Source organism: Saccostrea cucullata, unplaced genomic scaffold (assembly GCF_032062105.1).
Source record: "Saccostrea cucullata isolate Sc308-1 unplaced genomic scaffold, CSIRO_AGI_Scuc_v1 ctg1851, whole genome shotgun sequence".
In the NCBI taxonomy this organism is placed as follows: domain Eukaryota; kingdom Metazoa; phylum Mollusca; class Bivalvia; order Ostreida; family Ostreidae; genus Saccostrea; species Saccostrea cuccullata.
This window is the reverse complement of record NW_026938352.1, coordinates 1-115,968: the sequence shown is the minus strand read 5'-3', so window position 1 is coordinate 115,968 and position 115,968 is coordinate 1. Positions and strand designations below refer to the sequence as shown.

Below are 115,968 nucleotides of genomic sequence, written 5' to 3'. Positions count from 1 at the left end.
TACTCTCATTTTTTAAGATAACACAAATGTTAAAAAAGCAACAAAAATAAACGAATTTTATATAATTAAAACTTGCATCAGTAGTAATGATTTTGTAAGCTTCAGTCCAAAGTCAAATAACATAGTTCATTTGCGTAAGGTTTTTCGATGATGTGTGTTATCGTAGCATAGTTCACTACAAACAGGAGAGGGAACCAGACTGGCCTGTTTGTTTACATTCGACAATGCCAGGTCAACTCTTATCTCGATAAATTTCTGTACTTGGTATTTGGAACCTAAAACAAATTGTTTTATCATTTATATTAATATTTTAAAACAATTTTTCCAGAAGAATTTTTTTTTTCAAATAATAAATTATATGTCAGAGAAGCCCTTATTTTCATAGCACCATTATTGTGTTTTAATTGTTTGTATTACATATTCTTCCGGTGTACAAAATTTTTGGTTATTTATCTGTTAAAGCTTCATCAATACAGATATGAAGTTCATATTTTCTGTATAATATTACGACTTATATATTTTAATAGCATTTCCCACCAAAATATATTAAAAATCTTGTTTCGTCTTAAAGTTATTAAAAATTCAATTTTTTAGACGGGTTTGATTGACATATCCTGCATTTTCACAAATTTTACTTTTATTAAGAAATAAATAACAAATTTATAAACTTCAATGGGAATTGAAGTGGGTCGGTCACGTGATCAAATTCTGTGAAGGCCGAAGGCCTTCACAGAAGATTTGATCACGTACCGACCCACTTCAATTCCCATTGAAGTTTATAAACTTGTTTTTTATTACTTATATATACATTTGAGACTGATGATTGGATACTTTCGAATATAAATTATTGCACTAACCGTCCGACGTAGATTTTTAAAAATGACGCAAGGTGTTAATCGGCTTGCATGGCTGTTACGCTTCGAATTCAACAGGTTAAGGATTTTATTTTAAGGGAATATTTTGTTAAAGGATACCTGTGATCCGTAATAGAGAACAAACTGTTGTCTGGGAATATTTCTATTCGTGAAAATTGATAATTGATGTTGAAAAGACACAAGAAACACATCCGAAGATCAATGATAAAAAGTTCGAGGAATTTCGGTCGCCAAAAAAGGATGGATGATCCGATGGATGGAAACACTTGACAGTGCCAGTTAATTTCTAATCAAGTATCTAAGATCAAAAACATTTATCGTACGAAATCAATAACTAAAGGCATATTCATGATGTAAACATAACACGGGGACACTAGCGAAAACTTGCATTGAACTACGACAGCGCCGAGGTGTTTGTCAGTTGTTCATGGCGTGATTGCTGATGCAATGCTTTAATATTTTCCAACAGATTAACACATTCATCGTGAGTACAATTTGATGAAAAAAGTTTAGTTTAGCATGAAGATTTAACCAGAAGTCTTCCAAAAATAAGGATAAACATTAGAGACTGTACAGCTGAAAAAAGTGACTAAAAATTGTAAACAAAAGCTAGTTTCCATCGGTATATTCTCCATGTATACACAGGTTAAATCGATAGCCAAAAAACTGTATAAAATACTTGTTAACATTGTAAATAAAATAAATATTATTTTACTTGTATATTTTGTTCATTTTTATACATGAAATGCAAGTAAAGCAAGTCATTTTATATTTATGCACCGGTAGATATTATTGCCCCGTGTGATTAGGTCACATATTAACCTCTGACCTTAGACAAACTTCATTCAGAATTGAAGACATTTGTTCTCCGTATGTTTAGATAATAGAGAGATACAACAAATGTATATATTTCTTAATACTTAGGAAAATTAGTAATCCTGTGCATAAATGAAAATGTTATAAAAACTATAATCCAGAAAATTAAGAGTAGAAATGTTTGAAAGCAACACATACACACAGTATATTGTCAGTCCGTGCAGTTGTGGTGAGCAGACTTTAACAATTGAACGCACCCGATGAATCATAAATATCAACAATAACAGACCTCGTGCCCTGTTAACAAAAACTGTGTTCGTTTCATGTGTGTGTTCAAATTGTTAAAACCTGTACACGTAGTAATTCGAAATTTTTAAAATCTATTTTAAATGCTTCTTAAGAGGAAATATTTTGAAAGGAAGGTGAGTTATAATGATCTTTGGAAACTAACAGCTAAAAATGGAAGAAATTCACGTTCAGAAAGTGCAGGGATAGGGACTCTCTACACTTCCTCTAACCATCCCACCGAAAAATATATATCCTATTGATATGTTCGCATGAGTAAATCTCGGTAGCGGATGAAATAATTTCCTTAACAATTTTACCAATCTGAAAATATTTTTAGATCAATGAAGACAAAATAAATTCTCGTATTCATCTGTAAAGTCACGTGTAGGTAAATATATATGCATTTTTTCTACATTGTTTGAGCTCCGCCATCAGAAAGACAGAAATTATTCAATAATACAATAACAATATTTAGTCACTTTGTCAAAATAATATACTAGGGTATTGCACAGCTGAACATTTGAGGCATATAAACATGTCAAACACTATCAAATTGAAAGGAATACGTACATGTACAATACACGTATACTACAAATATAATTCATTAAATGTTCTAGTACATCCTTATAATAAAAATTAAAAAGCAACTGAGTCTTATTTCTAAGACTTTTCTTAAAATTTTACCATTCTTGCAATGTAATCGATATCAAAAAGGTACACGTAGTCAATTTTTTTACAAATATATGAATTTTTAAAGGTATTTAATAAGAAGTCTATCTTTACAATTGAATTTTATGCAAGTATGACCACATGAATCTGAAAATCTTATCGTTAAAAAAATATAAAACGGCATGGTTGGTTTTTTTTATTGTTTAGGGTTGGAAAAGTTCTTTTTTAACGATAAAAATTTCATACTCCTGTGGTAAAACTTCCTATCCTTAAATTTTATCTTCCAGAAATCATGCAAGGACCTTTTTCCTGGCAAGACCCTTTGCAATGGAACTTGTGTTACGATTCTGACAGCATCAAGCAACCTGCGATATACGTTGGCTACTAAGGTCAAATTTGTCCTTACAGGCAATACTGGAACAGTCAGAGGAACATTACTCAAGTTCAAAACCTTGTTAAGGAAGAAAATACATCAACTGACTCAGAAAACTGACACACATATAACTGCCATCGAAAACTTCATCCTAATGGTCTCCATGGGCTCCCTAACAAAAAAATACTATAGTTAACTATAGTTAACTATAGTTAACTATAGTTTACTATAGTTAACTATAGTAAATCAAAGTGTCAAAGTTTTCGTCAAAGTTTTTCATAGTGTCAAAGTTTTCGCCAAAGTTTTTCAAAGTGTCAAAGTTTTCGCCAAAGTTTTTCAAAGTGTCAAAGTTTTCGTCAAAGTTTTTCAAAGTGTCAAAGTTTTCGCCAAAGTTTTTCAAAGTGTCAAAGTTTTTGCCAAAGTTTTTCAAAGTGTCAAAGTTTTCGCCAAAGTTTTTCAAAGTGTCAAAGTTTTCGCCAAAGTTTTTCAAAGTGTCAAAGTTTTCGCCAAAGTTTTTCAAAGTGTCAAAGTTTTCGTCAAAGTTTTTCAAAGTGTCAAAGTTTTCGCCAAAGTTTTTCAAAGTGTCAATGTTTTCGCCAAAGTTTTTCAAAGTGTCAAAGTTTTCGTCAAAGTTTTTCAAAGTGTCAAAGTTTTTGCCAAAGTTTTTCAAAGTGTCAAAGTTTTCGTTAAAGTTTTTCAAAGTGTCAAAGTTTTCACCAAAGTTCTTCAAAGTATCAGAATTTTCGATAAAGTTTTTCAAAGTATCAAACTTTTCGATAAAGTTTTTCAAAGCATCCCAAGTTTTCGATAAAGTTTTTTAAATTTTCAAAGTTTTTGATCAAGTTTTTTAAAGTGTCAAAGTTGGCGATTAAGTTTTTCTATGTGTTAAAGTATCCAAGTTTTCGATAAAGTTTTTTAAATTTTCAAAGTTTTCGATAAAGTTTTTCAAGTTTTGGATAAAGTTTTTCAAAGTGTCAAAGTTTTCGATAAAGTTTTTCGAAGTGTTAAAGTATCCAAGGTTCGACAAAGATTTTCAAAGTGTTAAATTTTTTGATAAAGTTTTTCAAAAGTATCCAAGTTTTCGATTAAGTTTTACAAAGTATCAGATACTTCGATAATGTTTTTCAAAGTGTCAAAGTTTTCGATAAAATTCTCGAAGAATAAAAGTTTTTGATAAAGTTTTTTAAAGTGTCTAAGTTTTCAATAAACTTTTTCAAAGTTTTAAAGCATCCAAGTTTTCGATTAAGTTTTTCGAAGTATCCAAGTTTTCGATTAAGTTTTTTGAAGTATCCAAAATTTCGATAAAGTTTTTTGAAGTATCAAAGTTTTTGATAAAGTTTTTTGAAGTATCAAAGTTTTTGATAAAGTTTTTCAAAGTGTCAAAGTTTTTGATAAAGTTTTTTGAAGTATCAAAATTTTCGATAAAGTTTTTCAAAGTGTCAAAGTTTTCAATAAAGCTTTTCAAAATGTCAAAGTTTTCGCCAAAGTTTTTCAAAGTATCAAAGTTTTCGTCAAAGTTTTTCAAAGTGTCAAAGTTTTTGCCAAAGTTTTTCAAAGTGTCAAAGTTTTCGCCAAAGTTTTTCAAAGTGTCAAAGTTTTCGCCAAAGTTTTTCAAAGTGTCAAAGTTTTCAAAGTTTTTCAAAGTGTCAAAGTTTTCGCCAAAGTTTTTCAAAGTGTCAAAGTTTTCGTCAAAGTTTTTCAAAGTGTCAAAGTTTTCGTCAAAGTTTTTCAAAGTGTCAAAGTTTTAGATAAAGTTTTTCAAAGTATCAAAGTTTTTGATAAAGTTTTCAAAGTGTCAAATTTTTCGATAAAGTTCGAAGTGTTAAAGTTTTTGGTAAAGTTTTTCAAAGTGTCAAAGTTTTTGCCAATGTTTTTCAAAGTGTCAAAGTTTTCACCAAAGTTTTTCAAAGTGTCAAAGTTATCACTATAGTAAATCAAAGTTTTCAAAGTGTCAAAGTTATCACTATAGTTAACTATAGTAAACTATAGTAAACTATAGTTAACTATAGTTAACTATAGTATTCTTTTGTTAGGGCTGCCGTACTTTGAACATAAGGCAGGGAGAATTTTACTTGTGTGTTAAATTTTTTATAAGGGAAGAAATTAACAGAGATAAATTGGAGGAAAGACTAATTCGTTTAATGCAATCGACTGCTAATTGGAACCTATTGAACGAAACCATTGCAGAAGTTAAAATGTTTGTTAGTGAAAAAGCATTTATGTTGCCCTACCTCTCGATGCGATTTAACAGAATACGACAATGTTTCATCTTTCAAGACAGTCTTGATTGCCAGCCTAGCGCATACAGGAATAATTTGATAAGCCCTTTGCTGATTTGCCCACAAATTCAAATCAAAAACAATGATTTTTGATCAAAATTAGTTGATATTCAAACTGATTGGATTCCGGATTTGTGCCAGAGACTTATCTAAAATTAAATTGAAGGGTTTAAAAGAGAGCTGATTTTTGTCTATGTTAACAGAAGTAAAATATATGGCAGTGTCAAATAAACCATTTGGTTGCTGCAATGTAAGCATAAGCTACTTCGAATATTTAAATATACATGTAATACTTCGTCCATGATTTGTTGTATTTCATTTTACATATTTTGGAGTCGCGTGTGAATGTGGGATTTTGTATTTCAGGGGATACATGTCTCATATATGTATATGTTGTACTTTACATTAAAATCTGTAAACGTAAACGCACAAGTGGCTGACTAACGAAATATGCAAATTAAATGAGTATTACTATTAATATATATTCATTGTACTTATTTAGATATTCAGTTGTGCAAGATTCCGTTCGATTGTCTGACCCTCTCAAGAATTTTTCATTCATACTGGAGACGCCACCTCCTGTCAGTGGAGAGCTGTAAATTTTGTCCTATATTTGGCACTATTGGCCATTGAGCATTGAGGGATCTTTTTCATGCCAGCAACTACTGCGACGCAGGACCTCTGTAAATACGTTCCCTTCCAAATGACTGATCTCTACACAGTGGAATTCAACTTCTTACTTCTTGACTCTAGAGCAGACACTCTAGCCGCTGCGCCAATGGGGCGACGCAAGATACTGAAACTGAATATATATATGCAGCTATCTTAATACCTTAATCTTACCTTCTGTCAAAATGTTCTGGTGAGTTCTTAAATAGAAGCCCTTTCCAAATTCTAAATGTATCTTTAAATTATTTTTTCTTTCAACTATATTTTAGGTCTATCTTTCTTAAGTTTGTTTTCTTTATGCTCATTTGGGCCCTGAATTAGTAATTAAAACATATCTTATCTTATCTTATCTTATAGCATAAAATCTTATTAGATACCTAGCTAATACTTATTCATATAATTCTGTCGACTTATGAGACTCAAAAGTTTTCCCGCATTGAAAAAAGGGAAATTGCGTAAGATAACTACTCGGAAAATTTTTTAATAAATTTAACTTAATTAAATGAATTTTGATATGTCCTCTCCATCCTTTCACAAAATTGAAAAATCAGGCAATTATATTGTCAGTAATGGAAAAGAAAAGAAACAAATGAAATGGCCACTAATAAATGTTGAAATTAAAGTGAAGAAATCCGTCGCGTCAGCTTTTTCAGGCAATTATATCTTCAGTAACTGAAAGAAAGAAGGCCAAACAAAAAAAGAAGAAAAGAAAATGAGATTACAAAGAATAAAATATTGAATTAGATAACTTATAATAACCCTCCTGTCATTGAGGGGATTCGGACCTACTGGAATTTGTGGAATTATTAAATTTTACACTACAGCATCATAAGCAACCTTGATCTCTGTAATAATCCCCCCCCCCTTCCCAGATAACGTGGATTAGAGCTAATTTAGTAAGAAAAGGCATATATATGAAGGTTTGGAAGTAAATGTTACCCACCCCGAAATACATGAAGGTTTTTCCTTTTGGGAAAGGCGATTTTTTTTTGCATGTCAAAGAAATTTTAGGGGTTTATTTTACACTGAGGTACACGTGGACCCCCCCCCCCTCCCTCTTTGGATTTCTGGATTAAAATAATACGATTTGAATTTCGATATGTTTTCCACACAATTGTTTATTTTAAAATCAGGCAAGAGATGTAAATGAATATACTGCATATATAACTAACTTCACTTATAAGTTAGTCCTGTACTCTTTGTTGACCAAGCATAGGCGTCGGAACGGGGAGGGGGGCTTAGTACCAAACTTTTTTGGCAAATGTATACATAATATAGACATTGAAATTTGGGGTTTACCTTCTTTTGTTGGTTTAGCTCCCCCCCCCCCTCGTTTCAATTTGCTTTCTATGCCTATACCAAGGACATCATTAGGGAATGAATTTAATAGCTACCCATTTTATACGGTATAAACTGGGTTGGAACGCGTTTTTATAATTCGCGATATCTTTATTCATTTGATGTAAGAAAAAAAGATGATTAATCTAACAAAATGATTTCCATTTGTATAAAATTTGAATGTAACGTCAGGCGGATTGATACATTTTTGACGCAAGTCATTGTGACGTAGGAAACCCATATTATATGATATAAAGTATTTTCTATCCAATAAAATACAACGTTACAACCAGAATTAATTTATCACTTCATTGAGTAAAAGATTGAATTTTTTTAAAGTTAAATTTTTATTTTAACTCGTTTAGCTAATCTAGTATTATTTTCTGTATTTTCTTTCAGTATGAAAATTCAATTACATGTATATGTATTCAGAATTGAAATCAGAATGATAAAAGTACCAAAGTAGTTAATATGGCTATTTTTATGCGCCCGTATCGATAGATCAAGGGCGCGTATTGTTTTTGCCCTGTCTGTCTGTTTGTACGTTGTCAACTTTAAACTTCGCCAAAATATTGAACCATGAGACATAATTATAGAGATTTCATATTTAGTGTGCATACTCCACTAGAATTAAGCTCTTTCACATGACACCAAGGCCAATGACCTTGTGACTTTGACTGTAACCTATATGCAAAAAAGAACTTCAATTTGACTTTTTTGAAATTGTTCCAAATTAATATAATTCTTTATAACTCCTACTAAAGTAAGGAAATGCAAATATTAGTGGAATGAATTAAATCTACCTACGCTCATCAAAAATACATGAAACATGTGAAAATGAAGTAGATGACCAAAGTGCATAATACGATCGAAAACATCTATGCAGTTTTCAGAGATCAAAAGTTCTAAGCAATTATCGTAATTCCACTGGTTAAATTTATCACCTTTTTCAACACTGTTCTGTATTCGCACAAAGCAGAATTTATTCAAAATCGTATTCATGAGACAAAGAAAGTTGATATGTAAGCACGTTAATAGACTAATTTTTAGAAGCCTTTCCAATAATGAATCTCGTATATAGGCTTTTTTCTATATCTTTCCTGTATAAATATAAGATTCTGAGAATTCTTTGTAACAAAAAATAATGATCAATTTTACAATAATAGTTATTTTGAGCTTCAATGTTCTAACAAAACGTCTGTACCTTCTATAAACGTTTTTCCTATTTTTATCAAAGCATACCCTTCTTTTTAGTATATGATACGTATGTGCATAAACGTGGTATTTAACACCCCCACCTCCCTTTTCCGAAAGAAATCAAACACAAAACAGTATCAGGGAACAGAGATCACTGTAACAATTCTTTAGGACAATTCTCAGTTTAGCTAAGACTTTCTGTAGAGCGTGACATTTTCGGCGTTACATAATTAGTTTCTGAAATTTACACAGCTTTCCTTCAATGTTGAAATATACATAGGAAAGAACTTTGGCCAAATGTCAACTGGTGTAACAAACAGCTAATTAAAAGTTCTCGCACGGCACAAAGGCGGAGCTTAAGTCGTCTCATCGTTGTCAAGAACAATTTAAAGTTCCTGATGTTATTAACTTTTTAAGCAATGAGAATCTATTCGTCTTTTGTCAGACGCTAGTTACGTTGCGTCGAGAATGCAACGCTTACCCCTGTAGTCTAAACTTATGTGAGAACTGTTCTACTTCCATGGAGAAAATACATTCAAAAAGCATTTATGATTGGAAGTTTGGTCTAAGGGTAGATCACTCTAAATGTAGAAAAATATCCTCAGAATAATTACATAATGTATGTTGAGATACGTGTCAGCGAAAAAAAAATGTTTTTGTGTTTGCTTCCTCAGATATATATTAAAAAAAAATCAATTATCCTTCCGAAAAATGCCCTTTGGTAGCTACTTAAATCCCCTATATTGCCAATTAGACCAAGTGCTAATGAAATAAATTGAAGTTAATAACCCAAGCAACCATATATAAGTGAGAATAATCGCAAGCTACTGGAGAGAATTCCTAAGAAAAAAAATCCAGAAAAAAATTCTTGTGTGACCATTTGATAAATGGTAAATGTACATCAATTGATATGTTTGGTAATACACAATGCTTACTATCCGTAGTACTAGTGATTTTGAATAATAGAGGGATTGCAAAACAAAGTCAAGATGATGTTAAGACCAAGGAAAACTTTGATTTAAATACCACTCACATAATCATTCAGAGCATCCTTCTTTGTGGACCAGACGTCGTCTGTGATAAGTCGATCCTTTCTTCTCTTGGGATTCGAATTGACTCAGATGTGGTTCCTCCAAACAGGTGCCCTTATTGTACTTGTCAAGAATATGACTGTTATTCCAAATGGTCTAACCATCCCTGCTGTCCAGACTTATTCTTTCAGAAATCTTTATTAGAATGCACCGATACTTACGTTGCTCCGTTCAGATTTTCAAAACCAGATCTCATGGTGTCCCGTTGTCCGGTTGGTACAGGGGCCATTTTATCCGGTAACTGTACCAAGGAACATGAAGAAAAAGACCTACTAACGCTACCACCGGTTGCTTCATCAACAAGCTGGATATCCTACAAAAACAAATACTGCGCTTTGTGTCATAACGAGACGAATTACCTGGAATGGGTATTATCTTTCAAGTGCCTAGTTCCAACTGATATCAACCATCGTTCGTCATCCGATGATCTTATTGCTTTCGCCAAATCAGAATCCTGTGGCATTCATTTCGAGCATCCAGACATAGGGCCACATATGAAGCTTTGCCCTACTCGTTACAATAAAATAATCGGTGCATGCAATGTATCAGGCACTTGGTTGCATTATGACGACCAAATACAAACTGCATGTCAAAGTGGGTATGAAGCACGTTATGGCATATTTAAAAATATTTTCTGCAAAATTTGCAACCCCCCGAAATTCGAAGAGCGGGTTTTGATTACAGCCTGTGAACACTCAAGCATCTTTGAGGATGCTTGCTTGAATCTGACTTTCCTGCAGGCTTCATTCCCCTATAAGAATTATTTTTGCTTCGTTTGCAACCACGGCGACAATAATGAAGAATACTACAATGATGTTAGGTTCATAGCCGCCAATGAGACATATTGGGGAAACGAATTTAAATTTGACATTGAAATTGCATATATTGCAGACCATGTAAAAGTGTATTTGCAGGAAAATGTGGAGAAAATAGAGTCAAACGTACTTAATATAAATACAGAGGCCATAAAACCATCAGAAGAGCCGATGCAGACTAATTTTCAAAGAACGGTTGAAATGTTCGAGCTGCCAATAGATAATACCATCTGTTCAATGAGATCAAGTAATGGAACCTCCCCGGATACTCCGCCCGATAATCTCTCACTTTTTCGTTATTCAATCAACTTGACAAATCTAGTTTATGCCGGTTTCTCTTTATCAGGAACAGGTACCTGCACACCAGGGTTATTACCAAACTATACATTGTCCCTACGAAGAGACTGTTCCTGTTCTGCGGGCTGCGTTTTTGGTTGCTGTGACGATTTTTCGATAAGGCAAAAATGGACTTGCATCAGTGATGTGTATCCGGGAAGCGAGGGAAATGATGCGTATAAGAACTTTCGTGCAATAAATGGATGTCTTCGCACGAATTATTTAGGAAAACTCTGCACACAGAAAAATGTTTCTCATTTTTACCATTCTACTCCAGTGCAACATACATATTGGGTAACCACCTATGCAAATGTATTCTGTTACCTGTGTGGAGAAATCCAAGAAGAACACTATGGGAAACTCTATTCCAATTTATCGAATTTACATGTAAGGCCTTGGAATTTTAAGGCCACTTGCAAATCATACGTAAATTTTCTCCATTTTCAGTCATTTCAACAAGTGATAGACAGTTTCAAAGAAAGTTCCTGTGATATAAGGTTTCATGTTCCATTTTTTACCGAGAGATGTAGTGACGTTTGTGATGTAGAAATATCATCTTGTAATCTGTCGGGGACATGGAAATCGTACAACAAAGATGTACAAATAGCGTGTGAACAAGCAGACGCCTTGACGTTTCCGCCTGTAAGCTCGGGTTTGGTAGCCTACAAAAATAAATTCTGTTTAATCTGTAACCCAACTGAAGTGAATTCGTCTGAAATAATACAGACATGTAAACAAGACAAAGATCCAAACTTAGTCAAAGCTTGTCTTCAATTTCAAAGCATTCATGTTTGCTCCCAGTACAAAAACATTTTCTGTGAAATGTGCAATGATATGAACGTATCCTGTGAGGGCATTGTTTATTGGAACTACACCACTGGTGAAGTTCATGGGAGTACTTTTCCCTATGATTTCAGCTTCCGGTTGCCATTTTCTTTAGCTGCATATGATAAAAATGATGATAAGACATTACTGGAGAGCCCTTTAAGCTGTTTACCAAACCAAATCTACGATGAACGACTTGTAAGTGCTATTTTCTCCCTCACATGTCCGAAAATAGTTGAATCTACACTTTTAATAAGTTTTACAACATTTTTGAATACGTTTTCTTATTATATCACAAATGTTTCGCTATAAACCCTGAAAAATGCTCAGTCACACCGAAAACAGTTATGTCACGCCGGAAACAGTTATGTCACCCCCGACGGAAACTGATATACCATCCTTTCGATCACGTTCACGTGTTTTTACGTTACACATTTTAGATCGGGTTCGAGATTTAATGACTTCGGTCGCTAGGTAAAAGTAAACAACACAGCTTATTTCCTAACATCAAGAAGGCATTTTTGGATTTTTTGTGTAAATTATAACGATTTTGAATGATTTTAAATTTTTTTTTAATTTCAAAAATGTCATATAACATATAGGATGAGTTCTCCATTCATCGGACACATACCTTGCTTAGGACAACTTTAGGCAATAAACTCTCTTTCAACTTAATAGTTCCGTGTTTTTATTTGTTTCTGTCTTAAAGCTGAAGATTTAAATTTTTTAATGATACCGACTGTGTTATCATGTTGTGATAAAAATACCCTGAGAATGGCCTTGAAGTTACGTCATATTTTACATCATCAAAGGGGAATAATCAGAAATTTATGATTTTGCGATTTTTAGAGTTATCGTTCTTAAAATTCGACCTCAACGGAACGAGTCAGAATTTGGTGAATAAAGTCAAAGATTGGTCATTTTACAGAAATTTTACAGAAATTTCACTTCAATGTTCGTATAATTCTTTTTAGAGCTGGTTTTCACTAGTATGTTCATTTCTCCGTACATCGGACACAAATTAACCATGCATCGGACACTTTTCGATGCAAAGGTAAGCACTACCATATTCATACAGAACCCAGCTGGTAGCTGTTTTTAGCAGAAAAAGAAAATTACAAGTTATCGATATATGACGTCTGAAATTTGACCCAATTTGTTTCTACAAACCAGAGTATTATAAACAATGAAAAAAAGCGCGAATTACCGCATCATAAGCATTTAAAGCATTTCTTAGGCAGAGTGAGGTCTCTTGAATCGTTCTACATTTGTGCAACGATATGGTTAATTAAATTTAAGTTAAGGGTTATTTCTTAGATAAAAGATGAAAATATACCCATATCAAGGATTTTAAAGCACTGTGATAAAGGTATGTCCGATGCATGGTGAAGAATGTCCGATCCATGTTGAAAACTCGATTTTGGGGAATATTTTCTCAATAAACGGCATATAATTGTGTCCTAAATTGATATTTTAATCAGAAACTAATATGATAAACTCCATTTTGATAATTTTCCGTCGGTAGCGATATCGCTAGAACTTGTTGAAGTACAAGGGTATCCGATGCATTGTGAATTCACCCTAGCACATGGCTTCTCGGGCGACTAAACCAGAATATTTGCGCCGAGGTGACAGGAAAGCCCTGGAGTGTTGTGTCACTTTCTGCCTTCGGCATCGGGTGACATACGCAAGTGAGTTAAGGCTAAATATAGATATTTTTATGCAAATGAGCTAATAAAAATTCATTAGTTGTATATTTTATGTACAGAGAAAGTTCAAATTGATTTTCTTATACATACTTAGTACCCACAGTTTATTAATGCAAGTGCTTATTATGACGTCATATTATGACGTCATTGTTTTCTCCCATTTAAGGTAATAATTCACATCAACAAAATCACGTCAGCGCAAGGGCATATCCTATCTAATTTGAAATAAACAATGTATAATATTAAGGAAAGTATTCTTAAAATTAATAAAATTGCTGCACAAATCTTATGCACACTCTCAATCGATGAAAATTTTAAGAAACTTACACTGGACTGTGAATTTTTACCCTGTTTTAACTTTAAACTGCACGAATAGTAACTTAACAATTGCAGTACCGACATTTGTGCACCAATATCTTAAATCCTTGGAATATCCTGCGTCTTTTTATACCTTGTTTCTGTAAAACAAAGTAATGTATGCCCTTGCGCCGAAGTGATTTTGTTGATGTTTCTTATAAACTTGTATAGTATCGGTCGATGACGTCATAATATTACGTCATAATATGTACTGGGTATCGCATGTCGTGGGTTCATGTACCAAGAATGTATTAGAAAACAAGTCTTAACATTTTTTGTGCGGTAGGAAGAGCAATTATGGAATCTTATACCCCATTCATACGACGAAAATTTGCTGATGTGTGCAAATTTACATATGAGTAAAAATACACACGTCAGTTAAAGTTAATTTGCTATGCGTTCAGACGACATTTATGAACTGTAAGTAAATCTTTGTTTTTTTCATATAAAATAAGGAGATCAGAATTGTGGATTTTTATAGAAAACGGCTATTTTCTTACTATTGGGGTATAAGACTAACTTTTGAATGTTCCTTGAAGAAAGTAGGGGAAAATCCGAACCATTTAATTTTTGGGACTGGTTAAAGCGAACTTAAAAACTTTTAGGAAGAATTTACACACGAAAAAGGAAAATTGATAAAAATCATTGTATAAAGTTTGGAAAATGCTTGGGCCTCGGTCCTTAAGAAGAAGAGCCGTTGTGTGTTAATAAAAAGATGACTGAGTCTGACTACTGGTTAGCGTCTTCAGCAGAATAAAGGTCGACTGGAAATCTTTTTGGTGTTTGGAAATCTACAGTACATCAAGTTTGCGAGTTCATTATGAAGTATCTGCTTGAATATTACATGTATTTTTCAGGAATATGAAATGGGCAATCGATTTAAAAAAAAAAATCAAATAGGTGAATAGGAAATAAATACGAATCCCCATGAATCATGTAACACTTAAAAATGGTTATTTTCAACAGTGTTGACAACACTGTAACATCAATTTATATGTCAGTAGTTTGCGTTTTCTTTAATTCAAATACATAGGTAGGTAGAAGAAAGTCAATATATGATTGGACCAGGGCGATTGAATGTAATGCCTATTCCTATCACAGCTCCGGAGCATATACATAAAAACTACTTGAATAGTGAGAAAACTACTTATTGATCCTGCAGGGCACAATATTACGCGACCACAGCTATATTTTTATAATTTAGAAGCATAATCACTAGTTTGCCAGAAAAGGTCAAGATACGCACGTTTTTGCAAATTCAAATTTATCTCAGGGGAGACTGGAGATATATCGTGAATCCTTGTTTTCAGAGTTGAAAAAGCCATTTGTGGAAAGAACTATGCTAGAATAAACCGGCGTATCCTTTAAACACTATAAAGCAGTACCCTTATCAACACTCAATTTACTTTCAGCTGTCCTTGAAGTAGTGCAATGATCATGATGACCATAAAAAATCCATTTTTTTTTTTTTTGCTTTCTAGCCGCCAGTTTAACAGACTGATATTATACACTTTACAATGCATAAACAACCGAAACAACACTTCAAATGGCAATTTATGCAATAAACAAAACAAAATACATTCATAAGTAAATTTGCTGTGTGTTCATACGACAAAATTTACATATAAAAATTAATAATTTGCGACAACATGTATGCAAAAGTTAATTTGCACCTAGTCCTGACCAGATGTAAATTTACGTAACTGTGCAGAATTTACATGTTATTAAATCAGTTCATACGATAAAAATTGCACATGTTAGTAATTTACATATAAGTAATATATACTGTGGTATGCAAATCATGTCGTATGAATGGGGTATAATTAATATTTTGCATAGAAACCTCCATATGTAGCCTTAACTCACTTGTGTAGCACTCCAAGGCTTTCCTGTCACCTCGTCGCAAATATTCTGGTCTGTCACCCTCGAAGCCATGTGATATTTGTATAATGTCCCATGGTTGTGATCTTTGGGGAAAACCCCATAGAGTCTTTACAGTAGCCTTTATAGATATCTGAAGTGTAATTGTCATTTGACTGGATAAAAAAGAATCCCAATACAAAAATGTCTAGTTGACTGTCAACTATTCATCAAAAAACAGTCAACTAGTCGTCAACTTAATACTCAAAAGTAGTTGAATGTTTTTTTTGACAATTATTAATTGTTATGCATAAACAAGTCGGTTGACCATCAATATGCTGTTTTCACCAAGTCGACCATTAGTTGAATGTTAAAAATTCTCATGCGAAATATATAAGAGAGTTGACCTTTGTTGAACATTCCGACTTAGTGAGATCTTTCAGAGCTGACTATAGTTGATCACTCGAATATAGTTTCTCTGACTCTTATTATGTTAGGGTTGAAATGACATTATTTATAATCCGGTTAAGAAATCCATTAATCTTTATAATATAGATTTGAATTAAGGTAGAACCTATGTCGGAAAAGCCTTTGTCACAAGATTTTAAAACTTTTCAAAATAATAAATTAGCACTCGCATATTAATCAATCAAAAGCACTCGGCATGTTAAATTAAATGTTTATTAAATGTAGTGCAGCCTGTGAAACATGGAATGGTATTTACATACTGCGACTACACATTTTCAGTCATTTTTAGCAGGTCTGAGAGAATACTCGAAATCGGGTATTATCCGTGAAATCGCGTACAATACCCGATATTAGGGTATCGTTGAATCCGCGAAATCGGGTAAACGTGCAACTTTCTATAAAAACTAAAGAAAAAGGAACGGCACATTATGCCAGTTACTTTTACTTGTACATCAGTATCTTATGGATTTATTTTAATTCAACCTAATTTATAAGGTTGTCAAATAAGTTTAAAATCAAACGACAAACACTGCTGGGGTAATAAAAAGGACACAATGGTGTAATTTTTTTTCAATATAATTTCTAAAAACAAATAACTACGCTTCGTTCGTCTTTATTTCCCATTAAAGTATTCCATATACTTAATTTTCTAATCTGTGCACTATTCACAAAATGTGAAACTTTAAAGAATTTGAACGCCTAACGCCGTGTTATGTATTTTTTACTGAAAAATGTATGGCGTCCCTTTCACGTGAAATACAAATTATTCCTAACAGTTAGTGAGTACAGTATAAGCGAGTCATAATTGCATATCTCTGCCATAATAGAATACCAACGTTATTATAAAGAAGAAAATAAATTAAGATTAAATAAATACCCACGGGAAAACAGGTTGAAAATGGCTAATTGAAGTTGAGTATCTTTTTTTAATGTCAATTCAGCATGGAAATTTTTATTCAAAGACACCGTAAATTTGTTGGTTGCATTTTAATCTATAAAAGATATGCTATTTTACCTTTATTTTATGCATTTGTGTGAAAATTGAGAGCGCAAAATCATGTGAACACGATTTTCTTGTTTTTTTGGTTGGAAGGGGGGGGGGGTATAAATAAAAGTCAAATGAGTACATCTTTTCATGAGCTTATAATGCATTGAATTTCTCAATAAAGATCGACAATCATATTCAAATATGAATTACATAGTCACGTTTTCACATTTCTGATAGTTTTTACGTTTATGAAAAAGTTAATGAACAAACTGAAATAATGGAGTGTTCAATTGCGCCTTGGAAACTCTTGTCTTACTTTTTGGGAATATAAGTCCACATCGGACATTAAATCTTCATAAAAATTGTAGCCACTTCCTTTCTTTATTATACTATTTGATAGACAGGGTATATTTTACCTTCTGTTGTCTATTTTACGCATTTTTTTATATCGCTGTCTTAAAACCTCATTATAATATGCTATACAACGCACTTTCTGTATACTGTTTAACGTCCCTCTCCAGAATATTTCACTGATATTGGCGCACTTTCTGAATGGTTCAAGACAATCACTATGTCACAGTTTTGTTTTACTTAATTTATCTATGATACTTATTACTCATGGCAATAACTTTTCCTAATACTCATCAATAATGAAAAAAATGTAAAAAAAAATAAACATGAATTTTAGTTACTAGTAGTATCATATTGTGTTAGAAAATAACAGGTTGCTTTTTGTTTACCTATATAATTTTCATTTGATAAATAAATCTTCCCTACAATTAAAATATATATGACCGAGTTTAACCGACCGTGACATTCAAAGACATATATCAAAAAAACTTTGCATCAATATTTAATTCAATGATTGCAAAAGGAGAGGTCTCTTGAACACATGCAGAACACAGTCGATGTTGTTTTGTCATAGGTGGTCAAGAAGCCTTTAGCCTCCCCCCCCCCTTTTTGAAGTCGGAAAGAAATAGTAAAATATTGATGACTTAGCGAAATTAAACGATCAACAGTTATGTTCTCTCATAAGCTGTATTCCTTAAACTATCACTGTCTCTGCTAAAATGTTGAAGACATATTCTGCAAATATATATATTACTGATGATTAAAAAGATTTTCAAAAAAAAAAAGAGAAAGAGGGTTTTTTAAGCTGAAATTTTAGACATTTTTATCATTACATTATTTATACATTCATAAATAAGCCCCGTGGGGATCCGGGTTAGGTCCTCAGTACCCCCTTGCTTGTCGTAAAAGGCGACTAAATGGGGCGGTCCTTCGGATGAGACCGTATAAACCGAGGCCCCGTGTCACAGCAGGTGTGGCACGATAAAGATCCCTCCCTGCTCAAAGGCCCTGAGTGCCGAGCATAGGCCTAAATTTGCAGCCCTTCACCGGCAATGGTGACGTCTCCATATCAGTGAAATATTCTGGAGAGGGACGTTAAACAGTATACAATCAATCAATCAATCATTCATAAATAAATTTTATTTTATGCAAACGATGAATGTGAAAGTAATTAATGACGCGTAATTAGATATGATAGACCATTCCTTGTTTATACATGGCAAAATATCTTGTGTGTGAAATGTGTTTCCGTATAATTTGATTTATTTACAAATTGTTCATGTTTGTCGTGCTGATGTGGAATTGATATAAATTCCCGAATTCTGATACTTTACAAATCTGTTGTGTTGGGAATGAACCTGAGTAAGATGCATATACCTTCAAAATTATGAAAAATATAAAGCGTGATACCATTAGAAAACATTTGTATCTAAATGAAAGTGAACTCGGCAACATGCGCCATCCCATTGTTTAAGTTTTATTAGGTGATTACACCTCCTATACCCGATTTCACGGATTCAACGATACCCTAATATCGGGTATTCAAAGCTATCGAGCAAAGTCTTAAACCTATTACCTTACAACACATCTTTTCTGAAAAATTCATGTAATTCTATCCAGTGGTTGTCGAGAAATCGTGTCAGAAAAATAATAATAGCTAGAAACGATCTCGTTGCGAGCAACGAGAGGTCTTCCGTCAGATTCCAAAAAAAAAAACAGTAAAATCGAGCTGAAAATTGCTTAAAAGATATTTGGACACACTGGTCACTGAAACGGGTCACCAGTGTGAAAAACCAACACGCTATCTATTACGCTATTTGAACCCCTACTCTAAATTTACTTTTATGTAAATGTACACTATCTGCAATAGTTCATCTGTCTTAGAATTATGAAAGGAGAGTCACTATTCATAATTTCTAATGCCACGAGTAATGCCACGAGTAAATCTTCATGCCTTCTCTTTTGAATGTTCTATAATATAAGTGTGATAGCTTCAATGAAAAAGTAAAAGAACGTTCTTATCGCCTAAATTTCGAGGTTTAGAAAGTATATTTAGCACATTCTACACATTAAATATCGTATCTATGTAAGTGAAACTAAAGCAGTGAAACGACTTTGAATTTTTAACTTTTGTATATTTCCTGTTTATCCCCAAAATGGACTCTCCTGATTAGTTACACTTTAATGAAAGGGTTGGAATGTTTCGACAAAACATGCCTTGCACTATGAAAGTCAATTTATGGTTGAAGGCTTAAAAAGACATTGGATAAAAACTTTAGTTTAACACAAAATTGCAACGTAACTACTTCGTGAAAATCAACGTATTCATGTACATTTCATTTATCCTTATATTACTTTTGTTCAAGCAAACGCTCAGATGCCTCTTTAATCTCCTACTCGCGAAATGTCGGAGTTGACAGAGACAGCCGCAATCTTGGAATATTGGATATGTAACATGCGAGGTTTAATTTGATACTAGATTCCCACGATCTGTGGCTGTGTTGGCTATATGCATGTATATACCCTTTTTTGATCATATATCTTTTGAAGGAACTAACTTGTAACTCCTTGTTAAACCCCACCTCTACCCCAATCCAAAATAGATTTTCAAATTTTAGAAAGAAAATTCTTTGTACTCTTCGGAAATGCTGCAAATCCATTCAATTTCAAGGCACCGGTAGATTTTAAAACGTTTGTTTGTTTTTTTATTTGGACTAGGGGTACAGTACCTTTACAAAGAAAAAAGGGACTTAAAACAAAGTTATTATTACCACAACATTAAATCCTTCCAAACGTGTGTGTGAATCTTTCCTTGAGAGTGGTGGGGGGGGGGGGGTAGAGGGGTACAACCCTGGACCCCCTTTCAAAAATGTCTGAATCCGCCCCTGTTTACTATCATATTAGTTTGATGCATGACTTGCACATGCAGTTCTGTTGTGAATGGTGTAAAATGTAGAATATGTAAGAAATTCAATGTTAGTTAATATTTTGATATATATGGTGAAAAAGAAAGCAAACCACCTTTTGTGCACAATAAATATCCACTATTTTTTTTTCAATGTTTAGCACTGTAGGTCTTTGGCCTGGCATTCCCCTATTACTGTTTTAGACCAGAGAACTTCTTATAAATAGGGGTGAAACTGAGAAAGACAGAGAGGAAGAAAGAGAGGGGGTGATCTCTTAACATATTGATATTTGTTTTATTTATTAATGCGAGAATTTGAGAAACCAAAGCATTTTTGTTTCCAGTGATGTAGGTCTTAAAATGTTATCTTCTGTACCATGATGTAGAATGGAAGGTATTCGCAGGAAAAATATTCCCGGTAATTACACAAATAAATCACAGATAGTATATATCAAAATATTTATTCGTATGTATTACATGTTTCCTCAGAAAATTTCCACCTTCTCGTCCTGATAAAGAATTTTATTTACTTTATAACCATTGTAGGCAAATATTTGATTGCTGTTCAAATCATAGAATGAATATAAAATTTCATAAGCATGCAGATTTCTTTTTTTTCTTGAGCATTTGGTATGTGTGCTTTTTATTCTATTTATAGTATTTTAGCTTAAAAAACATTTTGTTACCCTAGCGTGTGTTTCCGTCTGAAGTATGAAAAATTATTTGGGTTGTGTCGAAAAAGACCACCAGTTTACATATATTTATTGTAGATTGTATGACATTTAAATACGCAGGATAAAATAATAACAGGTCCCCAGAAAACACCAAAGTGTGAGTAGATCCTATTTATAGAAAACTGGACGGTCCGGGTTGAAAGATCAGTTTTGCTTACCGGTACAGGGTGTATGCACTTATGGAGTATGCGAAAGGCAAATCTTTGGATAAATATTGCTTAACTTTAATAAATTTAGTTTGACTTTTCGTTCAACTGATCAAGCTTGTACTGTCGGCATCTGGTAAGCAATGTGAAAAACTTTTGCATAGATTTAAGCGGAAATTTTTTACTTTAATATGACTAACTAACATTTTACTTTTTTAATTTTTTTATTTACGTACTTATTTTGTGAAAAATATTTTTATGCAATTATTTCCTCTCATCATATAGTATTTATTTTCTAAAATTTAGCGGCAGACAGTACAAGTTTGACTTATATCGGGGTGGGGGTTAGTGTATACTCCAGGCCTTCTCTAAGCGTGTGCAATAACCCGTGACCGCGATTGATCACATATATTTGGAATTGTAACTATCGCAGAGAAGAGAAATATGGCGAACACTGCTTTGCTCGTTGCGTATAATATGTTTAAGACTTTGCACGATAGCTTTAAGATTGATTGATTGTATGTAGTTCTCTCGAGAATTCTTCACTCACATGGAGACGCCACCACTTGCCGGTGGAGGGCTACAAATTTTGTCCTATGCTCGGCACTCAGGGCCTTTGAGCATTGAGGGATCTTTTTCGTGCCAACACCTACTGCGACACGGGGCCTCGGTTTATACGGTCTCATCCGAAGGACCAGTCTCCACGTCCCGCAGTGGGATTCGAACCCGCGACGTAAGGATTGACTCCTTACCTTGCGACTCTAGAGCAGACGCTCTATCCACGGTGCCACGCGGGCGACAGATAGCTTTAAGAAAATATAGGCATATGAACGCATATTAATTTACTCAATTCTCTACCCTAAATTTGTCAGTAATTTTTCAGAAGTCTGTCACAATGTTTTCCAACTTTAACATGATGAAGAACATGCGCAAATGATTATAAAAAGTGATTAAAATATGTACCTTTCGCCTCTCACTAATGAGAGATATGTTATTTACTGATACTTATATTCTTGACCTTTTTGCACTTACACGCGATTTAATTATTAAATGATTGTTTGGGGTTACATTTAGATTAAAAATGTTCATTTGAAATAAATATTGTACTTTTTATTTAAACAGATCATATTTAATTTTAAAATATTTTAATCAAAGACCAAAACTACGAGTAAGTAACAAATAATTATAAAGAGGAATGTTCGTCATTTCTTGATAGATATCACAAAATTGTACACACGGTCACACCATCTATAGGACGTGCATCTTTAACTTGGACACATTTCTTCAAGATATTACACTATTTAGTTGGCAACTCAAGATTTCTTAGGATTTTTGCATTCCTTCAAGATAGTTACATACCATTTATATTTTTACAGTAAGTTTTATACAATGTACATTGTAATTTCATAACACAAGATAATCTTGGATTTGTCATCTTCATTAAGGCCAAGATCTAGTATATGAAAGGTGCCTACAGCAATTTAACCAAAAAATATATATATTAAATTAAGATTATTTTGGCATGATTTCAAATTGAATTTTGTGAATTTCAAAATGCAGTATTTTATACCATTTCTATTGAAGCTGTAAGTACGGGAAAAAGTGACATTGAATTAATGATGACGTCAAAATAGATCTAGCATAGGCTAAATACATCCACTAGTTATGATGTCATACGACGTAGGTTCTACGTTAATAAACGCCTGTCAGGGTTTTGTTAGAAAGTGGGGAATTTTGAATTGAAATTAAGGTCAAGATCTAGTAAATAACTTATTAGACTTATTTTTGGTGCTAGATCCATTATGATTTCATAATCAATTTCAACTTTCTTTTTCCCGTTCTTTACGGTTTTAGCAGATTTATGTTGAAAATAGGGTATTTTCATGACAATCGATTTGAAATCATTTGAAAAGTAAACGGGATACCTATATTAAATTTGATATTGATTTAAAGAAGAGGCCATGAACATAAAAATTATCGTTTTCTGAGAGACTGTAGGCAATCTGGATACATTTTCTTTGTTGTATATGAAAAAAACTCCCACATTCATGACTGGTTTTCTTAATTCTTTTATTGAGAATGATAGTTTAAAATACAGATTTTTTCATCTTGTTTACCTAAAAATTATGCCCCGAAACACCTTATTTGACCAAGCTAAAGTTTTATATCATCAATAAAGGAATCTATTTCTCAAGTTTGAAAAATCTATAGGCACCTTTCATTTACTTGATCTTGACCTTAAACGAATGTTTTCATCACCGATCCTGAAAGACGACGAGATGAATATTGTTTTCGAAGGTCGATTATATATCGTATTGACCTCAAAAACAGCGATAATTGATCTTGTACATGCTTATATGATACAAGTCATGAGTCCTAGCCAGTAACAAATAAAAAGGAGTAGAGTTGCCTCGTAAATAATCCTTATCAGTCGCAATAATTTAAAATGTTTTAAATCTATTTAAGATGCATTAAGGAACGTATATACGTCACTCTTTTAATAAGAAATATTTTGAAAAGAAGATTTTGGAAAACTGATAGCTGAAAAAATAAAAGATGCACGCCCACCTCAAATTATATATATCCTAAATGCAATGATATGCAATGTTTACATGAGTAAATGTCGGTAGCTGCTGGATGAAATAGCTTTCCAAACTATTTTTTTTCAATTTGGAAATAACATGTATTATTTGATCAATGTAAAGGGAAAAAAGACACTCATATTCACCTGGAACGTCGAGTTCTGTTGATTATAGCGCAGTGCTTTTTATACATTGTTGGATCTCAACCAATCAGAAAGATGAATATTATTCAATATGATATAATGACAATATTTATTAACTTTGTCGGAATACGTTTTCAACAACTGAACTTGTGAAACTAACATGTAAGACACTTTCCAATTGAACAGAATATGCATTTACAATTCACGAAGACTGCGAATATATTTCATAAATTTTTCTACATACTTATAATAAATTAAAAGGCAATTGAGCGTTATATGTAACACTTTTCGTACAATGCAATCATTCTTACAATGTAATCAACATCAATTTTTACAATGCAATTTACATGATTTATACAAGTATTACACCGTTATCTTTTCGTGTTGCAGAAATCATGCAAGGACCTGATCTGTTTTCCAGGCAAGACCCTCTGGAATGGTACGTGTGTTTCTGTTCTGGCAGCATCGACCAATCTGCGTTATACTTTGGCTACTAAAGTCAAATTTACCCTTCTAACAGGCAATACTGGAACTGTCCAAGGAACATTATTCAAGTTCAAAGCCTTACTATGGGAGAAAATACATCAATTGACCCAGAGAACAGAGACACATTATACTGCAATTGAAAATTTTATCTTAATGGTCTCCACGGGCTGTCGAACTTTGAATGTAAGGCAGGGCGAAATTTATTCGTATGTTAAATTTGTAATAACGAAACAAATTAACAGAGATGAGTTGGAGGAAAGGCTTGTTCTTTTCATGGAAACTGCTTCAAATTGGACCCTTTCGAACACAACCATTGCAGAAGTTGCAATGTCTGTTAGTGAAAGAGCATTTATGTTGCCCTACCTCTCGATGCGATTTAACAGAAAACGACAATGTTTCATCTTTCAAGACAGACTGGATTGCCAGTCTAGCGCATACAGAAATAATCTAATAAGTCCTTTGCTTACTTGCCCACAAATTCAAATCAAAGAAAATGATTTTGGATCAGCATTAGTCGACATTCAAACTGATTACACCTTTTCTGGTTTTTCCATTTATCAGTCCAGGGCGGCAAACATTGGATTCCGGATATGTGCCAGAGACTTGTCTGAAATTAAATTGAAGGGCTTGAAAGAGAGCCGATTTTTGTCTACATTAACTCTGATTTGTATTTGTGTCTCTCTTGTAGCCCTTTTGCTTACTTTCTTAACGTACTGTCTATTCCCAAGTATCCGAACTCTTCCTGGAATTAATAACATGATTTTGGTTCTGTTTTTATTTTTGGCACAGACGTGTTTGATTGTTCGTCCTTTGTCCTACACATCTGGTCTAGAAGTTGTATCAGCTTTGTCACATTTTTCATGGCTGTTGGTATTTTTCTGGCTTCAAATTTGCTCTTTTCATATGTTTCGTGTCTTCACTGCCAAGCAAAGATGGGATAATTCTCCAACATCTATCAAGAAAACTGTTACAAAGTATTTCTTGTATGCTTTTGGTAGCGCAACGATTATTGTTACCTCAAACATTGTTACTTCCCTTATATTATCTAATGGTCAAAACACAGGTTATGACAAGGCATTAACGTTGATGACACATAGAACGGCCTTCATCATCACTCTACTTGTTCCCTTAATTTTCGTCTGCTTAACGAACATATTTTTCTATATATTGACGGCGTACAAGATCTGTTCCTCTCCAGATATTGAAAGTACAACCGGAAATAGAGTACAATTTTCTGTTTATATCAAGCTGTTTACCTTGACGGGTCTTTCCTGGATGCTTCAAATCATTGACGCTTTCATAGATGTTTCAGTGTTTTCGTATGTTGTTGCAATTTTGAACGGTTTACAAGGATTGTTAATCTTTCTTAGTTGTGTCTGTAATGACAGAGTGTGGAATTTGTACAAGATAGCGTTGGGTCAAAATAGATATTTCCACCCACGTCAATCCACAACACATTCCCAATCCCACTCATCTTCAAAATGAACATACCTCTATACACGTTTAAATCAAGAATCAACTTAAAGTTACGAGGGCTGTTCAATAAATAATGTCCTGAACTGTATTACATGCAATACTGATATCATATGACATTAAGATTGGCTTTCTCTCATAATTGAATCTTTAATATATTTATAACAGTTCATGTGACCACTTTTCATCACATAGTTTCATTGTGAGAAGCTGGGAAACAAGGCCTTTCGAGACACTGCATTATAAATGAATGGTAAAGAATCGGTGAAGTAGAGTAAAAATAAAAGCTGAAACAAAGCTGGTGTAAAACTTGTTAAGAATCCCAAAGAAATATTCAATGAAATATGTGACATTTTCAGGAACCAATACCTATTTTATAGACAAATGAGCAGTTGGATTTCAGTGATAAAAAATTATACAATGGGCATCAAAAATGGGTACCGTCCTTGCCAACAAAAAATTATAACACTTATGTACTGTTTGCCAAATTTCAAAAAAAAATACTTGATGATTTAGGATTGACTTTAAGACAAATAGCAAATTTGATAGACATCACATCGGGGGTAGTTTACACTGTTTTTAAGAAACGTTTGACGGTAAAGAAAGTTTAGTACTCAAAGGTCACCCTATGTGTTGAAAAATGAGTGAAAACGACAGCGTGTATAAATTTCTTAACAATTATTTTAAAATATCAGTAATTGGAGTTATCCACGTTTTTCGGATATTCAAACAGATAATGGAACTTGAATGTATTGCTTAAAACCCTCAAAACAAAACTTACCATAAGATGTACTTGATAAAACAGGAAAGGTCTGGCGAGAGCAAAGAATTGCAAGAGCACAAAGACAGACTTTTATGCAATGTTCTTAAATATTAGTGGTATTGTTATTCAAATTCGTATTCGGAGAGACAGTTTAATTTCTGGATGAGGCTACAAAACATTTTTTTGCAAAAAAATTGAAAGGTTTATTAGAGGAAGGACCTAGAATCAGGAATCCACTACATTAAATTTCTTTATGACAGCGTCCAAATCTGCACAGTGAACAGTAGAGAGGTTTTCGGGATACACAGATAGTTAGAATTTTTTCACATTAACAATATTCGCAAGATCTTTGACCTTTTGACTTATTCCTATTTCCAAATTTGAAAAAAAACCTTTGATAAGGAAGAAACAAGTCCAAGAAATCACTGGATCTGCCAATTTCCAGTATACCAAGGGTCATACCCAAAAATACTCAGAAATTAGATAAAAAAAAAAAGGATATAGACATGTGTTGTAATTATAAGAGATTAAAAAGTAAAATAATGAAGACAAAATCATTGAAAAGCGTCTTTTGTTTCTTTCCGAGCACCAAGGACATTATTTACTTATCAGCCCTCGTAAGTAATCCATTTACAATACAAAAGATAGAATCGAGTTTTATGACTTCAACAATTATGATTTAAAGAAAACAATCATCTTATCCTGGATTTTGAATTGAAATTGTACTCGATTTAAATGGCAAAAGATAAAACCAGTCAAAATGTTTTGTGTTCAAGAATTAATATTTTTAAACAATTATTTAATCCCGAATTTTGATGAAAAAATCAATTTCCTGTTTTAATGAAATAGAAAATATGTTAAATTTCATATTGTCTGGTTATTATTTGTTTAAATATTACCACCTATAATGAAGTTGATTAAAAGTATTGAATCATAATTTACAATATTTATGCATAGTTATGAAATATCGCTAACAATATATATAGTTCTATAGTTAACGAAAAAAATCAGCATCATTATTAATGATTTAAAATTTTAATTTAGATTGTCACGCGCTTATCCAATAGTAGTCCTAACTTAAATCAGGTGGCACAAGACAGCGTATTTTAACTGATTTACATGTAGAACTGTAACCAAGTTTACAAAATTGTTTTGAAATATTATTTTTAAAAATTATATAAAAAACATCCCCCCTTTGTCGCCTGTCATACATGTAGTACATGTCTAAAACAATTTTAGTCTATCTATATTTGTAATGTGTTTATGTTTTCATTGTTGGTATTTATATTATTTAAGCTGATGGCATCTTACACATAGGCAACGGAAGCAAATTAAAAGTGGGGAGGGGGCTTATTGAAAACGGGGGGACTAAACCAACAAAACAACGGTGAATTCCAATTTTCAATGCCTATATTATATATGTATTTGAACAAAAGGGGGGGGGGGGGCTAACCCCCCAATTCCGACCCACCCCACCCCGGTTCCGACGCCTGTGTTACATATGTACATATATATATATTTCCAATGTCTTTGTTTGAGATAAAATAACCATAGTTAATGTACTTTATTTCTCCATCAATGTACTGGTTTATCGAAAGGGTTCATCACGTCCGGGCGGGACAATTACTGAGTAGGGACAAAAGCAGCCTTCTAGCCTTCAATACCATGTAAATATAGCGAATAACTGTCGGATTTTTCAATTTTATGACGATAATCAATCGATTGGCTTGCGTGATAATTTAACCAATCGATTGATTACGTCATGAAATCGAAAAATTAGACAATTATTATTTAAGTACCTGCCATGTAGCAGCTTATTCTTTTGACAAATTTGTGGTTTATTTGCTTTTTATTTGTCAAAATTTTGCTAAACTGATAATTGTTTTTTAACAAGGAAGATACCATTGTCAAATTTGTTATTCTTTGTACTACGGAGATATCCCTTTGATCTCCCTTTCTTCTATATCTCTAATGTAAACTTGTTGTCTTTTAATATATGATAGTTCTCACTTAATAAACATTGTCTTTGTTGTGTTTTAACTACAGAAGTAGACTAGTCACATCAATTGGACCAAATAGAATACTTTGTGTATGAAACATATTGAGAAAACGAACAGAATTCTAGATCAAAAGTTCATATAACAATACAAAATAGGAGCAGAGCAATCACGGACCTCCAAAACATCGGAGGTCGGATCAGGTGCAATTGAGGAGTAAGCATCTATTTCATAAAAAAAACACTACTCGGCCATTTGATTTTGAGAGGAGTCCGGGAGTTGATCATAGGACAGACAGACATTTTTTTTTATTTTTAATATTTTCGATGACAGGATATTTATTTGCATACATTGAATCATTGCCCTCATAGTAAAAAAAAAGTCCCGCAGAAAATATATTAGACCTTAACCTGGATAAAATGCAGGGATAGATAGATAGATTGATTGATTGATTGATTGTAACTGTTTTACGTCCCATTCGAGACTTTTAGAGACGTCACAAAAAACATGTACTGGTGAAAGGCTTCAAATTTTGAGCTTTACTCGGCATCCAGGATCATTGAGCAGTGATGGATTTTTATCATGCCAACGCCTGTCGTGACACGGGACGTTGGTTTTTAAGGTTTCATCCGAAAGACCCACAACTTTCACTTCAGGACAGCACATATCTCTGAGTAAGAAATTTTGTACTTAAAACTTGTACGTATTCAAACCAAAAATCTCTAACTGATAAATTGTCCTGCGTTACAATTGTTTTTTTTTAACTCCATTGCATTTGGACTTTAAATGTTGAAACTCGGGTAACTTTACTAATCAGCTGCTAATTATGTCACCAAGGTCAATCTTAATTTTCGTTATATATAACTTATTTTTCAAAGTTATATTTGCATTTGAAAATGCCACGGAAAGTTATTGCGATACATATTGTTTGTGTTTTAAGTAACATTCACCAATGAAGGTTTTAGAGATAGGAAAGAAAGATATTGAGACAACGAACAGTATTCAATCTCAAAGTCTATAAAATATACAAGATAGGAGCAGAGCAAACACGGACCTCCGAAACATCAGAGGTGGGATCAGGTGCCATGGAGGAGTGAACATCCCCTGCTGAACGGTCACACCCGGCGTGTGCTCCTTGTTATGATCGGGAAAACCTGTCGTCAATTCAGTGTATAAATAATGGACTAACAATTATTATGAAAAACGTCAGTCACCATTTGACACAATGATAAATTGTATTTGCTGACAAAGTCATTGTATCGACCATAGAACTTACGAAATGATGACTTTAAACGAGACTGTTGATTTTCTTGTTTCATCAAATTGCTTGTGAATAATTTACCTCAACCCAAACTCAATATTCAATTTGGATTTACAAAACACGGATGGGCAGATTATATAATTTCACACATTTTGTAGAGATATCAGTATTTCATCAGTTGTAATCATAATTGATTATTCTTAAGTGGATATCAAACGATTCATGACTTACACATTATCAAAAAAAGGTCATTTATTAAAAAATATCCGATTTAAGACTGAAATCGAAAAAAAATCCAAAACCTTTAAACACAAAAAATATACAGTTCATGATCTTGATTGAAAAAAAATAATCTTATTTTTATCACTTATTTCCTGAATCTTTATCTACTTTTATTATGAGCCCTCTTCATAAAATATATATTAACTTCAGTTTCTTAGAATTTCTATTTGTTGTCTAGGGATAATGTAATTTGATCATTTGTTTCTCAATGTGACTTCTTTTCTTTTCTTTTTTCCCCGGATTTTGACGCAAGATTGTTATAAATTTAAAGTGTATACTTTATTATTTCACCGGAATGAGAAATGAGAGAAATCGTTTTGAGTCTCGGTGCATATCAATAATATTTTTACTTGCATCTGAGAAGAACTTACGTTAAGAAAAATAAAACGCGGAAAAAGTTCATTTCTTTAAATTAAAATATATATATATACATGTACATATAAAGGAAGTAAATCCACGATGGGGCAAATACGGCCCTTCAATTTCGTGAATAATGAACTTGCATACTTCACTTAGAGTAGGACTTTGTTTTTATAGGGGAATGTCAAGGTTTAATTATGCATATGAGTTTGGTCTATTCATGACGTCATAACAACGTAGTACAGGTCGATTCATGTGCAAAATGATGAAATTGGCTTATTTTTACTAATTTTGTCACCTTTTCTTACATTTTTTAGTGTGGCCACACCCAACAAACAAAACAATTTTGTTTTATCAAATCCAACATAAAAAAATAGCACAATTATATACAAAAAACATTTTGTTTGAAGGGTGTGGCCACATTGAAATTTTAACTTTTTGTTGTTGGTCACTATAAACTGATGACATCCCAGGCAAATATATAGACTTTTAAAATTCATATAGATTTTTCAAATATTAGTGATTTATTTGAATATTTCATGCATACATGTAGTACTAGATATATGTTGATTTTTTTTATAATAACGAAGATCAGAAGTAATGTATTTAATTGGATATGGCCTATATATTTCATTCAGTATGCCAAATTTTATAGTAAGATTGCTCTACCGACATTATTATGAGTGCTTATCATGCTTTTTGCAATAAATCGATGAAAGGAATCGACTGTAAATAACAGAAATAATAAAACAAATAGAAGCTATATTAATGTTAACATCTTTTTTTTCCGATTATTAATTTCGATTTTACGTCGCTGCTTTTGAGAAAATCCAATCAGCATGGTCATCGGTGTAATCAAAGGGAGACTACGCCTACAAATAATGGAGAAGGATGACAACTTACTGTCAATGCTGTGTCAGCAAAAGTGTACAGGATATTGTCGAGTAAGTAGTTTAAAAACATTTAAAATTTCAAGGTATCTTTAGATGAAAACAATATATAAACTGACTTTTTTTCATTCATAAAATTTATTTAATTATGGCTAACGATAATTACCTGTAGGTCTAACCTGTAGGCTATATCTCGAATATTGAGCTCAAGCTTTGTAGAACTCCGCTTATTTTTTTATCATTTCCTCATTTCACATGCATGTAAAGGCATGTAAAGACAGTTAGTCTTCAGAAATATATTGTACCATATGCCTTACTTGCCCCCTAAGTATGTTTACATTATTAATCAACAAAATGCATTTAACTTGTATTTTCAGTGCAAAATGCAAGCGGGCAGCGGTATTATGATAACGTGTATTAATTATCTTTTTTATAATAATTATTTGGAGAAAAAAATTGTCCCTTTAACTTTTTGCATTTAAATATTATTGAGATAGTCAAACTATATTCACGATAGAAAACACACAGACGACATTATAAAAAGAATATATCAGGAAGTTCATATAGATCTTCTACACGCAATCTTACACGAAGTCGGCGTGGCGCACATGGTTACACGCTGGATCCATGCGTGAGAGACCCGGGTTCGAGTGTGTGACTCGGTGTTTTTTTCTAGTCTTTTAAAGGAATAAATCAATCGATTAAAATGTTAATAAATCAGAATTTAATTAGATATTTTTTTTATTATCCCCAGTATATGTCGTTAAATAAATACTTAGAACTGTTATCGGTGTGCTTTAAAGCTGTGAAATATGTGTAAAAAAAAAAAAAAACCTAACACAAAATATAGCTAAAGCTTTCCTCAGACATTGACTTGTTGTTGTCTTTCACGACTTCATCCCAAACAAAATGACGAGCAAAATAGGGATATCATACCATTGAAGGTGGGGGGGGGCAAAACTTTAAGAAGAAGCAAGAATTTCAAGTTCCGAAATGAGTTTCATTCAGTGATCAATTATGAAAGATGCCATTCATAAAACAGCGGAGTGAAAATTTATGTGACGTCATTATTGAATTTTAGACGTTCACATAATAAGCATTGAAACAAGGGCTGGATCAAGGTATGAAAGAATATACATGTACAATCATCCCCCCCCACGCAACTTGAAATAGATTTATTTTATTTAAATTTTTGGTCATGCGTACTATCTGCGACCTAAAAAAAAACGCAATTAAAGCAATACACACACACACACACCCACGGAAAAAAACACCTTAACATGTATATCAATACAGTAAAAGGATTACAGTGTTAAGAATTTTAAGTCGAATGTAAATATCACATAATAAGCATTGAAACAAAAATAGAATAATCTAGCTGGGTAAGATTCTGTCTTAAGATTTTGTATTTTCGTAAAATAATATACATGTACAATCATCTTACCAATCTCCTAAAAAAAATTAAACCACCATTGTTTTTTTTTTTTTTTTTTTTTGCAACTTGAAATAAATTTATTTTATTTAAATTTTTGGTCATGCGTACTATCTGCGACCTAAAAAAAACCGCAATTAAAGCAATATATATTATATTTAATTCAACTTTTCGTGATAAAACAATTCCGAGTAGGATTTTCCTTTGGCATCTTTTGTTATTATAAAAGTATATCTAGGGAATTTCGTTTTGACAAAAGCTTCACTGTCTTTGAACATTATAAACTATTCGCATATCCCTAACAGGCGCGGATCCAGAAATTTTTTCCAGGGGGGGTCCACCAAGTCAAAAAAATCCAATTCTCAGATATTTCTTGACAAAAAAAAAAACCTTAACTCGCCGAAACGTGAAAACCCTATTTCGGGGGGGGGGGAGTTTTCAATGGAATGTCTAATGTTCTTTTCATGTGCTAAATTTCAACATTCAGGGAATTATGTAATGCAACAATAAAGTACCTTAATAATAATTATAAAAAAAACTACATATACTAAGAAAACAGAAAATGATTTTTTTTCTGACTAATTTTTATAAGCTTTCATTCTTCTCTCTAATATGCCTGAAAAAGGTCCAAAGAATGTTCCTTGTATACTGTGTAGAAAGAGGACAAAACAGCATGAGAGAAGAAAAATTACCAAGTCTGAGCGTAGATATCTTGAAAAAAACTTTTTTGTGACTGCCAACAACGATGACACATTGTGTAATAAATGTAGACAAAAATACTACGCATGTACTTCTGGTAAGGAACAACAAGCAAATCAAAAGCAACAAAACAATACTCCTGACAACAAAGATGATTCTGATTACTTTCCTACTCCAAAGCGCCCCAAGTCTAGAGCCATAGCCAGTCCACCATCAGTTACTTTGGCCATACCATCAACGTTTAAGAGCCATTCGTCCTGCTTTCTGTGCAAACGGCGAGGGCCAAAACTTGTTGTTGTGTCATCAAAAGCTAGATATGATGTCTTCATGAAGCATGAAATCATAATTCCAGCAGGCACTCGATGATGTCCAAACCACTTATATGAGGACAATTTTGTTTCCGATTTCACCATTGTCGACACCAAAGAGAACACCTCTGTTAATAGGACCACTATTCTGGATTTGCTTCAACGCCTGAGGAGTGCAGCATTGCAGAGTAAAACGTCGCGGATTAATTTCGATTGCTCTTCCACACTTACAGAAAGTGATTACTTGAACTTAACAGGGGTATGTAAAAACACATTCGATGACCTTCATTCCTACATTCAAGAAAAGGTCAGAAACACACCTGCAAGAAGTTCAAGAACATCTCTAGGTATTTTCTTGTTCAAATTGAAATCAGGAATTTCCAACAAGGTGTTATCCACTATTTTCAATCTTTAAAAGTCAAGTTTACGGAGAGGTATTTCATCAGTCCGTCAAGCATTGTTAAATTCATTCGTTCCACAGAACTTGGATCTTAAGCATATTTCTCGAGATTACGTCATCAGGTTCCACACTAGGCCACTTGCCCAGACTCTCTTCGGAACACTGGGCGAATCTGAGATGATCCTTGTTCTGGATGGAACATATATATTCATATAGAAAAGTAATAACTTTCACTTTCAAAGACGATCGTATAGCTTGCACAAAGGGCGGCCATTAGTTAAAGCTATGGTGGAAGTTACAACTACCGGATACTATGTAACTGTTGTTGGACCAAACCTGTCAGACAGTAAAAACAGTGATGCTGCTATTTTAACGCACATGCTAAAAAATAATGTACAGGATATCAAGAACTGGGTACATGAAAACGATATATTCGTCGTAGACAGGGGCTTTAGGGACGCCGTTGGAATTTTGGATGAGATGGGTATTAAAGCTGAAATTAGATGCTTTGCTAAAAAGGGAAGCAAGCAAATCTCTACAGAAGAAGCAAACTCAAGTAGGCTAGTTACCAAGGTGTGTGATGATTAGAATTATATAACAATCACAGATAAGCTCATATTCCTTGTGCATTCGTATCTCTAAGTTGTTTGATTCATGTTATTTAATGAACTGTAAAACACGCTCTCTGTAATATTTCTAGGTGAGGTGGGTGGTGGAATCGGCAAATGTCCGAATTAAAAGATGGAGATATTTTGATCATGTTTTACCTACAAATCAGGTGCCGTTTGTGGGAGACTACATTAGAATAATTTGTGCAATTTCCAATAAATATTTCCCTCCATTATCTACAGGTATATGTACTTAAATTTTTTTAGCACTATACCAGTTAATTTACCATCATAGTTCAATGACACAGGTTAATGAAATTTCTAGCTTTAAAGGTTACATGTATGATAATGGAAGGATTCATTAATGAATTTTTTTATTCTATTATAGCTCAAGAGGTTGACATGGCGATTGCTGCTAAGATGAAGTATCTTAGTACTGGAGTAAATATGCTGAAGGAACGATTAGAAAATGAAAAGCTTGACAAAAGGACTGTTATTTGGAAAGAAGTGCAATTACTGGATTTGGACTTCCCAAGGCTATCAGAAGAACAATTAAGAGAACTAACCTGTGGAATTTACCAACTGAAACTTGCTTCAAGTTACGTTCAATAACATCTGGATGGAAACAGTGATGATTATGTCCATCAAGAATACCCTCATCTCATCAGAGTGAAAATTCAGAGTAGACATACGTCAGCAAAGACACATTTGCTCTGGATTGCATACAACGAAACGGAAGTCACGGCCTGGTATTGCAAATGCAGGTCAGGGGCTAGGGTTGTTGGGGTTTGTGCTCACATCGCCGCCATAATCTGGTTTCTGGGGTTTGGGAGATACAGCAATGGTGACGTGGGTGTAAGGAATTGGGCAGAATATGCAGAGGATGCTGCTAACATTCCACATGAAATAGATTCCTCCTCGGACAGTGATAGTAGTGTTGTTGAGGAATGAGTAACAGAGTTGATTGCCGTGTTCATATTTAGATGTTATCGCTTTTAAAAAAAATTCCTGTCTTACTTGGAAAATGAATAAAAGCATGAACCATGTTCCTTAAAACTGTCAAAAGAGAATTGCTCATTAAATGTATGATCATCCTAACTTATGATACTATCTACATGTTCAAGAATTAAATTTTCATTTTGGCGCACTAAAAAATTAGAAAGGGGTCAGTCTGGCGCATGTCTTACAGATATGGCACTATAAGATGCAAAATTGTGGGTCGAAACTCTTATATTGATGCATTTTAGGACCGTTTTCAAGCTGACCGATTGTATTCATGACGTATCTGAGCATACTGTTACTCGTTCAATCAGACTCTTTGTAGCCGCGTATGTTCTTTACACCAGCAGAGCGTCTGATTGATCAAGACTAAAATCGGAATTGTACATGGAATATTTCCTTCGTTTAGAATACGCTTCTAGAAATTTTTACCAAATACTGAGTCAATTATATTTATCAAAATTATATGTAATGATTTAAATAATAAACACTTGAAAGTAATACTCCACTATGTAATATGTTCTAATATTTCTTAAAACTTTGATTATTTATTTCGAAACAAAACAAGTACAAGTTACTCATTGTGTATCCAGACACTTGCCCGAAATGCCTCCAAAGCGAAGACTGGTATTGGGCCAACTGACCCAAAACAACGAAAGCTTTCGTTTGTTTTACAAATAAAACGACGGAAACTTTTTCATTCCCAGACTCGGCAGAGGTCTCTGATTAAGAAGAACAGTCCAAGACGTTGACTCCTGATGTCAACGGCAACGATGTTCGTCATTTCCAGTCCAAGTGGCTAACTTTGCACCCGTGGTTGGAGTTTGATCAGATGGGACTAAAATGTTTTCCAAACAAATAAAAAGTTTCTCATTTAAGTTTTTTGCTCCGAGTTCTTTGCATACAAAACGAGTCCCTACCATTTGAACCAAATTTAATCTGCGACTGCCCCAGGTCTATTCAGTAGAGAAATGTGCATGTAAGTTTGCATCCTTTATAGTTTAGCTCTTCAACAACTTTTGAGAACTAAATCAATAAAATCAAAGGAACGAGGAATTAACTTAGGTATTCTGTTTATCAATTTTTTAAATACTCTATTGTATGAACTCAAGTCTAAAACACATTCTCCAATATGACATTTTTCAGTACTGAGATGAAATTTAAAGAAAAAAACTTTCTTTTATATTTATAATATTATTCATTTTATTTTAAAAAACTGAAATTGGTTGTGTCAGAAATGGCATTTAAAAACCCTGAAAGACCCATCAAATTTACTTGAAATTCATCACAAAATAGCATGAAATATCAATTTTTCCCGGGGGGCTTCGCCCCCATGGACCCCCTACCGGGGCGTTGCCCCTGGACCCCAATGGGGGCCTAACGCGGCCCCCATACCCCGGCGGATGACCCATGGATTTTAATGTTGATGGGCCATTGGCCCATCAACATTAAAATCCAGAGTGATCCCTGATCCAGTATGACAATATATCGGCACTGAAAAATGTTTCAAAAGGTTGACTTCAGTCAAAATAAATATATCGATAATTTTATGCTTTTATTTAAATTCTATAAATTACTATCTTCATATCTGTTAATTTAGATAATTCTTGCTGCAAATCTTTGCTCCTTTAAGAACTTGCATGCTAATCAGACATACACTGTATAAAGTGTTATGAAGTGAATGTGACATAAAGTTAAATGTGCTTAAATGTGGCATTTTTGTGTACCTAGAGTATGGAAAAGGTATATATGCATGTAATTTGTAATTTGTATTCTATTAAAAATTACGCAGTGAGAAGGTTTGGTGTGAGTTACAGGGTAGAACTGTGCATGAATTTTATAAAGAAGATTTCAATAAATATTGATATGCCTGCTTGTTTTATATATCAAATTATAACGTTACGTTTCAGCCAATGACGTTAAAATTATGACGTTATGTTCATTTTTTCCATTAAAACAATACCTCAGTGCAAAGTCTTTTATGAGAAAACTATAAATGATATTAAAAAAAGGAAAACAGTTATGAAAAGCATATGTTCTCTGCTATTTGTGGTGAAAATTTCATTGAAATCTTGGCTGGTGCCGTATTTGGACCTTCGTGGCTCTTGTTCTTTGCTATTGGGACTGTGAATATACGTCATGATAAGTGGGGTAGTCAACATTACCGATGTCGATGTATCACAGTTTTTGCAAATCATTCATATAGTAAATAATGCCAGGACCGCAGACGGACGTCGATATATCCCAGGTTGTCAACATATCCGATGTCGAAATACCGAAGTTTACCCTGTACTTTTATTAGTGGAAAAGTTGTGGATATAAATAAAATTTTATGTGTCATCAAATGTTTTATATACAATCTTTTTTACATTGTTTTTGACATATTTAGATTAAAATTGCAGTTAGTTGTTATAGTTTTTTATGTATTAAGAACAGGGTCAAATCGATCGGGATCGAACTCATGTTTGGATCGAGTTCGGCTTGATCGGGATCGAGTGCTCAATTAATTTAATTTTGTGAAAACACAAGGTTGTAATGATAGAAACTGGTAGGCTAAAGAAAATACCCTGAGAACAAAGATTATGTTCTTCATGTAATACTATTGATGATGAATCTCATTTCTTTCTACAGTGTCGCTTGAACATACAAGCAAGGTTTAATATACTTATAAAAGCTATGTTAGATAATTGTTCCTCATTCTACCTCAAATCACCTACACAGAAACTTGAATATATACCAAGTCCAAAACTTGAAGTTATACCAGCTATTTCCACTTTTAAAAAACAATCATTAGAATTGAGAAATAGAAGGTTCACATCGGCGCAACATTTAGGGAATTAATTTCTATGTGGATCTTGTATATATCATTCATTGTTCTCTTTTGTTTTGTTGCTTGACCCATATGGGTGTACATGTAATATGCAATAAAGATTATCATATTGTGGCCCCATCCTACCCCGGGGGTTATGATTTGAACAACGTAGGTTCTACACTATCCAATGATGATTCAACATAAATTTCAGCTTTTCTGGCCCAGTGCTTCTTGAGAAGATTTTTAAAGTTTTCTTCCTATAAAGTTCAATTTAAAACCTTGGATTCACTATTGTGGCCCTGTCCTATGCAGGGGGGTAATGATTTGAACTAACTTGATTTTACACTACCCTTGGATACTTCGACATAAGTTTCAGCTTTTCTGGCCCAGTGCTTCTTGAGAAGATTTTTAAAGTTTTCTTCCTATAAAGTTCAATTTAAAACCTTGGATTCACTATTATGGCCCTGTCCTATGCCGGGGGGTAATGATTTGAACAATTTAGAATCTACACTACCCCAGCATGCTTCCACATAAGTTTCAGCTTTTCTGGCCCAGTGGTTCTTGAAAAATTTTTAAAGTTTTTTGCCTTTATACTTCAATGTAAAACTTGGATTCCCCATAATGGCCTTGCCCTACCCTGGGGTCATGATCTGAACAATTTAGATTCTACCCTACCCCACATATTCCACATTAGTTTCAACTTATCTGGTCCAGTGGTTCTTGAAAGGAAGATTTTTGAAGTTTTTTGCCTTAATACTTCCATGTAAAACTTGGATTCCATATTGTGGCCCCGCCCTACCCCTGGAGGTTATGATTTTAACAACACTACCCAAGTATGCTTCCACATAAGTTTCAGATTTTCTTGCCAAGTGGTTCTATAGAAGAAAAGTTTTGAATGACCCCACCCTATTATTGTATTTTCTCGATTATCTTCCCTTAAAAGGGGAATTGGCCCTTTATTTTAAAAATTTAAATTCCCCTTCAAATAAGGATGCTTTGTACCAAGTTCGGTTAAAATTGGCCCAGTTCTTGAGAAGATGTTGAAAATGTAAAAAGTTTACAGACAGACGAATGGACTATGGACAGCAGGTGACCAGAAAAGCTCACTTGAGAATTCAGCTCAGGTGAGCTAAAAACTATAAATCTGAACTTTCTTTGGAAAAAGTGTGCATAAGAAAGTTTATGAAAGTTAGTTTTTCTATATTTAATGAAATGATAACTCTTACATTGGCACAGGAAGGGTGTTCCTCAGCATCATTTTCACTTCGAAAGCCACAGCATTGTGAGCTAATTTGTAACTTGATGCGAGACTGGTTGCTGGAATAGCGCCAGCCTGTCAAAGCCAGCTGTTCTCGCTGTTCCTGATTGACAGCCAGGCAGGCACAGGCAAGAGAAAATTGGATCAAGAAAACAAGGAACAGAATTATCATGTACTTCAAATGCATAGGAAATTCAATAACTCTGACAGAAAACTAAAAACTTACTACAAGGAATGGAAATCGAATGCAGAAATTTAAAATTATCAACTGCAACCAATTGTGAAATAATAACTAGTTAATCAAATTAAAGTGCATATTAACACTGCATAGATCAAGGACCCTCTGTTTGCTGCTGAAAATGTATATTGAACATAATATAACAGCATGAAGGAGTATGCTTTAAAACTATCTAGATTATGACCAGCATGCAAAGTGTGCCTTTTTTCACTCAGGAAAAATTCATCAAAGACAATTTATTTTAATAAGTACTTCAGACCTGTTTGCCCATATTGTCATCTCTCAGTTTGTTTTATTAGATTTGTCACTGAGATTTTGGCATTTGTCAGTAAAATTTCTCTTTCAATCAATTTCACATTTCATTAGAGAAAAAGCTACATTTCTGATTACCATTTCTGTCATTTTTTAAAACACCTTTTTTGGCAACATGACATCACTTTACTGTTTGAAATCTTTATCTTTTTTAGCAATTAAAAAGCATCAAACTGAGACATATCATAATGAAAACTTACTGCTAGCCTAAAATCCCATCAAACAGATTTCTAATTTCCATTATAGCGAGAGTAAGACGTATTTTGGACTCAAAATCTGTACAAAATATAAAGAAATTGGAAGAGTCAACAGGTCTGGTACTTTAATACAAGAGGCTCATGGGCCTTTTAGGTCACCTGAGCATCATGCAACAACTTTCAAATGATTGATTCTGGTTCATGTTTTAAGCTAGATTCTATGGCATTCACAATTTTGAAAGAGGCATCATTGCCAATCATAACTATGCACTTAGCAATTGCTTAGTTTGGTTACTTAATACTCACAGACAGGGTAGGGGAACAAAAAATGCATTTCAACTAATCAGTAATATTCAGCAATAATCAGAAGGGCCCCTACCACACATGAACACCTGACTCTAGGTCTGTACATTACATAATTTTTGTAAAGGCATACTTGCTTATCAAAAATGTTTGATTAATACCAAAGAGTGGATTTCAAACAAATCATTTTCAGTATATAAGTAGAACCCCCCACACCCATGGTATCCCTGACCCAGGGGCCTTGAAATTCACATTTCTGGAAGAATAGCCTTTGCACATCATAACTATATAGATAGTTCATCTGCTTATTACCCAGGAGCAGAGAAAAAGATTTTCAAAGATATAATGTATTTTACTACATATAGAGCCCTGTCCTAACACCAGAACCCCTGACCCTGGGGCCATAAAATTCACAATTTTGGAAGTGGCACTCTTGCTCATCATAACTATGTACTTAGTTAGTTTATTTAATATCCAGGAGGAGAGAAGAAGATTTTCAAAGAAATGATGCATTTATACTATATTATCAATATAGCCCCGCCTTAGCACTAGAGCCCCTGACCCTTGGGCCATGAATTTCACAATTTTGTAGAGGACTCAATGCTCATTGCATTCATGCAAACAGTTTGACTGCTTGATGTCCAGAAGTAAAGGAGATTTTTAAAGATTTCATTTATTTTAGTGGTTTTGGCCCCACCCCTCTAGCTCCAGGGGGGCAGGGAGAATAAAATTCACAATTTTTGTTCCCCTTCACCCATAGATACTGTATAACAAATTTGGTTGAAATTGGTTCAGTGGTTCCCGAGAAGAAGCTGAAAATATTCAAATGTTAACACACAACACACATGACGACGGCAAAAACGGTTAGCATTAGGTCACCTGAGTGACTCAGTTGACCTAATAAAGAAATATTATGTTTGCTAGTACACAGCAAAACTCGTTAAGTATGAACACGGATATTGCGATTTCATGATTATAGCGAAGTTATCTTGGATCCCCCAGCTATATAAATTTAGCCAATTCCTTATACAGATATAACTAGAAATATGTCCATAGGACATGAATGCCCCGCTGAGGATATATTAGTTTGGTTCAGGTAGGGCTTATAGTTACTAGGGAATGAAAATGTAGGTCAGATCCAGCATCCGAAGCAAGTCTGGTAGTGTCCATCCCTAGATGCATCAGCCATGCAAGTTTGGTTCAGGAAGGGCTTATAGTTACTTGGGAATGAAAATATAATTCAGATCCAGCATCCGAAGCAAGTTTGGTAGTGTCCATCCCTAGATGCATCATCCATGCAAGTTTGGTCCAGGTAAGGCTTATAGTTACTTAGAATGGACCTGCTCCAAAAACTTTAATCTGGTCACTCATCTGGAAAATGTAGGTCAGATCCAGCATCCGAAGCAAGTCTGATAGTGTTCATCCTTAGATGCATCATCCATGCAAGTTTGGTCCAAGTCGGGCTTATAGCTCCTTAGGAATGGACCTGCTCCAAAAACTTTAACCTGGTCACTCATCTGGAAAATGTAGGTCAGATCCAGCATCCGTAGCAAGTCTGGTAGTGTTCATCCCTAGATGCATCATCTGTGCAAGTTTGTATCAACATGTGAAGTTTGATAACACCATCTTGAATAGTATGTTTAAAACTGAGCTAAACACTAATTTAAGAAAAGTGAGGTCAAGGTCAAAGGAAAGGTCAAGATGAAAAAATGTTGATGCAGTTGCATAGCTCTCATCAATATCTATCAGCATATGAAGTTTGATGAAAATATCTTGGATAGTTTCTATGAAACTTAGCTTTGAACAGAGCTAAACTCAAAGTGTGATGGAAGGATGGAAGGACAGAAGGACGGAAGGACGGAAGATGGACATGACAAACACTATACGCCCCTGCCATATTCATGGTGGGGCATAAAAATTACAGATATAGCAAAGTAATTTTTTTAAGTCCCGGTGATTTCATTATCACTGAGTTTTACTGTACTTAGTTTGGAAAATACATAAAAAAAAGCATGCAACAAAAGGCCAATGGGCCAAACTGCTCTTCTGAGCAACTTTGGCCCTGCTGTTCTTCACAAGACCCCTCCCCCCCATTGTAATTCTTATAGTGGTCCAATCCTACTCCAAGGGGGTCTCATTTTAACAATTCAAAATCTACACTACTCCAGGGCAGATGAATGATGGGTGATCAGGAAAAACTCCCTTGAGCTTTCAGCTCCTGTGTGCTAAAATTTATCTTTATAGCACATTTATTTTCCATTGATTTCTTCAGAGTATCTTTAACTGTGCTGTGAGTTTGGTTTTAACCCCAGGAATAGAGAAGAAGAGTAAACTCAAGTGGTCATCATGACCTCCTTTGAGTCAACATGATTTAAAGTCCCTAGATGCATCACCTGACAAACTATGATGATCCTTTAGTCCTTATAGTAAGCAAATATCTTCATTTCAACAAGAGATTTTGTAAAACACTTATTCCCCCCTCCCCGAAATAACTGGAATTTTTTAAGTCCAAGGGGCATAACTCTATCCAAAATGGATCGATCTTACCCAAAACAGAACTTGACCTAGATATTCTTATAATTAATCGATCGCTATACAAAATTTCATTTCAATATGTGCAACCTCTGCAAAGAAAATGAATAGAAACTGATGATGGACGACCAACAGACAGACCCACCCACAGAGAGCAGTAAAGCAATATGCCCTCCCTTCTTCAAATGGGGACATTATACATATATTACATGGCTTCGAGGGAAGCATACCAGAATATTTGCCCCAAGGTGACTGGAAAGCCCTGGAGTGTTATGTCGCCCGATGCCGAAGGCAGAGGGCGACATAACACTCCAGGGCTTTCCTGTCACTGAGGGGCAAATATTCTGGTATTGCAGCCCGAGAATAAAGCCACGTAATATATGTTATATAACATTTTTAAACATTGAACCCAAATCGGTCATCCGACATCGAACATTATATTGAACACTATGTACAGATTGTACACATGTACGTTGAGTATAATTCCGAAATTTCCCGTCCTGTTTCATGGCAGAATGTTTTCAGTATGCTGACACTTCTGTTGATAACCTTTGTTACAAATTTCAGGAATTTTTCTCCTCAATTAAATTATCTAATTCCTCTGAATTCAAATGAACAAATCGCAGTCGTTGTCTCGACTTTTTAATTTTCGCGGAACTGTTTACGTTTGCTAAGCAACTGCCTCTGTGAATTTCGAACCCGACATATTTAATATACAGAATGATCGCATGCGAGGGAACATAACTGTGCTCGGGAGGGCAACATAACTGTTTCCGGTGGAACATAACTGTATCCGGCGTTATTCGGCAGTTTTTCAGGGCATATGGATAAAAATATTATATTTGTGATATAATGGGAAAACTTCTTCAAAAATGTTATATAATAAAATAAACTTTTGGTCAAATTTAAAGTGACCTTGAGACCACATCCTCTGCCCAAGAGTGATGCCTTGAACAATTTTTAATCTTCAACATATTCTCATCATTATCTGTAAGTTTGCTGATAATCTGTCGAGTGGAGTTGAGCTGAAGATTTTTAGCAACCTGTACTTATTATGCCCCCATAATCACAGATTCAGGGGTATATACTGTGTGTGTACTTAAAAAAGCAGGCATCATATTTTATCGGCTTTGGCGCAGACACTGATGCGCTTATTCATGAATACCGCTAAGAAAACATACATAAATACAATATAGCACTGTAGCACTAATTCATGAATATGCCAACAACTCAATTCCCAGTGATTGCGCTAAATTTTGAATACGCCAAATTATGTACACATACAATAGTTTTTGCCCTGTCAATCCATCTGTCTGTTTGTCCTAAACAAGAGGCCCACGGGCCTTATAGGTCACCTGAGGATCATGTAACTTTTGACAATTGAATTTGGTTCTTGTTTTAAACCAGAGGCCATGAAATTCATAATTTTGAAAGAAGCACTATTGCTTATTATAATTATACACTTAGCACGCTTACTCTAGTTACTTAATACCCAGAGGTGGATCAGAGTAAGAAAGAGAAAATGCACTTCCACATCATAACCAGTTATGCACCCCACCCCAAAGGAACCACTAACCCTGGGGCCATTTATTTCAAAATTTTGGAAATTTTATCATAAATTTTATTTCATCACAATTGTTGATTAATAACAAAAAGCAGATTTCAAAGCATTAATTTATTTTCAGACTAGGTGACCCCCCCCCCCCCCATACCCCTGACCCAGGGGGCATGAATTTTGCTAGATGCACCTTTTTTCATCATAACTATGTAGTTAGATTATTGGCATAATACCCTGAAGCAAAGGAAAACAAAATTCAAAGAATTAATGTATTTTCACTATGTAATCAAAAGAGCCCCCCCCCCCTAAAGCAAATGGCAAAACCCCTGACACAGGGGACATAAAAATTCACAAATTTGGTTGAGGCATTCTTGCTCATCATAAATATGTACTTAATTTGTTTATTTAATACCCAGAAGCAGAGAAGAAGATTTTTAAAGAATAAATGCATTTTCACTATATAATCAATAGAGCCCCACCCTTACAACAGAACCCCTGACCCTGGGGTCATAAAATTCACAATTTTGAAAGAGGCACTCTTGCTCATCATAACTATGTACTTAGTTAGTTTACTTAATACCCAGGAACAGAAAAAAAGATTTTCAAAGAATTAATGCATTTTCACTATATAATCAATAGAGCCCCACCCAAACACCAAAACCCCTGACCCTGGGGCCTTTAAATTCACAATTTTGGAAAAGGCACTCTTGCTCATCTTAACAATATACTTTGATAGTTTATTTAATACCCAGGAGCAGAAAAGAAGATTTTCAAAGAATTAATGCATTTTCACTGTATAATCAATAGAGCCCCGCCCTAGCACCAGAACCCCTGACCCTAAGGTCATGAAATTCAAAATTCTGGAAGAGGCACTCTAGGTCATCATAACAATGTACTTGATTAGTTTATTCAATATCCACAAGCAGAATAGAAAATTTTCAAAGAATTGATGCATTTTCACAATATAATCAATAGAGCCCTGCCCTAATACCAGAACCCCTGACCCTGGGGCCATAAAATTCACAAATCTGAAAGATCATAACTATGTACTTAGTTTGTTTATTTGATACCCAGGAGCAGAGAAGAAGATTTTCAAAGAATTAATGCATTTTCACTGTATAATCAATAGAGCCCCACCCTAGCACCAGAACCCCTGACCCTAAGGTCATGAAATTCACAATTCTGGAAGAGGCACTCTTGCTCATCATAACTATGTACTTAGTTAGTTTACTTAATACCCAGGAACAGAAAAAAAGATTTTCAAAGAATTAATGCATTTTCACTATATAATCAATAGAGCCCCACCCAAACACCAAAATCCCTGACCCTGGGGCCTTTAAATTCACAATTTTGGAAAAGGCACTCTTGCTCATCTTAACAATATACTTTGATTGTTTATTTAATGCCCAGGAGCAGAAAAGAAGATTTTCAAAGAAATAATCCAACTATAATTATATAGCGAACACTTTTCACTATATAAACTATTTAGCCCCGCCCTAGCACCAGAACCCCTGAACCTAAGGTCATGAAATTCACAATTCTGGAAGAGGCAATCTAGGTCATCATAACAATGTACTTGATTAGTTTATTCAATATCCACAAGCAGAATAGAAAATTTTCAAAGAATTGATGCATTTTCACAATATAATCAATAGAGCCCCGCCCTAATACCAGAACCCCTGACCCTGGGGCCATAAAATTCACAAATCTGAAAGATCATAACTATGTACTTAGTTTGTTTATTTGATACCCAGGAGCAGAGAAGAAGATTTTCAAAGAATTAATGCATTTTCACTGTATAATCAATAGAGCCCCACCCTAGCACCAGAACCCCTGACCCTAAGGTCATGAAATTCACAATTCTGGAAGAGGCACTCTTGGTCATCATAACAATGTACTTGATTAGTTTATTCAATATCCACAAGCAGAAAAGAAGATTTTCAAAGAATTGATGCATTTTCACTATATAATCAATAGAGCCCCGCCCTAGCACTAGAACCCCTGACCCTGGGGCCATGAATTTCACAATTTTGGTAGAGGACTCAATGCTTATTACAATCATACCAACAGTTTGACTGCTTGATGTCCAGGAGTAAAGAAGAAGATTTTTAAAGATTGCACTAATTTTAGTGGTTTTGGCCCCACCCCCAGGGCCCTAGGGGGGCAGGGACCATGAAATTCACAATTTTTGTTCCCCTTCACCCATAGATGCTGTATGCCAAAATTGATTTAAATTGCTTCAGTGGTTTTAGAGAAGAAGCTGAACATGTTCAAATGTTAACACACGACGCACGACACACGACGCACGACGACGGACGAAAACGGATAGCAATAGGTCACCTGAGTTTACTCAGGTGACCTAAAAACTTTCACCTTGAATGGGTGGGGCTATTACTTTAATATTTCACAGATATATTTCTTGTGACTTCTCTTATTACCATCAAATTTGACCTTGACTATTGAGTTTGACTCATTTTTGCCAAAAGCTTTTTAAATCTAATCATAGCTGTAATTTTTGAGTAATTGGTGCTAAGGCTTTCAAATTTCACAGGTGTATTCCTTTTGCGAAGACTTTCCTGTGGGTATAAAAGTGTTTGACATTTTGACCTTGACCTTAGAGTTTGGTCCACTTTAAAAAACTTTAAACTTGCCCCTAACTTTTGAATCGTCAGTACTAGGGCTTTCATACAGGTGTACTCCTTGTTACAAGACTTCCTTTTCATAACCTTAAAATTTGACCCACTTAAAAAAACATTAATCATGACCATAACATTTGAAGCATCAGTACTACGGCTTTCTCATTTCACAGGTGTATTTCTTGTGACAAGACCTTCTTTTGGGTACCAACAATTGTGACCTTTTGACTTTGAAGTATAACATGCATTTGAGAAATTTCAACCCTTGCCATAAACTGCCAAATGGGGGCATCAGTGCTTTACAAACACATCTTGTTTTCTTAATTAATTCCATTTATTTAAGGGTCACAACCCTAGTTTTAGACAGTATAAAAAACAGTGTTTTCCATTTATTTCAAATGAAAGCACTTAGGCCAAGGATACCCTGTTACAAATTTGACAAAAATTGGCCAAGAGATGATTGAGTTATGATCTATATTCTAAAATGTTTATGCAAAACACACAAATGACCATAGCATTAGCTCTTTGATCCTTTGGCTCAGATGAGCTTAAAAGCAAACTTGCTACAATATTGTAGCTGAAATTGTTCCTCAAGATCAAATTTTTTTTAATGCAGGTATTGGACAACAGATGACAAATTACAGAAGATGCAAACACTTGGGCAGATTTTGATCAGAAAAGTACATATTTTAGTGCAACAAATCTGAAGTATGTGATCACTGAAATTTTAAAGGATACAAAGAATAAGAGGACTTGATGATGTTTACATGCTCCAATTACTCCTATTAAGGCTGTCAGAAATAGGAAAACACCACAGGCAATTACTCCTCCTACCAAGGCAAGGCTAGTTACAACAGCAACAACTCTAGCATAAGCAGCAACTCCAATCAGGATGAAAGCAACTAACTGAAACAAGAGGTAAAATTTATGAGGAATGATCAGAAAATTATGTACTAAGTATATCTATAAAATAACAAGAGGCCCATGGGCCACATTGGTTACCTCAGCTCTGTGGCTGGGAAAAAAGCAGAAATCAGTTTATTATTGAAAAATTTTTAACCCAAAAGTGGTCCCAACCAATCCTTAAACAGGTTGGAGAGAATACAGTTATTTGAAATCGGGTATTATCCTTGAAATCGGGTATAATACCCGATATTAGGGTATCGTTGAATCCGCGAAATCGGGTATAGGCGGTTTAATCACCTAATAAATCTTAAACAATGGGATGGCGCATGTTGCCGAGTTAACTTACATCTAGATACAAATGTTTTGTAAAGGTATCACTAGCCGTGTAAGAATTTGAGCGTCAGGATTAATGTGCACAGGACAACAAAAACCCATGAAGCTTACATGTAGTACATTTCATCATCTGCACCCAAAAAGGCGTTCGTTTTGCTTTATATTTTTCAAAAGGCCAGCATATTTTTATTTTTAGGTTTACTAACATCAGAATGAAAAAGTTCCATAGGAGGAGGAAATTAAAAAAAAAATTTTAAAAATTTTTTGGATAAATTATCGACTTTCGTACATTCATTTTTGATTCTTTTTTATGCTATCCTAACAGGCTCCTTGCTACTAGACACATAATGGTTACAAACAGGAAAATAGAACATTTAATTGTTTATTTCATCATCTGCCAGTTATGGCTCGTGATATAAATGTTGTGATAAATTGTTGTCAAAATAGATTTTAAAAAACAATTCTTTAAAACTCTTTCAATATATCCTAATTTTTTAAATATGTGTTAGGTGAATGTGAAGACATTGTTCTAAAATATACTTGAAACCTAAAATAATAATTCCTAATATCATAAAACAGACAGGGAGAAGGGTGAACTTTTTTCAATTAAGTGTAAAATAGTTTTTCTGGCTGCTAAAAATGATACTACATGCCTGTATATATTTGTATATACTTGCTTTTTAATAGCTGAAATTTTTTATTTCTTCAGGCTATTGTTTATTTATTCCTTAAATGGACTTACTTTCTCCCATAGTTTTATTCATTACATCTGATGCATAAGCGACCTTTTTCTGAAGAATGATGCTTAGACTGTAAGCTATAACAGAGACCTGAACAATGTCGCTGGCAATAACTACCATGGTTACTTTTAAACCTGTCGGAGGAAAATAATTTACAGACACTTTTGAATACGAATACATAATTATCTCACCACCATGCCATTGTGCAACAAAGTTGTCAGCATTTTATTTGTCCTCTGAACAGAGGCCTGTTCAGCAGAGCGAATGTTCGCAAGTGTTCGCCAAAATTCGTTATACCTCCAGTAGTAATTTTGGTGAGCGCTCGCGAACATTCACTCTGCTGAACAGGCCTCTAGTGAAACGTTTTGAATGGCACTCCTATCGATAAATTTTTACACTAAACCAAGCTATGATGCTGCTATGGACTTTGCAGATCTACCTTAATTTACCTGCCATGTTCATCTTAAAAACAGAAGTATGATTTCGTAAATTTGAATTCTCAATCCCGACTCAAATTTGACAAATCGGAAAGAAAAATTTCTGTTTTTCTGTATTTTATTTTTTTCTGAAAATTCAAAAACTTGAGTGGCGGATTTGTAAACCTAAAAATAAAAAAATGCTGGCCTAATGTTGAAAGTATTTGCATCTTCTTAATGTTCATACAAAACACAACAGAATTGTTAAATATCAGAATTCAGGAAATTATAATAATTCTGCATCAACATGACAAACATGAACAATTTGTAAATAAAATTATACGGAAACACATTTCACACACAAGATAATGCCATTTGTTAACAAGAAATCTGGGAGCCAATGCTCACTAGTAATACCCCTGCTCTGATGTAAATAAACACTAAAATGTTAATATACACAAGTTCAATTACAGGCAGATGCACAGAAAATATGAAGTTGACATCAGGTTCACATCAAAATTAATCCCACCATATGGCATGCCTCAACAAAGGGTGTACTAAAATTTCAAGCATCTGCTATGAATAGTTAATTAGAAAACTGTGACAAAAATTTGTTATGTATGAAACAGACGGATGCACAGACAAACAGGAAGTTGACATCAGATTTTAACAAAAATGTATCCCAATGTATGGCATTGCCTCAGAAAAAATTGGTGTTAAAATTTCAAGCATCTGCAATGAGTAGTTGCTGAGAAAACTGAGATGAAAATTTGTTATTTATGGAACAGACAAATGCATAGACAAACAGGAAGTTGACATCGGATTTGATCAAAAATGTATCCCAATGTATGGCATGCCTCAGAGGAAATTCTGTTAAAATTTCAAGCATCTGCGATGAGTAGTTGCTGAGAAAACTGCGACGAAAATTTGTTATGTATAAAACGGACAGACGCAGAGATAAACAGAAAGTTGACATCGGATTTAAACAAAAATGCATCCCACCGTATGGCATGCCTCAGAAAAGATTGTGTTAAAATTTCAAGCATCTGTGAAGAATAGTTGCTGAGAAAACTGCGACGAAAATTTGTTACGGACACACAACACGGACACACAGACGGACCGACAGACACACAAGGGTAAAATAGTATACTCCCTCTCCTTTGGAGAGGGGGAGGGGGGGTATAACAAGAGAGTGTCTATCATATCCAATTATGCATCATTAATTACTTTCACATTCATCTTGTGCATAAAATCAAATTCATTTAAGAATGTATAAATTATGTAATCTAATAATGTTTAAAATTTCAATTAAAAATCTCTGTGTTTTTGAAAATCTTTTTTTTATCATTATTCATACATATTTGCAGAATATGTCTTGAACATTTTAGCAGAGACAGTGATAATTTCAGGAATACAGCTTATGAGAGAAGTTAACTGTTGATCCTTTGATTCTGCTTAGTCATCAATATTTTACCATTCTTCGGCGATTTCAAAGGGGGTGGGGGGGGGGGGGTGAAAAGCTGTAAAGGTTGTTACTGCTTTCTGAGTAAAATCAAAGTACTGAAAGTACTGAATCGAGGTGACGTCTTCCAAAAAAATGTGATATTCACCCCCAAGTAACTGGCATATACAAAAATTTTAATCTAGAAGAAACCCCAATGAAAATCACTGGAAAGAAAAAAGTGACCAACACGACAATGCATTTTGTAACTTATTTGATATATAAAAAGTGAACTATAGTTATCCTTCAGTACCCGTCACCATAAGAGGAAAATACCTCGCATTTCTCTTCAATTTATATTTTGATTTGTTTCTTGTTATACAGTAGATGCAGATCTGTAGCTCTCCGAAAAAAAAAATTTCACAGACCGGAGAGCTACAGTGCCACCCATTGAAAAACTGTTTATTTATTGCGCAAAAAGAAGTGCGCTGTTTCTCGATTTATTTCTCCATGTTTTTAAACTGTCATCTCAAAATATTACTAACCGTGTGTTCCTAACATATTCTTTCACTGTTTCCACAACAAAACGTTCCTTATAATTGTTTTTAATAGCCCTCCTGGTCCTGAAATTGAGATCATCAAACATATCATCTATTTATAATGCAATTTTGGTTTGCAAGATAATTCAATCCAATGCACTTCATGCAGATGTCAACTACGAGAGTACTTCATAGAGGAGTAAAGAATTTTTTAAAATGTATCTTTTTTTGCGATTGAGGTAAGAATTTGGAAGAACTCATCCAGAACTAAGCACAACTTTTTGTGCGCAATAAATACTAGTATACAGTTTTTTTTCAATGGATGGCACTGTAGCTCTGCGGTCTGTCAAAATATGTATTTTTTTTTTTTTTGAAGAGATACAGATTTGCAGCTAGTTACACAGTAATAAGAATGAACATTATATTTAATGATATTAACAACAAGAGGCCCATAGGCCACATCGCTCACCTGAGCAAAGTAGCTAGAAAAAAAAGCATAAATCAGCTTATTTTTGAAAAGTTAAAACCAAAAGTGGTCCCAACCAATCCTTAAAAGGGAGAGGGTATGACTTGAACAAACTTGAATCTACACTAACTAAGGATGCTTGCATATTTCTTTGACTACCTGTGGCTTTATTGCCCTTTACATTTGAACTTACATTGTGGCCCCACCCTACCCCCAGGGGTCATAACTTGACCAAAATTGAATCTACACTATGAATAGGACTAATCATGTCTTTGCTATTCCTGAAAAGAAGATTTTTAAAGATTTTTTTCTACATGTTTTTATGTAAAATTTGGATTCTATATTGTGGCCCTGCCCTACCCCCGGGGACCATGATTTGTATAAACTTGAATGTCCACTATCTGCGAATGCTTCCATAAAAATATGATCATTCATGCCTTTGCTATTCCAGAGAAGATGATTTTTAAAGAGTTTTCCTATATATTTCTATGTGAAACTTTGATAGGCTATTGTGGCCCCGCCCTACCCCTTGGAGTCATGATTTGAACAAACTTGAATCTCCACTACCAGAGGATGCTTCCATAAAAATATGATCAATCATGCCTATGCTATTCCAGAGAAGAAGATTTTTTAATGTAAAATTTTGATGGGCAAATGTGGCCCCGACCTACCCCCGGGGGTCATGATTTGAACAAACCTGAATCTACACTACCTGAGGATGCTTCCCTATAAGTACCATCTTTCCTGGCAGAGTGGTTCTTGAGAAGAGGATTTTTAAAGAATTTTCCTATTTATTTCTATGTAAAAATTTAATTAGCCAGTGTGGCCCCGCCCTACCCCGGGGGTCATGATTTGAACAAACCTGAATCTACACTACCTGAGGATGCTTCCCTATAATTTTCATCTTTCCTGGCAAAGTGGTTCTTCAGAAGAAGATTTTTAAAGAAATTTCCTATTTATTTCTATGTAAAAATTTGATTAGCCAGTGTGGCCCCGCCCTACCCCCGGGGGTCATGATTTGAACCAACCTGAATCTATTACCTGAGAATGCTTCCCTATAATTTTCATCTTTCCTGGCACAGTGGTTCTTGAGAAGAAGATTTTTAAAGAATTTTCCTATTTATTTCTATGTAAAACTTTGATCGGCAATTGTGGCCCCACCCTACCCCCAAGGGTCATGATTTGAACAAACTTGAATCTACACTACCTGAGAATGCTTCCCTATAAGTTTCATCTTTCCTGACACAGTGGTTCTTGAGAAGAAGATTTTTAAAGAATTTTCCTATACATTTCTATGTAAATCTTGATCAGCCAGTGTGGCCCTGCCCTACCCCCAGGGGTCATGATTCGAACAAACTTAAATCTACACTACCTGGGGATGCTTCCATATAAATATGAGCAATTCTGGCTTTGCTGTTCTTAAGAAGAAGATGATTTTTAAAGAATTTTCCTATATATTTTTATACAAGAGGCCCAAGGGCCTTGAGTCGCTCTTCTGATAAATTGTACAATCTATCACTTCTATTTGAAGCCTCTAACCCTAAGTATCCTAAGACCCAAGTTGCATCAACTGACAAAGTTTGATGATTCTTAGCCAATTAGGACTGAAAATATTTTTTATAATAAAGCTATAAAAAACCATAAGTACATCACAGTGACCTATATTAAGATTGAAGTTTTCTGAGGACTCAAGATGCATTAATAAACAAAGATTGAAGATTCTAAGCCAATAAGTATTTGAGATATTTAAAAGTAGGTCACCGTGACCTACTTTTTTTGTCTACATTCTTTGAAAACCCAAGATAAATCAACTGACAAAGTTTGATGATTCTAAGCCAATAAGTCCTTGAGATATTCAAAAGTAGGTCACCATGACCTACTTTTTGGTCGACATTCTCTAAAAACCAAAGATGCATCAACAAACAAAGTTTAGTGATTCTAAACCAGTTATTACCATAGATACTTAAATATAGCCATAAAATGTCAAAAAATTAGGTCACCATGACCTACTTTTTGGCCATCAATCTCCGAAAACCCAAGATGCATCAACTTACAAAGTTTAATGATTCTAAGCCAATAAGTACCGTAGATACTTAAATAAAGCCATAAAATGTTAAAAGTAGGTCACTGTGACCTACTTTTTGGTCGTCACTCTCCGAAAACCCAAGATGCATCAACTTACAAAGTTTGATGATTCTTAGCAAATAAGTATTGTAGATATTTAAATAAAGCCATAAAATGTCAAAAGTAGGTCACCGTGACCTACTTTTTGTTCGTTACTCTCTGAAAACCCAAGATGCATCAAGTCACAAAGTTTGATGATTTTAAGCCAATAAATACCTAAGATACTAAAATATAGACATAAAATGTTGAAACTAGGTCATCGTGACCTATATTTTGATTGAAATTTTTCAAAGTCACAAGATGCATCTGCTGACCAAGTTTGATGATCCTAGGTCTGAAGGTAATCAAAATATGCCTTTTAAACAATTCAAAAACAAATGCCTGCAAAATTCAAAAAGTAGGTCACAGTGACCTACTTTTTCATAAATATGTTTTAAGGTTCCAAGATGCACAATTTACAAGATTTGATGATTCTAAACCTCTCAGTGTCTGAAATAATTGGATTAATTGTTTTAAAAAGAATTAGTCATGAAGTTCAAAAAGTAGGTCACGGTGACCTACTTTTAAGCTGAAGTTGTTCAAGGACCCAAGATGCATCAACTGACAAAGTTTGATGATCATAGGCCTTAAAGTGCCCGAAATATGCCTTCAAATCAATTTGAAAACAAATGCTTACAAAATTTAAAAAGTAGGTCACCGTGACCTACTTTTGAGTTAACATGATGTGAAGTCCTGAGATGCATCAACTTACAAGATTTGATGATCCTAGTCCTTATAGTAAGCAAAATATAAACGTTTTTATTATTTGTAAATTTAGGTCAAATTTGAAGTGACCTTGAGACCACGCCCTTTGCCCCAGGGTCATGCCTTGAACAATTTTTAATATTCAACATATCCTGATCCTTGTATGTAAGTTTGGTGAAAATCTGCCTGGTGGTTCTGGAGAAGAAGATTTTTTAGCAACCAGTACTTTTGGTTTTGTTTTCCCGATTATCTCCCCTTGTTTACGGGTCCCAACCCTTATTTTAGTATAAAGGGTAGCCCTTGGGCCAAGGATACCCTGTGACAAATTTGACACTGATTGGCCAAGGGGTTCTTGAGTTATGGCCCATATTCTAAAAAGTTAACGCACACCGCACACCGCACAAATGGCCATAGCATTAGCTCTTTGAGCCTTTGGCTCAGAAGAGCTAATAAAACTTTGGTCGGCCACTGTGGCCCCGCCCTACCCCCGGGGGTCATGATTTTAACAAAATTGAATCTACACTACCTGGGGATGCTTCCATATAAATATGAGCAATTATGGCTTTGCTGTTCTCGAGAAGAAGATTTTTAAAGAATTTTCCTATATATTTCTATGTAAAACTTTGGTCGGCCATTGTGGCCCCGCCCTACCCCCGGGGGTCATGATTTTAACAAACTTGAATCTACACTACCTGGGGATGCTTCCATATAAATATGAGCAATTATGGCTTTGCTGTTCTCGAGAAGAAGATTTTTAAAGAATTTTCCTATATATTTCTATATAAAACTTTGGTAGGCCATTGTGGCCCCGCCCTACCCCCGGCGGACATGATTTGAACAAACTTGAATCTACACTACCTGAGGATGTTTCCTCATAAGTTTCAACTTTCCTGGCACTGTGGTTCTTAAGAAGAAGATTTTTAAAACATAACACCAAATTTTCACTAATTCTCAATTATCTCCCCCTGAATAAGGGCATGGCCCTTTATTTGAACAAACTTGAATCCCCTTCACCCAAGAATGCTTTGTGGCAAGTTTGGTCGAAATTGGCCCAGCGGTTCTTGAGAAGAAGTCGAAAATGTGAAAAGTTTACGGACAGACAGACGGACAGCTAGAGGGACAGACAGATGCCGGACAAAATGTGATCAGAAAAGCTCACTTGAGCCTTCGGCTCAGGTGAGCTAAAAATTAGGACTATTTTGATACATATAAACCATAATACCTGGGACTTTACATATACTTGTATTCTAGATTTATTTAGAAGAAATCTATCACTGGAAAATTAGATCTGATGGTACATGTGTAGCACAGCTCTGTAGTACGCAGTTTTTTTTTTTTCGGAACCCCCCTCCCCCACATGGAAAACCTTTGCTACAGGCTTGTATCAAGCTGTATTTAGATTACTGTATATCAAATTATTTTGCAAGCATTGATGCACAAAACTAAATGCTGTTGAAGACTTGTTCTATCTTTTAAAAAACCTAGAACTGGTTTTCAAGTCAAGTTGTTAAGTTATCTATATATTGCAAGTTCTTCCTACCTTTTAAAATGCTTGTGCCATAGAACCAATATTTAGTTTGTGTATAAGATAGAAATTCGGATCCGCCAATGAACTCTCAATCGCATCATCTCGGGTCTTTCCGTCAGAGGTCGGCAAGCTAGTCAGAAAGGCCCGAGAAGTTGCGGAGTCTGCCGAGGATTGCTGATTAAAACTCTCTGGAATTCTCGCGCATGCGTAGTCTGGCATATGCCCAGGGCATCCGGTTTAACCTCGCTTATATATTTACTGCGTGGACCTCAGGGTCCACGCAATAAATTCTGCATTTTAAAATTTGACTTCCCCAAATAGTAGATTAGGGGATTAGTGATTTTACTTTAGTGATTGAATTCGCCCATCAAATCAAAATCTATATCATTAGCTTTAAGATTTAAAATATAACTATCAAATTAAAATACTTAGCATAAGGTATAGTTAAAAAATATATTACATGTATTTCAAATTTTCCAGTTACAAGGCATATAAATGTCTACAGCTTGAAAACAAATTATTCGCTATTATCAATCTAAAGTTTTTACATCCTCTTCAAAGTTCATTTTCAAATTCCTTATAATAACTTTCTTTTTTGTGAATTCTTAAAATTATGAATAATAGAAACCACATAATAATAATTTTATTACAAGTATAAATTATTATGTATACTTGATTAATAGCTCTAAAATTTACATGCATGTCTCTATTTACAGCACGATTCAATCATTTTAACAATAGAAATGATCTACCTTCGGTATGACATCGATAGATGTTTAGCTGTGTGTTGTGTATAACTTGTAACAATGTAATTTTTCATATGCGGAATCCTAAATTCTAGAGGAGTTCCAACCGAGTATACAATGAAGTGGTCATTACTCATTAGCATGCAGCGAAATAGGTACAGGTGCCCCGCTGTTATTCACCTTAATTTTCAACGGATTTATAAGATCGGGAAGATATTTTTATGTTCTAAACAGATTTTTTTTAATGAATTACAAAAACAGAAGGTTGAAAATAACTTCGCTTTTGTGATAATTTACGGTGGAGTGCGAAAACAACTTCGCTTTTTTAATAATTTACGGTGAATTTTGGAGCTCAGTAGGGACTATCGCGCCTCAGACGCCTCTATGTTAACCCTGAATTTATTTAATTGCATGTTTCAATTCAAGCAGAACGCTTCCTTCTGTTTTGTTTCAGTGTATACTGTTCTGTTCTCTCCCTTGCCTGCGATCGACGTTCAATACACATACATGTAGGTCACGATCCCTGCTGCAGCCAGTTGTTTACATTTTACCCTCGCTAAAATAGTTCAGAGCGTAGGGATACTTCATATCTTACTCCCACTCCGGAACTTGTATTAAGTATTTGTAAATCCATAAAAACACTACTTACTGCTTGGAAATTAAATTGAGTACATTGTAGCTCTTGTTTTGTGACTGAAATTCTGATTTCAATACATGCATAATCAGAGGACTATATTTCTTAGAGAACTGATAAAAATTAACGTTTTAATATTTCCAATCAATCTTGCAAGTGCTATTGTTTACATATCAGCAACCTATCTCTGATTTTATCCTTGCCTTCTAAGGTATCATATTTTAACAACAAGATTACTGATCTGTCCCAAAGAGCGAAGATCAATAAGAAAATTCAAATGGTAGTGATCACAGGGGTCCGCCATTAAGCTATAGAGCAGCTATCGAGGCTGACTTATGTCACCTCGAAAAAATTCTTTTATCAATTATTCCTTATCCGATCGCAACTTAATTCTCGAACATCTCTGACAAATGAAAAAAAAACTCGACTGTGATCTGCATGTATCCAAGAGACATCTCCTTTCGCAATAATTGAATTATATTAACGCAGAGTTTTGTGCTAAACATCATTGAATGTCACGATCAAATATTTTTAATAGTAGGGAAGATTTATTCATCAAATAAAAATTATATTTCCAATATTGCCCTCTTGGGTGAATAGAATTCATCATGTTTTCAAAATAATCATGCTTTTATTGTTTATATACCAAAACAATCGAGGTAAACAAACAAGAGGCCCATGGGCCACATCGCTCACCTGAGAAGCTTTGACCATTCTGTTCTTTACCAGATTTCCCCCTTGTTATACATAATGTATCCCCACCCTACCCCACTGATCATAATTTAGACATTTTGAAATCTACATTTTTCCATGGGCACATATGTTGAGCTTTTTTGGCCCAGTGGTTCTCTGAGAAGAAGATTTTCAAAGATTTTTCCTATATATTTCTATGTAAAACTTTGATTCCCTATAATGGCCCCGCCCTTCCCCCGGGGGTCATGATTACAACAATTTAGAATATACAGTAAACCAGAATGCTTCCACATAAGTTTCAGCTTTTCTGGCCCAGTGGTTCTTGAGAAGAAGATTCTTAAAGATTTCTCATTTATATTTCTACGTAAAACTTTGATTTCCCATTGTGGCCCCACCCTACCCCATGGGGTCATGATTTGAACAATTTAGAATCTACACTCTCCAAGGATGCTTCCATATAAGTTTCAGCTTTTCTGGCCCAGTGGTTCTTGAGAAGAAGATTTTTTGAGATTTTTCCAATAAATTTCTATGTAAAATTTTTATTTACCATTGTGGCCCCGCCCCATCCCCGGGGGTCATGATTCGAGCAATTTAGAATCTACACTACCCCACGATGCTTCCACGTAAGTTTCAGCTTTTCTGGCCCAGTAATTTTTGAGAAGAAGATTTTTAAAGATTTTTCCTATATATTTCTATGTAAAACTTTGATTCCCCATTGTGGCCCCACCCTATTCCCGGTTGGTCATGATTTGAACAATTTAAAATCTACGCTACACCAGGATGTTTCCCGTAAGCTTCAGCTTTTCTGGCCCAGTAGTTCTTGAGAAGAAAATTTTTAAAGATTTTTCCTATATATTCCTATGTAAAATTTTAATTTCCCATTGTGGCCCCGGCCTACCTCCGGGGGTCTTGATTTGAACAATTAATTTAGAATCTACACTACCCCAGGATGCTTCCACATAAGTTTTAGCTTTTCTGGCCCAGTGGTTCTTGAGAAGAAGATTTTTCCTATATATTTCTATGTAAAACTTTGATTCCCCATTGTGGCCCGCCCTACCCCCGGGGGTTATGATTTGAGCAATTTAGAATCTACACTACCCAAGGATGCTTCCACATAAGTTTCAGCTTTAGTGGCCAAGTAGTTCTTGAAAAGAAGATTTTTCCTATATATTTCTGAGTAAAACTTTGATTCCCTATTGTGGCCCGCCCTATCCCCGGAGGTCATGATTTGAACAATTTAGAATATACACTAACCCAGGATGCTTTTACATAAGTTTCAGCTTTTTGGCCCAGTGGTTCTTGAGAAGAAGATTTTTAAAGATTTTTTGTCTTTTCTACATATTTCTATGTAAAACATCGATTCTCAATTGTGGCCCTGCCCTCCCCCCGGGGTGTCAGAAAAGCTGATTTGAACAATTTATTTTCTAACACAATATGATACTACACTGACCCATTTTTCATCATAGATGATGCTTCCACATCTCTCAAGTTTCAGCTTTCTTTACTGGCCCAGTCAATGTTTTTGAGAAGAAAATTTTTAAAGATTTTTCCTATATATTTCTATGTAAAATTCATTGATTCCCCAGTGGTTCTTGATTAAATTTCTATGTAAAATTTTTATTTACCATTGGGCCCCACCCTATTCCCGGTTAAGTTTCAGTTTAATCAGTAATTTTTGAGAAGAAGATTTTTAAAGATTTTTCCTATATATTTCTATGTAAAACTTTGATTCCCCATTGTGGCCCAACCCTATTCCCGGTTGGTCATGATTTGAACAATTTAAAATCTACGCTACACCAGGATGTTTCCCGTAAGTTTCAGCTTTTCTGGCCCAGTAGTTCTTGAGAAGAAAATTTTTAAAGATTTTTCCTATATATTTCTATGTAAAATTTTAATTTCCCATTGTGGCCCCACCCTACCCCCGGGGGTCTTGTTTTAGCTTTATCTGGCCCAGTGGTTGTGGCCCGCCCTAACAATTAATTTATATATTTCTATGAATCTACACTACCCCAGGATGCTTCCACATAAGTTTTAGCTTTTCTGGCCCAGTGGTTCTTGAGAAGAAGATTTTTCCTATATATTTCTATGTCAATCTTTGATTCCCCATTGTGGCCCGCCCTATCCCCGGGGGTCATGATTTGAGCAATTTAGAATCTACACTACCCCAGGATGCTTCCACGTAAGTTTCAGCTTTTCTGGCCCAGTGGTTCTTGAGAAGAAGATTTTTAAAGATTTTTCCTATATATTTCTATGTAAAACATTGATTCCCAATTGTGGCCCTGCCCTACCCCCTGGGGTCATGATTTGAACAATTTAAAATCTACACTACCCCACGATGCTTCCACATAAGTTTCAGCTTTTCTGGCCCAGTAGTTTTTGAGAAGAAGATTTTTAAAGATTTTTCCTATATATTTCTATGTAAAACTTTGATTCCCCATTGTGGCCCCACCCTATTCCCGGTTAGTCATGATTTGAACAATTTAAAATCTACGCTACCCCAGGATGTTTCCCATAAGTTTCAGCTTTTCTGGCCCAGTAGTTCTTGAGAAGAAAATTTTTAAAGATTTTTCCTATATATTTCTATGTAAAATTTTAATTTCCCATTGTGGCCCCACCCTACCCCCGGGGGTCTTGATTTGAACAATTAATTTAGAATCTACACTACCCCAGGATGCTTCCACATAAGTTTTAGCTTTTCTGGCCCAGTGGTTCTTGAGAAGAAGATTTTTAAAGATTTTTCCTATATATTTCTATGTCAATCTTTGATTCCCCATTGTGGCCCGCCCTATCCCCGGGGGTCATGATTTGACAATTTAGAATCTACACTACCCCAGGATGCTTCCACATAAGTTTCAGCTTTTCTGGCCCAGTGGTTCTTGAGAAGAAGATTTTTAAAGATTTTTCCTATATATTTCTATGTAAAATTTTAATTTCCCATTGTGGCCCCGCCCTACCCCCGGGGGTCTTGATTTGAACAATTAATTTAGAATCTACACTACCCCAGGATGCTTCCACATAAAGTTTTAGCTTTTCTGGCCCAGTGGTTCTTGAGAAGAAGATTTTTAAAGATTTTTCCTATATATTTCTATGTCAATCTTTGATTCCCCATTGTGGCCCGCCCTATCCCCGGGGGTCATGATTTGTCAATTTAGAATCTACACTACCCCAGGATGCTTCCACATAAGTTTCAGCTTTTCTGGCCCAGTGGTTCTTGAGAAGAAGATTTTTAAAGATTTTTCATTTATATTTCTATGTAAAATTTTGATTTCCCATTGTGGCCCCGCCCTACCCCCTGGGGTCATGATTTGAACAATTTAAAATCTACACTCTCCAAGAATGCTTCCACATAAGTTTCAGCTTTTCTGGCCCAGTGGTTCTTGAGAAGAAGATTTTCAAAGATTTTTCCCATAAATTTCTATGTAAAATTTTGATTTCCCATTGTGGTCCCGCTCTACCCCCAGGGGTCATGATTTGAACAATTTAGAATCTACACTACCCCACGATGCTTCCACATAAGTTTCAGCTTTTCTGGCCCAGTGGTTCTTGGGAAGAAGATTTTTAAAGATTTTTCCTTTACATTTCTATGTAAAACTTGGATTCCCTATTCAGGTCCCATCCTATCTCCAGGAATTGATTTGAACAATTTAAAATCTACACTACCCCAGGATGCTTCCTTATAAATTTCAGCTTTTCTGGCCCAATGGTTCTTGAGAAGAAGATTTTTTAATGACCCCACCCTATTTTTGTCTTTTCTTGATTATCTCCACTTGGAAGGGGACTTGGTCCTTTATTTTAAAAATTTAAACTCCCCTTCACCCAAGCCAGCCATTTTTTTCCACCCTTTGGAAAAGGGTCCGGTACCGGTTCAATTCGGAAAAATAACATCGAAGAAGAACAATGAAAATTTTCTCTCATTTAATCAAATAAAACGTATTTTGCGCTTATCCCAACTTAATTATCTATAACGTGTTTTGAAGAATAAGCAGGAAGTACTTCTTGCTTTTTTCATCAATATCCCGTGTTTTTCGCATTTTCATGCTTTCAATTTGCCAAAATGTATGACACTACATTATTAACACCACAGGTCCCGCAAAATTACGACTTTCTCTACTTTCGATTTAAGCGAAAGTGAAACAATTAGTCAACTTGTACAATGTTTCATTTAAAAAACAAGAGGCCCAAGGGCCTTGAATTGCTCTTCTGATAAATTATACAATCTATCCTAAGACCCAAGATGCATCAACTGACAAAGTTTGATGATTCTTAGCCAGTTAAGACTGAAGATATTTAAATGTAACTGTAAAAAAAAATACTATAAGTAGGTCATGGTGACCTACTTTTTGATTGAAATTTTCTGAGGACACAAGATGCATTAATTGACAAAGATTGATGATTCTAAGCCAATAAGTACTTGAGACATTCAAAAGTGGGTCACAGTGACCTACTTATTGGTCAACATTCTCCGAAAACCCAAGGAGCATCAACTGACAAAGTTTGACAATTCTAAGTCAATAAGTGTCCTAGAATACTTATATATAGCCATAAATGTCACAAGTAGGTCACTGTGACCTATTTTTCGATCATCATTCTCCAAAAACCCAAGATGCTTCAATTGACAAAGTTTGATAATTCTAAGAAATAAATACCTGAAATACTTAAATATAGCCATAAAATGTCAAAATTAGGTCACTGTGACCTACTTTTTGGTTGACATTTTCTAAACCCAAGATGCATCAACTGACAAGGCCAACATTTTTTTATTTACTGTTTTACAGGAGCGCCGACCCTAATTTGGGCTAAAATGAAATAGAAATAAAAGTCTCTTCTTCAAGTTTTATTTTTGTTTCTCCCGCCGATAGCTTATTTATAGTCACTGAAAAAATAAAAGAAACATCAACAAAATTTTTACAAGCCTTTCAAAATGTCAATTGTCATTTGCTAAGGTAAATATATCCATCCAATCACAGTTGACAAAACTCATGAGCATGAATGTGAAGCGTGTATCACTGCACACTCAGCATAACAGTTAGCGGCAAAATGTCAGAATCATAGTGTTTAATATTTTTTTAAATCGACTCAGTCATTTTAAATAGTGACATGTCATTTATTAGAAAAAAAAGTATTAATTTCAGATTAACTTTTAATGAAAGATTGAATAAAATAGACGAAACAGTAATCAAAGTGCAGGGGTTCAAAATTCCTCAAGTCCGACGTCCCAGACTAACAAAGTCCGGATCCGGACTCGGCATTTAGAATTCGCCAAAGTCCTGGGACTTGGCTATATTAATTGTTTATCTTTTTTTTAAGTTAAAAAAAATGACCGTAAAGCTAAAAATAAAGCAAATTCTCAAATGTATTAAGTAAAAATGTGGGTTGGTGGGCGTTAAAATACCTTAAAACATTACGAACATTTTGAAAATACAATCCGTCTTTTTATTTTCCGTTGCGGTTAGACTCTTGCTTTTACGCAATTCCTCATGTTTCCTCCTATATGACAAATGACAATGAGTTTGTTAAATTTCGGTTTTAGCTGTGACTTACAGCACATTCTAATTTCTATTTATTGTAACAGATGGTTTATTCAGTAGTGAGTATTTGTAAAAGTTATTGTAATGTACCAATAATCTATCAGTCTGGTATTGTGTTGAAATACTCATGTATGACTTTATGACAGTTTATGGAGGAAAAATAAAACATATAAAATACATAAAGTCTTTATTCATTCAATGCAACAAATGAAAATTAGTTATAAGTAACATAAATTTAATGATGTGTAGGTAAATATGGACTCTGAAATTTCTTCCTCGGACTTGCCTAAAATTTACTCTTTAAGTCCTGGACTTGACCATGACAAAAAAAAATTTGAACCCCTGAAGTGATCAAATGTTATGCGGAGGGCCACGTGGTAATTGAGGTTCTGTCAACCCTTGTTTTGAGAGGTTTTTTAAGAAATAAGTATCATTTTTTTAGTTTTATTGGGATGTAAAACGGGTTGGTCACGTGATCAAATCCCATAAAGCCCGAAGGGCTTTATGGAAGATTTGATCATGTGCCAACTCGTTTTACATCCCAATAAAACTCAAAAAATGATACCTTATTACTTATATTTACATTTGTGACTTCTTCATACTTTAAATTTGCCTGATAGTGACTTTTAACGTGTGAAATGCATTATTTTTCAAACCCAACGGCATATTTGTAATCTACTGAACGCGCGTCGACCCTTTATGACGTCACTGATAAATTACATCGAACGTTTATCCATACGAACATCTATGACCTCTTGACCCCATACCTGTATTTATACAGTTATAAAAACGCTTGCTTTCAGTAGTGTTATATAAAGGAAAACATTTGCAAATGTAAATATAAGTATGTATTATCTTTGACAATTGTTTCAAAGCATTGAAATACGGCTTGAAGATTGTTCTGAAACTTATTTTTATGACAGTCATGTTTTATTTTACATGTAACGACTGAACATACATAGAAAGTGGCGTGACTGAGGAAATTCGAGTCACAACTTTCACTCGTTAATATCATATTAATCACACATATTACGATTCAAAAAGGAATTTTGCATGTTATGTAACAAATTAATGTACATCAGCGGAGTAATAACAGCTTTCTTTGCAAAAAAATTTTTACCAATAGGGAAAAACAAAGCTGCAGATGATATGTCCATACAAATATATATATGACCTGTTTTTTATTCAGAAGTTGTGGATTAAAAGTTTTAACAAATATTCGAATTCTGCAGTAAACAGAGTAATTGTCATTGCCTTTTTCACATGTATATACTTATGGTAAATACTGTATTTTCTACAATCATGTAAGTTGTAGCATTGAGGCAATTTGAATAAGTTTTCAAGAGAAAGATGAGATATGTTTTATCCACCTATGTGTATATTAATTTGAATTGCATTGAAAAAGATGCACAGATTTTCTTTTAATTAGTCTCACTTGTGAAATAATTTAACTGATCCATTAAAAGCCTTACTATATTCTTGCCATATGATAGCTACTCATAAATACTCAAATCTTCTTATTTATTCAATACCAAAAAATATATACCGTATAATCCCTATTAACCGCCCCGGGCGCTTAGAAAATTGCGGAAAGGGGGCGGTTATTTTTATATTCTTGTTAAAATTTTGAATGTCATATTTTAACTTCAAGAAATCTTTTGAAAAAAAAAACAAATAACAGAGAACCACTAAAAACTGTCTAACCTTCCTTTAAATTACAATAATCCACCCAAATTATGCTATACAACTCATTTTCCCACTTCGAAATTAGGGAATCGACAAGGAGAAGAAATTTTGTACTTGTATTTTTAACTTTCACTTTCAGAAATACATGATTAGGTCGTTCTAAAAATCTTTTACTTTCAAGAATATTTGATGTATGAGTTACCTAATAACAAAGTTTCATTTTCACTTTCTTCATTATGGCGGACTTTTGATACGATTCTGGATGATTTTGATCACTGTACAGGGGGCCCTTATTTCCTGACAATTGAAAAAGACCCAGGGGGGCGCTTATAGGGGTAGGGGCGGTAAATAGGGATTATACGGTATATATATGATAAAATTGTTTTGCATACATTAATTTTTTCAAATAACACCCTTTTCTCCTTTTCTGCTAGATTAGGGTAATAAAACAATTCCATTCTTAATTTAAAAAATAAAAAAAATGGTTACATTTTTTCGTTTTATTTTTATTTTTCTGACCGACTGCTTGAATTTAAAATTTTATTTTTATTTTTATTTTGACCCCCCCCAACATTTTTTGAAAAAAATTCCTGTAAAACAGTAAATAAAAAATTGGTTGGCCCAAAGTTTGATGATTCTAAGTCAGTCAGTACCTGAGATACCTAAATGTAGCCATAAAATGTCGAAAGTAGATCACTGTGACCTACTTTTTGGTTGAAGTTCTCTGAAAACCAAAGATGCATCTACTGTCAAAGTTTGATGACTATAAGCCAATAAGTACTTGAGATACATAAATCTAGCCATAAAATGTCAAAAATAGGTCACCGTGACCTACTTTTCGGTCAACGATTCCGAAAACCCAAGATACATCAACAGACAAAGTTTGTTGATTCTAAGCCAATCAGTACCTGAGACATTCAAAAGTAGGTCACTGTGACCTTCTTTTTGGTCGACATGCTCTTAACACCCAAGATGCATCAAATGACGAAGTTTGATGATTCAAAGCCAATAAGAACCTGAGACCCTTAAATATAGCCATAAAATGTCAAATGTAGGTCACCTTGACCTACTTTTTGGTCGACATTTTCTGAACACCAAATACGCATCAAATGACAAAATTTGATGATCATAGGTCTGATAGTATTCAAAATATGCCTTTTAAACAATTTGAAAACAAATGCCTGCAAAGTTCAAAAAGTAGGTCACAGTGACCTACTTTTTAATAAATATGTTTTAAGGCCCCAAGATGCATTAAGGAATTAGATGTGTAATAGGCCACTTTCGGTTAAAATGCCAAGGTGTTTAACATCAACAGTTTTCAGAACATCTATTTTCGTAACAAAAATGGCGCGTCGTCAAGACGGCCTAGGATGCTATCATAAAACATACACCAAAGGAAAGGATTATAACTATTCAGAAGAAAGAATTGATATGATATTAAATAGAAAACACCTTACAATAATTTGGTTCGACAAAATATGCAGTCAAAATGATGTTATCTTCACATACACACTACAAGGGTTTTTCCAATTTCTAAAAATAGCACCGATTTCAAAAAAAAAAAACGAAGTATACTAACTTTACAATGGCATGGTAATTTTGTGATTCTTTTGATATCAGCTAACAGTTTGAGAGAATAATGTATGTTATAATATAAATAGCATGGGACAGATGTTACGTACATATAATGTAATATGCTAGAAATGTGCAAACCTGTGGCCTTGCTAAATGATTCTCACGATTTGTCAAATATCAATGATATCTAGAAAAAATAATTGACAAAACAGACTTAAAATATCTAAATACTCATGCAACATACATTAATGTGATGTTCAATAAAATTATTTTTATAAGTAAAATATCTGAGATGATCAAAATAGATCAATCAGTAAAAAAATGTAATTATATGTTTAGAACTTTAAATAAAAAATAATATATGTTATAAGAACAAATAATTTATTCTGCGTAAGGTCAGGGTGAATTTTATGTGTGTGTTTTTTTTTATTTATTTTTTGCATCAGTTTAAAAAAAAGGGGGGGGGGGGGCGTTATCATATTTATTGATACATATTTTATAGATTTATAATACATGTGAGGCACAATATTGTTTTTTAAAACCCTCTGATCAGTGTTTCGGTCAGATATATTTAGCCTTCATTGTAAAGTACAATGAAGCGCATTGAAGTGGTAAAATTTTCCATTTGGATGAAACGTTCCGAGTCATGTTTTCAACGTCTATAATATAACAGAATGGCACGCCCTTTTCTTTAGAAACAAACAAGAAATATTCGTCGTAATGTTTTAAGACACCCTACTCTTTGCCACAGGCAACACGAGTTACACAGAAATGGAAATTTTTAAAGTTATAAGAGAGATTTAGAGAGTTCCAGCTTCTGTAAAACACGTACTGCAACAAATTTGTACGTAATTATGAATTTATCATGTTTATTGGAGTTTCCATGACACATGTATTGGTCGAACACGTGCTTACTCTGTGTTTATGTAGACCTTCAATTTGATAGGCTATCGTATTTATGGAATACCTGTTCTACAGGTATTCGAATGAACTATTTGACCGATTTTTTCTTTCTAAAGAAATGGGCGTGTCATTGTATGAAAATCAACGTTCTAAAGATAGCTCAAAACGTTTCATTCAAACGGGAAATTTTACCACTTCAATGTGCTTCATTGTAAATATTATAAATTATGAAGAACTTTATACACTTAGGAACTGCAAAAATGTAGGTCATTTTGTAAACCCTAGTCTAGGTCAAGGTCACTGTGAGAAGAGGTCATTTTTTCTGAACAAATAAATTTATATATAATGTGAAGTGAGTTGAGTATGACAATCATCTTTTGTTTAAATATGCTCAAGCTCTTTTGTTTATTCATTATAACCTACCCAATACCAATAACAACAAAATAATGGCTTACATTTGAGGGGGTACATCACACTGACGTAGAATACAGAAAAATATTGTGGATGGAATAATTTTTTTTTTTTTTGTGGTTATATTATTACAAATACATGTCACAAAAAATTCATTGATTTGTCTACACCTTATTACACCCAGTGTGGACGATTTACACCTTATAATCAAGAGAAATTGGGTGTAGTGTAGCAAATTCAACATGGACGTCATAATTTCAACCAAATGAGGGGATCCCATTTGCAGGAAATTTTTTTAATAAAATATATATTTGCTGAGATTGTGAGCATGCATTTTTTGAAAAATCCATTTCAAAACAAAACATTTTATGAAAAGGCATAGAATTTTTTATAAAACATTTTCCTAGCTACCATAATTACCCCTATAACTAAATATTGAGCCATAGTCAAAAATATCTAGAGAATTTATGACCACAACGTCCTTATTTTTTATTTTACAAGTTACTGTAAATCACTTTTTATTCGCGAGAACTTTATTTTCGCGTAATTACGCGAGACAGTGTGCTCGCGAAAATTTAATTCTCGCGTATAAAAGTATTCCGTAAGATTATATAGAGCAATAACCACAATTCGTGAAAATTTTGTCTCGCTAATCAATAGTTAATGACTATCTCGCGAAAATAAGGTGTCGCGAAAATTAAGTGATCTACAGTATGAAGTTTGTCATTTTCCATAAAATGCCCAAAAAGGCAGTCTACTATATCATTAGAAACAATTCACTACAATCAACCTATCAAATACTTGACTATAAACTCAAATACAGAAAAGAATTTCTGCAGTTTTACCATCTCGGCATTTCTCAGCCATATTGAATTTTCGGTGTAATTCCCTACACATGCCCTGCACAGGGTGCAGATGGTGTACACCTAAAGTGTACACTTTTGCACTTGATTATTGAAAAGTGTACACCGGGTGTAAGGTGTAGACATATCAAGCGTGCCCCATCATACATACCATATTTTTCTTTGGCAGAATATTATAAACAGTTTTATAACAATAATTGCTAAAATTGTCACTGAAAGAAGACAAGTTCTCTCAATTACAAGTATTTGTATGTCATATCTGATGAATTTGAACTAAAATAAATGCATATCTAAAATGTATAGTGCTAGCTGTTACAGTTGAATACATGAAACATTAACTCTTTTCCCCCTAATGCATTACATCCTTTACCCCCTGATGCCACCATTTGACGCTATGTCCCATTTCCCTGATGCCACCATTTGACGCATACACACAACAACCCTCAATTAGCTCTGTGATTTCCCCTGTTTCTAAATAAATTCAGCTCTAAATGATAGCCAATCATGTGTATTACACATTAGGTAATGTTACTATAATTAGTGAAGTCACAGCTTGGTGTGAATTCACTTGAGATTTACCTGTGTGAAAACAATGGCACCCAGTCTGTATACAAGAAGAAATTGGGCCTTGTCACAAGCAAAATTCAGCCTTAATATTGCATTTTATGTAACATACCTTGGATTGTATTAGCATTCACAATGCTTTTACATCAGTTCTAAAGTTGAATTTAATAGAAATAAAATTTTACAATGAAAATTAGAGGAAGAACATCATAGACTTTTTAACAAGAACAACAATAGCAGCCACAGATTTCCCATGCATTTTATGAGTACTAAATAATCTACTTTCAGCATTTTTTTTCATCAGGGCATTGATTTAGATATAAACATGTATTAATTTATTTTCCCCAAGACTTTTGCAAGAAGTGGTCAACTAAATAATTATATAAAATATTTATAAACATGCCTGCTTGAACGTGATTGTGAAGTTTAGTTGGCTCAAGTCGAAGATAATTACCTATCATTATTAATCTATCTTAATATTAATTTAACATAAAATAATGAGCCTTTTAATTGGTTTGGTATTATATTTTAAGTTTACAGTTATATTTTATAGAAACTTTCTCTCATATAAAGGATAATATGAAGATTAGTTGTGAAAAATTCATTTTACCTGGTTTCACCTATATATTGTTAATTGTAGATTAATTATTCTTAGAAAATTATATGACAATACTAAAGTTCAATCCATTCCCCAAACATTGATATATAATATGTGACACTTTGATGATGTTTAGGTACTTAATTAGCATGTTCTAAATGTAATGGTCAGTCATTTCAAGTCACTCAAAATGGCTTCAGGGGGCAGCCAGATAAACACTCTAGGGAAATCGCAAGTGCGTCAAATGGTGGCAACAGGGGGAAAAGAGTTAAACTGTCTCTGGCTAACTAGAGTAGAGGTAAAAATTACATCTCTACCCTTTGTCCATTTAACTATTAAGTGTGCACCACTGGCGAGAGGGTACCGTTACATTAATGAGCACAGAAGAAACATGTATGGACAAAATTGCATGAAACTAAGGGAAGTATTGTTGAAGGTGTTGTTCATTATAACTATTCTTAATTTAGTCATATGCAAGGTCATGGCTATTACACCCCTAATACCTTAACTTACAAGATTTGGTGATTCTAAACCTCTCAGTGTCTGAAATAATGGGATTAAATGTTTTAGAAAAGATTAGCCATAAAATTCAACAAGAGGCCCACGGGCCTTATAGGTCACCTGAGTATCATGTAACAACTTTCCAACAACTGAATTTAGTTTGACTATTTTAAACCAAAAGCCTTGAAATTCACAACTTTGAAAGAGGCACCATTGTTTATCATAACTATACATTTAGCATGCTTATTTTGGTTACTTAACCCTTTGTGTGCGGGAACCCAATATATTGGGTCTGACGTCAAAAACGCTTGCGTGCGGGAACCCAATATATTGGGTCTGAGTCTGGAATTTGCGCATCGTCACATAAAATGTAGTATAAAACGGATAAATGAGTTGTGAATTATTAAGAATCTATCAATATGTATTATAAAACTACAATACATTGAAAAATAGGCAATTAAGATGTGAAAATATGCGAATTATTTGTGAAACTGTGATTTAAAGTGAAGGTGTTTGGCGTTTGTTACGATGAAAGTCAGTCCGCTATTTTTGGAAACAGGGAAAAAACGCGCATGTAATAAATATCTGCTAACTTGCTCTAATATAAATGAAAATAAAGAAATAAATCCAAAAAGTAGTTAAATATCAATAATTCTAATAAATTTGTGTTAGTAGACATAAAATTACATAGAAATTGTCGATATTTTAGCAGAAAAACTCTGGTTAACTTGACTTGACCTTAACCTTGCGAAGTTCTTCCTGTTAAAACGAAAGTAGGGTGCACATGCTACTGAACTTCAGTCTGAAGCATATCGAGAACTTATATGGTCGGCAAAGTTTTAAATTTTGGACAAACGGTGGTTATTTTTTGTTTATTTGATGTTTTGTAAGTAGACATACATTACATATCGTCTAAATGAAAATAATGCGCGAAATTGAACCTGGCAAGTCACAGACCGTCAGACGTTTTTCTTTTCCTCAGTGGCTGTGCACGTTGTTTTCATACGTAAATCAAGCTTTGCTTTGAAATAAAGGTTTGCAAAAAATAATTTGAAGCATCTTGTTAATTAAAAGCATTTGTTTTTTTAACAATAAATAAACAAATAAATAAGTAAACAATTTTTTTTTAAATCTAAAGACCCATTTCAAAAATGTTAAAAGATAAAAAAGTTTCCACCTAATAAAAGTAATAAATGTGGAGGACCTTGAACATTGTAGAAAATATGCCAATGAGTTATTGCATTAATAAGTAAGTGTAAAAGAGATATACAGAGAATATATATCCATCAACATATTTTTGTGATCAAGCAAAATTAATTCAAGATACAGGTATTCGAAATATACACAATATGAATTTTATAACTGACAATCATTGAGTCAATTAAGTGGCCCTAATTACACCTAAAATTTCTGGTTTAAAGCTGCTTGATGTTCCATCTATTTGGGAAAACTTGCAACTATTTTTTTTATAACAGTATATGATATATTGTAAAATTTTTAGCACAATTAAAAATTAAAAATAAACTTGATATTTTCTATATAGTTTCTTCAAATGTAAGCTAGTTATCAGAAAACATGGAAAAGATGCATTGATGCATTTGATCATGTGCATGTACATGAAAATGGTAAAAAGTGATGAAAAAATTTTGAAGTGCTGATTTTCCCTGAAATGACTGTCATTTGTGTAAACTGTGGTATTTGTTTTATTTCAGTAAGTAATAAAATACTTTTTATTTCCTTGATGAGGATTATAATAGACTCTCAAAAATTTCAAAACCAAAATATGTTCCGGGATCTTTGGTATCTTAGAGTTAGATTTCTTCAAGGCATTTACATACTCTAGTTTGCATATGGGACCTACCGGTAATTAGTAAGTGAAAATAATTGGTACTACATGTATCAGAATTTTTTCCTAAACCAAGTTTAAGAACATGTATCAGGGAGACATTTTCTTTTTCTTTAAAATAGACTTTGCCAGAATAAAGCATGTGGATTAAATTGCACATTTCCTCCACTTAATTTTTATTCCTATTTTATTAAAAACCAAAAACAGTGAGACTGCCCCAACCTATACATGCACACACAAAATTATAAAATTCACTGGTTAAATAAATGGTAACTCTACAGTTTAAAATTAAAATGAATTGTCATTTTTGTAGGCATAAGAAGGAGATCAGAGTCTTTTAATAGAATGAGTAATTTGTAAATTGTATGGACTTGCATGTACATCTGTTCAATACATTACAATAAAGACTGGGTAATACAGCAAAACTTGTTTAGTACGAACACGAATATTGCGAATTTACAGATATAGCGAAGTCAATTTGGATACCCAGCTAGAAAATAAATTTAATTGATTTCTTATGCAGTTATAACGAATTACAGATATAGCGAAGTAATTTCATAGGTCCCAGTGACTTTGTTATAACCGAGTTTCACTGTAGGAATTGTACTTCTCAAACTCAAAAGTACACACTGTACATGTTTTTACCTATTGATATGAAATATGTTCTCTAGTTTACAAATTTATAAGGCCCAAGAAGCTTCTACATTCCACCCCTTCTAGATATGTAACAGTAAGATAGGTACATTTGATATAAGAGATAATCATATATGCCTGAATGAATACAGTAAAAAAGCTAAGATTTACTGTGAGAATTTTATTTTAATGATGGTCAAGAAAAATTTTCAAAAATGCAAATTCCTATACAATTACTTATCAACAAAGATTACATTTTGGTCTCCAAAGATATGTTTATTTTTAAATATGAAAATGTGAATAGTTACTAAGAATACAAAGAAATCCCATAGTGGAAATAAAATATATATTTCATTATTAGGAATGTTATTTTATGTTGAAGTAAAAATTCAGGCACATTCAAAACTTGTGTAAAAGGAAAGGAGAAAATGTATGGTAACTATGGTTGGACCAGGAATTGAACTCAGGAACCCCGCTTCACTAGTCTGGTGTTCTACCGAATGAGCTACCCAGGTTGATACCCATAGCACAACCATTACATATCCCTCCTTAAAGTTATATTCATCCTTGCAGACACAACCCAAATTCTTATTAGCCCCTGACAGGACTTTCACTTGCAAATCCAGAGGGGTCGATAGCATCAAATCTGTAACAAGGAAGAAGAAAATGCACAGCTGGACCGTGAATCGAAGAAGGGACCCCTGGTCAGATGCTCTTCTGACTGAGCTTACTCGGCCTATATCCATGACCCATACCATTACACTTGCATAAACTTAAAAGTATTTCATAATATATTGATTGATATTACAGTACATATCTGTCAACCATCATTAACTAAATCAAAACTGTTATTCACCAGTGACCACAATGAACGAAGTAATTTTTGAAAACATTATAAATGAATGTTAAAGTTGCTTAAATTTCTAAAATTTAAAATTCTAGTTTTCCTGCTGGCAATTATTGTTGCCAGCTAGGAAGAAACTTCTAAAATGAATGCCTCATTTCTTACAGAGTGAGAAGTACTGTGGGATGAAAGTTGATGAATATGTTAACTTTACACATAACATGAAGAAATGCATTTTTTTTCCAATAAAAGCAAAAAAAAAAAAAAAAAAGAAAAAGATTTGAGAATTACTAGAGTATATTTAGGGCTGTTAGATACCAGTCATTAGAAAATAAGACCTCTATAACTTAGTGTAAATGTTATTTATTTTTTTTTTTTTTATTTATTTATCATATTGACTGCTTTAATTTGAAAATGCATAGTAGTAACAGCAATTAGTTCATTGTTGTGCCAATTTGCTCCAAGATTTCCCAACCTCGAAGACTGCATATTCTTTGAGGATCATACTTTCTTATATGATTGCCAATATTTCTTAAAATAATCACTGGTTTTATATTTACAGGCTAATTGAATCTTCAGTTTATACTCTTTTTAGTTAATTTAAAAAAAAAAAAATCCATTAACTTAAATCAGAATTCACTTAAACCTACATGAATATATCCCTCACTTAGATAAGTATATAATATCTTTTCACAACATAACGGTATATATATAACATTGACTTAATCATTGAGTTATTGTTTAAATTGATTTCTTTTTTTACATAATATTAAATCTAAAATTGAATTTATAAAGGAATTGGTTAATTTTTTTTCATCAAAGTGCAATATTTTCTCTGAAAAATACAGTTAAAAAGCTGAAGAGTCATTTTAAAATATATTTTTTGAAAATTTGGTTTCCATGGCAACATAAAATATTAGATTTTTTAAAAAAAAAAATTATAAATTAAAAAACACAACATTTGCTATGTTTTTGCCAAATTTCAAGCAAATTGGTTGTCAACAATTTTAGATATTTGCATTGTGATAATTTTGTTGATATTACAAAACAACTCAGTCCTGAAGTTACAGTGCGCGTAAAACAAGTCAGCACACAAAGGGTTAATACCCAAAGGCAGATCAGAGTAACAGAGAGAAAATGCATTTCCACTTTATAACCACCAGTTGTGCACACCAACCCATAGGAACCACTGACCCTTGGGCCACATATTTCAAAATTTTGGAAATTTTATAAATTTCATTTCATCAGAAATGGGTGATTGAATATCAAAAAGCAGATTTAAAAAGTATTAGTCTATTACTTTATTTTCAGACTTATACCTAACAACCCCCCCCCCCCCCCCCCCCCCCGTCTGCAGTATCACTGATGCAGGGGCCCTGAAATAAACCATTTTAGAAGGGGCACCTTTCTTCATCATAAATATATACTTAGGTCTTTGGCATTATACCAAGGCGCAAAGGAAAAGATTTCCAAAGAATTCAGCGTTTTCACAATATAATTATCATAGAGCCCCACCCTAACACCAGAACCCCTGACCCAGGGGTCATGAAATTCACAAATTGGGAAGAAGCATCCTTCCTCATCCTAACTATGTACATAGTTCATTGGTTTTATACCCAGGAGCATAGGAGAATATTTTTAAAGAATTTATGCATTTTCACTTTATAATCAACAGAGCCCGCCCTAACACCAGAACCCCTGACCCTGGGGCCAAGAAATTCACAATTTTGGAAGAGGCAGACTTATCCAATATAACCATGTACTTGGTTAGTTTATTTCATTACCGGGAGAAGAAAAGTTGATTTTTTAAGGAATTAATGTATTTTCACTCTATAAACAATTAAAGAGCCCCGCCCTAACACCAGAACCCCTCACCCATGGGCTTAAATTTACAATTTTAAAAGAGGCATTCTCGGTCATCATAACTATGTAATTTGTTTGTTTAATACCCAGGTGCAGAGAAGAAGATTTTCAAAGAATTAATGCATTTTCACTGTATAACCAATAGAGACCCGCCCTAACACCAAAACCCCTGACCCAGGGGCCATGAAATTCACAAATTGGGAAGAAGCATCCTTCCTTATTATAAATATGTACATAGTTTGTTTGTAAAATATCCAAGAGCAGAGGAGAAGATTTTAAAAGAATTTATGCATTTTCACTATATAACCAATAGAGCCCTGCCCCAACACCAGAACCCCTGACCCTGGGGTCATGAAATTCACAATTTTGAAAGAGGCTATCTTATTTAACATAACTTTGTACTTGGTTAGCTTATTTAATGCCCAGGAGCAGAGAAGAAGATTTTCAAAGAAATAATGCATTTTCACTATACAGTCTATTTAGCCCCGCCCTAGCACTTGCATCCCTGACCCTGGGGCCATGAATTTCACAATTTTGGTAGAGGACTCAATGCTGATTACAATCATATAAACAGTTTGACTGCTTGATGTCCAGGAGCATAGAAGAAGATTTTTAAAGATTGCACTAATTTTAGTGGTTTTGGCCCCACCCCTCAGGCTCCAGGGGGGCAGGGACCATGAAATTCACAATTTTTGTTCCACTTCACCCATAGATGCTTTGTGCCAAAATTGGTTGAAATTGGTTGAGTGGTTTCAGAGAAGAAGCTGAAAATGTTAAAATGTTAACGCACGGCGCACAGCGCACGACGCACGACGACGGACAACAACGGATAGCAATAGGTCACCTGAGTTTACTCAGGTGACCTAAAAAGTAAGTCACGATGACCTACTTTTAAGTTGATGATGTTTGAGGACCCAAGATGCACCAACTGACTAAGTTTTATGATCATAGGCCTTAAAGTGTCCAAAATATGCCTCCAAATCAATTTGAAAACAAAAGCCTGTGACCTACTTTTGTGTTAAGATGATGTGAAGTCCTGAGATGCATCAACTTACAAGATTTGATGATCCTAGTCTTTATAGTAAGCAAATTATCAGCGTTTTTAATAAGTGTAAATTTTGGTCAACTTTAAAGCGACCTTGAGACCACACCCTTTGCCCCAGGGTCATGCCTTGAACAATTTTTAATCTTCAACATATCCTGACCGTTGTATGTAAGTTTGGTGAAAATCTGCCTGGTGGTTCTGGAAAAGAAGATTTTTTTAGCAACCAGTACTTTTGATTTTATTTTCCTGATTATCTCCCCTTGTTTTAGGGTCTCACCCCTAGTTTTAGTATACTGTATACAGGATTATTTTCACCCCGTCTTATTTTCGCCCTTTCACACTTGCAAACAATTTTGCCCCATTTTAAATTCGCCCAGTCATAGTTTTGTTTAAGAAATATTACTGTATTCTTTGAATTCGCCTCGTTTTAAATTCGCCCAAATGAGGGTAGGGCGAAAGGGGCGAAAATTAAATGGTAGGGGTGGGACAATATACCGATACACCGATACATATCGATACTTTCCTTTAAGATACGGTTTACGATACAAGCATTCAAATATCGGTACAAAACAATACACGAACGACCTATCCAAAAATTGAAAATGAAAGTACCTGTCCTTGGAAAATAGCGGCTTGTACGAAGTGAAGAGACGATGACGATATTGAAAACATAATGTAGAACTAATAAGTCATTGATCAGGGGTAAACCGTTTTCACTTTTAAGCAGCCTCGGAAGATTGGACAAGAAAAGTTCAGTATGTAAAGCGTGCTATACACAGAAAGTGTCGTTTCCAGAACATTTGATATTATTAATTGTTAGCTAGTCCATCTCGTGCTTTTTTTTAATCTCAACTAGGCTACAGACTTTCAGCAATTGATTATAATGTAAATGTGCTGTTTTTTTATATGAAATTTTAGTCAGTGTTCTTTGATGAACTACACAACTGGTTGTAAACAACTTCTTTACAGAAATTTGGTAACAATAATATGTACATGTATTATTGTTTTTGTAAAGTTTTAGTCAATTAAATTGATGAACTTCAAGTATTAATTTCAAAGCACACATGATTTTATATAGTCTAAGAATAATTTGTTGATTTAATGTCAAGAGAAAAAAAAATGAAATAAAATACTAATTCTTTTGCATAGTTTTATAATTTATCATGTAACAGTTGATTTAATGTCAAGACAGAAAATGAAATAAAATACTTTTTTAAAATAGTTTTATAAGTTATCATAATATCGAGATACGTATCGTATCATGCTAATATATCGAGATACGTATCGTATCGCAAGAACTGTGTATCGTCCCACCCCTATAAAACGGGGGCGAAAATTTCCCTGTGTACAGTAAATGGTAGCCCTTGGGCCGAGGATACCCTGTGACAAATTTGACAATGATTGGCCATAGGGGTGGGACGACACACAGATCTTGCGATACGTATCTCGATATTTGAATGCTTGTATACGTATCTCGATATTTGAATGCTTGTATCGTAAACCGTATCTTAAAGGAAAATTTTGATATGTATCGGTGTATCGGTATATCGTCACACCCCTAATTGGCCAAGGGGTTCTTGAGTTATGGCCCATATTCTAAAAAGTTAATGCACACCGCACAAAAGGCCATAGCATTAGGTCTTTGAGCCTTTGGCTCAAAAGAGCTAAAAATACGATGTCATCGTGTCGTCGTATTCTGTTGCTTCACATTTGAATTGAGAATTTTTGGTCACTAAATTTGGAAAAATTCATGTGTTTGGCGTTGGGAATGATGCCGTTTATCAGTACCAGTTATATAAGGAAAGCAAGAGGCCCAGGGGCCACAGCGCTCACCTGAGAACATCAGCTAAGGAAAAAGCACATATCAGAACTGAAAGTTTACTGAGGTGTGTGTCGGGGGGGGGGGGGGGGGGGGGGGCTTGAATTTTAACCCCCAGGGGGTCATGATTTGAACAAACTAGAATCTACACTATCTGAGGGTGATTCCATAAAAATATCACTAATCATGACTTTGAAGTACTTGAAAAGAAGATTTTAAAAGGTTTAAAAGGCCATTTTGGCCCCACCCTACCCCCGGGGGTCATGATTTGAACAAACTTGAATCTATAATACCTGAGGATGATTCCACACGAGTTTCATCTTTCCTGGCCCAGTGGTTCTTGAGAAGAAGATTTTTAAAGATTTTTTCTACATATTCCTATGTAAAACTTTTAATGGCCATTATGGCCCCATCCTAGCACCAGGGGTCATGATTTTAACAAACAAACTTGAATCTACACTACCTGAGAATGATTCCACATGAGTTTCATCTTTCCTAGCCCAGTGGTTCTTGAGAAGATTTTTAAAGATTTTTCCTATATATTTGATTGGCCATTTTGGCCCCACCCTAGCCCCGGGGGTCATGATTTGAACAAACTTGAATCTAACTATCTGAGGATGATTCCACATGAGTTTCATCTTTCCTGGTCCAGTGGTTCTTGAGAAGAAGAGTTTTAAAGATTTTTCCTATATATTCCTATGTAAAACTTTGATTGGCCATTTTGGCCCCACCCTAGCCCTGGGGGTCATGATTTGAACAAACTTGAATCTACACTACCTGAGAATGATTCCACATGAGTTTCATCTTTCCTGGCCCAGTGGTTCTTGAGAAGAAGATTTTTAAAGATTTTTCCTATATATTCCTATGTAAAACTTTGGTCGGCCATTTTGGCCCCACCCTAGCCCCGGGGATCATGATTTGAACAAACTTGAATCTACACTACCTGAGGATGATTCCACATGAGTTTCATCTCTCTTGGCCCAGTGGTTCTTGAGAAGATTTTTTTAAAATGCCATTAATTTTTCACTAATTCATAATTATCTCCCCTTGGAAGCAGGTGTGGCCCTTTATTGTAACAAACTTGAATCCCCTTCACCTAAGGATACTTTGTGGCAAGTTTGGTTGAAATTGGCCCAGTGGTTCTTGAGAAGAAGATGAAAATGTGAAAAGTTTACGACGACGACGACAGACGACGGACCTTCGGCTCAGGTGAGCTAAAAAAGGCTGCAAGGATGCTTTGTACTTGGTCAAAATTGGCCCTGTGGTTCTTGAGAACAGCATTCCTTGCTATTTATGATAAATTTATGGAACATACTACAGACATGATATTTTTGACCTGATGAAAAAATATCATTGCGACATAAAATCATGAATTAATTTAAGGACAAACGCAATGTACCTTACCTACTGATAATTTTTCAAGATATTCTTAATTTTAAATTATAGTGTCATAAGATGCTCATAGACAAAAAATCAGAATGCATTGACAGAGTTTTTTGAAAGATTGATTGATTGATTGTATATTGTGGAACGTCCCTCTCAAGAATTTTTGACTCATATGGAGACGCCACCACTTACCAGTGGAGAGCTACAAATTTTGTCCTATACTCTGCACTCAGGGCCATTGAGTTGGGCTGTCACATGTAACCGAAATGACTGAAATCGTGGAACAATTAATTCGGGTTGGGTTCAGTTCTGTATTTCCAGAATGCGGTTTGGTTCCGATTTGTACAACAGAGTAGGTTTTACCATAAAATGGTGTTTAAAATGAAAGCTTCATTAGTACTATTATAATGTGATTTGAATCATTTAATTGATTCAATCATTTTTCTAGTCAAGAAACTACTTTAAACCAGTCATTATGTTGCGTTTAGGGCTCTCGATTCTCTAAATCTGGAGTCGATATTCGGTCCTGTTCCCAATGCAAAAAAGGCACCTCTTTTCCCCAAAGAAAGGTGTAAATTTCCCAATTTCCATAGCAAAATATTATTTAAAAAATAAAAGTCCATGAAACTTAATCACAACAAAAAAAACAAACAAAACACACTTGCAAATGAAAGTGAAACGGTACGACTATTTTATTAGTTCGCGCCAAATGCATTCGTAAACTGGTTCGGGGAACCAGGTTATTGTTTTTACAAAAATGTGTACTAACTAAAAGTGCAGAGTATCTTGTCATGTAGTTTCGACAAAAAACATCATTGTGGTTTCAAAAATAGACATTTTCTTTTAACATTAGTAAGCTGCACCTAGAAACATACCCACGCTTTGGCATGTTCAGTCTCACGCTGTATTGGTAAGCAAAGTTGTCCATGTGATCGAGGAAATTCGGGACTATATGACTAGCGACTGTCACTCAGAAAGACAGATAACCGCAATATCAACACTCAAAGATAGTTATGACAAAGCTAATGTACTTTCATAAATAGCCTACGTACCCATGTTTGTTCTGTTTATCTGTTTATTGAAAACCAGAGTTAAATTGATGACAAAATGCTAGAAAAGCAACATTTGAGGATTTTTTTTAATGAATTTTGGTTATCCAACTTTTCCCAAAATGACGATAATTTTCCCAATTTGAATGGTCCCGGCCCCAGTCCCAAAAAGTGGTGTGAGAGCCCTGCTGTTTCTTAGATTAAAAATAAAAAATTTTGTTTAATATAATTCAAATCACGAGTTTTTATTCTATTATACCTGCATGAACCAAAAAACCCAAAACCGAACCTAAACAAGAGGCCCATGGGCCTTATAGGTCACCTGAGCATTATGCAACAACTTTCCAGCGATTTAATTTGATTAATGTTTTAAGCAAGATGCTATGGCATTCACAATTTTGAAAGAGGCACCATTTGATCATCATAACAATACACTTAGCAGTTGCTTAGTTTGTTTACTTAATACCCATAGGCAGGGTGTGGGAACAAAAAATGCATTTCAAGTAATCAGTAATATTCAGCAATAATCAGTAATGCCCCAATCACACATGAACCCCTGACCCTTAGGCCTAGATCCACACATTGCACAATTTTTGAAAAGGCACCCTTGCTTTTCAAAAATATTTGATTAATACCAAGGAGCAGATCTCGAACAATTCATCCAGTTTCAGTATATAAGTACACCCCACCCCCCCTATGGTACCCCTGACCCTGGGGCCTTGAAATTCCCAATTCTGGAAGATTAGGATCCTTGCTCATCATAACTACATAGGTAGTTCATCTGCTTAATACCCAAGAGCAGAGAAGAAAATTTTCAAAGATTTAATGTATTTTCACTATATAATCAATAGAGCCCCACCCTATCACTAGCACCCCTGACCCTGGGGTCATAAATTTCACAATTTTGGTAGAGGCACTCTTGCTCATCATACTTATGCACTTGTTTAGTTTATTTAATACTCAGGAGCAGAGAAGAAGATTTTCAAAGAATTCATAAATTTTCACTATAAAATCTATAGAGCCCCACCCTAGCACTAGAACCCCTGACCCTGGGGCTATAAAATTCACAATTTTGGTAGAGGCACTCTTGCTCATCAAAACTATGCACTTAGTTAGTTTATTTAATACCCAGGAGCAGAGAAGAAGATTTTCAAAGAAATAATGCATTTTCACCATATACTTATTTAGCCCCACCCTAGCACTAGAACCCCAGACCCCGGGGTCATAAATTTCACAATTTTGGTAGAGGCACTCTTGCTCATCATAACTATGCACTTAGTTAGTTTATTTAATAATCAGGAGCAGAGAAGAAGATTTTCAAAGAATTCATGAATTTTCACTATATAATCTATAGAGCCCTGCCCTAGCACTAGAACCCCTGACCCCGGGGCCATAAAATTCACAATTTTGGTAGAGGCACTCTTGCTCATCATAACTATGCACTTAGTTAGTTTATTTAATACCCAGGAGCAGAGAAGAAGATTTTCAAAGAAATAATGCATTTTCACTATATACTTATTAAGCCCCACCCTAGCACTAGAACCCCTGACCCCGGGGTCATAAATTTCACAATTTTGGTAGAGGCACTCTTGCTCATCATAACTATGCACTTAATTAGTTTATTTAATACTCAGGAGCAGAGAAGAAGATTTTATAAGAATTCATGAATTTTCACTATATAATCTATAGAGCCCCGCCCTAACACTAGAACCCCTGACCCTAGGGCCATAAAATTCACAATTTTGGTAGAGGCACTCTTGTTCATCATAACTATGCTCTTAGTTAGTTTATTTAATACCCAGGAGCAGAGAAGAATTTTTTCAAAGAAATAATGGATTTTCACTATATACTTATTTAGCCCCACGCTAGCACTAGAACCCCTGACCCTGGGGCCATAAATTTCACAATTTTGGTAGAGGACTCAATGCTGATTACAATCATGCAAACAGTTTAACTGCTTGATGTCCAGGAGTAAAGAAGAAGATTTTTAAAGATTGCATTAATTTTAGTGGTTTTTGCCCCACCCCCCAGGCCCCAGGGGGGCAGGGACCATGAAATTCACAATTTTTGTTCCCCTTCACCCATAGATGCTTTGTACCAAATTTGGTTGAAATTGGTTCAGTGGTTGCAGAGAAGAAGCTGAAAATGTTCAAATGTTAACGGACGACGGACGACGCACGACGCACGACGACGGACGAAAACGGATAGCAATAGGTCACCTGAGTTTACTCAGGTGACCTAAAAATTTAGAACCGACCCGACCCGAAAAATTATGGAACCGTGACAGCCCTACCATTGAGAAGGGAGCAATCTTTTTCATGCCACCACCTACTGCAGGTTTTTCAAAGATCATATCAATCATTAAAATTCTTGGATAATACAAACAAAAATATATAAAAAAATACTATATATTCTATGTGTTTCTTTTATCCAATTTCATATTCAGTCATGCGATATCATATTCTGCAGACACGCTTTCTCGTCAATATCACAAGAAAAATATCATGTGATGTGTTTAAGCCAATATACAGTAAATTACAAAAATAATCTTCGTATACAATATGACTCATTTATGACCAGGTACTGTGTGTACCTGATGTACAGTTGTAGCATGTTAATCAGGTCCAGTACAATTAGTACTTCTAGCAATGTAGCTTGAATTACCTCTTCAGGTCTGGTACAATCACTAGATTTAGCTACATAGTATACACTTATCCACTGGGTGTGAGTTGGATAGCTCTTTTATCAAACCCGCGACAGAGAACTATTCCCCGAGGGTTTGCCCGAGGGGAATAGTTCCTGTCAAGGGTTTGATAAAAGAGATATCCCACTCACACCAAGTGGATAAGCGTTTTATTATACTGATGTATAATATAATTTCTGAGGTTTGAATTTTTTGGAGTAAAATAATTCTGCAAGAATAACCTGAAATCCTGATGACGTCACAATGCTACTGAAGTCATTATGACATCATCAGTTTAAAGATTTATCGCTGGAAATCAAAATTGGCGGCAACAACTGCATGAAAATTTTCCAAGGGTGGATAGCAAAAACTATACCCCAGGGTATAGCTTTGCTACGCGTGAGCTATAAAGGATAGTTTTGCCTTCTGAACTTTATATAGGAAACATTTTAACAGAAGTATAATACTGTTAAACAAGAAAATTTGGCGCATACGTATTTTAGCACAAACGCAAGTGGGAATACATTGGCGCAAATAAATTTTAGCGCTTGCACTTGTCATTAAAATATAAAAATGTGATATTTTGTTTGATTTTTTAATCCACACCCGTATTTGACTTTTTGGTTTGTTAAGCACGGAAACACAAGAGCACTCCCGTATATAAGTAAACATGCGTCAACTTTACCGTGGTATTGAAATCACATGGACGTGGCACAATGTTAAAATTTATTATGCGCCTGGATCGATAGATCAGAGGCATATATTGTTTTTGTCCTGTCTGTTTGTCTGTCTGTCTGTTGTCAACTTTAACCTTCGCCAGAACTTTTGAAACATGAAAGATAGAGACTTCATATTTGGTATGCATACTCCACCAATGAAGTTCTTTCAAATGACACCAAGGTCAATGACCTTGTGACCTTGACTGTGACCTATTTGCTAAAAATAGTTTTTTCGAATTTTCGCCATAACTTTTGAACCATGAGAGATGGAGACTTTACATTTGATATGCATACTCCACCAATGACGCTCTTTCAAATGACACCAATGTCAATGACCTTGTGACCTTGACTGTGACCTTTAAGCTAAAAATAGATTTTACAAACTTTCTCCATAACTTTTGAACCCATGACAGATAGAGACTTCATATTTGGTGTGCATACTCCACTAATGAAGTTCCTCAAATGACATCAAGGTCAATGACCTTGTGACGTTGACTTATCTTCTGAAAATATTTTTTGAGCTTTGTTGCCCTCGGGCGCATAGTGTTTCACAAACACATCTTGTTTTAATTTTATTTTAAATCAAAGAAGTGGAGTATTTACGCATTTTATTCACATTAAAACAATTCATGCATCGAAAGAGAGTTACTTGGATAAACGGTAATCATAATCAGGTATTGTCTGCAAGCCGCTCAATCGCCATGCTTGATTGCATTGTTTACCTCGAGGAGATAGATGATTGACATGCCGAGAAGCCAAACATTGAAGGTGCTAAAGATAAGAATAGGCCAGGTAAAAACTACCAGGGTAACAATTATTGTTAAATTACATTATAATTTGGCAGAACGTTCTTGATCAATCCTACCATGTACAGTGGTTGTGTTTATATAAAATCCAACGACCCTTCGACATTACGTAATCGCACGTTCTAATTTACATGTACTTATGTGAAAACTTTGAGCACACATAAAAAATAATATTTAGAAATCCGTTAGCGCACAATAAATTTTAGCGTTTGGGGGTCTTGCGCCAAAGGCGCTAAAATTAGTAGTGCGCTAAACATTCTCGTTTTACAGTAACTTGATTTACCTACCTGAGGTAGCTTTATTTAGGCGCATCGATTTACCAATGGACCTAAATGAACCCAAATGGAAATAAATGGACCCAAATGGAAACACAAATGGACCCAAATGGAATATTTAATATGTATTATCGTATTTTATTACTTATTTAAAATGATGAAAATAAATGAACTTACAGTTACAAATGGAGTTTAATATTTATTATTAATCTCTAATATTTTATTTAGAGACATAAATTTTTGATAGTATTCTATATACCCGCAAAATTATCTAGGGGTGGGGTGGGGGGGGTGGCATGGCCTCTCCCCCCCCCCATCCATTCCTACACTGTATGGCCATAGAAACTATAAAATACTTCAGTTTTGTATTCAATTATGTTCAATAGTTATTACAAATAGAATTAAATCGCTAAATCGCATTTTTAAAAATACAATTGAAAAAAATAATGATATTAAAATGTTTCCTTTTTGTTAACATGGTTAATTTCATTATTTTCTATATTTTAAATAAGTAAAAACTTGAGAATACGATATAATATACATATTTTATATTCCATTTGGGTCCATTTGATTTCCATTTGGGTCCACTTGAGTTTCCATTTGGGTCCATTTGTTTCCATTTGGGTAAATCGATGCACCCCTTTATTTATAGCTACCAAATCAATTAATTTCTATAAAATAAGCATTTTTCTCAGGATGTGCAAAAAATTTCATTTTGATGCAGTGATCATTTTCACCTTTGAACTCATCTGAAAACAATTCATGAAAAAATCCCTCTTGAAGAAATGTCTTTTTCTGCGCAATAGCCCCAAAGTTCTGAAAGTTTTGGGGCTATTTATGACAGTTAAAACAGTTACTCTTTGAATGAAATGACATAGAAGTCCAGTTCCGGCTAACACAATAATAGATCGGTAATTATTCAGCACAATGTGAAGTAATCATACTCAGCCATGCCTCATAGCACGCATGAGAGAGGACAAGTTAACCAAACAATGGAATTACGTTTTGCTCTAAATTGTCCAAACGCAGCAATGTATAACCTATCCCTGTGTTGGATTTTTTTTTAAACCTCCCTAGTATAAATATTAATAGTCATTTAATTGCGATTTTTGTCTCTTTTTAATAAAAAGAAAAATTGTGAAAAGTTGCATTGAAATAGCTATAAATAAAGCTACCTGAGGTAGGTAAATAAAGCTACGGTAGGTAATTCTACCTACATAGCTAAATCTAGTGATCAGGTCCGACACAATGTCTTGATTAAGCTATATAGCTCAGTGATTGGGATAAGATAGGGAGTAAATGTGACAATGGCACACTCCAAGTCAGTGTCAATGTGACATTTCAAAATTCAATGCGCCAAACAGACTTTTTAATGGGACATTTTCTAGTTACAAACTTGCAATTGATTAGTTGCTGTTAGAATTTCAGTTGACTTTACTTATTTGAAATTGTCAAATTATTGAATAACGACATTGAAAGATACAAAATTCACAAGTGTCAGAAAATAAATAAACACTGCAATTTAATTTCAGTTCTTTATTTTTTGTCTCCGATGTTTGACATCTTTAAAATGATTTATTAAAGCCTGGTTTAGATCTATACTGCTTCTCTCCAATTCATGTTAAATTTTCTCATTTTTGTTTTTCCTTCGAGACTACATCATCAGTCCTACCATCAGATTATCTCTATTTGTTCTGTCAGCATGTTATACTTCATCCGAGTCAATTTCTACCGATTTACTTGAATTCTGTTCGTTAGGATTGTTAAAATTATGAAAAGTCTGCCCTTTATCGGTACAAGGTATTTTCGTAGGCAACATGCTGCACTCCTGACACCACTTTATTTCGTGTGCGTTAGCCAATCAGAAAACACGTAACTGTTTGATTAGATACTGCAGAAAAGAAAGTCATAAGAACGCTTTAAATCAACAACATTAAATACTGTTTTTTCAAGCTAAAATTGACAGCGATTGTTTTGGGAAATATTACAAACGCTTGGGGGAAAACTCAAAGTTTAAAAGTATGTAATGCTGCTAGTGCATGATTATATATGCGCCACGATGGCACAGCATTTTTAATTTGAATGTGACATTTTAAAATTTAATGCGACTATGGCGCAGGGCGCGTGCTTATCCCAATCACTGATAGCTTGATTTAGCTACATAGCTTTATCAAGCTATTCGGAATAGCTTGATTAAGCTTTTTCATCACACTTCTTTCTCAAATGTTTTATTTTTCAGCATGTGCAAAAAATCGCACCTTGGTGCAGTGGGAATATTAAACTTTGAACTCTTCTGAACACAATGCATGTAAAAATTACTCAACAAATTGCATCTCCTTGAGAGACATTGTACTCAAAGTTTTAAAAGTTTGGGGGCTATTGATGAGTGACCACACAGTTATTTCTTGAATGAAATTATAAAGGAGGTCAGTTATGGCAAACAGGATAATTGACTGGTAACAGTTCAACACAATGAGAAGCAATCATACTTATCCACGCCTCACCGCACTCAGTATAAAACTGCAGTTACTCAAACAATGGAAATTCATCTTTTGCTTAAAAGTATTCAACAACAGCAATGTTAGAACTTTCTATGATATAGGTTGTATTTTTCATAGCCAAATGTACATATATGCATGGTCAAATACTTGCGACTTTTTGTTTATTTCTTACTAAAAAACATTTTTGTTAAAAACTGCATATAAATAGCTTTATTAAGCTATTTTAAATAGCTAAATAAAGCTATATAGCTTTTTAAAGCTATACAGCTTAATCAAGCGATTGTGCTGGACCTGGTGATTGTACTGGACCTGCTCTTGTCGCTGTAGTAATCTATTTAGAATAGCTTGATTTATAGCTATCTTATCACTCTTTTTTCCTAAATGTGTTATTGCAGAATGTACATAAAATCAACACGCAGCCGTGGGACGGCAACACGTTGACTAAGGTCCCGTGGCATTGTGAGAACGGTTAATAGTATCAGTGAACTTACTGGATTTTGCAGTAACATTTATTCGGAAGAGATAATGAATCAGGAGTCTTTAAACTAACTTCACTTACTATGTACAATACATTGAGGACCGTAAGGGAGGACTTGGAGCAGACAAAACCTCCACAAACCATCGTTGGCTTCGAATCAGAAACAGTAATAAAGACTGCGGCAGATGTTTTGAAGATTTTTAGTCAATTCGTACACTAACCGACTCGTATGTAACAAATCAAGTCGGTAACGGATGGGTTCGTCTTACGGTACCTGGCCATAAAGGAGTATTAGCTTTCCTAAAAAGCTCGTCTGACGTGGTTTGCTTAAATTCACAAAGCGGAAAGAAATCAATAATTATATATACAGATATATGTTACATAGTTTCTTTCGTTCGGTAATTTATCTTTAAAAGATCATGTGCAAACAGCTCAGTTTCTTTTTTTTAAAATCATGGTGAAGATGAATTTACTGAAAACAAATTATTTGCAATAACATCTTTCTTTTCTCATTAATACTACGTTTTATTTTATAACATCTTTTTCTGTGGAAAAGGGTTATTGTTATTTTTCTGTGGAAAAGGGTTATTTGTCATGTAGCATGGTAAATAAAATTACCAAATGAAATGTTATTTCCAACAATGAAGTTCAGACTACATAATGTCAACTGCTCAATAAAAGCCAAATTAATGTTATTCTGTGATTATTCCCCAGGGAAGATGTGCGCGAGGCAATTAATTAATTATTAGTAAAAATATCAATAATTGATATAAATTGTGGAATGTATCAAGTTTTAACCAAGAAAGCTGGAAACCCCCTGAAATCTGTTGCCGTAAATTGTCTTGCCAGCGTTTGAGGTATATGGGTGATTTGCATCAATTACACTTTTATTTTGTGGAGCGATTATTACGTCAGGCCAAAACTCTCCCGGACGTTATCATGATAAGTGAAACATTCTACCACGATTTTTGCCGACATCAAAGAAATGCCGCGGACATTATTCTCCAATAAATCACGAACGTCATCAAAAAATTAATTGTGGGTGCAATAAATGTTCCTATAGAAAACTATCGAGATACGGGAAGTTAGGGCGAGTTACGTTCTTTCGTAAGATGTCGGTGTTTCTCTAATAGGCGTTAGCATAATGCAACCTTGCCTAATTTACAAATCACGAAACTACAATTTACATTTCACAAGTTGACAAATCGCAAGTAGACCTACGAATAATACAAGAACATCGACAAAACTTGCATTTACATTTTACACTTGTAAAATTACGTTGGATAGTTACAATTAACAAATTGTGATAGAACAATTGACAAATTATGATATTATGATTTACAATTTACAATTTCAGGTTTACATGTGCACATTTTAAGAATTACAGAGTTGGAATTTTGAACCCGTTGGCTTTCCATACATATGCACGTTTTTAAGTTATAGCGTTACGGATTTTTTTCTGTAAAAACAATTGCTTGCGTTTTCTTGCAACCATTTATACAAAAATTGCTAATGAAGTCACAAACGACATTGATTGCTCTTGTTCTGTGAAGAAAATGAAAACTCTAGAGTCATTTTTGAACATTCTACACAAGAAAAAAATGCGCGATCCCTGCTTAAAATGTAACGGTTACACGCTTAAAATACAGGTCTTGTTTGCGCTGTAAAAATCTATTTTTCCCATAAAGGCTAGTAAAACTTTATTTTCTGACCGAAATCGGGAATTTCTATTCATAACCTATCCACTCACATACCAAAATCACCAATATTGCGAGTATTTTTATTTAAATCGTCTAAAATAACACCAACATCGCGCGTCACGTAAGTGTGACAAGTAACAGCTTTTTAAAAAGCTTGCCTGACTAAATCAATGAATATCTGCATCAGGATTGGTAAACCTTTTGAGCAATACTTTTTTGGGTTTAAAATAGGTCCTTACTTTACATTTTGAAAAACTTGTGTAAACGAAATCCTTGATTTTATTTAACTTACAGAAGAATCATTTTACACTACGTACTGAAGAGTTGTTTTTCTGTTGGGGAGGGGGGTGCAAGTGGAGTGATCTGCCCTTAGATCTAAATTGAAAGGTAGTATCTATAATATCTGTTATGAAATCATGCATTCTAAACATTTCAAAGGATGGATATAATTTAAAGTACACATTTTGTCGGAATGTATTTATTCCACTGAAGTAAACAGTAGTAATGTGTGTTAATATTTTTTTTTCTTAAAAGGAGGTGGGGGGGGGGTTTATTGTCACTATCATATATTGAAAATGAAATAAGAAAATTCAATATTTAGGCCTTTGTGGAAAGAAAAATCCAAGATTTTGTACTGGTTTCTTACCTGTGTGCATCTGAAACGGGGATACAAATGTTCCATGACTTGTTGAACTGCATGCGTTGTTCACTATTGGACTAGCCCATTTATGTAGTAAACAAACCGCGGGATCGGGAAACAAATTAGAAAAAAATCATTTCTCTAGTGTTGCATGTCCATATACTGATATGTACAATATGTTACTTAAAAGAATGAGATAAAATTTGTACATAGAATTTCTGAAGTGTTAGAAGGAGATTATAAAAGGACAAACTTTATTTTATTCCATAGACGTACGTTAGCACACCCATTCACACAACAGAACAATCTAAGGAAGCTTACTGTGACATTTGGCGCGAAAAGAGCGATTCACCCCTTTCGTAGAATATAAATGGACTGATCTAGTAGTATAGAAATGCAGAAAAAAAGATATACGGACATGTTGAAACGGTGAATCACATGGACTAATTGTTCCATGCGAAAAGATTAGGTAAGTAAACACTACAGTATTTTGCATTAGTAATATCATTCTTTTTTCTGAAAACTGTTTCTTATAAAATGCAGGTAAAGAATTCCAATGTAAATCAGACTGCACAAAATCTAGCTCTCGAGGTATGATGTATTAGTTTCGGATCTTGCAAATATTAATCCTTATACAACCTGACGCCGTGACGTCAGGAACATTATCAGGCTTGGGATCAATTACTTTAAAATGTAATTAATTACTTTCAAATACATTATCAATAATTTTGTCAATTACTTGCAATTACAATTACATTGTTTTTTTTTTGAAATGTAATTAATTACTTTCAATTACTTTGACAAATGTAATTAAATACATTTCAATTACTTCGAGTTTTATTTTTATAAAAAAAAAATAAAGATTTTTTTTAAATAAGATTTTTTCTATAGCGATCGAATTCGAACTTTCATTCAGTGTTTTTGTTCTTGGGTATGATAGGGGTTCACACCTGGTCAAAATTAGACCTTTACCTTATAATGAGTGCGACACACTGTATAAGCAAATAAAACATTATTAGACAATTAATTATTGCACAAACACAAGCCCATGCTACACCTGAACTGAACTGAATTTACATCAGTATGGTGTATGGCAAGATCTTTTTTGTAACTTTCTCAAATTCATTTTTTTAAGGAAATGAATAATATCCAACACAATTCCATTCATTATTTTTTTCTATCTTAAAATGAATAGAATACAGGTAAATGTAAAAGGGGATGTAGTTAGTCTAATTGCTGTAAAACAAATTAACTATCTAAACAATCATTGTTATTTGCAAGTGGGAATAGGGAGCACTGAGATTTATAAAACATGGGAATAAGTAATCAACCCACCAGTATAAAACTATGTATCAGTATAAGACACCTTTTTAAATATAAACTTTCATTTTGAAAAAAAAGTAATTGAAATGTAATTGAAAAGTAATTGAAAATACATGACCTTTTTTGAAATGTATTTAAATACATTCAATTACTTGTAATTGAAGGCTCTCTCAAATACAAATTATTTCCAATTACTTTGAAAAATGTAATTAATTACACTCAATTACAATTACTTTATTCAATTACCCCATCCCTGAACATTATGACTCGCTTATGGCCATATAGTGTACCTGTTTACAAATTTCTCTTCACGTGGTTTCATAAAGAATGTATTTAACATGTTCTAAATTTGAATTTTAAAACCAAAAAAATCAAATGTTGTTGTATATAGAGATGTTTCGAATCCGAATCTGAAAATGAATCTGAATTGGGGTGGATCTCGATCCCGATTTGAAAACTATAAGAAAAATAGATCAGCATAAGAATTTTTCTAAATTATACAATGAATAATGATAGTATAAGATATTTGATATTTTTCTGTGATTTACGAATTATTTTTCACTTGTATGATGACAGAGGAATTTACGGATTTTAATTTGAAAAGTTTTTGAGCCTTATCCCCCCTTCTGGATTTAACTAGTAAATTCAGTTATGCGAAATACAAACTATCAAAGTTTAATATGACGTAAAGAAAATGCTCTTTAACAATAATGAAAGAACTAGTGGATGGTGTTCAGATTTTGGTCATTTGGATAAGACGAACAAATCAAATTTTATAGACTGAAAAAGAGAACAGGTACCCTTTCAACTCAATGGAAAATTAAACCTGCTCGTAAAGCATTATTATTTCATATTCAGCTATTTACGTGATCGTTCCTCGCGAGAATCATATTATATGCTCTTTTTTCTTTAAATCTGTTTAAATATTTATATATTATGTGTCGCTTTATATTTTTATAGGTAATTGAAAATTATGTCGGATAAATAACTTGTTCAGTAACCATATGACCGCTGCATCCCAATTTTTTTTTCTTTAAAAAAATTTTCTGCGATTTTCATTGTACATATATCTAATTGTTATTAGTAAAAACTTTTTCTTTCATTTCTCTGAAACTCCCTTTGATTGGAAAGAATGTAGCTTGTTAAATATTGGAAGCAAAACTTAACTTGTCTCAGACATCTCAATGATTTAAAACTGTATCCTCCTGATTTCAACTTCTTACTATATTTAATACGATTCTCTCGAGAGACGAACTTCAAGTTACATATACATGTAAGTGAACAGTATTCTTAAATTTAATACAAAATTTATGTTTTATTTGTAGGTATTGAATAAACATTTATCACTACAAGTAGTAAGTAATGTATATTCAATACGGGATGGGACCCAAGTGAACCAAAGATAAAATTCTTAATGAGCCAAAAAGGTCTTTAGACTTCATAACTGAGGACCATAACCATAATGTTGATCTGGATATATTACGAAATACATGTTTATAATGGCAAAGTCAAGGGGGTTGGTCTAATACTGGCCTCCACTTCTTCTCACCTAGTTATACATGTAGCTGGCCTCATGTTAAACGAAAGATTTTGACGAATTGAATATGGACAATCATTAGATAGCGTACAAGTTGGGTATCGTGTAAAAGCATTCCAAATTTTTCGGAGTTATTTAAAAATATTTCATGTCAATAAGCACAAATATTTTACTTGTCAATGCTTTAGAAACATTCCCCACCATCCACCCTCCAAAGTTAGCTTTTATATACAATTTTCTCTTGCGGCTGATTCTTAGTTGCAAAATTGGCATAATGTAAGTTTCTTACAAAGTTCGATAATCAATTTATGCCCCTTTGAACAACGCAGACAAAACGATTATGCAAATGTTCAGGCAAAACTAACGATTAACAGGCTTGTATACTACATAAGACTAGAGAGCCCCTCACGTATTATCAATGTTAATTTTGGTCTTGCATGTAGTGTGAGTTTCACTAAACAAGCAGGGGGCACCCTAATCCCGGGGTCCCTTTTTCACGAGGGAGGTGCTGGACTGTTCTCAAGGTGTGGTGATGGAACATACGCTGAAGTTGACCCAGAGAACGGCACAGAAGAAGATGACGAGACGAGATGTTACTTCTTTTATTACGAAATTCCTGGGCCTACGTAGTATCATCGGTATTTGGCAGATGGAGAGACAAGACACCTGTTGGCAGATGGAGAGACAAGACACCTGGTTTGTGACCTTTGATAACAAGAAGCCCGTAGACAAGTACGATGGAGAGCAGTTCTTCTGCGAAGACCGGAACCTGAGGATCCGCTTAGAGGCGTGTGACAGAATCAGTTTGAATTTGAAAATTCACTGGCTGCTGATCTGGGTGTCAAGTGAGGACATCAGTAAAATGTTAGAACGCTATGGGGAAGTAGATAAAGTTGAGTTTCTGAAGGATGGAGAGATCCTTACAGGTGTAAGGGCAGCGCAGATCACTATGCGGGAGGGAGACCAGGAACACATTCCGTGCTTGACATCAGTTTACGAATACAGACGCTTGTTTGTTGTTCCCTGTCGACCTCCCGTATGTTTTAAGTGCGGAGAGGTGGATCACCTGAGGGGAGATTGCTCCCACGGTATCAGGATGATGGCTGGGCACCGAAGCTATGCTTCGGCGGCAGCCCAGTCACATGCTTTTGGTAGGCCTGCCACCCAAAGTATGAGTAGGTACGTTAGCAGGCCTGAAAATACTAGTACTGACAGGGCCGTTAGTAAGCCCCCGCATACTGAGCCTGTCAGCAAGGCTCAGGAGGAAAACAGTGACAGTCAGGCTGTTGGTAAGTCGGGGGGGGGGGACAGGAGAGTCACAAGGACAGCGGGGCCGTTGGTACTCCCCAGTAGAAGCCCTCAGACTCCCCTGCCCAGACAGAGGAGGTCAGCAATCCTCGGGAGGGGTCAACACCGGTTGACCCCCACAGACAGATGAGGGGGGCCAGGAGAGCCCTTCCTCTGAGGGGTAGTCCAGGGGTGACTCACTGGTCCAGGAAATCCTGAGTGGGACTCAGCTTATGTCCCAGGGGGACACTGAGGTGTCCTTCCCGAACTGGGGGGACTGTGAGATGGTCGCGGACGATGAGGACGAAGACGAGTTTACCTTGGTGTCGGGAAAGAGGAGGAAGGTTGCGCCCTACCAGGACCAGCCCATCAGTCCCCTCTCGACTGAGCCCAACAGGGCCGACAGGCAGTAAGACTTTATAATTAAGGTAACGAAAATCGGGTGTTAATGGACAATGAAATCGAGTGATTCCCCACATTTTGACCTGGACTTGTTTTAATTATTTTAATTTAAGAAGAATTTCTCCTGGTTTTCTGTTCAGATTTATTTTTCTCACATATTTATTTTCTTTAGTTATAATCTATATTCGTTTGGTTAATCTTTATTTTTCGTATTTTCATGTATTTTCAGTTATTTACTTTTGTTTCAGTACATGTATCATGTTTTACGTTATCTATATTTGTGTTTTAGTTAGAATTCCCCTCAGTATTTCATTTTTAGTTACCCTATTCTTGTTCATCAGGTCGAGGAAAATATGATTTCTTTCGTTTGAGGAACGAATTAGACAGAAATCAATATCTACTTGGTGTGATAATGAATTACTTTTTCGAAATTACAAGGTTTTCATTCGAATACCTGGTGTATATTACGTGGTTCTTTAGAACCGGTCTCGTTAGCAAGGCTATATAAGAGGTGAATAGTGGTTTAAATACCAGTTTAGGACGAAACGTAGAGCACGATAAAGTTTAAATCTCAGGAGCTCGTTTTACAAAAGAACTTACGACTTAGACCAAAAACTTCAGATTACTGTAAAATTATGCAAAATTAATTATTCTCCTTGAAAATGTCTATGTAAAAATATCTCACCACATTCTTTTTATAAAGTTTAAAATATTTTTCGATATTAATGTCAATTAAAAAGTTATATGAATAATTAAACTTGGTCTTAAGTCGTAAGTCCTTTTGTAAAACGGGCCCCAGATGCAGAACGAAGTGGCGTAGGGCGTGGTTCATCGACATGTTTAGCCATTGTAGATGATATGAAATCACAGAAAATAGAGTTGGAGAGAGATTTGACAGTGTGGAAAACGAGGTCATCAAAGAAAATCCATCTTAGATCTTGTTTTTATAAGATAAGTATTCATTTGAGAATACAATTGATCAGTTTTTGAATAAGTAGTAAATTAGCGATAACAAGGTTTGTAATATAGAGAATTTGAAAACAAATATATGATTGTATTAAATTATGAGATTCGTTAATTCTCGTCAGTATATGATAATAGAAGTTATTTCCAGAAATAGATAATTTGTTTTGTAGAAAGATGGATTTGTTAAAGGAAGAAAACTGGTGTTTCTGAAAAGGAAAACAAATACTTTACGATAATTTTCTTTTATTTTTCAATTAATACAAGTATAGAATTTATAAGATATTATATTTGCATTTATATTCAATTAAATATATTTGCTTATCATTTTAAAACGTCCTAAATGCATCAGCATTATAACATGGACATTTCCTAAGTATAGAAAATATCGATAAATTAAAATTGTTTGAATTTATTTTTCAATTTCAGTTTCTTGCCATTTTGTCAAATGTGCTACTAAAATAAAAAGTTTTAGATATATTGAAGAGAAAACAGTATATTCTTATGTTTCAGGTAGTTACATGTTGGGGTTGGTATCACGATGAGTATAATGAAGAATGTGATTTTAAGATCTCCAGAGAAGTATGGTAGATTTTTTCTTTGCGTTATGCCAATTGAAAGTTAAATTCAATGCAGACTCCATCACAATGGAAAAGAGAAGCATTTCATATTCTGAACTTTGAGTATAATAATTCGTTTTTCGATTTATTTTAGTAGATTATTCAATCATGAATCTATATAGTAGAGTATGGGGCATAGATATTTTTTGTTTGGTATCTTTTAACCAAGTATATGTATTAATGACATATAAACTTTATAGAAGAAAACGAGTTCTACTTGTCTTGTGATTAATGCTGGACAGGTACGGCTTTGCGTAAGAGAATTAAAGGTTTAGAATATTTGCATTTTGATTTTCATTGTAGTTAAACTGAGGTCTCATTTGAATTATCTACTTAGAATTGAAATTTATCAATTGAGTATTAATTTAAAAAAAAAAAAAAAGTAAATAAGATCAAGATGGTATAAAATATTTAAATGAATGATAATTCTGTAATATTTGCGGTGTTGTTAATTGGCTTGATTGAGTTATCTAGAAAAAGAGATTTAAGTATTTGGTTTCAATACTAAAAAGTTTTGATAACAGAAACTGAATTTTTGTCGGTTTTGATTTTTGAGTAAAAAGGAAATTTTGTCAATGAATTCTAATTTTAAAAATGATTCACCAAAATTGAATTCAACTTTTTCTGAATATTAATTTCATGAGCTGTTTTGCACAATTTTCTTGTTTGGTAGTGTTTGGAAGATTTGAATTTTGATAACGTTGATATATTTCAATTTTATAATGAAATGATTTAATGAATGTTTATTAATTGGCAATAATTTTTGGAGTATTTACTTTGATTGAAATTAGTTTTCAGTGGAAAGTGATTTTTATAATACTGTAGCTATTTAAAAGCTGTTATTTTTTAATTTAAAACAAAAATAGAATTTGAGCGGAATTCCAACTCTAACCCAGCTTAACATAAAATATTTTATGGATGTTTATCATAACGCATCTGTGGTGTTTGGTTTTTGGCGGGATTGATTTTAGTAGACAATGAGAAGTACAGAAATAGTCAAATGAAAATTAATATTTCTGTTTGAAATAATATTGAGTTGGGTTTGAATTTGAATAACTTTGGCACAATTTAGCATATCATGCTTTTATGAATGTTTTCCAACCACTTATAAATATGGTATTGTCATTTGGCAATTTATTAAAGATTCTTTTTCATTATTTTGCTGATAATATGAAATAGAAATTGATTGGATTCGAATGCTTTGCACATTTTATCATAAAATGATGTTATAGATGTTTATCCAACTACATTTGTGGTGTTGCCATTTGGCGAGTTGGTTAAAGTAGAAAGTGGGTTCTTTATCATACGAGTTTGAATTTATGGATGTTTGTCCAACTACATTTGTGATGAAGCCATTTAGTAAGATTGGTTTCTGTAGAAAGTGCACGTGTTTCTTGGTATATATTAAAGTAAAAGTTTATAATTTTCATGAAATCAAAGGAAAATTTGATTGGAACTTGAAGTATTTTGATAAATTTATCACATAGTATGAATTTATGGATGTTTTTTGAATCGTTTTGTGGTGATGCCATTTGGCGAGTTGGTTAAAGTAGAAAGTATTTCTACATATAAAGTACAATAAAAGTTGATTAATCTGATGAAAATAAAGTAAAATTTGATTGGAATTTGAACTTTTTGATAAATTATATCATAAATGAATGTATGGATTTGTATCCAACCACATTTGTGGTGATGCCATTTGGCGAGATTTGTTTGTGTAGAAAGTATATCTACATAAGTAGTAAAGTAAAGGTTGATAATTCTGATGAAAATAAAGTAAAATTTGATTGGAATTCGAACTTTTTGATAAATTATATCATAAAATGATTTTATGGATGTTTATCAAACCACATTTGTTTTGATGCCATTTGGTGAGATTGTTTTCAGTAGGAAGTATTTCTACAAATAGTAAAGTAAATGTTGATTATTCTGATGAAAATAAGGTTATCATAACTTGATTATCAAATGGATGTTTATATAAACACATTCATATTTTTCTTAATTAAAAAAAAAATGATTAGTGCAATTCATAAATTTTGAACTTAATGGTGGAATTTTGATTCATTTTATCATTTAATGATAGTATGCATGTTTTGCTAGCCACAATATGATGATTTTGATTTTTTTTAATAGATTAAGAGCGTGTCTACGAGAAAACCATGCAGATATATAGAAAAATGCTCTGATAGGCACTCTCAAGAACAAACTAATTTTTATTATTAACTTAAAGGACACCCATTGAGAGTCAAAAATATATTGTTTATTTTTGCATCGGTTGTTTCTATTTTTAGTAACAGCCAATAATTCATTTTGGTCAATATTCAAGGGAAAATGCAAAAAAATTGGTGTAAAAATGACAATTTCAATATTTAAAAGTAAAAAAGAAAAAAACAATATATAAATAAAAGGGTTATGTTTTCTCATAGAACTAAGTCGTAAAATTAAGTTGGAATCATTTTTTTTGTAAAACCCCTATACAGAAGGCTGTCACGAGGGCACAAATATTGGCATGGTGCCAAGAAATGATAATGGTTCATTTTTTGTTAATATTCAGGGATACATTTCTTAGAAAGTAACGCTTCTTTTTTCAGAATTTTGTGCATTTAAGAATCTCTAGGATATTATCCAAACAATATGTAAAATCCACCTTTGGACTCTCAAGGACAGAAAAGTTATATCGTAATGAAATTACCTCAAATTCAAATGATGGAAAAATTCATGATTTTGTAAGTTTTACTTTTAACCGTAATTTTAATGAATTTTGTGTAAAATATTTACAAATATAAACAATAATAATTATTTTTAATTTTATAAAAGCTATAAATATTTTTTCCCTGCTTTTCCTGTGAAAAAAAAAAACGTATTTTACTATTTATTTAGATTTTGTTAGAATTATCTCCCCTGTTGCGCTCTTCTGTAGAGAAGGTAGATAATGATTATGTTTACGAAGTTTATAAACAGATGTCTGTCATCTAATCGTTTTAAGCATCAATTATGTGTGATTTGAAGAAAATTGTCCCTCCTGTGAATGTAATTTGTTACGTATATACTAGTGGCCTATGTATAAAATGCATAAAACATTATGAAAACCATCGGGATCGAAGTACGGAACCACGTGTAAACATTATGAGACGTATCTGAGACGTTTTGTTACCGTTTTGTTCGTCCCCAGAAAAAGATTCAAGTGCGTGAATTGTCAACGAGTCTTCAGATTATGGCTCTGATTTTGATGGAAATGATTCTGACAGCAAACATTCACTTGGTAGCAAGACGGATGTAGTGATGATGATACCGAATCAACAATGTTTGAATTTGAAAAAGAAACAGGTAGGTGGATCTTGGTTTATAATACTATGTACCTTATAAAAAGGCTTATTGATAGGTAAAAAAATAAATCAATAAACAATTTTGATGGGGACTTGATTGTGGATAAGAGAAGATTTTTTTACAAGACACTAGGTCTGGTACAATCACTAGATTTAGCTATATATGTCTACTAGCTTGAATTACCTACTTAGTTAGCTTTATTTACCTACCTGAAGTAGCTTTATTTAGCTACCAATTGCAAAGTAATTTATTTCTATAAAAATACCTACGTTAACGTAGCTTAATCTAGTGATTGTACTGGACCTGAATATATACTTAGCAAACCTGTCAAGAGAAGTTTCAACATGTTCAAGGTCGGTACTTGTACATGTAGCAATAAAAATAACAATATTGCAAAATAATTATAAATAGCATAAGTAGCCTTTGTGGGGTGATGAAGAGGGAATGAAAAGTTGAATAGGTCCAGGGTTTTCAAAGACTGTTTACTAATAGGGTACATTAAGAATTGGATAGGTGGGTCTTCACTGTCAATTAAATCACCATTATTGCCTTATATGTGGGCTGCATGATTATAAAGAATCTCATTAGACAAAATATTTTTTTCAGATATTTATGAAATGTTATGAAGATCGGGCTACAGTTATGATTTTCGGCTTTTCATATATGATTAAAGGAAAAAAGAGTTGTCAAATACTTGTACTTTTCAAATTAAAGGTCACCATGTGTTCCTTGACAGGTTTGTGTTTAAAACATAACTAATTAAATATTATAAATATAAGTCTGGGAAATAATACTTTGTAAAGAATATTTCCTTTCATTCTTATATTTCTCTTGCAATTTCAGATTATTCAAATTCATTTCCCTGGTTAGGACTGGGCTTTACAATGGGATTTTCAGCTGTGGAGCTATAAAGAATTACTACATAGGGTTTCCAATGTAGTTTTGTCAACAGAATCCAGAATTAAGAAGAGGAAAGACAATGCAGATGCAGCATTAGCATTACCAATTACTTAGTATCACTGCTGAGGAAATGGTAAAGATGTGTTATATTATTATACCTCTACTGTCATTACTCTGTATAAATTAATACTATAAAACTCTATTTCCCCGATAAGTGACTATTGCCCTTATCTGAAGACTACTCCCTGGAAAATCAGAGTTGCTCCCTTGGACTACTCCCTCATGAATATTTATTAGTAATTTTAACCAAACAAAGTGTTCAGTGGGTGGAGCATTCAAGGAATCTCAAGTCTGTGACGTCATGTTATTAGCAATGTAGCTATGATGTCAAAACATTTCAACGTGCGATGTCAAAATCATACTTGAATTCTACCAAAATGAAGACAACGATAATTTTTCGAAAAGTCAGTGAAAATACTTTTTAAAAAATAATTTAATTGTTTAAGGATACGATGCTTCACTTATCATACATTGTGTTAAACCGCATGCATTTGTAATTATGCCTCTGCAGTTTTTTTTAAAATGTTGGAATATCTGGTTAAAAAAATTTAAATCGTCTATCATTGTTTCGGGATAATGAAAAAAGTTATGAAATGGGAACTCGGGAAATAACAAATTTATTGTTCCCCTCGGCAGAAAATTATTTCCTCCGGGAAATAGTTTCCTCCCTCGGGGAATAATAAATTTGCTATTTCCCTCATACCCATTTCATAACTGTATACTATAGTACATGGAAAGGAATAGCCTTGTCTGTCTGTTGATTTGCCACATGCATTTTTCCCTACTCTATTACTTTACTTAAAGGATATATGAAGCTCTTGTTTTCTTCAAAGAAAGCCAGAAGAATTTGTGAAGAATCTTACCTAAATCATTTGATGACATTTTCTTCAATTGATTAATTTAAATGTATTATTATCATAAACATGACATTTACTTTAAAAATCTTAGAATATGTCTTGTATGGTTTATTTCAATTTAATTTGAAAACTGTGTTTTTTCACAGGTACCTGCTTTGAGTACTACTCTTGTGTATTTGGAGACAGTGCAGTTGTTCTTTAAACCAGAAGTGGAAATTTCAGTGCTTGTTAAATTTTCTCCAGAAGTTATTGGACGATACATAGGAAGAAAATGGTGTCATACTGAACAAAATAGTTTGGATACACCTTATAGATTTTGAAAGATTGAGACCTCAAGATCAACCCAAATGATATTTAATATGTATCAGGGTTCACTTGCAGGAATACACAGAAATTCAGAGTAAATTCTTAGTGCTTGTTATCTTAGAAAAGATCAAAGTTCAAGGTCAGCAGTGCTTTAGTTTTACCAAATATAAAACTGTTATAAAGACTAATTTCCTGTATACAGGTATAGCAAATAATCCAGAATATGATTTGGGGAAACCGTGATTTTTTCTTTTAAATCTTACCTTAATTTAGAACCATGATGTAATTTCAAGGTCATTTTAATTTTGGAAGTGAATATAAAATATCAGGAAGCAGTCAAGCATTGTAATTTATTTGTTGTTGAATGTACTTAATTATTGAGTAATATTCAAATTTTAATATGCAATGAAATTAAAAATTATAAAATAATTAATGTCCTAATTTGTTGATTTTTAAAACTTTGTGTTCATTCATTTTGAGGTTGTTGCCATTACAATACATATATATCTGTCAAGAAAATAGCTCTGATATTCCTTTTTGTTCAGTTTGACCCTTGACCTTTAACAATGTGACCTCAAAATCTAAAGGGGTCCTCTACTTTTCAAGAAACCAATGTACTAAATTTCATGTCTGTCAAACAATGGGTCCTCACGATTTTGAATGATTAAAATCTACATACTGGTATATCGAGAATTATAACCCTTGACCTTTGACCTTGTGAACTCCAAATTAAAAGGGGTCATCTACTTATTAGTAGATACCAGTGTACTATGTTTATTATTTATCAAGCAAGTCTTTTTTAAGATAAGAGAGAACACACTTGGTCTACTGATTGACAAACAGGTACTAAACAGTATGTGAATATCACCCTGCTCAAAGAAAATGTAAAATAATACAATTCTGCTACCCCCCCCCCCCCCCCCCAATTTAACCCCCTAAGAAATAATTATTAATTGAAAACAAAAATGTTCAATATACTGGTATTTTTCAGCAGCAAAATTTGAATTCTTGAAAATATTTAAATCAGCAAATAACTCTTTGCTGAAGTTCAGGGATGAGAAAATTTGAAAATTCACAAAAAATGTCCAACTTTAAGTAAAAAGTACAGAAAAATATTTGAGAGTCCAAAGGCAGATTTTTTATATGATTTAGACAGACATGTTGTCTAATAATTGGTATGAGATTGAGTTGATTCTAAGCGTTACTTTCTGAGTTATGGGTTTTTGAAAAGTTAATATTTTTACCAATTTTCAAAAATCTGGAAATATGCCAGATTTGTGACCTTTTTGCACTTAAACGAGGGCACAGTTTGTGATTATGAAAAAAATTCCGAAACAAGTGTATCTTGTTACTTTCAACCATATATGGATAATTTATATCATAATCAAGTAAAATGCTGAATTTTTAAATATAAAATCCTATAAAATTCCTGTTTTCACCCTGCGTTTGGACCAAGAATTCTATTTTTAGTAACAGTGTCGATTTTACCCCTTAAGTGAGACCACACTGAAAAAAAAATTGTGGCAAAATATTTCATATTATAGAAGAAATTTACATACAAAACATGAAGTTGATCAGAGAACCTTGCTCCCATAACCTCCTGCATGGTTTTCTCGTAGACACGCTCTTAAGAGAGAGAGAAAAAGAGATCCTATACATATTTACTAAAATATCAGAGTTACAAGATATATGTATCTATCAGTTTTCTAACATCAAATTTGTTCTTCCAGGTATTATTGGTTATATTCTTCTTACGTTTAATTCAAGCACCATGAGGTATTAATCGGTGTACCAATAATGACAGAGTTTCAAAGAGGCACATATCCAAGGAATTGAGATGGGATTCAAGATATTTCACAGGAATGTGTATTTTGTGCTATTTTGATATTGGATGCTGAATATACTTCTATGTATAACTGTGTCGAATTCATTTGATATATTTGAGGTCTTCTTCCCTGGGACTTCACGATAAATCGTATGGTATGCGTTGAATTTGATTTGAAACTATACTCAAAACTCAAGTGCAGCAAGTATTTATCGATGTATGGATAGGATGTGTGCATAACATCAAGACTTTTAAAATCAGACTCACATGGTGAATTGCGCTATGGATTTTCAAAAGACGGCGGTGTATTGAATTTGTTTAGGATGGATATACATGTATATGTATTTTTTTGGTGATTATTTAATTGTTTTCAAAACATTTTATTGGAAAATTTCTGTAAAATTTTATTTATTTATTGTTTGAAATATTGAATGACTTATTATTTAAATGAATTTTGTTGGATTGAATTTAAAATCAATGATTTCATACTTTCATTTTCCCGTTCTTTGTATTTAGAGCTACTGCGTGTCGTTGCTATGTCCAAATGGTGTGTTTGTTGTTTATTGTACTTTCATTTGAAAGTAATGAATGGATTTAGAGTAGAACTACCTTACATGGATATTGTTGCGATTGCGCATAGAGGTGCTCACAGCAAACAATTGTCCAATCCAGTGAATGAGCCGAATAGCATGATGGTCTACTACATGTTTATTTTTACTACAAACGCGTGGGTCAGGGATATTTAGAACGCGATTTTAAACGACTGCAGGAAAGTCAGCTAACAATTTTTTTGAAATGTGTTATGAAAAATACGAAGATTGGGCACTTATTAAGATCCCCCATGCTCACATTAACAAACAAAGCAAGTTTTCCCTGTTAAATAGTACTTTGTAATACCGCTCTTAAAGTAAATAAGACTCAAGTTTTTTAACTCGATGTTGGTTAATTTGCCATGTTACTGGTTAAATTTATTTAGTTGTTGCTCAGTTATTTGTTATAGAAATTAAAAGTTGCATTTTATAAACCAAAAAACAAAAAGAATTCTTAAGTTGCACTTTTTTTTATTATTTACCTGTTATATAAACCCTCATACAGATTTATCATAAAACGTGAGTAGCATATATTTCGAAGTTGAATACGTTGGTAACATTGACAATACGTCGTAAGCACACCTCAGAATTGAGTGTTTTTGGACCAAGGAATAGTCACGTGAAATTGACTTTTCACTGACAGCACGGTGAAAGCTGTCAACAAATGGACTTGTACAATGGAGTGGAGAAAACCCTAATTTTTATCATTGTAAATCATTTGTATGTAAATGTGAGCAGGGAATTAGTAGATAATGGTGTTCATGTTGCATTAAGTGTGTAAAGTGCTTGGAAAAATGCTTCACGTTTTTCCGAGAGCGATTTAAACACTTGTCCTTTTAGAAAGACACGTGTAGTATTTTTGTAGTAAACCATAATGCAACTCATTGAGCTGATTGGTCGATTTATCAGTCACGTTGTTTCCTCACTTAACATGTACAATTTATTCCGACGTCACAGAAAATAGTTTCCTCGACCTGTCAATACTTCCCACGATTTTGTCTTTTTGTTCTTAGAACATAACCTACTTATTTAGCCAATCAAATGCTTCCATTTCTCGCGAAGAATCGATTCTTCATAGTGAAGAATTCTTCTATTTCTGAAATATTTAACGGTGTCTGATTGGTTCAGTTGACAGTTATATGGGTGTGTCTTCATTGGTTTTTGTTCAGCACACAAAAAGAAACTATTCAAAGCCACGTGCTGTTTACAATGATATTTAAACTTTCTAGGCCTTGCTACACTTTTTTTCCCACTGTAAGCTTTTGTCGCCTTTCTGAATATCATTTTTTTTTTCACATTTCGGTACATACTGAAAACACAACGTCATGTATATCAAAGATGAACTTTGTCTTTGAAGACAGATTTAAGTCACAATTTTCATCAAATTTTTATTTGACCCTAGACAGCGGTACCCACCCCTGCTGACTAGGGCCTTGTCATCTTAACACAATCATATTTTCAAAAATATAGATCCTTGTTATAAGGATATTCATTAGTTCAGTAGCTTTAATATCTTCCGCATACCATTTCCCCAGTAAATCAAAGTAAAGCCCCCCCCCGGTTGCTATGTGCCTGAATCAAGCTATTTCATATAATCCGTGCTAACCTGAATGGGTTGGAGTCCATTCTGAAACTGCGTGTGTTCGATAGTGATTACGAGCTCGATATATACAAAGAGCGGTCAAGTTGAGCATTATATATGACACAGCCGTTGGAGGAGTTTATTTTTAATCCATTTATTTGATTGCTGAGGTTCGCTCCGCCCATTCTTCATGACGAAGATTTCTCTTCATATAATCTTACTATTACATACAATGAAGCGCATTAAAGTGGTAAAATTTTCTGTTTGGATGAAACGTTTTGAGCTATCTTTAGACACGCCCATTTCTTTAGAAAGGAAAATTCGGTCAAATGATTCAATCGAATACCTGTAGAACAGGTATTTCATAAATATAATAGCCAATGAAATTGACGGTCTACATAAACACCGAGTAAGCACGTGTTCGACCGTTACATGTGTTATAGTAACTTCAATAAACATGATAAAATCATAATTATGTACAAATCCGTTGCAATGCGTATTTTACATAAGCGGGAACTCTATACATAGCTCTTTCTTATTTAAAAATCTTCATTTCATTGTAACTCATGTTGCTTGGCGCGGAAAGTGTAGTGTCCTAAAACATTACGACAAATATTCCTTTCTCGTTTCTAAAGAAATGGGCGTGTCGTTATGTTATAATTGACGTTCAAAACATGACCCAGAACGTTTCTTCCAAACGGAAAATTTTACCACTTCAATGCGCTTCATTGTAGGCAAAAACAACTCACGGCCCATTGTCTTTTTTTCTCTCGACCGTCCCTACATTTAAACTCCAATAGTCATGACCTTGAGAATCGCCACACTAATATATAAAAAATATCCAAGGCCTTTTAAACGCCCCGTCTAAACACGAATTGTTCTCACTGTGCGCTAATCATAAATTATCTGTACTTTTAAAACAGGAAACTCACTTAATTAACTAATATGAATAAAGATTTAAATATAAATTCAATGTTTAATACCGAAAAAAGTTATTATCATTTTACAAACCGCGTGACAGTTTGCTTGACGGGGCGTGCTAAAATTTTGTGTGCTGGTTATCATTTTACTCATTGATTGGATCAATGAAATCAATGCTAATTTGCATATGAAACTCGGAGTATAACAATACCCTAATAATACTGGCCAATCACATTGAATGGTTGAAATTTTTGAAAAAGTATTATTATACTAGGCCTAGTGTCTTTAAATTAATTCAGCTGTTAAGTTCCCATAATGTTAAAGATCTCGTAAATTTGGACAAATTTTTGAACGCAGCAACAATGTTAAGAAAAAAATAAAACTGATGTATAGAATTATTCCCATGTATGTGTTCTTTACGTTCACTCTCTCTGTATGTTTTTTCTTTTTGTTACTATCATGTTTGTTGTATAACTCTGATGGGCCAGTTGGCTTAAAGAAATAAAGAAACTGAAACTGGTTGTTTACCAGTACGGCATTTGTAGTCACCAGCAACACGTGGTCAGTCAAAGCCCGTTTTCTGTCCCAAACTAGAGGAATTGTGAGCGATGAGCTCACTAAATGATACCCCCGCCTCCATATAGTTACAAGAGGCCCAAGGGCCTTGAATCGCTCTTCTGATAAATTGTACAATCTATCACTTCTATTAGAAGCCTCCAACTCTATTAGTATCATAAGACCCAAAATGCATTAACTTACAAAGTTTGATAATATTTAGCCAGTTAAGACTGAAGATATTGTAATATAATTATAAAATACCATAAGTAGGTCACAGTGACCTACCTTTTGATTGAAATTTTCTGAGAACTCAAGATACAGTAATTGACAAAGACTGATGATTCTAATTAAAGAAGTACCTGAGATATTCAAAAGTAGATCACCATGACCTACTTTTTGGTCAACATTCTCTGAAAACCCAAGATGCATAATCTGACAAAGTTTGACGATTCTAAGCCAGTTAGTACCAAAGATAATTAAATATAGCCATCAAATGTCAAAAGTAGGTCACGGTGACCTACTTTTTGGTCGACGTTATCCAAAAACCCAAGATGCCTAAACTGACAAAATTTGATGATTCTAAGCCAATAAGTACCTGAGATATTCAAAAGTAGGTCACCGTGACCTACTTCTTGTTGGACATTCAATGAACCCCTCAGATGCCTCAACTGACACAGTTTGATAAGTCCGAGCCACGAAGTACCAGATATAATTACCCCTAGCCATAAAATGTCAAATGTAGGTCACAGTGACCTACTTTTTGGTTGACGTTCTCTGAAAGCCCAAGGTGCCTAAACTGACAAAGTTTGATGATTCTAAGCTAATACGTACCTGAGATATTCAAAAGTAGGTCAATGTGACCTACTTTTTGGTCAACATTCTCCGAAAACCCAAGATGCCTCAACTGACAAAGTTTGATGATTCTTAGCCAATAAGTGCCTGAGATACTTAAATTTAGCCATAAAAATTCAAAAGTAGGTCACGGTGACCTACTTTTTGGTCGACAATCTTCGAAAACCCAAGATGCCTAAACTGACAAAGTTTGATGATTTTAGGTCAATAAGTACCAGAGATACTTAACTATAGCCACAAAATGTCAAAAGTAGGTCACTATGACCTACTTTTTGATCGTCACTCTCCGAAAACCCAAGATGCATCAACTCACAAAGTTTGATGATTCTAAGCCTATAAGTACCGGAGATACTTAAATAAAGCCATAAAATGTCAAAAGTAGGTCACCGTGACCTACTTTTTGGTCGTCACTCTCCGAAAACCAAATATGCATCGACTCACAAAGTTTGATGATTCTAAGCCAATAAATAACTAAGATACTTAAATATAGCCATAAAATGTTGAAAAGAGGTCATCGTGACCTACATTTAGGTCGACATTTTTCAAAGACCCAAGATGCATCTACTGACCAAGTTTGATGATCGTAGGTCTGAAGGTAATCAAAATATGCGTTTTAAACAATTTGAAAACAAATGTAAACAAAATTCAAAAAGTAGGTCACAGTGACCTCCTTTTTCATAAATACGTTTTAAAGTCCTAAGATGCATCAAAGTACAAGATTTGATGATTCTTAACCTCCCAGTGTCTGAAATAATGGGATTTAATGTTTTTAAAAGGATAAGTCATAAAGTTCAAAAAGTAGGTCACGGTGACCTACTTTTAAGTTGACATTGTTCGAGGACACAAGATGCATCAACTGACAAAGTTTGATAATCATAGGCCTTAAAGTGTCCAAAATATGCCTTCAAATCAATTTGAAAACAAATCCCCGCAAAATTTAAAAAGTAGGTCGCCGTGACCTACTTTTGAGTTAACATGATGTTAAGTCATAAGATGCATCAAATTACAAGATTTGATGATCCTAGTCCTTATAGTAAGCAAAATATACACGTTTTTATTAATTGTAAATTTAGGTCAACTTTGAAGTGACCTTGAGACCACGCCCTTTGCCCCAGGGTAATTCCCCGTGCAAATTTTAATCTTCGACATATCCTGATCCTTGTATGTAAGTTTGGTGAAAATCTGCGTGGTGGTTATGGAGAAGAAGATTTTTTAGCAACCAGTACGTTTGGTTTTGTTTTCCTGATTATCTCCCCTTGTTTAAGGGTCCCAACCCTTATTTTAGTAAAAATGGTAGCCCTTGGGCCAAGGATACCCTGTGACAAATTTGGTACTGATTGGCCAAGGGGTTCTTGAGTTATGGCCCATATTCTAAAAAGTTTACGCACACCGCACACCGCACAAATGGCCATAGCATTAGCTCTTTGAGCCTTTGGCTCAGAAGAGCTTATAATGGCAATGTCCATGTTTTGCTGTGGCCGGAAAACCCAAAATATGTGTCGGATCAAAAAGTAAAATAGGAGGTGCACAATGGCAATATATAATAAAGATTCTGTGAAAGTTTCATCAAATTCCATTCAGTGGTATGAGAGGAGCTGCGGATAAGAGATGGGTACGCGAAAGCGTAACAGACGGACGGACGTACAGACGGACGGACGGATTAACGATTACTATATACCCTTCCGCTTTTCAAGCGGGGGGTATAAAAAGCATGTTTAATATTTGTTGTGAATTGACCGGATGGGTTTTTGAATACGTGTAAGAAAATTTAAAAGAATGGAATTAGTAAGACTACTCTGCTTCTGTTGTACTATGTACGTAGCTCTATCAATATCATCATTATAGGAAGTAAAACTTGGTGTGTCTGTTCACATGTAATTGTTGTTTATTCAATGCGATTGGTCAGTATTGTCAGTGGTATTGCTGTGTTCTGTGTTTCATATGCAAAGTATTTTTGATTCCATTGAAATCAAACATCCAATCGATGAGTAAAATGATAATCAGCATACAAAATTTTATTACGCCCTATCAAGGAAACTGTCACGCTGTTAGTAAAACGATTATATTTTAGTTTTGGTGCAAAAAACAGTAGAGGTGTAGGAATTATCGTAATTAATCAAGATATTAAAGTCAGTAAATTTCATTTCGATATGGATGGAAGGGTAGTTTACATATAGACATAGATTATAACGATATACAGTATAGAGTAGTTAATATATACGCGCCTATCATTGATTCCGAAAGAACGCCATTTTTTGAAGATTTATACTCCATTCTCACTTGTAATAATCTAATCTAGGGGGATTTTAACTTTTTTTATATACAAAAATAGATAAAATTGGAGGTAATTCACGGACTGGTACAAATGGTAGTGTTACTTTAAGGTTTCGTCAAAGGTCAACATGTCTAAAAAATTATTTTTACAATGGCCCCAAAACTATGTGAGGTATAAATTAAGTTAAAACAGGTGCATTTTTCTTTAAATATGCACATTTTCTGATACAATTTTTCTCAAATAATATTTTTAAAAAACAATTTTTGTTATCAAGTGATACTTTCCATCTATTAATCAATGATATATTTATAAACTGTAAACGTTTCGACTTTATACCACACATAGTTTTGGAGCTATTGTAAAAATAATTTTTTAGAGAAGTTGACCTTTGACGAAACCTTAAAAGGTGTGATATCTGACTTAATCTTATTGATTATTTTAGATTTTTATATCATGATGTTATTAATACTACTTGGAGTTCTTCTTTTGTATCACGTTGGTGAGATAGATTTTATATGTCAAAAATATTATCTAAAAATATTGTCTCTTCTAAAAATATTCCGTTTGGTCATAGTGACCATGATGCTGTATTTTTAGAAATTAATGTATCTGATAAAATTAACTTTGGTAAAGGTTATTGAAAAATTAATCATTGTTATTACAAGATAAAACCTTTGTTACGCAATTTACTAACTATTGGACTGAATTAATTGATGGTTCTGATTTATATCTTGAATTATGGGATTATTTAAAAGAACAAATTAAGCATTTTACTATTCATTATTGTAAAAGGAAAGCTAATGTAAAACGCAATGTTTTGCGAGAAATGGAAAAGTCATACTATCGGCTACAATATTTTGAAAGTAAAAATCAGTTTATTGATAGAATTAAGGAAGTTAAAAGTCAAATTAGAGAAATTTAGCTTCAAGATTTTATGGGCTCAAAAATTCGGTCAAACGCTGAAAGTTTCAAAGGTGAAATCTTAGGCTGGATTGAGAATTATCTTTGTGATAGAGTTCAGAAGGTAGTGTTAGAGGGATACTCCTCAGGATTGAAGAGTGTCAATGCTGGAGTTCCACAAGGCTCAGTTCTAGGACCATTTCTTTTTCTTATTTATATTAATGATATTACTGAAAACATACAAAATCAAATACGACTGTTTGCAGATGACACATCTTTGTTTGTTATTGTGGATACTGACATAGTTAACCCAACAATATCTCTTACTGCAGATCTTGAAAAAATAAGGCAGTGGTCCCATCAATGGCTAGTTGAATTTAACCCTAATAAGACTATTAATGTCAATTTTACTAGAGCTCAACGAGTACATCCAAATATTACATTTGGAAACACAATGAACATAATTTCCCAGAATCAAAGTCATTGTCACCTCGGACTGACACTTCAGTCTAATGGGGGTTGGTCAGAACATATCGCAACAATTTATGAAAAAGCTTGCCTAAGATTAAACATACTGCGCACACTAAAATATAAATTAAAGAGAGACTCCTTCATCAAAATATACCTATCATTTGTTCGACCAGTACTAGAATATGGGGATGTGGTATAGGATAACTGCACTGAAGAACAATCTAAATTATTGGAGAGTGTGCAGGTGGAAGTTGCAAGAATAATTACAGGCATTAGGTGTAATACATCAAAAAGTAACTTATATAAAGAGTTGGGATGGGACACTTTAAGTTCAAGAAGGGAAAATCATAAGCTCACATTGATGTATAAAATACTTAATAATCTTACTCCTGATTATATGAATAATATGCTTGAAGGATGTATGCCAATCCAGCATAATTATAATTTGCGCAACCCTACTTCATATCGAATCCCAATCATTAGAACAGTGTCATACTACAATCGCTTTGTACCATCCACAATATCCTTCTGGAAAAAAATTATCTGATGATTGTAAGAACTCCCCTACAGTACAAACTTTTAAAAATAAATTAAACTCTACCACTCCTATCCAGAAAAACAAATATAAACTTTACAATTATGGTAATAGAATTGAAAACATAATACACTGCCAGCTATGGAATAAATGTAGTAACCTTAATGCTGATCTTTTTAAAGATCACCTAAACGAATCACCAATATGTACAAGTTGTGGATATCAAAACGAGAACTCATTTCATTTTTTCTTGTATTGTCATCAATATGCCTCACAACGACAATTACTGATTAAATACATGAATGAAAATAACATATCAATTAATATAGAAAACATATTATATGGTGTAGACTCACTAAGTGTGGATAAAAATTTTTCATTTTTTGATCATGTACATACCTTTATAAGAAACTCTAAGAGGTTTTCATTGAAATTTTAGTTTATTATGAAATTCTATGGGAAATATATTATTTTAAGTAAACTGCTTTGTTAGGGAATTCTTCCTACTCTGGGTCAACAACAACTGCTCAATAAGTTTTTTTCATTTTTTTCTTTTTGTTGTTTATATCTTATTATATAATTTTTTATTTTTCCTGTTCATTTGTTAAATTATTTTTTTCTATTCTTTTGTTTTACTCTCTCTCTCTCTCTCTCTCTCTTTTTCTTTCTCTGAATTAATTCTAAATATGTACCAATTGATAATCTACTCTTCATACATTTTTTTCAATGTTTACATGTACTTGTAATTGTACCTTGACCTATGGAGAGAACGATCATAGGCATTTATGCCTGCTGTTCAATCCATTTCTGTGAATAAAAAATATATATTAAACTAAACTAAACGCTGAAAGTTTAAACACGATGAAAAACCTTCTAAATTCTTTTTTTTCAACAGGAAATTTCAAGAGCCAGGAAAAAAAATGTTACAAAAATTATAAGTGAATCTTCCCAAGAATATACAAACTCCGGCGACATTTTGGCAGCTTTTAAAGATTTTTATTCCAAATTATACACGGACGAAGGCATTGATCAGTGTTTAGCGGACTATTTTCTTAAAAGTGTACGAAAGTTACATAACGACGACTATTCGAACACCTGTGCACCCCTACTGATGTTATTGTGATTTAAATTCAAGACACGTGGTTTAGGTTAACCTATTCAAAGGTTATAGGGTAGATCCGGTTTTATAAATAAAATTGGCAGTAAACAGGAAATTGCTATAGTCTGTTTCTTCTGAAAACATGTCCTGTGAAAATTGTGTTTCCACACCTTTCTGAAAGACTTTCATGATTTTCAACAGAAATGGGTGGCTTAAAGGGGGTGAGGGACGGGGGGTGTATTAAATACCAATTAATACATCTTATAGTTAACTGCAAAAATTACAGCTCACTAGCGACCGATACGCTGGTAAAGAAATGTGTAACATCATTTACATTGACAAACCTTTGTTTGCCTTATATGGCTATTGCTATTAATGCGCACAGAGGATCTTACCACGAGCAACTGACCAATTGTTGATTGAATACGTTTACGCCAAATACATGTTTACATGTTACTTCGAACACGTGGTTCAGGTCAATCTATGCTCATGTCAATGGAGTGCAAAACAAGAAAAAAGTTCTTATGAACAAAATACAAACAAAAGAAACTATGGAAAATATCACGTGCGTTTTTAATTTGTTGTTAACTAGAGAAAAATATGTTTAATAAATTGTATACGTAGTTAGTGTCAAGTTCAGAACACCAGCATTTCAATTGTACGGAAAACGAGCAGCTTCTCGTATGCATTTAAATGGACAAAACATTTTTTACATAACTATACTCGTGATCAGGTGTGTTGGCCAGGGAATCCACCTGGCAATTGTATTCACCGATAGTACAATAAAGGAATTTATCAAGCGTAAAATTCCTGTAGTATTCGTATAGTAACCCAATTCTCATTTATATGATTTGTCAGTTAAAGTCACATTGATGCCTCATTTGCTAATCTGACGCCAAAAACTATAGTCCCGGTTCCCATGCAAAATATTTGT

At 34.0% G+C, this 115,968-nt stretch overlaps 2 protein-coding genes and 1 long non-coding RNA gene across 3 annotated transcripts; 2 read left to right on the top strand and 1 right to left on the bottom strand.

The window, feature by feature from the left end:
* The first annotated feature begins 9,414 nt into the window (after window positions 1-9,414).
* LOC134250022 (uncharacterized) lies at window positions 9,415-25,785 on the top strand. The gene is made up of 3 exons (XM_062732360.1): window positions 9,415-11,040; window positions 11,194-11,769; window positions 24,205-25,785. The coding sequence occupies exons 1-3, from the start codon at window positions 9,415-9,417 to the stop codon at window positions 25,783-25,785; spliced, it is 3,783 nt and encodes a 1,260-aa protein (XP_062588344.1).
* A 13,840-nt stretch (window positions 25,786-39,625) lies between these two features.
* On the bottom strand, window positions 39,626-89,720 carry LOC134250020 (tetraspanin-31-like). The gene is made up of 3 exons (XM_062732359.1): window positions 89,586-89,720; window positions 48,357-48,524; window positions 39,626-40,017 (listed from the first exon to the last, which is right to left on the bottom strand). Exons 1-3 carry the CDS (start codon window positions 89,646-89,648, stop codon window positions 39,721-39,723), a joined length of 528 nt encoding a protein of 175 aa, XP_062588343.1. The 5' UTR covers window positions 89,649-89,720; the 3' UTR covers window positions 39,626-39,720.
* A 10,412-nt stretch (window positions 89,721-100,132) lies between these two features.
* LOC134250021 (uncharacterized) lies at window positions 100,133-103,859 on the top strand. The gene is made up of 3 exons (XR_009988413.1): window positions 100,133-101,303; window positions 102,147-102,336; window positions 103,267-103,859. It is a non-coding gene; the product is annotated as an uncharacterized LOC134250021 (long non-coding RNA).
* The last annotated feature ends 12,109 nt before the right edge of the window (window positions 103,860-115,968 follow it).

Coding starts and splice junctions, on each gene's coding strand:
- LOC134250022 (XM_062732360.1), top strand. CDS start 9,415: ATGTTTGGTAATACACAATGCTTACTATCCGTAGTACTAGTGATTTTG. Junction 11,041..11,193: donor CAGTGCAACATACATATTGG/GTAACCACCTAT, acceptor CTCCATTTTCAG/TCATTTCAACAAGTGATAGA. Junction 11,770..24,204: donor AAATCTACGATGAACGACTT/GTAAGTGCTATT, acceptor TTCGTGTTGCAG/AAATCATGCAAGGACCTGAT.
- LOC134250020 (XM_062732359.1), bottom strand. CDS start 89,648: ATGGTTTGTGGAGGTTTTGTCTGCTCCAAGTCCTCCCTTACGGTCCTC. Junction 48,525..89,585: donor TCCTCAATGTATTGTACATA/GTAAGTGAAGTT, acceptor CTCTTGTTTCAG/TTAGTTGCTTTCATCCTGAT. Junction 40,018..48,356: donor ATCAAGTCCTCTTATTCTTT/GTATCCTTTAAA, acceptor ATGCATTTGAAG/TACATGATAATTCTGTTCCT.